This window comes from Alosa sapidissima, chromosome 5 (assembly GCF_018492685.1).
Source record: "Alosa sapidissima isolate fAloSap1 chromosome 5, fAloSap1.pri, whole genome shotgun sequence".
NCBI classification, from domain to species: domain Eukaryota; kingdom Metazoa; phylum Chordata; class Actinopteri; order Clupeiformes; family Clupeidae; genus Alosa; species Alosa sapidissima.
This window is the reverse complement of record NC_055961.1, coordinates 38,643,360-38,752,351: the sequence shown is the minus strand read 5'-3', so window position 1 is coordinate 38,752,351 and position 108,992 is coordinate 38,643,360. Positions and strand designations below refer to the sequence as shown.

Genomic DNA, 108,992 nt, shown 5'->3' with positions numbered 1-108,992 from the left:
GGTTGTTATGGGTTTCAGTAAAGTGTGCATTACTTTTGTCCTCCGTTATGGTATAGTCTGTAGGCCTTAGTCTAAGGGGTGTAAATGGCATCCCTGTTTCCTATACAGAATTCTAAGACTTGATCAACCTCTGTATTCTTTTAGCCTGATGGGGTAGGCAGCTTTTTATGCTGGAGGGTTTTAATTCTAATGGCCTGTATACCTGATGGATGTTTGCAGATCTTTGTGCAAATCTGTAGGGGTGAGTGTAACAGGTTAGACCTTATACTTACTGTATGAATCACATAATTGCACAATAGATCTAGGTTATCTAGTTACAGTTTAAATCTATTCAATTTAATACACACTGGTATTGAGGGTCTCTAGTAGCCCCTCCTCTCCCCCTTGGTCTTGACCCCCCTGTCTCCCCCCTTCCTCTTTCCTGTCTAATATCTTTATGGAGAGAGGTAGGTTGACTGATTGCAGCCTCATAAGCAATCTTATAAATATTTCTATTAAATATTGTCATCCATAAGATTGCTTCACTTTATATTGTTTGTATTCAGTTAATGTATATTATTTGTGAGTTATTTTTGTGAATTTACTTTTTAAATGCATAGGGAGGGAAAGTAATCTCATCGCCATCTAGTGGTTGCGTTCCTAGAGTTTAGCGGAGTAGATGGGATTTTTTTTTAGAAAAAATATATATCGGTGCACATTGGGATCTTAATTTAATGCCTTCCATATGTTAGGCACTGGGGTTACCTCTATTGCTTCAAGTGGCCATACCTTATTTTTAGGATCAGTTGAATTGTTTTGAGTTTTTGTCGTAACATAGTGATAATGAACTACAGTTGCATGTGACGTCACAGGTTTGGGGCGCTTAATATCTAACTGATCAATACGGCAATTTGCTTATTTATGCATATTTTTGTAATAACGGAACGTGATGTAAACCGTGTGGTGATAACCTTTATGTCTGGATAACTGGTGTTGTGCTTCTACTTACATGAAGAGCTGGCAGTAGGTGTTAAGTGTCAATGCTAACAAACAAACCATGCTACCGTGAGTAACGTCGAAGGGTAAAGTCACGTGATAAGGCAAAATAGGGTCTGACATTTTCACAGTTATAAGATTATTACTGTTTATTATACGGCTCTTCACAATGCAAGTAGAATGCTCCATTGACTTTCCGAAAGTTCTAGCGGTCATTATTTCTTGGGAAAGGACCTCTGAAAACAAGAATGACCGCTGTCAATGGCAACGGAGTTTGTGCTTGGAACTTCATTCAAAACTGAAAGCAGACGGTTGATCAGCTGTGTTCTAAAGAATGTTTGATTCAAGTTAAGCATGTGTTGCGAACTATTTCTCAGCAAAAGCCACGAAGAAACGGTAACAAATAAGTGTAAAGAGACATATCATGGAGTTTATTTTTTTCGTTTTGGCAAGTAGTCGTATAATTATGGGAAAGCCGGTCATTATGGGAAAATAAGTCCCTTCAGGGCGAAACAAGACCCCTCCGCTGGCGAGTCGGGGTCCGGTTCGCCCTGTCGGGACTTATTATCCCCATAATGACCGACGTTCTATACATTATCCCTTACATAGACACTGAAAAATATTTTTGGTGGATAACATCGCTGATTTGGCTTCACAATATTTTTTTAAAATAGGTCTATGGGACTTAACATTGGAGCTGCTCTTCGATAGGAACGCAACCACTTGGGGCGCTGGTTTTCACTTTCCCTCCCTATAGAGTCCCGAAGTCTGACGTAGCGTTTCCATGACGGCAAAATCACTGGATCTAAACCAAAGATTCTAGAACAGAGCTCTGTTCTAGAATCTTTGATCTAAACAAACTTTCGAAGTGGCTTAAATAGCATTGAATGTAGACATGTGGCATCATTTCTAGCTAATAAATTGTTTTAAATGTAGGCTATATCCATTTAAATGTGCTTTGCCTGCTAGGCAGCAGCTTACCCACATAACATGGATTCCCTGGCAGGTGTAATATAAAGAAACAAAATTCCAGTGGATATTTCACGTCTTCTCAAAGACTGGCGGCTGTTAAGAGTGACGTTTTTTGCTTAAAAAATAAAGCCAAAATAATAAAGCCAGCAATGAGGGGGCCAAGCAGTTAAGCAGGAGTTGGGATTGGATTGGACTGGACTTGACTGTGTTGTGTTAGATTGGATTGGATTGGACTTGATTGAATTCGACTGGACTGGATTCGAAGGTCACCAAATTTATTGTGTGTCCTCAAGATGTACTCCTAAGTCCACATACCAAGTTTGGTTTAAATCGGTGAAAGTGTTGATAATTATAGCACCCCTAGTGGTGAAAGCACACCAAATTAATTGTGCATCATCAGGATGTAGTCCCAAGTCCACATACCAAGTTTGGTTGCGATAGGTGAAAGTGTTGCTAATCATACAGCCAGTCATACAGTCATGCAATCATACAGTCAAATGTCACCAAATTTATTGTGGGTCCTTGTGTGTGTTTTGATGTGTTTACGACTCAACGTACTAAGTTTGGTGTCAATGCGAAAAAGTCTTCCTAATTATAGCGCCCCTAGTGGTCAAAGTACACCAAATGTATTGTGCGTTCTCAGGATCGGGTCCCGAGTCCATATACCAAGTTTGGTTTTGATACGTAAAGGCGTTACTGAGATACGAGCTAATTTCCTGTATCTCTAGCACCCCCCTAGTGAATTTCTTTTCTTTTAGGTGTTTTTGATTAAATCCAATATGGCGGCCGGATCAATTACGTTGACATCACAAATTTACATCTTTCGGACTTACGACCTCCCATAGTATTAACAATCACCATTAGTAAGTTTTAATTCCAAACACAACACCCGTTACAGGCCAAAAGGTAAATTTGCTAATTATAGTGCCATCTATAGGTCAAAAGTCATTATATTTATTGAGCATCCTCCTTATTTGGTGCTGACCCCATGTACCAAGTTTGTTTTTGATACGTGAAAGCTTTGCTGAGATTAGTGTTAATTTTATCACCTATTTTTAATTTAGTCTTAGTCTTAGTCTTGTGACGAAATGTCCTTTTTAGTCTTTGTCATATTTAGTCATTCAAATATCATTTTTGTTAGTCAAGTTTTAGTCGACTAAAAGTCTCGTCATTTTAGTCTAGTTTTAGTCAAAAGAAAACTAAAGGTATCTTAGTCTTAGTCAGTCATTTTAGTCTTTTTTTATAACAAATTATTTCTGATTACCATTTGAGTCAAATAGTGTTTCACACATCTCAATTTTCCAACAACATTGTGTGTCCACAGGGCTACTCGTCTGTTATAATTACTCATTCTGATTTTTTGTCAGTCAGTATGTTTACATGCACAGGTAAGTCGAGCTACAGTTATAGCTCGGCTGGGATTTGACCATAGACAGTAAAAGATTTGACTGGATCACTGTCATATTCGTAGACCAGTGTTTCTCAAAGTGTGGTCCGGGGATCACTAGTGGTCTGCAAGCTATCCCAAGTGGTCCGCGAGCAGACGTGGTAAAATATAATATAGATGAATTGTTTGCAATATAACTTGTATGTAAATCCAAACAGTTATAGAGATATGTCAATTTAAATCATACAGTATGAATTATCTGACAAAGTGCAAAGACAATAAGCAAGGTGGTTCAGTGAGTAGGCCTATTGTGTAGATTAATTATAGGCTACTGTTGAAGTAGGTCTAATCTTTTTTTTTTTTTTTTTTTTAGCTAGGGTTAGTTAAGTGGTCCTGAAACTGAAAAAGTTTGAGAAACACTGTTGTAGGCCAAACTATTAATGTTTTACTCCGCCTCGCTAGATGGCGATATGCGCCCAAACACAACACATTCCCCAAACAGACCCTCCATCTTAGCCATAGCTAACTTGCCATATTAGCTTACTTGCTAGCAAACTTTGCATCATCAGTCTAACTAGATGAATAGTTGACATTACATGCTGAACATTTTCGTATGGACATTCTGGGGGATGTTAATTTGTATGAGAGAAGCTTCAACTTCTGGGTATGTAGCATTGTGGCATAAAGCTTAGGTAGTTAGCTTGCTAACTCTGGCAGAAATCTCCAGTGTTCTTCTTCCATGTAGTTTCGTGTTGCAGCCACAGGGTTGCAGCAACAGCACGTAGACTAGCCTCCAGGAAAGCTGTTGCGTATAAACTCATTCGGAATATTTTGAAAACATAACATCTAGATATTCTGTCTTCTCATTTTGTAGACGAACATGAAGGGAGATTTTATCTTAGTTTTTATTTCATGCAAAACATTTTAGTCTCGTCTTTTTTCGTCAACAATAATGCATCTTAAGATAGTCTTAGTCAGTGTTTCAGGACATTACTGCTGTCTCGTCATCGTCTCGTCTTAGTCATGAAAAAAAAGGTCGTTGACGAACATATTTCCTCTCGTCTCGTCTGACGAAATTAACACTAGCTGAGATATCACTTCACTTCCTGTTTGGTGGCTTCGCCGGCAATTATGATTGGCTGTTACGGGCGAACGGTTTTAGATTTGAAGACAAAAAGGGATAACTTTTTTGAGGCTTGGACTAAAGATTATGTGTGTCAAGTTTGGTGTCAATCGGACAAACTTTATGACTTGTGAAAACCAACCACAAACTGTTCCCATAAAGTCACAATCGCCTCGTTTCCCTTCCCTTCATGTTCTTTCAATGAGTATAAACCATGGAGTGTATAAAATACGTATAAACACATCTTACATTAAAGGACATTATCCAGATTAATGGCAGCTAGCTGTGAGCGAAATGACACTAAAATGAGTGGGCTAGCTAAAATGAGTCGGCTAGGTAGGCTAGCTTGCTAGCTTAGAACTCACTACATGTAGTAAGAGTAAACTACCACCAAAATCATACATTTGAATTGTTTTTACATAATACTTACATTTCCCATGATTAAATATAAATCCTTGGTGGCCAGGTGCCGCACTTTGACGTTTTTGACCCATCCAGCCACAGCATATTGATAGGCAGGGGAGTAGTTGAAACACTTTTTAAAGCACACTTATTGTTAGGGGTCCGAGCAGCGTAGCTGCAGGAATGTTTCTGTACCTTTCATTTTTTGCCAAAATTCTGTAAAAGTCATACTGCAGCCTAAACCGTAACTCCAAAACTCTTGAAATTTTCATGTATGGTTACCAGTACACCCCTCTACCCATAACCCAAAATTTGGGGTACTGCACCCAAAGGTGGCGCTATTGGGGGGAAAAGTTAATTATGCTTATTTCTCCTTACCAGATTGACCTAGACTCAAAATTCTTTCATAATATTAATCTCTAAACTCAGATTTTTACTTTTGCCACAATTTCAGAGAAAAGCCAAACATCATAAAACGTTTCACAGGCTTCAAAAATTATCAAATCTTCACCAAAATTCTCATACTGTAGACAATGTTTAGACAAAGCCTCACAAAAGTCATCAAAATAATTTGGATATGTTGTTCCATTTCAGAGATGTAGGCCAATAAAGTTCGACCACTCAGCCCATTTCTCCTATATCACCTATATTCCTATATGAGTATTTTTATTTCTTGGATAACAACCATACAACCATCATTAGGTAGATACCATTAACAGTGCACATATTCAGATCTGTACTCTATAAAGCCCTTAATTCTATTGTCAAATGTATGCTAGGAATTTTCTTGATGTTGTGTGTTTGCCAACACACATTTTCACCATGTGAATGTGACAGCCTAATATGTAGGATTGTTAGTGGCTCAGTGGGATAATGCCACGTACTGGTGTTTGTTAGGTTGAGAGTTCGAATTCTCGCTAGAGCTTTAGGCTCTTGGTTATTGAAGATTCACACCATTGAACAGCACCTGAATGACATCAGGCAATCAACATACACAGTCATTAGTTGCCAAGAACCAGAATACCGAGACACTCTGACATTTAGGGAAACTTCTTTGTTTACTATTTTTCCTTCATCATTAAGTCTATCATATTTATATTTCATCCATTAGTGTTCTTCTCTACAAATGTCTAATTTCCCCAGAATTTCAAAAAGTTTTCAGGTGTACTCTTTCAGGAAAGCCCTTCATTTTATTGTCAAATGTATGCTTGGAGTTTTTCTTGTGTATTTACCAACACACATTTTCACCATGTGAATGTGACTGCCCAATGTGTATGATTGTCAGTGGCTCAGTGGGATAATGCCTTGTACTGGTGTTTCTTAGGTTGAGAGTTCAAATCCCACTTGAAGCATTAGTGTTAGAATACTGTTGGGTTGTGGATGTTAGCATACTACAGTAGAATGCTGTTGGGTTGTGGAGGTTAGTATACTATAACATTACAGCTACTTGTCAATATGGACTTGTAGTGCAAGGCAAGTATAACTGTATAATTATAGGCTGTTTATCTTATTGACTCCGACACAGCTGTAGCCTATAATTATTTGTCATTTCTTATACATATTTAGTTGGCTCTTCCACTTGACAGAACAACTCTATATTGGTTAAGGATGTCACGCATGAAACAATGCTGCAGAAACACGAAAATACGACTTTGAGTTTAGTAGCCTATAATTTTCAGTTCCTGTTTATCTATTGCACGATGGGTAATAATTTAAAGGAATCGTGTTGCAGTCTTGTAAATAGTGACCCTGCAAGATCCCTAGTCATTGCAAAATCATAGTCTGTGACTTAAAACTCTACTACTTGTCTTTAGATGTGAGAGGGTCTGAGACTGTAGTCTTTCAAAAATCTTTTCCAAATCTTTCCAAAGTCTGTCAGTGTAAGGAGGGCTTGAGGTGAAAGTGCTGCGGAGAAATTGCAGGATTGTTTGGCTCTGCCACCTAACCACGCCCAGTTTACCTGCTGTGAAACCCTGTAGCTCCGGAGCAGGGGCTCAGACCAGGATAAATTGTTTGCTCGCCCTCAGTTCACTCTTTTGTTCATCTCAACCCAGCACTCCAGTGTGTCCTGCTCTGTGTGCATCTTTGAGTTAACGTAAGTCATCACTTTAATGACCCTCACTATGACTTTTGTGATGTTTATCAGTTTGTAGAGTAGCTCTGCCATCATGTGTAAAGTTAAGGTCTTGTTTGTTGGTTTGGTGTGTTGGAGTCCCATGTGAGAGATGATTAGGTGATGTTGGTTGACTTGGGATGTCAAGTATTGTTTAGTTGTACCTTATATAGCCATATGATTTCAGTTTATTGTTCAAATGTCAATTGGTTTGTTTGTGAGTTGGGATCTGTACTGATTTACCCCATTTCACTGATTACTCCATTTTCTGTTTGTTTCCTCTTTGATGCACCACACATACAAGAAAAGAACAAAAGAACAGATTAATTGAAACTCAAATAAAGTTCACTTGTGTTGCACCGAAACCTGCCATCTCCGTGTCATCACTCCATACCATTGAGCCTTCTGACCGAGGCTCTGCCTGCTTGCCACACACTCACTCTACCTCGACCCACATCGCCCCCTACAGTTCCTTCAGTTGGGTTGTGGAGGTTAGCATACTAGAATAGAATACTGTTAGAGTACTGTTGGGTTGTGGAGGTTAGCACACTATAACGTTACAGCTACTTGTCAGGACTTGTCGTACAAGGCAAGCATAACTGCATAATTATAGGCTGTTCATCTTACTGACTTCAACACAGAACCCACCTCCACCCCCCTTCACCTACCACCACAAACACAATTCCATTCTGTTGGAAACACTGCTTTCCATTATCAGACCCTTTATCTTATCCATGACATGCATAGTCCTGTAGAATAGAGTATTGTTAGAATACTATTGGGTTGTGGAGATTAGCACACTAGAATACTACTGTTAGAATATTGTTGGGTTGTGGAGGTTAGCACACTAGAATAGGGTATTGTTAGAATACTATTGGGTTGTGGAGATTAGCACACTAGAATAGAGTACTGTTAGAATACTGTTAGGTTGTGGAGGTTAGCACACAATAACGTTACAGCACAGGGTAATCCTAATTTTATGGATCAAATTTATTCCAATCCAAATCAAAAGTTTTGAACAACACAAAGTGAAGGTTTTATCTAAATCAAAACCAAGAATAGATTATGTGATCTAATCCAATTTCAGGATCCTTGTTTCCCTTTGAACAACCCATTTTCAAGATTTGATCCAGTCCGATAGCCGAAATCCGGTAACTGAAATCCGATAACCGAAATCCGATAACCGAAATCCGATCACGTTTCTTTTGAACAATTGGGCCCAAACAATCAAAGCATATGTAAACTAAAAAGCTATGCTACCTCATGTTCATTTTGCTCGGACCCCGTTAATCACCGCTTGCGGTTATTTCTTCTCAAGTTTTATTATTATTATTTTACCCGTCCCTAATTTTTTGTCAGCCCTAGCGCCTAGGCTCTTTGAGACAGAGACACCGTTCCAACTTTAAAACGTCCGGTCACAGGTCACAAATTTGGTCCGAACGCCACAAAACTTGACGTACATTATCCTTGGACCAAGGCTCACAAAAGTTACCAGAAGGATTTTTGATTTTCGAAAGCGTTTGCCCGTCACAGCCAAATGAAATCGGCGGCGAAGCTCTGAAACAGGAAGTCGTCCATATCTCAGGAACACGGTCACATATCGATACCAAATTTTGTATTTGAACTCGGGACTCCAATGTGAGGGTGCATACGCAAAAAAAGAAAACATTCCAAAAGTTTCCATTATGTAAGTATGCAAATGCATATGTTTATGGGCATTTAGGTTTTACTGTGTTTTGTTATAAAGACATGCAAGGCATTCTGGGCCGTATTAATATGAATAGGTGTTTCTGTAAACCTAGGGACAATAAACAGCTATCTCTGTTACAAAAACGAGCTGGTAATCGCTCATTGAAGAGGGAACTCTGATTAAAAAGATTGTTTTCCTAAAAGCATCGAGTTGACGAAAGAATAAGCAAGCAATGTCACGTTAATGTTAAATAGCCTCCATCTGAACGCTAGGTGGCAACGTTGTATTACATTTCACTAGTGTACTTGAAATACGGTGTGAGCTTCACAAGTAAGGAAGGTGCAAATATTATGTAATTTATCATGGGAAATTATTGGAAATGTTATTTCTTGTTTATTCTAATTGCAAACCACACACATCCATTCGTAATCACACGTACACTTTCAATACCTTGAAAAGACTCTCATTTCGTTTATTTGATGTTGCCTAGCAACGCAGCCTTCAGAGCAAAGATTCTAGAACAGAGCTTCAGAGAGACACGTTTTGAGTTTGTGGCCAAGTACCTAAAATATCGGTTTCCATGTGTATGTGCTGGATAGTGTGCTTCCTTTATGAAAGTAAGTGTTTTATAGAGTTACAGACATAATGAGTCATGTTGTAGTGGTCCACATAAATGTGCCCCTTCTGTTATTAGAATGCTAAGCGGAGATTTAACATCATTCATTTCTTGTGTGGCTAGAAGCTAGCTAGCTATGTCATAGGGAGGAGATGTTGCTGTAACGTTAAGGGATTTATGTTGCTTAGCGTAATGCCATGGTCATTTGATATGAGATGCTTGTACTCGTAACTTCGTCACTCGTAACTTTAGGACTCCTATTTTTTTTTACTAAGAGTAATTCAGGAAGCATTTTAGCACTAAAAGTAGCGCCTGAGTCTGTGACAGCTTAAGCGAGGACTCCTAATAAGACCGATTCACAAACAATGTTTTGTGGTGGCAGTTCACGTCGCGATGTTTTGAAATGCGTCTAACAATCACGAGGGAACAATTTTGCATTGTAGGCATAACTAAGGGATGCAGTGACACCACCAACAACAACCAAAACTAGCCTACTCATTGTTTACATGTACATTAAATGTAACGTTTCATTGTGAATCAAATTAAAAAATTTCTCCTCTTTACAAACGTTGGCATAGGCATATGGTGACAGATTAATTTAACAATGTTGCTGCGTGAATCACGGTAAGCGCGAATAGGGAGGGAAAGTGAAAACCAGCGCCCCAAGTGGTTGCGTTCCTATCGAAGAGCAGCTCCAATGTTAAGTCCCATAGACCTATTTTTAAAAAAATATTGTGAAGCCAAATCAGCGATGTTATCCACCAAAAATATTTTTCAGTGTCTATACAGTAATAATATTCTAACTGTGAAAATGTCAGACCCTATTTTGCCTTATTTAAGAAAATCGAAATTGCTCCTTTTGTTTCATAAACGAACTACAAAAGAAGTCACGTGACTTTACCCTTCAACGTTACCAGAGATGGTTGATAAAGCGAGACAATTCATAAGAGGGTAAATTCTGGCACGTTGTGACGTGGGGTTCGAAGCAGTCACGCCCATTTAGGAGTCTAGCGGGAGGTCCAGTGTCTATGTATTCCTATGGGAGAAATGAACATTTTCACGGAATATGACCAATCCCTTAGCCCTACATTCAGCGATGTAAGTTTTGAACCCATTTTCTAGAAGCCACATGTCTCCCTAACATTCCGACATTGAAATTGTATTTTCCAACGAAACAAATAAAGACAAAAATAGCTTTGTTCGTGATCTGTCACTGTCTCCTCAAAGCTCTGGTGCACAGCCACCTGTTCTCAGAGGCTCTAGACTCAGAGATGGTTGATAAACTAACCTAACATATTTTTTGCTAGAACTAGTAGACTACCACAAAGTTGCTGAACATATGTTATTTCAGGTTTGTTTGCAACAATATATAAGTTTAACCAAAGTTCTTAGCTGCTAGCTAGCTAGCGAACATTCCCATTCACTTTCCGTTTACTATGCTAACGTTAGCTAGCTAGCTAGCTAGCTCGGTTAACGGGGCAAAATGAAATTATTCATTCCGTGTCCGAAAGAGTGTTTCATTGGCATCACACACAAACAATGACTGTAAAATAGTATACAAAATTATATGTATATGTTATTATTGCTTATTCAGAGAAAAGTTTATGTTTTGACACGCCTATTTAGGAGTCCGGAACTAGTGCCATTTCGTTCCATTGATGAATCGTCTTATGATTCATCTTAGTTAACTATAGAATCTTTGACGTTACTCACGGTAGCATGGTTTGTTTATTAGCCTGGTTAGCATTGACACTTAACACTTACAGCTAGCTCTTCATGTGAGTAGAAGCACAACACCAGTTATCCTGACATAAAGTTATCACCACGCGGTTTACATCACGTTCCGTTATTACAAAAACATGTTAAGCCAGTTAAGCAAATTGCCGTATTGATCAGTTAGAGATTAAGCGCCCAAACATGTGACGTCACATGCAGCTGTAGTTCCTTATCACCGTGTTACGACAAAAACTCAAAACAATTCAACTGATCCTAAAAATAAGGTATGACCACTTGAAGCAATAGAGGTGACCCCAGTGCCTAACATATGAAAGGCCTTAAATTAAGATCCCAATGTGCACCGAGATATATTTTTTCTAAAAAAAAAAATCCCATCCACTCCGCTAAACTCTAGGAACGCAACCACTAGATGGCGATATTACTTTCCCTCCCTATGAAGTGGCCACTTCTTAATGGGACTCACTGTATGGAAGTAGGCTAAGTAAAATATCGGAACTCCCCCTATTACCATCGGTCCCGTATTTCCACCGTCTTGCGTGTATGTGTAACTTAATATCCATTTCTATACAAACCAAGGCAGCGGACTCCTAAAGAAACGCAACCACCCACACCATAGGTGTATCTAAATTAGCTATGTACCAAAAATGACATTTTACCGTGACTCGAAGAGCTGTAAACAGTGTTGTAAGGCTGCGTGTACACAACCGCTTGGAGCTCCAGTGGAATTTTAATTTCATGTCGAGAATTCTCGGTCTAACCGTTCATGTGCCGTTGAAACGGTGTAAATAGGCGACCCATCAGGCCATTACTATAACTCCGAGCGTGGTAAACAAAATCGGATATTTCAGGCAGTAAATGCTCCCGTTAAGAACCAAACCAGATTTTGTTCAAATCTACACATCTATGGCTACTGAAAAATGTAAGGTTCATTTAGTAAATGTTATTTTGAAGTGTTAAAAAACATCGTTGTTTTAGAATTTCTGAACAAAAGTGGTGATAATTGGGGGTGTTACGATAGAGATGTTTAAAATAAGATAAAGTTAGGATATGCCCGCTTGACAACGGCAGAGATAACTGGCCTTTGGCCATAGCAACCATCCATTTAGAACGACTGGCCTTCATAGCAACCAAGGATCTTAGCTGTGATTCATGTAGAGTATGCATGCAATGTGATGCAAAGTATAGAAAGGTGATGAAATATACATAGACAGGTCAAGAAATATAGTGCAGTGTAGACAGTAGTACACCGTTGATTTACAGAAGGTGGTTTAGAGTAATATGAATTAAATATAAATATGTGCAGTGTATTAGCAGTTATCTCATACAATAAGTAGAATAATGTATGTAGATGTAGCAGTAACATTATAATAGTAGAAATAATAATATAGATATATGCAGTGTATTAACAGAATATAATAAAACAGAATAAATATGGATATTCAATATGACAAATATATAACAGATATGTACATAACATACAGCTATGTGCAGTGTGGAAACAGTGTCATTGTAGTGCAGAAACAACATTATAAGAGTAGTAAGAATAAGTCTATGTGCAAATCCCTGCCCCAGACCTTAAACCTATACTGAACTCTTACATCTCAGATAAGTGGCAATCTGAATGGGATTAATGTACCAACAACAAGCAAGAAATGTGAATTTTGGCACATTTTCATGATCCACTGGGTCGTTATGGGCCACACAAAATACGGTGTTGCTAAAATTAGTCCTATATAGAGACATGCGTTCATGAGTATCCAGCTACATTCAATGAGTTAAGTAAAATACATTCAGTCACACACACACAAAAAAAACATCACTAATGTTGTGGACATTCCTTTATTCTGAGATACATCAATAGGCTCTCAAAACAATCCCAAACAGACATAAGGTCTTTATAGAGCAAATCCATATAGATTATTTGTCAAATAAACCAGTAAAACAGAATTAGGGGATGGAATATATAACATTTACACTATAGCTCATATTTTTAAAATAAATCAGTGAAAAAGTATCCTGACAAACAAGCAGCATTTTAATGCCTTAGTCATAGCATGTCATTGTGAAGCGTGTAGCATATGACGTGGTTTTTGATATCATGCCCTGTGGATGATTCTGCGATGTTTATAGCTAGAACGGTAAGCTTTCCCATTTATATCATGTTTATATTGTTGGAAATGTCATTTCACTAGGTTTTTACGTGGGTTAGGCCACGGCACATCCAAATAAGTAGGCCTAGGCTTAACGACCCACCGGCCGTCAGTCTCCATGGATAACATGGGAAAACTCGACCCCCTACCTGGTGGGCCCAAATGCATTTTCATCTTCCTAAAACTGTTTTTCCATGTCTCATCTCCATGATTTTCCATGTCTCATCACCAAATGATTGTTTAAACACAGATATTTGTGCATTTAATTAAAATACATGGAGTTACAGCCTGGTCGGGACGATTGAAGCTTGTTTCAATCGTCCCGACACAGACATAGCCTATCACTAGGCCTAGCTTGTTTTGCTTTCCATGTAAACAAGCATACGATATGAAAGTCTGGGATTGTGGAGAACTAAATGGTCTACTGAATAAGCATGAAGTCGAACCTTTAAATGAAAAATACTCATTAGGCTAACAATCAAAAAATAACCTTTAGCCTAATGAAGTTTAGCCTACTTTTGCGCATCAAAACTGGTTTATCGCCTGTAACTCCGTGATTCAATGACAGGAAGATATTTGGCTGATAGAAGGATGTTAACATGCTCTATGTTTTGACCGAAGGATGTTTGTCTATCGTCCTATGACCTAGTGACATATGTCTGTGTCGGGACGATTGAAACACGTGTTTCAATCGTCCCGACCAGGCTGTAACTCCATGTATTTTAATTAAATACACAATATCTGTGTTTAAACAATCATTTATGGAGGTAAGACATAGAAAAACAGTTTTAGGAAGATGAAAATTGGGCCCACCAGGTAGGGGGTTGAGTTTTCCCATGTTATCCTATGGAGACTGACGGCCGGTGGGTCGTTAAGCTATAATAGTTTATATAAGCTATAATAGCTGGGTCGTTAGCTATAATAGCTTATAAACATGGCAGAATCATCCACAGGGCATGATATTTCAAAAACCGCTTCATTCACGCTTCATGATGATGGCAATGAGTTGTTAACAGACACGTATAGCTCTGCAACAATCTATCTAAAATAAAACCTTTTGGGCGTACCATTCATGATATGGAGTAAAATTTCGAAGTTGTTGGACGTTTATATGGCTGAAACGGTATGTTTCATTCGTCCCCTTATGATGTTTCAACTGTCCCGACCAGGAGGGACGAATAAAACATTACGCGTGTCCCACTTTTGTTGTAATAATTCCTGAACGGTTTTGTTCAAAGCTGAAAATGCATCTGTATTTGACAGAGGACAGATAGTGACCAAATATTAGCTTTTAGTGTGGTACGATCGCAAGCCAATTGGGCAAGCCTGGGGCAGATCATAAGGAACAAAATAAATCTGGGGGTAACAAATTAGCATCGGAGCCTAAAATTGAAATTTTCTCCACATATCTCTCTCTCACACACATTCAAATGTGCAGTGTGGGCGGCCATACTGGGCGAGATCGGTCGTAAATAAGGCGGCGTAGGCTACTATTTGATAGTGACCTAGATGTAAGTTATATGTGTGAACTTTTTCAGGAGCTATTTGGGAACTCACCCTGTACTTATGCTTTGCTGTGCGTGTGTGCAGGTATGTTTTGTCATTATTCTTCACTTTACATGCATTTTTATTTTGGCCTGTCTAATATATTTATGGAGAGAGGAGCTACAGTATATTGGCGAACTCACCCTGTAGGTTACTGTATGCTTTGCTGTGCGTGTGTGCAGAATAAAACTTCAGCAGTATCCCGTGCTCGTTTTGGGTCATCTTTATTAATAATCAACACAACGCACCCAGTTACATACGTTCTGATCTTTGTCTGGATATTTTATGTACCCCTATTTGTTATTGTTTGTTCATAGCTGTCAACCCTCCCGTTTTTTCCGGGTTTCTCACGTATTTTAACTTTTTTTCCCGCTGTCTTCCCGTTTTAATATTTTCCCGTAAATATCCCGTATTTTAACAATCTCATAACATTAGCTCTACCATCGGACTTGTCAGTCTCTGTAGGCTACTGTTGTCCTGTTGCTACACCCTTGCCCTTCCAACGAAACAGATGTTTTCAAAGCATCGTTTTGCTTGCTTGAAGGCGACAGTGAGACTATTTAAGATGATGCCGTGGTTGTCGTGAGAGCATGATTCAGTGGCACCTGCATAGTGTAGGCTACGGCCGAACGCTGTGTGTATCGGCCTACCACTCAGCTACGAGTAGAGAGAGAATTCCCCCTGTTTGTATATTCACTCCAACGTTGGGGGACAAATGTTGACATTTTCCCGTATTCTGCGTGAGAAACCCTGGAAATCTCCCTTATTTTCAAAGCTCAATGTTGACAGCTATGTGTTTGCTACGTATTTCATAATTTCATCAGGTGCCACTTCTGGGAAACCCGGATCGCACGAGGGGGGGGGGGGGGGGGGGGGTAATTTGTCTTATAGGCAGTGGTGGAATGTAACGAAGTACAAATACTTCGTTACTGTACTTAAGAAAATTTTCCACGTATTTGTACTTTACTTAAGTAAAATTTATAGTGCATACTTTTGACTTTTACTTTGTTACATTTTACAGCAATTATCTGTACTTTTACGCCGCTACATTTCTACAACACCATCGTTCCTTTTTACGATACATTTTATGATCAGTTTTTTTTTCTCTCTGACAAACACGTTTGTTTTACCAGGGGGCGGGGTTGCTACCAAAGATTCTGGAGCGCTACGTGCATTCTTAGAAACATAAGCTTCTAGTCTAGACCAGGGGCCTCATTACAGAAACTTCCTAACTCTGAAATCCTATCTTATCTCAGTTTAGGATGGCATTTAGGATTTTTGGTATTACAGAAGCATGTTTCCTAACTGTATTTAGGAAAAAGGCCTATCTTAACTTAAGATAGGAATTTGGCCATTACAGAACCATCCTAACTCAAGAATTTCCTAACTTAGGAATCCTAACTTAGGATGGCACATACCCTGTCCTAAATGCAAAATAACTGCCATTCTGCTTGGCGAACACGAATTGGATATACCCAGAGCCATATAAAGGTAGAGTTGCGACAATGGGTGTTCAAAATTCCGTTGGTCACGTGGTTTGTGTAAACCTCAACTAGTTCCCGGAAGTGATTGACAATGGATTAGAATGCATTAAATAGGCTACTGCAAAGATCCTTGATTACTAGCTTTAACCCTCTCTGGCTATTGTTCAATGATAGACAGAGCCACGATTTTGGGTAATTGACAGTCAATAAATGCATTGATATACAATATCGTAAATGTAATTATTGTGTAAACTATGTAGTTATCCTACCATTACAACAATATTAAATTAAATTCCAGACCTTATATCTTAGCCTGATAAGGTGACCTTTTTTCCGCCCTTTTGTCACTTAATATTAATTTCTGTACAAAATCAAGACGGGAGATTCTTTAGAAAACGCAATTGCACCCACTCCATAAGTGTATCTAAATTATCGCTATATAAAATAAACAATTACAATAAAAGCTGTAAACAGTATTTTTGAGACTGCGTGTAGCCTACAAAAAGCGCATGGAGCTCCTGTGACATTTTGATTTTGCACCTGAGAATGGTGTGCATCGTGTCAGAAAATAGCAATTTGATCAGTGATCATGCATCATCAGCGCAAGCTTGGTTTGAAACTTTCTGGGGATGGGGATTTTACACGATCCTTCATCACTGGCCTAGCCATCACTGGGCTACTGTGCCCTGCTGTGTTAATATGACCGTGCTGATGCTAACAGCTGCAGCTCCCTCAAATCTAGGTTCTCTCATGCATATTAGGCTAGCTTTTGCCAATGAAAATGAATGCAAAAAAAAACAAAAAAAAAAAACAGTCCTGCTCCTAACTGAAGAAACGTAACAACAAACTCAGTTTCACTGCTGCAAGTACAAAGTTGGCTGTAAATATGCTTCGCCATATTTAACGAACCATCTAGCTTTGTGATAACAAAATCTTTCCTTTTATGTGTTTAGTCCACTGAAAGTTATCCATATAACGATTAAATCCACAGTTATGGAGTAATTGTTTTGGGGAAGCAGTTGCACTTTATTCCACTTTTGCTGCCCTTTTTAAAATTAAACCACTTAAATCCATAGCCTAGATGAGCATTGTGCATAACGTTACAACTATGTTGACATGTCACTTATATCTTTAACACATCATTGGCTCAAGAGACAGTTCCTACTTGCCTCAAGCAGTCTGTTATTGTTCCAGTACCGAAAAACAAAAGTCCATCATGTCTGAATGACTACCGCCCAGTAGCCCTGACGTCTACAGTGATGAAGTGTTTTTAGAAGCTTGTGAAAAACATTATATGCTCATCCCTCCCTGCCTCCTTCGACCCCCTCCAATTTGCTTACAGAGCCAACAGGTCTACAGAGGATGCCATCTCAAACCTCATGCACACCACCTTAACTCACCTGGAGGAGGGGAATGGGAATTATGTGAGGATGCTGTTCATTGACTTTAGTTCAGCATTCAACACGATAGTACCTCTCACCTTGGTCACAAAGATGAAGGCCTTAGGACTAAACACCACCCTGTGTCACTGGATATTTGACTTCCTCACCAACCGTTCACAAGTGGTTAGAGTGGGGGGTCTGACATCTGACTCATTAACCATCAGCACTGGTGCTCCCCAAGGCTGTGTTTTGAGTCCACTGCTGTACAACATCTACACACATGACTGCAAAGCCAACAGTAGTCATACCTCCATCATCAAGTTTTCAGATGACACAGTGATCTTGGGCCTGATTAGTAACAACAATGAACAGCTCTACTTGGATCAGGTTGATGAGGTGGCACAGTGGTGTCAATCTAACAGCTTGACACTGAATATCAATAAAACCAAGGAAATGGTAGTGGATTACAGAAGGCAGCAGCAGAACTACAGTTACACCCCACTAATGATCAGCGGGCAACCTGTAGAGAGAGTCACAAGTTTTAAATACCTTGGTGTCCACATTACTCAAGACCTAACATGGACTGTTAACACTCAATATGTTCTGAAGAAGTCCAGACAACGACTCTACTTCCTTCGTCAGCTAAGGAAATTCAAAGTTTCTACATCCATCATGAAGGCCTTCTACACTTCAGCGGTTGAGAGTGTTCTAACTGGTAGCATCATCACCTGGTATGGGAACTCCACAGTTAGAGATTGTAGTACTCTGCAGAGAGTAGTGCGCTCAGCTGAACATACTATTAGAACTCAACTTCCTGCTCTACAAGATATCTATTCCAGAAGAGTACTCCTAAGAGCCCAAAAGATTCTGAAGGACTCTTCTCATCCTAACAATGGATTATTCCTACCGCTGAAATCAAGAAGACGCCTATGTAGTCACAAAGCCAGAACTGAGAGACTCAGGAGAAGTTTTTATCCCCAGGCCATCCGAACTCTGAACTCACACTATACTGACTTTGCACACATTCACTCTTCAGCACTCTCAAACATTTCCCAACTCTGAACTCACACTATACTGACTTTGCACTCATTCACTCCTCAGCACTCATGCCCCCCCCCCCCCCCCCCACACACACACACACCTACAAGACTTTTAGCACTTGTACATCCCTCACCCTATGCTATAGACCTTTTATTATTTTCTTATTTCATCACACGTCAAAACACACACACACACACACACACACACACACATATCTGACTTTCTCCAACTTTTGCACATCTCCATAGAACTTTTATTTATTATTTTTGATTTCTCCTCCATCTACCCATGTCCTTGATTGCCTAGCCTTTCTGCTCATGAGGAAGCTTCTCCAACACACATATTGCACACTGCCCTCTCCCCACATACACAGCACACTATCACATCTCCCCTGTCATCCCCCCAACACACACACCAAGACCCCTGGCAGTTGGGTTAGCCCCTTGAGCCGTGGATCTGCCCAAGGTTTCTTCCTTGGTAAGGGAGTTTTTCCTTGCCCCTGTTGCTCTTGGGTGCTCCTTGTTGGTGCCCCCCCCCCAATTCCAATCCTCCCTCACCTTTCTTATGCAGCCCTTGCCACTTAATCTACTAAACCCCTCTTCTACTGCACTTTTTACCCCCCCCCCCCCCCCCCCCCCACTTTGCACAAATAGGCTGACACCAGACATAATTTCACTGCATTTCTTACTTCCAGTAACTATATGCATGTGACAATAAACTTCCTTGTATGATGGTAGCAGCTAAAGCTAAATTCCCAAGACACATCATTTCATAAAAGTTGTAGGCTACAAACACAAAAACTTAATGACAGCTCGTTCGTGGTGTTGCCTAGTGCTGCCTAATTGAAATGGTATATAGGCAAGGTTTATCTGATATTAGGTTATTATGTGTGGCACATTTATTGGGCTTTAGCCTCTTTTAATTTATTTGATAAGGAACTGATAAAAACTGAGCAGCAGAAAAGCTGTCAAAGTCGATACATAAATAGTTTATTATTATAATAAGGTTATTAATACTATTACTTTACTACTATTACTATTGTTACTGTTATTATTATTATTATTCGGATGAGCATAATGTAAATCTGAGTCTGAAATGTTGGCTACAATCTGTAACTACACTGCTGCTATTATAAATTGTTAACTTTCGGGAACTATTTGAGGCTTCCATTAGCCGCCATTGTTGAAAAAAAATGGAACATTAGCGTCAATGGAGTTGTCGCAACTCTACCTTTATATGGCTCTGGTCTAGACCAGGCAAAGCGTGAGCTTGTAGCCATCTGCATTCGGTAGGCTATATTCACCAGACCCATGGCTACACTGTACATGCAACTGTGCTCTGTGCCTTTCTCTGTCTGTTATCTGCAGCGTTAGGGCCTCCTCTCCGATGAGATTGCTATCCGCGGATCAGCGAAGTTACAGGCTATGCCCATGCTTCTGTCACACGTCTGATCATTTGCGGCACAAATGAATGGTAGACTATTAATGAACCGGTGGCCGGAAAAAAACGTAACATTTTCCAGATTAGAAAATATTCCTTAATTGTGTGTGATCAAATAAAGATGCATAGCCTACAATTGGGGGGTAGTAATGTGAGCATTCATTCAATGTCTATGCGTCTGAACCTAATCATAAAGACACCTTTCTCAGCAACTTTTCTGTTCAATCAGCATAATTGGCATTACGATCCACCCGACGTTTCCCTTGTCTACCCCGTTAAACTTCAGGCTCTCGTGTTTTGCTGACTGATATTACTCAGCAGATCACCCTAGTAAGATAACCAGAATTATAGTCTCTAGAATTGTAGGTCAGAATGTAAACTGGGCCACAGATGGTAAGCACAATTGCATTAGCTTAAAACTATCTAGTCGAGTATAACCTAAAACTAGCTTAATTAAAATGCCACAGCCCATACTGATTTTTCGTTTTAGAATATAGTATATAAATCATTATGCAAATACTTTTACTTTTAATACTTAAAGTACATTTAAAAGCAGGTACTTTTTACTTTTACTTAAGTAGGGTTGTCATTGTGGTACTTTTACTTTTACTAAAGTAAATATTTCTCTGTGTATTTGTACTTTTACTTAAGTACTGAGTTTCAGTACTTCCTCCACCACTGGTCTTAGGAACGAAACCAGTAGGGGGCGATGAGAATACCTTTCCTCCATATGTGCAATAAAAAGAAGAAGAAAGCTTCCGTTGCTAGAGTGACAGATGGACGCCAGACACTGATCCAGCTTAACAAACAAATCGTCCGATGTCCACGCCATAAGAAATTGTCTCGAATAACGTTAAACACAGTCTGCAAGAAATGGAGGTGACCATGGATCCGTTGTTTCTCGCTTGGAGTTATTTTAGGAGACGAAAATTCCAGAAATGTTCAGACATTTGCATAAAGGTTCTGGGGGACAGTCCATATGACCAGGTAGGTGCATTTAACTGTCGTAATGTTAGCTCCTTTCACAGAAATCCCATGCATTGCGTAATAAACAAAATGGGTTTGTATTCACGCATAATACATGATGAAAACGTAACAGATGTCGTCCAATGTTATTCAGAGAGGCATTTACCAGGAGCGCTAACTCCGCGAGATGTTCTGTTATCTAGGCTTATACGGCTCTTACGGACAGCAAAGCTGCACGCCACTCAACCTGGGGTTAACCAGAACCCGTTTAATATTAAAATGTCGCTGGGTTAATAGCCGTTTTATGTGCCTACCTAGGACCTAGGAGGGTGTAGCCAGACAGAAAATTGCTATTATGTCATGCATTTGAAACTCTTACATTTAACTGTTGAAGATTATCTTAAGTTCCCGATGTAAAGTTAATCGAGAAGCCTGCAGCTTGCTGATCGGTCCTGTGGGGGGGTATACTACGAAGCACGTTAGACATATCTAGGCTATGTAGACATATCGAGGCTTCACAAAGCCTTGACTCCGGGGTATACGTTAAGTGATACTACGATAGCAGTTATGTGATATATTTGTCAAACTAGGCTTTCAGCTCAGATCTGTGCGCGTTCTCGGTGTTGGGATGACGTTGGCCAATCGTGAAACGTGGAGACACACAAGACCGCCTCTTTTTAAAAACAATTACTTCCGCATTCATGAGCGTTAGCTTAATCTATCTTAATTTTGTGTCTAACCAGGGAATGTCTAATAAGGGGAGAACTGCCACTCTCGGAAAACTTCCGGTTTCTGAACTGGTTGCAGTTCCTTCTGTGGTTCCACATGAGGGCGCTCGTCCACGAGTGCAGAATGCATGGAGGTCTATGGAGCTGTACCCCTCAAAATCCACTTTTCTTGGGATATAATTTTTTTCCAAGTAATTTGAGTATTGCATTCGAAAGGGGAGGCAAAGAAAATACACTTGGTTGAGTATTATATTTTTTAAAGTCACTTAATTGTTCTAAAAAGCCTTTCAAATGTGTCAATGACGTCATTCATTAGCACAATGCTAGCGTGTTATCTGCAACAACGACCCAACCTGTAAGAAATCAAAAGGACATAAGTACTCGTTCATTCAACTTTTGACCTATAACCTATGTTGAAGTTATACAAACTACAACCAAATCTGAGATTTGTCAACGACAATCAGGTGAAAGAGACCAATTTAGCTTTCTAGCTCCATTGACTCCCATTCATTTTGCACTCATGGCGATCGCCCCCAGTGGAACTCTGGTGGAACTGCATCCAAAATTCGGTACAATGGGACTTAATACGGAGTGGCAAGGCTCTCCGTAGACGGGCTCTGGTCTAACCTATAACATCAAATAAATCAATTGTCATCAGTTGTTGTATGGTATGCACGTCCATAGTGGGATATTTACACGCACAGCACTATTAAGGCGCATTCGAGATCCAAAATGTTATTAGAGGCGGAGCTCCACCTGTAAGACAGAATCCTACAAGTGAGATAACGTTTTTAAGACAATTGATTGGTCAGTGGGCGGTAGATTACACGATTTGAGCTATAATTTAGCACCTATAACCTCCTCCCGACCAGGGGGGTATTCCATCAACCTCGCTAATAAAGGCGGCGCTTAACAGAAATAGCCTGGCTTGAACTAGCGTAGACTTGGGGCTGAAGCCGTTCCATTAACTCAAGTTAGCGGCATCTTGGCCTCGTTTGTTTAAGCGAGGTTTAGTTCAGCTTCATCTCTGCTCACATGAACTTAGTCAGGGCCAATACACCATCAAATAGGACACTGTAAATGCTAGTTTAAACACTTAACTTTTCAGGTAGCCGATAGGCTAATCATTAGCCTTTCAGACATTTAGAATGTCATTATAATGCTGCTAAAATTAGCCTACATGCTGCAACACAGGTATGACATATATTATGTTTTAGTGACCTTGTTGTTTCTATGAACATGAATTGTTGTTTATGGGAAACAACAACTTAGTCGAGGCATAAAAAGCCCTGTATATTCTCATTAAGTACTTACACTTTTGAACTAGCTAGCTAGCTGATAGCACAAGCTGGATGCTACCACCGGCTAGAAACTGCAGTACCTGCTAAAATGGTTAGCAAACCGTCCATGCCCCTGTGAATATTTCACTGTTTCAAGGACAAAATCAAGAGTGTCCAAAGGGGTGAAAACCACTTTAAATCGGGTCACATTATTGACTGTTGTGTGGGCCAGCATGAGGGACAAGACCTACAAAGTTGTGTGGTGAGTTTTGCAGGGAGGTTTATGTTTGTCACTGATGTAATGGCAGTCCACTCGGCTTATTGTTTTTCGAGAATGTTGCACTCATGTTTGTCATTGTGCCTTATAAACTTCATGCCAATAAATCATCAGAAATATTGCTAGCTTGCGTCTACAAGCGCCCTCTTTACGTTCGTCCTAATGCCTGTTGTTTGTGGATTGGCCTATATTTGGCGTTGAAAATGGAAACGTCTTTAGACATGAAAAATCGATTTTACAATCGATTCAATGAACACTTATGTCTCAAAAATCAAACAGGATTTTTTCACAAAAGTGACAGCCCTATCTCCTTTGCATTGACAAGGACTTCTGCGCTCTGCTGGGTGAGCGCCAGGCGAAGCCATGCAATGTTCCTTAGATGGAAAAAGGCATTTTGAGACTACTGTTTATGTGTGCACTAAATGAAAGTGTATTGTCCAGGTTGGAGCAAGGGATGGTGCTGCCATCTACACAAAGGGTGAAAGTTCCATCTTAGCAAAAGCTGATTTGGAGCCAATCACTAACAGCTCAGTCTTACTACTATTCAGCTTCAGGTAGTTTTGTGTCATCCACAAGTTTATGTCATGGAGGCAGGCAGTAACAGCTGGCTGAGTGGCAGTGGATTTTGTAGATAAGTAGAGCTGGGTGACGTCAGCATAGCAGTGAAATTGAACACCATGTTGCCAGAGGATAGTGCCAGAGGATAGTGCCAAGTAGGAGGAGGTAGATAATAAACAACAGAGGGCCCAACACAGACTCCTGGGGAACCCATCTTTTCACAGCACTACTCTCAGAGGCCATCTACACTATATTGTATACTTTTGTTACGTGTATCCCTTCCACATTAGACCATCGGATCAGCGTATCCGAAGTGGAGCAATTTGGATCCGCTGGAGTCCCCGAACTCATTTTGCTCCGTAGCTGTATCGGACGAATGTGGACTGTGTGTGTAGTGTGTTGCTGAACCATCTGAAAAAAGATGATGTACAAGCCCATTTTCCCTTCCCTGATTCGTTGTGCTCGTTTCAGGTGATTATGGCCATGCTGCTTTGTTTCCGTGAGAAGTAGCCTACATTTATTCATTTGACAGCCATACAGTGAATGGCAACGGATTATTTGCAATTTAAAGATGCTAGGCTATTATATAGCCTAAATGTGTAGGCTATGTGACAAATAAATCCCTCTTGATCATTAGAAGCACTGTGTAGGCTATGTTCTATAATGTCCATCACACAAGGTCGGCTATTTTATTCGTTTGTCGTTAGTCGACAAATCTACCTGGCATTCTGTGTAAACTATGCCTATTCCACTGCAAGCGACCAATAGGCGCATATAAAGAAGTAACGGAAAACGTAGGCTATCTAAATGGCTAATGGCCTCCTTACACCAAACAACTTTGACAAGATTTGGGAAAGATTCTTGAAAGATTGTAGTCTTTTGAGTAAAGCTTGAATGCGGGGCATTAGTTAAAAGACTACAATCTTTCTAGCCTGACGTAGTCATACTCAATTCTAGTCAGAATATGAGTCTGATACTGCTCCATTGGGACGTAATTATGGGGCATGTTTCAACCGATACAGGTGGGGAATGCCTATGCACTCAATTGGATAGACCTAACCAACCAGAGCAACGAAATAGCTTACCGTGAGGTGTAGGAAGAAAACACAAACCATCCTTCTTCTCCACAAATGTCTTAACATTGTTTTCTGGTCTTTCGTAAAAGTTAGTGCCGTCAATAACTCCTACAACACTCATTAGCGAAATCTAAGAGATACGTAGTAGGGTAGGCTATTAGGAAAAAACAGAAAACAGCCTATATCCCCTCCGTTTTTAAAAATAATTCTGTTGAACACTGATATGCTACCAACATGTTAAATAGCTGGGAAAGGCTGTCGCGAATCCCTCGAACAGGTGGTCAATCAGAGATTTCAAACGAACGAGGGAACAGCATGTCAATGCAACAGTGCTGTTTTCCCTTGATGAAAGTGAAACCACGAGTTTTCCCACATCTCAACTTTGGCCAAAGTTTTCAGAAATAATAGTTTTTAGTGATAAAGCCTCATTAAATAATATGCATTGTCCATATGGGGTCTTAAAAGCCATGTCTCCTTCTAGCCACAGCGTTTTTGTTTCAAACATAGGCCTAATCTAAGCGTGCTCAGATGACGTGATAGACCAGGCGCTGTTGCTCACCTGTCCATCATCATAAAGCCCGATTTGATTGGTCCGCCCGATCTAGGGCGAGCATACTTGCTCCGCAATGGAGCAATGCCAGACCGAACTTCCCGACCTCAAATGTTGTGGGCGGGACTAAGTTCGGACTGGCACCCAGGCTACAATCTTTCCAGAATCTTTCCCAAATCATGTCAAAGTTGTTTGGTGTAAGGAGGCCATCAGTTGATTTTGTTGTTGTTCTTTATACAATGACGGAAAAAAACTCATGTAGCCTGCTGGAAACCGTGGCTGTTGACATGCAAAAAAGCCCCTACGACGGAGTTTGGGAGCAATAACTCCTTACAGTAGCCTAATGTTAATGCAGCGCGGTCACATAAAATTCACAATCAACCCAATTATACAGATTATAATACTATGCAATAGCCTAGCTGACTGACTGGGGTACATTGTATACTGCCAAGTCACAACATGCTCACCGAGAAGCTAACTTTAAACATAGTCTAATTATTAGTGTTCGTTTGTCATTCGTCGACAAATACCTGCCATTATAATGTGAATTACTATTTGTAGCATGCTGTCTTTTGCACTCATGCAGTAGCCTAAACTTGGCAAACATCCCATTTCCCCCAGTTTTCAGATTTTATCTAATGGTTATTTACTTTTTACTTTAATTTCCCCTTGGGGATGAATAAAGTATCTATCTATCTCTATCTTTATTCCCTTGCATCCATACTTATTGATTATGCGTTTGTCATGATTTTCAAGGATTTTTAAGGCTTCCCAAACTGATGGGCTACAGTGTTTGTGGACGCAGATCGGATTTGATCCGGAACTCTCTAATCTGATTCGGTGTAGTGTAGTAGAGGCCTCTGTACATACTGTACTGTATGTCCATTTGTACTGTACACAGTACTGTATATGTCACAGTCTCATGAATCTGGGACATGGGACATTAGCCACAGGCCCACTATCGAGCTAGGCCGACCAACTGCTATATTCAAGCAATTGATCATGTTCCTTCCTTCCCCATTATCATCTTCCTTCCACGTAAAATCGCGATCTCGATTCAAATGCGATCTAATTTTGAAATGACCACGTTTCTGCCACATTTTTATAAAGACATCAGCACGGATGTTAATTCCAAGCCTACTTTCTTCCTTTTATATACAGTATACATAATATATGGCATGTTCTTGCATTTCCTTCTGTAGGCTATCAGGTAAAATGAGTGTGATTGTTAGTGATGCACCCAAACAGGCATTGACCAATATATATATAAGCCCTATTACAGGTATTGGCCTGAAATGGCAGCATATATGACATTTACCAATAATTTTCTGTTACAATTCTGCACTAGCTATGTTGTTAGAATATGGATGGACTTGAACATTTTTTTAATGGTACTTGGTATTTAACAATAAAAACAAAGTAAGGAAACAAATAGCAAATATTGGTATCAGTTAAATATCAGTATTGGCCCAGAATTTCAAAATCATGAATCTCTAATATAAATTTGTGAGAGAATCGTGTCGTACATTTCTTTTATAAATGAGGGTCATTGTGATGTGTGCTGAGCCTTCTCCTTTACTCCCTCTTCACCTACAGTGGGTCCCCGTTAAGTTTGGACGGGTTCCTTCAGGAATCACGATCCCCATTTTCTCAGCAGAAATGGCACAAACTGCAGTTGACACAAACAACCACAAGGTGTCACTTTGGAGTTCTGCCACTACTATTTTTGATGCGACTTGACTTACTGCTTCCATGATGCAGTTTCCAAGTCAGTAGAACAATCAGAGAAAGCTGAGCCATTACCAAACATATATGATAATACAATAGCGTGAGTTTATATATCTTATACCCTATTTGTCACGGTTACTTATAGATTTGATAGTGTAACGATAAGAGCATAAGAGACTTTCAGCGGGGGCACGGAAACTTAATTTGATCACGGTAGTTTAAGCTTACACTTGACAAAACATTCTAATATGAAAATGTAGATGCAATTGTTGTAAGATGGTGCAGCTCCTTTAAGAAAGCACCGTGCAAAAAAGTAGACGTGCTGGAGCGAGTCATATTCAAAATGCAAAAAATAACACCGCAGATAAAACCAATTATCCTCATTCATTGCAACCGCAGCATGCCTGCTTGCCGACGTTTAAACAAAAAAGATATCAAAGCACCTTTTGCGTTTGAATGTAACACGAAAAAATGTTTAAACAGCTGGACAAATTATTTAGCTAATTGATTATAGCCTGTACACCAGCAATTGTTGAACATTTGGAAAAAGATCGCTCAGCTGTTGCCACAGTCACAGGCAATGTAGAAACAACATGAGAGCAGTACACTTCCCCGAATGTGGATGTTACACTGTCATAATCTACCACCAGCCTTTTGGCAAGTTGAAAAATAGATGACTTCTGTGAAATCTCTGCTTTAAAGCAAGATCTAAATGAGAGGAGTTGTGTTGGGAATGTCGGTACAATGTCCATGCTATAATGGTCTGACAAACGTACTGCCTTTTCAAGCAGTTCATCATCACCTGCGAGTTGAAGGATCATAGGACGTAAAGACTCAACCACATAACAAGTTTTCCGCATGCTTGCACATCTTTGGGAGAGCTGACTGATTATGATGTCCAGAGTTGCATTAAATACCTGCACTTTGAAGTATCTCTCTGCATCGGTTAAGCGTTCATCTTCCGATAGTTCGTCAAAGTGACGCTTCACTCTCCGCGCTCTAACATTTTCAAATGTACTCTGAACCCCCATTTATTTGCGAGTGTCTGCGCTGTAGCCTTGGCCTGGCCAAAGGCACGCAGGTAGTCAGAAAGGACCGGTATAGAATTTTCCAGCAATTGCATTGCGGGGGTAGCGACGGAGGTCACAGGCCCTGGTGCGACTGCACTTGCTGCACCTACTAGGCCTAGTTACGCCACTGCGTGGAGCGCTAATGTGTCTACTGTAAATCATTCATGTGTGAAAGTCATTAGGCTGGAAGCGCTAATGTGTCTAAGCTCATTAGTCTACTTTCAATAGGCCTACTGTACAGCCTGAGAGGGGGAACATAACCTATAGCCTAGGCTACTGTAGAGTAGGCCTACAGTAGGCTACTGTATAGGCTAAACAATCAGTTGTGAAAGTCTGCAACGAAAGTTTCCTAATGGAAGCGCTAACGTGTCTATTGAGCTCATTAGCCTACTTTCAATAGGCCTATTGTACAGCCTGAGAGGGGGAACATGGCCTACTGTAGTGTGAACAATCAGTTTACTTAGTTACATTTGTTTAGTTAAATCCAGTTTTCTACTCTATCTCCATGATATGCTTAGCCTATAGAAAGACGAAGTCGGGAAAGTGCTTCAGAGAAAACGTATTTATTGAAATAATGAAGTCTACATTCTACATTCTACAGTCTAAATTTAAAGCACGTTGAATCCCTGGGAAGATCTGCGTGTTGTGCGGAGGAATTCGTTGATCTTATTGATGCAGTCCTTCAGTTCACTCCTCCCCATAGCAGGGAACTTTCGTTGTAGTGTTGAGACCACAAAGTTTTTCACATTTTGCGGCAGTGCTCGCTTGCCCTTCGCTCCATCCCAGTTGGTGGTTTTGCTCCAGGCTTTATAGTGTTCCTCTGTGACGATGGACCTGAAGAGCAGGCATCCGTATCTGCCCACTTGGCCGTAGCTCTGTTGGTGAATCTTAGCGTGGTCTTCGGGACCAACATCACGCAAGGTCACGTCTGCGTGTTGACTAGGAACTTGGATGCTGTCGTTGAGTGTGACGGAGAGGGCCAATGGAGACATCTGCAAGGAGGACGTTTCTGGAGCTGGTGTCGAGGTGCACCTGGGGATTGGTCTCTCAGGCGTCGAATAACTTCTCTGCTCACGTAGCGTCGCCTGAAGTTCTCCGATTCCAGCTCTCACCTCCTGTAAAATGTCTCTGTGGCTCTCCAAGTGGCTGCCTCTCGGAGTTGTTGAAGCTCTCGTTTGAGGTTTTTGACCTCCGCTTTCAACCGATCATTCTCGGCGTCTCTCTCGGCTACTCGAGCTCTCTCGGCTACTCGAGCTTTCTCTGCAAAATGTGTGAAAGTCATTAGGCTGGAAGCGTGTCTACTGTCAGTGACTAGTGCGAGAAGCGGGTTCTGTGTTGTAGGCTATGCATTTTTCCGACACTTGGCTGAAAGCTCCCCTCCCCCACCCCCTTCTTTCACAAGCAGTGCAGCTTTCTGAAGCGGTGCCTTTTGAAGCTAATGTAACAAATACCACCAATATTGTTGTGTGGCAATAAAAGTATCCAGGGTTTGCGCAAGCAGCCTAAATATATAAATAAATTAAGGACATACAATCCTTAACGTGAAAAAGCTTAACGTAGCTTAATGTCCCAAACAACAAGTCGTTTTATGCGCTCATTATAAAGAAAGTTTAACGTGTCCCAAAACAGCTGTCAATTAATCACCAAACGTCAAGAGGGTTAACTGAATGACACCGAGTTTTAGACACTGTGTTTTTGAAGTTAAGAAATATTTTCGTAATAAAAATGGTCATTTAACCAATAAAGGCTGAAAAAATGTACAGTAAAACTAGGCTATACAGTACATGCAACCCAGCAGAAGACTATTATAGGCTATTGGCAAATCATTGAGCATCATTCACACATTGTATTCTGCACAGTCTCTACACGTGAGCGCTAATGTATAGGCATACTGTAAATCATTCAAAATGTGTGAAAGTCATTAGGCTGGAAGCGTGTCTACTGTCAGTGACTAATGCGAGAGTTCTGTGTTGTAGGCTATGCATTTTTCCGACACTTGGCTGCAAGCTCCCCTCCCCCACCCCCTTCTTTCACAAGCAGTGCAGCTTTCTGAAGCGGTGCCTTTTGAAGCTAATGTAACAAATACCACCAATATTGTTGTGTGGCAATAAAAGTATCCAGGGTTTGCGCAAGTAGCCTAAATAGGCCTATATAAATAAATTAAGGACATACAATCCTTAAAGCTTAACGTAGCCTACATGTAGATTAATGTCCCAAAACGTCAACAAGTCGTTTTATGCACTCATTATATATGGATTTCTATGAAACGTCACGAAATCATGCGTGCGCAACCAAGAGGCAGAAAGCACCATAGAACAGCATAGAGCAATGCAAAAGAGCAAAAGAATAAAATGATTTTTTGTGCTGACAACTGCACCAATTCGATATCACGATGGTTAGAGAATGTTAAATATGTTCAATATCCCTAACGGAATGCATGTCTTCGCCAAAAATGACAAAATACGATGTTATGTTAATAATGCAAATGAACGGCACACTTTGAAATATAGTCGGAAATGAGATGTTATCATCATTGAGACAACAGGGGTATACAATAAAATCCGATTGTAGCTTACAGCAGCCGGCTATTTAGGTTAAGTTTATAACGTTGTGGACGGCCACCAAGCGTCTTCTGCCCCACGGCTGCGGCACAGTCTTGAGTGACCGGATTCGTTTTCCTTTGTCATATGAATGCTGTCATTTTGTTAACATTACTGTTAAGGAGATGCTGTAGGCAAATGCTATATTTCAACCTCGTTAGTGTCAGAACTATTCACAAGGTTTCTGGGCAGCATTTTTATGTTCTGTTAGCAAGCGAACTTCTCATGACTACCGACAAAGTAGCCTACTGCCAGCTGACGAAGCTCTCATTTTAAAACATTACTGAGAGACAGGCACTATACAATCAAGAAATCTTGCCACTGAATCCAAAACTATGTTTAACATTATGTACAAAGCTTAGGCTACAGTGGATTAGCATGTTGCAGGGGCTGCTAAAAACAGAGAAACGCACTGAAAACTCGGCCAATCACAGCCCTTGCTGTCGAATGCGCCGTCCGGTTCGACCGTTGAACGCCACAGCGGACTATGCTGCCCCCAAGCGGCTGCAGTTGTCCTTACATGTCACCCAGCTGCGTGAATCACCATTATCGTGAATGAAGTGTCAATTTTTAACGGGGACCCTCTGTACGACTGCACACCTGTACATGGCTCTAACACCATTGTCAAGTTTGCAGACAACACTACAGTGATTGGTCTCATCAGCAACAACGATTAGACGGCCTACAGGGAGGAGGTCCAGCACCTAACACCGTGGTGCACTGATAACAACCTGGCTCCAAGAACACCAAGAGGACCAAAGAGCTCATTGTGGACTTCAGGAAGTCTTACGCTAGCACACACACCCCCATTCTCATCAACGGGACTGAGGTGGAGTGTGTCACCAGCTTCAAGTTTCTGGGTGTCCACATCTCTTTGACCCTCAACACCTTTACCCTGATTGAGAAGGCTCACTAGCGTCTCTTCTTCCTGAGGAGACTTAAGAAGATCCACCTGTGTCCTCAGATCCTGGTGAACTTCTACCACTGCACCATCGAGAGCATTCTCACCAACTATGTCACAGTCTGGTATGTCAACTGCTCCGAAAGCACTGCAGAGGGTGGTGAAAACTGCCCAATGCATCACCGGTTCCTCACTCCCCTCCATCAAGGCCATCCAGGGCAAGCGTTGCTTGCGTAAGGCGCGCAGTATCAAAGACTGTTCTCACCCCAACCACAGACTGTTCACCCCACTTATTTGTATGTCCTGCAGCTGACATGGAACGTTATTAACCGGTTCGGGAACTTTATTTTTTTGTTCTAACCGGTTCAGGAACGTCAATTTTAGGGTTGAACCAAAAACCGGAAACAGAATACTGTTTCTGTTCGGAACGAACCAATTGGATAAACATTCTGGTTCAAAGCCCTGTGTTGTACATATTACATTGCTCATAATACATAACCATATTTATTCTGCTCTTATAAGGTAACTGCTAATACACTGCACATATTTATATTTAATTTATATTACTGTAAGCCACCTTCTGCAAACCAACTATATTATACTATCTACACTGTACTATATTTCTTGTCCTGTCTATGCACCACCTGTCTATACTTTCTACTGTATATCACATTGCACTTTTCTGCTTTTTTGCACTTCGACTTCTCCGAACACCCAAAGCCCTTTACAGTGTCATGCCTCACATTCACCCATTCACACACACACACACACCGATGGCGGAGGCTACCATGCAAGGCGCCTACCTGCTCATCGGGAACACTGGGGGTTGTCTTGCTCAAGGACGCTTTGACAGGGTCAGGAGGAGTTGAAATCAAACCAGCAATCTTCCAGTTGCTGGATGATGACTCTACCTCCTTAGCTACTGCTGCCACTGCACTAATATAATCTTATACTAAGATAAAAATCTAGTTAGTATTGTGTTTAGTAAATATACTTACTTTGAGCTTTCTTGTAAGATTATTTGACTTAAAATCAGTCAAAATCTTAACATAAGCCCTTAAAAACAAGTACATTTATCTATCTTAAATTAAGATACATTTACTTAATCCATTGGCAGATCAATTTGCTTGTTTTTATGTCTTAATTTAAGAAGATTTCGACTTATTTTAGGACAAAGAATCTTACAAGAAAGCTCAAAGCTTTGCATTATCTATCTGTCTATCTTCCCCATCTATTTCATTCATTACCTCCCACATTCTCTCAGGACACTTTCACACCTGGCTCTTTGAATCGGAATGTACAGTGTTTCCCTGAAAAGATCGGTTCGATTAGATTAGATTGTGAAAGCAGCAATTCGCACTCCTTTTCAAAAACAAACGGGCCGAGAGCGCTTGGAGGAGGTGGTCTCGACTTGTTTCCAATCGATCTCTCGCGGTTTGTTTGCAGTGAGAAAGCAATCGGGCCAGTGTAGTGGAACAACTCCCTGTTGCGGCGATCTGCCGGGAGGTGTGCCTGCGTGCGGGTGCATGTGATGTGACAGCGGCCTTGCTGCTACAAACGCGTAACGGTGAGCGTGCAGCTCCACAGCGCGCTTCAGCAGGTGAGCGAAATCTGACAATGAAGACAATGAAGCGACGCGAGTTTGTTCACTTGTTTGCAACGCAGCTAAGAACAGAAGAAAAAGGAGAAATTGCTGAAGGATCGCGGAATTAAAGCTCATGGGAAAAAGGAAAAGATCAAAAGGGCTAACGGTAAGCTCAAATGTATTTATTGGACTCTGGACGCTGTTTAAATGTGATTGCTGGCTACGTAGTAGTCTGTCTATGGACAAGTGAAATGTGTTGTCTGTTGATTTGAGATGCATTGCCTGTTTATAGGTTGTAATAAGTTAATTATGAGCTGTTTAAACTATTTATTAAACTTTAATCTTCAACTAAGATTATTTCCTGCACAGTAATGGTTATGCTAATTTACAGTAAAACGTTTTGAATGCTTAAATTTTAACAAAATGAAATATGATTGGAATACATGTCATATTGTGTGTGTGTGTGTGTGTGTATATATAAAATCTGTATAGAAATCTAGGTTAAACATAAGGTAAAACAGGTTAAAATGGGTTTGAACTGGCTTTCTGCTTATTTAATGCCTAATTGGTAATATATCTATACTGTTTGCCACTGTTTGCCTGGGCTGATAAATTAACCATTTCATTGTTTATGTTTAAAATTGCCTTATTTAAATTTACTTTGTTTTGCTTTGTTGTATTTGGTGGAAAATGCTAAACATTATTTAAATTGTTTATTTTTTGTATGTTTAAAGGTTTTTCACCTTGCTTGTTTACTGGTCAAATAAATTGAACAACGAGTCTGGTCTGGTCAAGTCCTTCCCTTTTCAAGTGTGGGAAGCCATGATGTTTAAATACACTTGCCAGTGAAAAACTGCCTGTGACCAGTGACCAGCAAAGACTCCACCTGCGGCCACAACCAAGAGGGACGACACTCCACCTGGGGGCCTAGAGGATAAAGCTTGCTGTCCCGTCAACTGAAGTGAACAAAATGGCAAAGTCACTCAACGATTTGAAAGTAGAGAGGACCACAGCTAAGAGACTTTTCTCCCGTCTTGCCAATAGCATTACAAGGAACCACACAGAGATGTCTATAGAGGAGTTAAAAGAGAACTTCAAGAAGCTTACTCTAGAGAGTTCCAGAGTCATGGAGGCAAACGAAGAAATAGAGGCCGCTTACATGGCAGAGGCCAACGCAGCTACTGCAGAGGAACTGGACGAATTACTAAGAGCCGACATAGAAAAGACAGAGGAATATTGTAAGCAGAAGACTAAAGAAGTTAAACTCCTAATTCGAGAGGCACTCTGGGACGTATATGGAGAAAAAGAACTGTCGCTAGCTTTACATGTTGCAGAGAGTGAGTGCAAGAATGTCTCCTCCACCCAGCTAGACATAACTGGAGGCGTATGAGTTTATGCTGACCCACTTAGAGAAGTTGGTACTCAAGGCAAAGGAAGCACACCAGAACTGGAACCGCTGGGCTCCGCCTGCCGAGCAAGGAGACGCTGATGGCCGTCTAAGAGCACTTGAGGTGCACCTCCCCCAGCTCGTGTTGCGGAAGGCCGCCTTCATTAAAGCAAGGATAAAACTGGACACTCCCCCCAGACCGCCGTTTAGCTCCAGTGGCAGCGATAAAGCTAAAGGCTACAGCCCTACCAAAGTTTGCCGGTAACCAGCGAGGCTACTACAGATGGAGGCAAGAATGGGAGTCTCTGCAGAAACAAGGTGAACCAACCGGCTCCAAAGAGGTAAAGAAATTTCAACTGCTCGATAGCTTCGATGAGAAGGTGGCCAGAGACCTATGCCTGTCAACATACAACTCATCAGACGATATCTTCCGAATCCTGGAGAACCGGTTTGGGAACCAAGCCACCATCGGTCTCGAGATCATCGAGGAGCTACAAGCAACTCCACCAGTCAGGAGCGGCCAGCCAAGAAAAGTCATAGAGCTAACTGTGGAAAAAGGCCCTTTATGATTTAAGTGAACTGGATAATGCAGATGCCATAAAGAACCCGATAGTGACTAAATCCATCGAGGGCAAGCTCCCAGAAACTCTAAAGAAAGACTGGCTCACCTATGCTGCTGTTCAAGATGCCTTCTGCAATGTAGCATCCAGGGCATAAAACTCCACTGCAGCTGAAAGAGGGCTTCTGGAGGACAACTGTTTAAACGAATACCCAGTGATCCTAATGCTCCTTGATGTCACTGCCAACGATGGACAAAGAATCGGGACCCTCATTGACCTGGCATCAGACACAAACTACATAACACACAGAGCTGCGAGCAAGTTGAACCTGAGAAGTGAAGATGTGACACTGGTGATTTACGGCATTCGAGGGATGAAAGTGTCTGTCCCAACCAAGCGCTACCTCCTCAGGATACGGGTCAGCACTCCAAGAGGGACCCTCAAGTCACATCAACTGATCTGCTATGGACTTTTATAAAATTGCAGAAGTTCACAGACATGTTCCAGCCGTCAAGTTGCAGAAGATCTCAAGTGAAATACAACTCCTGATCAGCCACGAAGAAGGGCAGCTGGTGCCCCAGAAAGTTCGTTCCGTCAGTGACCTGGTGCTCTGGGACGGCCCACTCGGCAAAACCATTGGAGGCACGCACCCGGACCTCTTTGAAGAAGTCACCTTAATGGCCCATACGTCAAAGACACACTTTGCAAGATCCATGAGAACTGCAGCAGTTAAATACACTTAACTCCCCTGTAAAGATCCAGTCTCCTGCCAGTCCCCTGACCATCCCAGCACCCAGTCCAATACAGCCACTAGCAGCAGAGACTTTCTGAAGTGGTGGAAATGGGAAAGCATCGGAGCCGCTTGTGAGCCGAGATGTGGAGGATGTCGCTGCCGGAATTGCCAACCGGGGGGGAAAGAAATGACGCTGGCTGAAGAAAGAGAGATGGAGATGAGAGATCTGAGTGAGAAATGGCTTGACGTATGTGAACGGAGATCACCACAGCCCTGAACCACACTGGCACGCCAAGTATCCTTGGACCGAGGATCCAGCATCTCTACCCAACAACAGGAGAGCGGTTGAAGCCACATTCCACAGAACAGAGAAGCAGCTGGCGAAGGAAGCAGAGTGGAAAATGGCTTATGCTTCGCAAGTCCATGAAATGGTTCATCGAAAAGCTGCAGTGAAGCTGTCCAAGGAAGTTCTGCAGAGCTGGACCGGGCCAGTGTGGTACATAAGTCACCTGATTGCACCAAATCCACATTCAGTCTCCACCCCAGTGAGGCTAGTATGGAACAGAAGCCAGAAGTACAGAGGCCTGAGCTTGAACGACATACTGATCTAAGGTCCTGATGTTCTGAATCCGATCAGAGCTGTCCTGCTGAGGTTCCGAGCTGGTGTTTTTGCTGCCCTTGGTGACATCCGCAAGATGTACAACTCTGTCTGGCTGGAAGAAAGAGAGGTCCACCTGCACAGGTTCCTGTGGCGCGACACTGAAGATGCAGAGATAGAGGATTTCGCCATAACAAGAGTCGACATCGGGGACAAACCTGCTGGTTGCATAGCCCAAGTCGCCATGCGAGAGACCGCTAACTTGCCTCCATTCAGCCACTTCAAAGCAGGAGGATTCTTCATGAAGCCCTGGGTCTACTCCGATCAAAGTGGCAGGAAAGGGCCGAGAGGTGAGAAGATGGAGTCAAAGACCATGATCCTGCCAAACCAGCTTACTGAAGAGGATAACAAAGCCCTCGGCCATTGACGATGACAAGCTACACGTCATGGTGGCAGTGAACTTTTCCAAGTTCTTCCTTGTAGGCCTACACATTAAGCTACAAGTTTATTCATTACATTACATTTGGCTGACACATTTTTAACCAAAGCGACTAACAACATGGTAAACAGTTTAAGTTTTAAAGCAATACTCTCAACAATTTTAGGATAATTTAAAAACGGTAGAGTACAGTAAGAATGAGTGCTGTTATTAAACAGTTGAGTGTCAGTTCAAGACAGGTGATAAGTTCTAGGATCAGCAAGACTTGTTGTAAGTAGTGCTATGAGAGGAGATGTTCTCTAAAGAGCTGGGTCTTCAGGAGTTTTTTGAAAATGGAGAGGGATGTCCCTGCCCTTGTAGGAACTGGCAGTGTGTTCCACCAACGAGGAACAACAGATGAGAAAAATTTGGATTGGCCTGAGCATACCAGTGGTAGAGCTAGACGTCGTTCTTCTGAGGAGCGCAACGGTCTGAAGGTAGCGTATGTCTGTATGAGGGCATTCAAGTAGCTGGGAGCAGAACCGGAGACTACTTTGTAGGCAAGCGTTAGAGCCTTGAATTTGATGCGGGCCGCCATAGGTAGCCAGTGTAGCTGGATGAGCAGCGGGGTAACGTGCCCTTTTGGGTTGGTTGTAGACCAGGCGCGCCGCCACATTCTGGATCATCTGAAGGGGTTTCACTGTGCAGGCTGGGAGACTTGTCAGAAGGGCGTTGCAGTTGTCAAGTCATGACATGACTATGGCCTGGACCAGGAGTTGGGTAGCATCTTGAGTCAAGTAAGTCCTGATTTTCCGTATGTGAGTGCGAAACGGCACGACCGGGGGACTGAGGCAACATGATCTGAGAAGGTTAGTTGGTTGTCGAGAACAACTCCTAGATTTCTTGCAGTCCTGGTAGGTGAAACGGACCGGGAGTCAAATTTGATGTTGATGTCGTGGTGTATGGTAGGTTTAGATAGAGATAGATAGATACTTTAATGATCCCCAGGGGAAATTCAAGCAAGTTGGGAGGACCAGCAGTTCAGTTTTTGAGAGGTTCAGCTGTTCAGATGTGCCTTCATCCATGTGTCTGAGAGGCAATCCGAGATCCATGCTGAAACCAAGGGGTCATCAGGTGGAAAGGACAAATAGAGCTGCGTGTCGTGAAGCCATGAAAGAAGCCATGAGAGAAGCCATGTGAGAAGCCATGTGAACGGATAATCTGTCCCAAGGAGGTGGTGTAGATAGCAAAGAGAAGGGGGCCCAGCACTGAGCCCTGGGGGACCCCTGTGGTGAGATAGTGAGGTGCAGATGGCTGTCAAAGCCATGATACGTTAAACGAGCGTCCTGTGAGGTAGGATTCAAACCAGGAGAGAGCAGAACCGGAGATTCCCATGTTACAGAGTATAGAGAGAAGGATGCGTGATTAACTGTGTCAAAGGCAGCCGATAAGTCAAGCAGAATGACTACTGATGACCGAGCGGTCACCCTGGCTTCCTTTAAGGCTTCTGTTACAGACGACAGAGCCGGTTTGGTAGAGTGGCCGCTTTTGAACCCAGACTGATTTGGATCCAGAAGGTTGTTCTGTGAAAGGAAGTCAGAGACCTGTTTGGAGACTGCTCGTTTAATGCCTTTGGATAGGAAAGGCAGGAGTCAGGACAGGGCGGTAGTTCTCGACTTGAGCAGGGTTGAGAATCAGGGTTGAGAGAAGTTTTCTACCCGGGCCGTTTTGAACGCTGTCGGAAATGTGCCAGAGGTTAGAGAGGTATTGATCGCTGGTGCGATGGTCGGGCTGATGGACTGAAGTAGGCTCGTAGGTATAGGGTCCAACGAGCATGTGGTAGGACGGCTACATGTCAGGAGTCTAGATACTACACTCTCGGAGAGAGTCGCGAATGCTGAAAAAGATGTTCCAGTAGCCCCTAGAGGTTGTAGGAGTGCAGTATCTGAGTCTGATGCGTTTTGTGGGCATGTAGAGAATTGACTGCTGATTGCCGCCACTTTGTTTGTTACTAGCTATTTGAAGGTTGAGAAGTTTTCGAGTGTCTGTTGCGCTGTTGATTTTGTCATTGTAGAAAGCCGTCTTAGCAGCAGTGATGCTGGTTGAAAAGGAGGTTAGGAGTGTCTGGTAGTTTTTGAGGTCATCAGTTAGTTTGGATTTGTGCCATTTCCTCTCCTATTCAACTTTTAACAGAGTAGAGATCTAGCTAGCCTATGTTTTAAATGAATGTTTTAAATGAAAGGCTCGCATACATAGTATAAGTATAAGTAAGTATATATACTCTTTTGATCCCGTGAGGGAAATTTGGTCTCTGCATTTATCCCAATCCGTGAATTAGTGAAACACACTCAGCACCCAGTGAACACAGTGAGGTGAAGCACACACTAATCCCGGCGCAGTGAGCTGCCTGCAATAACAGCGGTGCTCGGGGAGCAGTGAGGGGTTAGGTGCCTTGCTCAAGGGCACTTCAGTCGTGCCTAGTGGTCGGGGTTCGAACAGGCAACCCTCCGGTTACAAGTCCGAACCGCTAACCAGTAGTACAACAGCTGCTCCCTTGGTTGTACATACGCCCATATGGAGCTCTTATAACAAGTGAAATGTGGGGTGAAGTGTTAGGCGACTTCGGGATAGTGCCTTCAGCTATGAAATGTGACCAATCAGGAAACAATTTAATTGCGCTTGGGTTTGTTTGTAGATTAATCTCATGTGGGTTTGTTAGATCATTATGTTCCGATTTGATCACTCACCAAAGATCACATTCAGTTGCTGTCTGTCTATCTGTCTGTTTATCTATCTTTTCTCCATCTTCATCTTGGTAGATCTCTCTATCTAGTACAGGTCAGGTTACACCCATAGCTGAGAGAAAACTGCAAAAAATAAGTGTTATTAAAATTAAAATAAATCTAGTTGGTATTGTTTTTAGTAGAAAGACACTAACAGTACCTAGCGTTCTTTCTAAGATCAGTTTGACTTAAATTAATAGGAGTTTGACTTTTTTTTAATTTTAAGGCATCTTATCAAGACATTTGCATACAACATCTAGTTGCTACTGTTTTCAGTATAAAATGACTTACCTAGCGCTTTCCCGTCACATCATTTGACTTAATTTAAGAAGAGTTTGACTTCTTTTAAGCTGTCGCATCATGAAAAAAAGCAAATTTGTCTGCCAGTGCATTGAGTAAATTTCTCTTAATAAGACTCCTTAAAAAGTTTTCTTAAATGAAGTCAAAATGATCTTTCGAGAGAGCTAGGTTAAGTGCTAGGTAATACTAAAAACAATACCAAATAGATTTTTTGACCTTAAAGGTTGTATCAGCAATTTCAGGCCCAAAAAAGGCCCAAACATAAATGATCACATTCATCTAATCTTTCGATCAGCTAGCTGTCTGCCCCATAAGCAGGCTGTCAAAAAACGCATCTCTGTAGGCAGCCTAGGCTCCTAGGGTTGGCAACCCACTCAAAGGCAAAATAAAGTGTTTCAACCAATAACCGACGAGATGCGAGTTTAGGAGAGTTTTAATTGCACAGGAGGGAGGGGGAGGGAGTAATGAGCTAGCTCTCTGTTTTGTTTGAACATCAACAGAAGTGATGTATCCCCGCTATCGCTGATACAACCTAATATAAGATTAATAGTACTTTTTTGCAGTGCAGGCAGCCAAATTTGTTTTGTTGCATGACAAATTTCCTCAATGCACTGCCAGCCAGATTTGTTAGTCTTAAAAATAAGTCAAACTCTCATTAAATTAAGTGAAATTATTTAATGAGAAAGCGCTAAGTCTCTTTAGAAATACTAAAAACAATACTAGCTAGATTTTTTGATCTTGATATAAGATGAATAACACTTGGTTAGATAAGCAGTTTTTGCAGTGAATACTATACACTGCAAAAACTGGTTAGATAAGCAGTTTTTGCAGTGAATACTATACACTGCAAAAACTGCTTATCTAATAAAATCTAACCAAGTCTTATTACTCTTATATCAAGATCAGACAATCTAGTTGGTATTGTTTTCAGTATAAATATACTTACCTAGCGCTTTCTCATAAAATCATTTGACTTAATTTAAGAAGAGTTAGATTTCTTTTAAGACATCTCATTCTGAAAACAAGCAAATTTGTCTACCAGTGCGTTAAGCAAATTTATCCTAAACACTAGCAAATTTGTCAGCCAGTGTGTTGAGTAAATTTGTCTTGATAAACATTAAAATGAGTCAAAGTGTTCTTAAATTAAGTCAAAATGATCTTTCTAGAGAGCGCAAGGTAAGTCTCTTCATACTAAAAACAAAACCAAATAGATTGTTTGATCTTAATATTAGATTAATAACACTTGGTTAGATTTTATTTTTTGCACTGTAATTCTGAATATTTTATTTTTTTGAAGAAACCCTCAGCACATTTGAATTATTTCACATTATCTCCCTTTTACCTTTCTCTGTATGCCGTAATTATTTTCTAGATTGGTTAAATGTATTCATTTATTTTCTTTCATTATATCCTTTCTATCTGTTTATCCTCTTTTTGTATTTACATCCTCCTCCAAGGAGTCTGATTCGGCTCTACCTATCTCCGAGGTAATGTAACTTATTTTCCTTCTTGTTTTCAGGAGTTGATCCTATACCTTGCCTCTTACTCCATTTCTATCTAACTCTATCCCCCCCTTCACTTCTGAGGTGTATATGACAACAGACAAGTAAACATGTTTACCTTAAAATGTTGGTGTGACTGAAGTTTTTATTGTGCAGGCAGCATGGAGCTTAAAGACACGGGCCCTGACTGAGATGGTATATATAGATGAAGTGGATGTAGATCATGAAGGCATTGCTGAAATGATGCTGGATGAGAGTTCCATTGCTCAAGTTGCTAGTAAGTGAAATGTTTGTCCCAATGTAATGTTATCCAAGAAGATTCACCTTAAAAGGAAGTTCCTGATGTGCAATTGAAAAAGCAGCTTTAAAGCATATTAATTTAATACTAAAGGCCCGTACACACCAAATCCAATACGAAATAACGGTGTGAAAGTGTGAAAAATGTGTGCGAAATTTTCACACTCAAAGTGTACACACTGAGTGCGATGCGATTATTTTAATATTTCTCATTCCATTTCGCGCTCATGTCACGCCGGTTCACACAGCGACTTTTAGTAAGCAGGGAGAACCCATAAAATGATCAAGATTTGAAGCAGATTATAGCCTTTGATCATTCATGGAACCGTGCATTGGCTTGAGAAGTGCTGGAGAAATTAAAGCTTACGGCCATCCTTCCCATCCCTTGTCTATTGCTATTGTGATAATTGTGCAGTCGAACCACTGATGGAACACATAGGAGTTGGTTGGGCTCATCAGTGCACCCATCCACCCCAATACACAACACACACACACGCAACCACCTTTTGCTCCCGCATATTGGACTCGAGGTATGCCATTTGGGCAGACTGGTGTAGCCTAACAACTTGTAGGGTAGGCAAGGCGTCATTTAAAATGTTACATGCCAAAATGTTATACGCCAACATGCTATAAAACGGCCATAGCCTATATCATGTACAACTCACAAAACCATTTCACACACATGCATAGGCTACTTGAAAAGTTATCTGCTAAGGAGCGGGAGGGCATACAGAGACAGCCTGTAGAAATGAGCATGAGATAAAATCGCACTGCTGCAACAAGTGGTTAAAATTGATCAGCTTGTATGGCGATGATCAACACACAGCAAAAACTAGGCTAATAATGATAGCCTGCCAGTTCCACATTGGGCTACTTCAGTTATGAAGAATAAAGCACCAGGAAACGTGAGGCAAAATTACGATGGTGGTAACCCTGGACATACAGTAATGCTGTTGTCAGCAGCATAGCCTATCATGAGCTGCATTCAACTATTGGTCCAGATGCCTAATCAATAGCCTATTCTTAAAACTTCCATTTCCATGAATGGATGTCGGGTTTTTTTCATGCAAATCTGTGCAGTGTGATCTATTCACTGCTGTAGTTGCTGTAGCTCTTTGTATGCAAAATTATCGTAGCGAAAGTTTTTTTCATCACAACGAATTTCGTCCTTGGTGTGGACTAATAAGAATGCATGTGTTTAATAGGCTGCATAATTTTGGACTCGGTGTGTATGGGCCTTAAGACTTTGTGTGAAATGTTAATTATTCTATGTGCTTTGTAAGGGCCAGGAACATCTCTGAGGCTGCCAGGGACAAGCCAAGGAGTAGGCCCTAGTCCAGCTGTCAGGTTTTGTATGGATTTTCCATTCTTAGAAGATCAAACATCAAGCAGGTATTTTGGCTTTTCCATAACTGGAATGTATCCTTTAACTTTAGGCCCATGACCCAGTCTGGTCGCCCTATTACTGGCTTTGTGAGACCCAGCACACAGTCAGGAAGGCCAGGCACTATGGAGCAAGCCATCAAGACCCCACGAACTGCCCACACAGCTCGGCCAGTCACAAGTTCCTCTGGGAGATTTGTTAGACTTGGAACGGTACTTGCATTGAATGACTTTTTAATCATTAACAACACAGATATAAGGGTCATTCTATAAATCAGGGTAAATTTCGGATCTCCAAAATTAACCTTTAGTTATTTTCCAAAAAATAATCTTTATTGAGCCACTATTTTCGTTTTGCGGTTTATTAAAACATGCATTCATGGTTTGAATTCTAAAGTGTTGATTTATTTTTGTAACTGTGTAAGGGGAGAAAGGTGAACGAAGGAAGAAATGGTCTTCAAGGCAGAGTCTCTAGGTTTCAGACACTTCAAGGACCTCCTATACGCCAGAAAAAAAAAAAAAACATGAAAAATAAAAACTTGAAAAACTTGTCCCCAAAATAGTAATTCCACAACTAACAGTCCAACAGCAAAGGTAAAGCAATCTCTTCAAAAAACTCCAGCAAGACAAAAGAAGGAAAAGGCCGATCTAACCTGGTTTAATTTAATTTAATTTAATTTAATTTATAGAGCGCCAAAACATTACACACGTCTCATGGTTCAGAGAGAGCCCATGAGTAGCAGTGGCGGGGAAAAAACTCCCTAGAATTGGTGATGCATATAGGAAGAAACCTCGAGCAGATCCACGACTCAAGGGCCTGACCCATCTGCCTAGCGTCAGTTACAGGGCAGTAAGGTCTGTATACATGATAAGTAAGAGGTTAGGTGTAGAGAATAGAACATGGTGTTTAAAGCCACCTGAGGTATATGCTACAAAGAGGTAGGATGGTTACATATCCAGTATGATAATGCATGAATCCTATGTAGTGTCAGAAAGTTCAAATAGTCCCGTGTAGGGAATGAATTGTCCATAGGGATTAGGAGTTGTCGTAGGGCAAGTAGTGGGTCATTAGGCTGCACGGGCCAGGAGTCCGGGTAAGGGGAGGGCAACAGGCGATGGTAGGGCAGTCATAGGGATGGGACTTCAGGTTCGATGAGGGCCAAACACAAGGATGGCTGATGACTGGTAATGGTTTACCTCACAAGTGAGGCAAGGGGGAAGAAAGAGAGATATAGAGTGGGTTAGTATTGTTATGGTACTATATAGTGTTATACTAAAGAGAGAAAAGGCAAGAGAGGGAGAGTTGAGAGAGAAGGGGAGAAGAGGGAGTTGAACGGCAAGACAGAGAGAAGAGTCTTCAGTGCTCGGGCCCTAATAATCTTTCCAAAAACAATAGGGCCATGCACCCTTCGGTGCTCGGGCCATCATTTTGAGTTGACAGAGTTGAGCTGTTTTGCTACACTTTAAATGTACCCTGAATTATAGAATGACTCATAAGCATATGAATATCTTCATAAATGTAAACATTTGAAGAGTTTGATTTCAAAATGCTATATCCACCATTTTAATGAATTTTCATAAATAAATGTTCCCATTTTGTTTTCCAAGTAATTTCAGTAGAACTGTAATTGGGTATTGTTATTTGATATAGATTTACTCAATCAAAACAACACAACTGCAATTTGATTGATATTACCTGAAATAAACAATAGCATGACTTTAGGGCCCTATTTTGATCCAGCGTAAAGCGTTTTCTTATCACGACACAAAGCTTATTCCTATTGTACACTCTCTCTCTTTTATTGAACAATGCGCTCAGGGGTGTGTGGCAATTAAGGTGTGGTATAGCGCATTATTTAAAAATCACTATCTAAAAAGCATTACGCCACTGACCAAGAAAAACCTGGTCTATAGCGAAAGGTGCATATGAAGCACAGCTGAAGACGCGAGATGTAAGCAGGTTTTTTTCACGAGATGTAAGCAGGTTTTTTTATTCAGTCATTTGAATATTATTGGGGTAAGTGTTGCTTTTTTCAGGATATGTTTTCGATGGTAACCCATTGTCAGTCAATAGTGAAAGTAATTAACTGTGTATAACTGTTTTGTCTAACTGTTGACTATGACACCACGGTGAAGTTAGTTTCACTTTGCCAATGAGTTCAAATAATAGACGAATGCAGATGCGTATAGGCTCTGCTAGGTTTTAGTAAAGCATGGTTTAGTGGAATACCTGTTCCATATGATTCCTTCAAATGCGCCGCTGACTATCAAAATACTGCTGCGCTGTTTGAAGATGCGCTGTTTGAAGTTGAGCTGCTTGCTGTTAAAGAGAATGACCGATGTCATTTTCATTGGTTTAAAGGATGTTATGCCCAAAACACACCCATGAGTGATTAAGAAACATAAGACCAGCCTTTTTGCGCCAGGCCCGGATGTTTGATAACAAAACAAAACAGAACAAGAACAAAACACCCCCAATGTGGTCTGGACAAACCCCGAAATTTGTTTAAGCTGTTCGCCAGTGACCATGTGTTTTAGATCACCTAGATATAGCCCTTAATGTTTGTAAAAACGGAGATATAGCATTTTGAAATCAAACTCTTCATTTTTAATTTTAATTTTTAACTTTTTATTTTGTGTTAGGCATCCATGCTAACCAATCTAGATGGGCCATTTATTAACCTGTCTAGGCTCAACCTTACGAAATATGCTCAAAAACCCAATATGTCCAAGGTAGGTCAAATGTTGAAGGCCTTATTTTTATTTATTCAAATTCAGTCTTCAAATCTGATAAACAACTGATTGAATTGCCAAATCTCTTAACTTTTCTGTTGTCATGTTAGACCCTGTTTGAATATATTTTCCACCATGAGAATGATGTAAAAAATGTAAGTCCATTTTAACATTTTGTATGACATATACTTTCACAAATACTACATTGACCAATTCTGAAATGTCTATCATCACGAGTGAATATAACATTTTACATTAAAGGCCCTGGATTTTGCGGCCCTTGCCACTGAGCATGCTCAGTTTAAGGATTGGTGGTGGAAGGTCCAACTTGGTAAATGCTACTACAGGTGAGATATTCTAATGTTGCAGGTCTTGATAAAAGAATATGAGGCTATCTTTAAATGAAACAAATATGTTCGCGGCCATATATTTCCAGGCTGGGTTTACATCGTGAAGCTGAAAAACAGTTCCGATCTGCCCTCAATCACCAGGAGATGGTTGACACATACTTATACTTAGCAAAGGTAACAGTCCAACCTGGCAACCACACAGGGGCCTTAGTTACTTAATTTTCCTTACCTATACTTAGTAAAGGCAACATGCCATCTTTTATTCTAGTTGTGTTCTTATGTTTTATTACCTATACATTATTTTTATTTACACAGGTGTACCAGCGCCTAGACCAGCCCATAACAGCCCTAAACCTCTTTAAACAAGGTCTTGACCACTTCCCTGGAGAGGCTACGCTGCTAACGGGAATTGCACGCATTCATGAAGTATGTTATTGAAGAATGTTACTGTACTTTTTAACTATAGATTATTTTTGTCATGCTGTTTTATGCAGTCAATCACACTTTTAACATGCTCATGTGTTCAACGTTTTCAGGAGATGAATAACATTACATCTGCCACTGAGTACTATAAAGATGTCTTAAAACAGGACAACACACATGTGGAGGCCATTGCCTGCATAGGCAGCAACCACTTTTACACAGACCAGTCTGAGATCGCCCTGCGCTTTTACAGGTATCCCCTTGAGTTGAAGTTCCCCATGACTTAAATAAATGGCCTGCATGGCCTTTAGTTTTCTTAATGATCTCGTTGCTTTATGACTGTATAAATTCTTGCAGTTTCTGATTATTTCCAGGTTTAGATGAGCAAATCACCAGGGTTCCTACACAGTATGGAAAAATATGCATATGATTTCAGTGTTCTCCCGGTCTGGATTAGCCTGTATCTAGTGTCTCTTTTTGAGACATTTTGTGTTTACGTTTCGTTTTTGATTTTCCTTGTTGTGGCCCTGAGCTTCAAATAACTCCTCACGTCTTAGCTGTGACAGGCACAAGTAAGATAGTTTAGGTAAATTCCCAGCATGTTTAGGACCTCCCTGAACGCTATTACAGTGCCTATAAAAATTATTTGCCCCCCCTTGGATATTTCCACTTAATAAAAGTGTATAAAATAAGTCCCTTCAGGACGAAGCTAAACCCTTCCGCTAGTGCGTGGAGGTCCTGTTCTCCCTGTCGGGACTTATTTTCCGATAATGACCGGCGTTCTATATATTATCCCTTAAGTGTTTACTGTTTTGTCTGTGATATCTTTAAAGATTATGTTGTGACAAAACATGTAATGACATGAATTTCCCCTTGTGGGATAATAAAGTTCACCTTGACCTTCACCAATGTGTGAGACAAGAGCACACTTGATATTGACTGAAGGAAGAAAGGCAAGGCATGTGACAACTGTGATTTGATTTTTCGTTGAATCTAGGCTGTAATCTAGACTAAGAATTAATATTTTTTCCGAAATTTTTTTTTATTCCGGGAAAAGAAGCCAATTTTCCCTGGAATCATGGGAAATAAACGTAATTTTTTTTAAAGGCATAACCTCAGCTAAGCCCTGGTAATTTCAAACGACATTAAATGCAAGGAGAAATATGCATCTACTGTAGGTACTCCCAGGGTGACCATTAAGCTTTGTGTTTCTTTCTCACTCTCCTTTTCTTATAGACGGCTGTTGCAGATGGGTGTATACAACTGCCAGCTGTATAACAACCTGGGCCTCTGTTGTTTCTATGCACAACAGTACGACATGACGTTGTCGTCTTTTGAACGAGCTCTTGCACTAGTGTCCAGTGATGAAGAGCAAGCTGACGTCTGGTACAACCTGGGCCATGTGGCAGTGGTAGGTCATATTTTCGTCTTCTGGACTATCCTTAGCAGTAAATCTTCAAGCAATGTATGTACTTGTCAGTATACATATTCTCTCAGAGCAAACAAACAAACTTGATGCCTTTTTATTGTTCTCAGGGAATAGGTGATTTGACACTAGCATATCAGTGTTTCAAGCTGGCTTTAGCTTTCAACAATGACCATGCCGAGGCTTACAATAATCTGGCAGTGCTAGAGCTACGAAAAGGTCGCATTGAGCAGGTGAGTACTTTTCGATTTATTTTTCACCAAAAGGGAGACAGAGATTTCATGTTGGAGATGGTACTGGACTCAAAGTACAGAGGAGAGAGAATGAGATGGTGTTGTCCTATGGGTAAAATCTCATCAGTATTGTGTGGAAAAAGCGGTGACCGTAGATATGAAGTGCTTCATGCTTAACTGTGAGAACCAATGTAGCATAGCTATGTAGCAAATCAATGGGATTCCACGGAGCCCCTACAGGCATATGGGCAAAACAAGTTTTTGATGCACTGTGGCCGCGAGACAGAATAGTGAGTTAACTAGTTGGAACCGAGTAGTCACAGAGGTTCCAGTGAAACTGAGACAGACAGGTCAGCGTTAGTGGGGAGTGCAGTCCCTGCCACGGACCTAGCCACCCAGCCCACCTGGTCGTCCTGGTGTGTCGGTCCTCGAGATTCAGTTCCTCCATCCTGTTCCAGCCATTGCATCTTCCAGCAGCACAATCGCTTTATGTATATTTCACTTTACTTGGACAAAGGGGTTTCAATGTTCCATAACAGGCAAACAAAGAATGGTTACTTCTAAAAAAGGGTGGCTAAGCCCCGAGACTTAGTAGCTCAACTCTTTGGTAGCTCAAGCCAGTCTGCTGAGGTTTGTCCTGCGGAGTTTTAAAGCTAATTGCCTGATTAACCCAGCACCTGGTGAGAGGCAACCAGAGCCATCCTAGAACCTTCCTAGGACACTGATCTGAGGTAGTACCGCCCATCCAACACTATACCGCTCATCTGATCGCAGACTGGTCCCTTACCAACCCCCCCTCCCCCACCAGCTCCAAACCATCAGTGGCATCAGTGTTCCCATGCAGCTTTCCCGCTCTGTGCTCCACTCTAAATGTGAAATCCTGCAGGTGTAGAAACCAATGGGATATTCTGGAATGATTGTCTTTATTGTTGGCCATCCACTTAAATGGGGCATGGTCAGTGACTAAAGTGAGCTCTCTACCCAGTAAGTAATATTGTAGTTTCTCCATAGCTCATTTAACTGCATTCCTTCTCTGTGGTTGCATAAGTCTTTTCATGGGGGAGTAGCTTATGACTAATGAAGGTTACAGGGTATTCTATACCATCCTGTACTTGGGACAAGACTGCCCCTAGGTCTACCTCTGAGGCATTTGTCTGAAACAAAAAAATCTTGCTGAAGTCTGGGGTCTGTAGCAAATATTCACTGCACATGCAGTGGCGGTATTTGGGGGTGGACAGGGGGGACACATCTCCCTCAACTTCCAAAACGGTGGTGTTTGTCCCCCCTAAAAGATGAACAAATGCCAGCAACAAAGCCAAACAAATTAGCTTGCTAGGGAAAATTAAAATACTGGTCTTGACTGGATGTTACAACAAAGATGTTGTGAATGATTGGTGCCAATGTTTTGTGACATAAAATCAGGTCACCTGCAAAAAACGGTTGGGAACCCCTGCTAATAAGTTACATTTTTTGATGAAGTTAAAACAGTTAAAGAACTGCTATAGGCCGTAAAGTGAACCAAGAGCAGTGTTTCCCATACATTGACTACTCTATGGCGGGGCGTCACACAATAAAAATCGGCCACCACATATAAATATTTTATGTTTAATTTAATGTAATTTAATTTAAATTAAATATAAGACCAAATCCTTGCATTGCCATTGAGCTGCGCTTTTTACGCACGCAGCACTTCCTTACCCCGCCCCGCTCTCTCTCGTAGCCCGCTGCCCCTCCTCTGCATGTGCATTTAACAAAATATTCACGATTGTTGAAGGATTGTTGTTGCCACATAGAAGCATTGCATAGAAGACGTCTGGCTAAATTGCTATTAAATCCGCTTAGCATCGTGACCATGCTGCGCAAATTTGTTCAAAACTGCTGCATTGAAGTTAACTCTGCTAAGATCTTATCACAACATAAGCTACATTGAAGAGACTAAACTAAGTTAAGTTATGCAATCAAGCAGTATCTCAAAGCTAACGTTAGAATAGGCTACTGTTTGGATGTCGAATTTAGCATGCTTAGCCTACTTACAGCTGCTTGTCAGTTCGTTGAAGGGCTCATTTTATTGACTCTGAATGTTTGCAAAATCCTGATGTAAATGGAAGTGGAAAAGTGTTTTCCAAAATTCAAAAGTGCTTGTCCCAAGGAGAAGGACGAACCTTTATTTTAACTATTTAGAAAACGTTATGAATTGCATCCACACATCAGCAGCCTTTAGACTGTGTTACAGTTGCAATTTGCAAAGGTTCCCTCACGAACGTCTGTGACAGGCACTCAATTAGACCTATACACTACCAATCCAATTCTGTGGGAAACACTGAAATATGTCTAGAAAGTCATTCTCGTTCCAACATATGGGGACTACATTCATACTAGAACTCTTGATGACAAGTAAAAGTTCTCTTGTAATCCCACCGTTTTTTCTCACCGTGAATGGTTTCTACACAACATTTGTATAAAAGAGGCCCCTGACCCCTGAATGATAAAACAAGCATTTTAGCAGATTTTATTTGAATCGTTCTTTGCATTTGTCTACATCTGTTGATGACTTTTCCCCCCTAACAGTCCAAAGCTTTCCTTCAAACGGCAGCATCACTGGCACCACATATCTATGAGCCACACTACAACTTGGCAACTTTAGCAGAAAAGGTAATTATTCTCACAACATGTTTCACAACAGTAGATCTGCACAGTATGGGTGCATTTTTTTCAGTTTCAGAACAATCATCATACTCGCAACCCACTTGGCTTTTTATACTGTATAATTAATTGTTTTTTTTTATTTTTATTTTTAAACCTCTGTGGCTTTTATATATTTTGACTGTTTTTGTTTGTTTTATTTTGAAAATGTATGATTTTACAACTGTTTTATAAACGGTTTCATAAAGATTGTTATTATCCTTATTATTATTTTTAAGTGATTATAGTGGCCTCTGAATATATATTATTTGAGTATTCCAATTCAGTTATGCTGGAGAGACCGTAAATCAGTATGCAGTGGCAGTAAGCCCTACTGTATACTATACCTTATCCTACTTAATTACCCTGTCTGCATTTTCACTGTTTTTTTGTGTTTGTTTGTTTTTCAAGATTGGCGATCTCCAGAGCAGCTATGCAGCAGCCCAAAAAGCTGAAGACGCCTTCCCTGAGCATGTGGATACCCAGCAGATCCTAAAGAGCCTCAGGCAGCATTTTGCAGAATTGTGACTGTATAAAAAAAATTGTAATTATGCTGCTTTACAGCATATAATCATACATACAGTATATTATAGTAATATAGCCATGGCTATCTCTCTGAATCATACAAACATGGATGTAACAAAGTTAGATTTGTTTTTAATTTTGCTATATTTTCCTACCTAAGTCACCTAAAGTCATTCTGAGTCACCTAAATATCTAGAGAGATTTACACCTTCTTATAGCATATTTAGCTTGCTGACATGAATCATAATGGCATAATTGAACATTTTGATCAGATGTCTGTTGCATATGGTAAAGTGTCGTTCGATCGTTTCAAAATAATGTCAAGAGTTTGGCATACCAGTGGTTGATGCTAAGAATGACCTACTCCAAACAGGGCTATCTTCATGAAATCTATCTATGACCTTTCCTTATTACTGACTAAAAAGGTTAGGGTTAGGTGTGCAAGATCACAGTGAATAGGAGTGAGATGTGTATAATCATTAAATAAACATTGCTAGTCTGTAACAATGTCTATACTTTCATTCTACCATGAACACAAATGAGACTGCACATTTGTTGTTGGGCAAACCAGCATGTACAGAAAAGCCAAACAATTGGCAACACCAGCCACCTCTGGGCCACTATCACTTCACACAACATAAAAGAGGATTAAAATTAGTCAAACATTCTTTCTTTGTTAATGAACACTTGAAACATATTAGTGTGATCAAATGTTGGTTTATTTTGACATTCAGTTGAGACAACACGACTAATATGCCACATCCTGACCGCATTTGGAGAATGATGTCTTGGCTGGATAAAACATTTCATGCAATGGGCCAATGGGGTTGGTGGTAGTGAGAGACTGCAGGATGGCAATCTTTTAGCTATCCACTGCACCAGACTCTCCACCCTGGGTGGCAGGTCCTTCAGTGCCTTGGCCCCCAAACTCTGGAACTCCCTTCCCCAACCTCTGTCCTTCTCTTCCTTCCTTTAAAGCACATCTCAAGACATTTTTGTTTAATGATCACTTTTCCTCCACACCTAACACGTCCATACTCATAGCTTATCTTTGAAGTATTGTTTTTGTTTGTTTTGTTGTTGTTGTATTTTCCTTTCCACTATGTAAAGCGACGTTGGGTCTGACAAAAAGCGCTATATAAAATAAACATATTATTTTTAACAGTGCCGCCGCTCCCACCAGATGTATCACACACTGTGTAGGGTACCAAAAGACACAGGGATCACCAACATTTAGCCATTTAGTAGCTTTACTGCAAATTGCGTTTCACTTTTCCTCAAGAACGTTTACAATGTCAAAATGCACCAACAACATGCAAGGATGGTTATTATTGGGTCCTCTCAATCTCCACCACGTAGCAGAACTAACTTTACTTACTTACTCTACTTCCAATTGGGAACACATATTATGCACGCAGAAGAGAGACAAAGAGACTGGCAGATTCCAGCTTGCTGGTCATTCAACTTTATTATCATTTAGCAGAGTACAGGTACAGAGCCAATGAAATACAGTTGACATCCAACCAGAAGTGCAAAAGATGCATAATACCAAAGTGCAGGTTTCTGTGCAGTTATGTAGACGATAGAGATTAATTATGTATCGGATTAATTATTAATTATTTAGACAATAGACGATCTGTAGACTATAGACGATATGTAGATGATATGTAGACTAATGTAAGGCCTATGTTTTTTTTTTCCATGCATAATCAGGTGTTCTGCATTTTCTACTGGTTGAGAAAGGAATTACTGCAGTAGATTGACTTGGATGGTCATGATGAGTGAATATTGTAGAATAATTCCACACTAGTAGTAATAGCCTACAGGTTTGCATGGCCCCAGAAAATGATGCTGTTTACCACCCATGATTTTAAGGAATCAGAAAGCAAAGACAATTTCAGTCAAAATACAGAACTTTTGGTGCAAATTTCACAAACCTCTTATAAAACCAATACAAAAAGTAGCCTAGTGCTAATAATTATAGGCCTATTTTTGTTTCAAGTTCAGGCCCAGGTAGCCTTCATTACACAGTATTCAAGTAAATCTAAAAAGTAAATATAAAACAAGTGTGACTTAGTGAAGAGACCATTATGTGGGCTTTGACTACTTTTGACAATTGAAAATAAAATCTCTCCGCTAATATAGGCGAGTGCCTGGGATAGTAGGCCGAGTGTTGAGGGATAGTATAGGCAAGTGGCATAGGTGAGTGCCGTGAGAGTGAGACAGTAGGCAAGTGGTGCGCGCCGACAACACTCCAGTAGCCTTTTTGCTCATACTTCTTCTCAGGGGCAGTCTTTTGGTCTTTCATCCACCACATCAGAATATCAAAATGTGGTGCATCATAATTTTCCTTCCAAGAAGCACTGAGGTGTCTATATATATTCAGACTATAACAAGATAGAGATAGCAACCTGTAGGCTAGTTTATTTTTGTAAACCTATCTTCAGCATGTGGCAGCTGGAAGGGTTTTGGTGGGCAAATGGACAATTTTCAAAAATGCGAAGTCATGATTTCCAGATGAGAGGAGGATCTCGGCAATCCCCTCCGATTGGTTAGGCTGTAGGCTACAGACCTGAATATTGAATGTGCTGCATGCTGCAAGCAGTAGGATTCGGCGTTTCTACAAATGGCAACTTCAACTAAGGTGAAATAATTGCCTATCGAATTATAGCAAAATTCCTATATGGGTCATGTCCAATTAAAATGATGCATGGACGCTGTTTTGTCTTTCAGCCTGTCCTTCATGGATACTTCAGAAGCTCATGCTCTTGGAGGGTTCGCATTGGTAAGTAGCCTGGGCACCCACGTAATTTGGAAACCACTGTGTCGGATCAGTTTCGGGTTTAAAGTTGCAACTAAAATAAATATTCTTCACGTAGGCGGCTACGTTGTTTTCAGTGGTGGTCAATCGGGTGTGTGGCTGGACCTTTAATTCGCTTACGAGTAGGCATAGGCTAGTTTAGCCCCTACCGTACATGCCAGCAAAGATCTCAACTGAAAGAACAAACCAACTAATGGACTTTGTTTACGGATCTTTAGGGAAGAGCCGGGACAGTTGTAACACTTTTTAATTAAACGTAATTTACAAAGCGATCGTACCACACTGACAGCTAATATTTGGTAGCAACCTACATCTGTGTCCTCTGTCAAATACAAATGCATTTTTAGCTTTGAACAAAACCGTTCAGGAATTATTAATACAGCAAAAGTGGGACGTGCGTAATGTTTCATTCGTCCTTCCTGGTCGGGACAGTTGAAACAATACTAATAGTTGAAACACCATAAGGGGACGAATGAAACATAGGCCTACAGTTTAAGCCATATAAACTTCCCACAACTTCAACATTTTACTAGACGACATATCATGAATGGTACTCCCAAAAGGTGTTATTTTAGATAGATTGTTGCAGGGCTATACATCTCGTGCATGTCACTATGTTTTGCTTTTCAATGCAAACAAGCATGCGATATGAAAGTCTGGGATGGTAGAGAATACTAGGTCTAGTCTACTATACTGAATAAACATTAAGTCGAACCTGTAAAGTGCAAGTTAGCCACCATAAACAATTAATGTGTAAAGTGCTCAATATGTAACTAGAAATGTAATGCCAGAGGAATTACAATAGTGGATGGAAAGCTGCTGGCTTAATGTTGGTGGGGAGATTCCTGATATAAAAAAAAAAAAAACCATTGAATCACTTAATCTTTGAGTTCATACAAACCCTCGTACCAAAAAAACGTTCTTGCGTTCTTGAGATACAACACTTAAAGTGTTTTTGACCTTGACATTTGACCTTTGACCTCCAACATCAATTCTCCTCATCTTTGAGTCCAAACAAACACTCATACCAAATTTCAGGCATGTATGTCAAGGCATTCTTGAGATATCGCGCTCAGAGTATTCATGGACTTGACCTTTGACCTCCAACATCAACTCACTTCATCTTTGAGTCCATACAAACACTTGTACCAAATTTGAAGCATATGCGTCAAGCGATTCTGGAGATATAATGCGTAAAGCATGAGCTATGGCTGTGACTTTTTTTTTTATTTTGACACACGGGAAACACTTAAACAGGATGTGTAGTTCTAGGGAGCACCAGATTGTATGCATTAGAAGCTGAGACTTCACAGGTGACACCTGTGCCAGTGTTCTGATTAGCCCGGGAACTACTCTGGGAGCTTAACAAGCGCAGCTGCCTTTAGGCCATTATGACATCGCAGCCATACAAGTCTATGGGGGAAAAATGAGCTTTTTGACATTTTTAATCCCCTATTTCTCAAAAAGTATAAACTTTTAAGAAAAAACCTCTTGTCCAATTTGTCCATTTAATAGCAAGAAATATGCCTGCCCTGCCCTAATAAAGAAATATTTGGTTAACGGCGAGTGAATCCCGTTTGCAGCCGTAGAAGAAACGCAGGACAAATTAAACATTCTGTTTTACTCCGAGTGCAACGATGATAGACAGACATCATTTGGACAAAATATAGAGCATATTAACCTCCGTTGCTCAGCCAAATGCCTTCCTGTTACGTCCTGTTATCACGGAGTTACAGGCGATAAAATATTTTTGATGGTCACAAGTTTACTTCATTAGCGTTTATTTCTTTGATTATTAAAGAGTGTTTTTCATTTAAAGGCTTGACTTAGTGCTTATTCAGAAGAGTATTTAGTGCTCTCCCCAATCCCAGACGTTCACATTGCATGTTTGTTTGTAATGGATGCAACCGCGAGATACGCTTGTCGCCGATACCCAGGGTGCTCCGTCTCTCGGGCACCCACTGAAAACATCGAGCACCCACGTGTGCCAGCTTACAGTCCCGGCTAAATTTACATTAATTTAAAATCAAACATTGCAGTTTATGTTAAATTCAGCATCTCTCATAATGTGATTGGATATGTTGCTGTCAATTCCCTACTTCATATACTAACCACCAATGAGAGCGTCTCTCGTATGAAAATTCCTGACACTTCCCACCTGAAGAATTAACGCAAGGCTTTGTCCGGTCTTCAGCCCCGAATGTTTAAAATGTATATAGCCCTGAATATCATTTTAAAAGTAGTCTGACAAAGCTTATTGTTTTGTGACACAGCTAAACACTGGTACCTCATAGAACGTCTATAACATAGCCTAGGTGGTCGCAACTCACAAAAGTAAAGCAGATAGAAAGAACTCACGCAAATCTAGCCTACAACACGCAGACAGCTTTATGCGCAGGGGAGAGAGAGCGCGCGCGCCCACTGTGCTTTATGATTGTTGCCTTCTGATGGTATCTTGCTAATTCACTGAACTGCATTAGGTGACACAAATGGTATTGCCTTTATCTTATAACTCCTTGTCTGAGCGACTACCAGGCTTATGGTTTTTAAAAGTCAGATGTTCCCTGACAAAGACAAAGAAAATTAAGAATGTTTATTGACTTGAAAAATACACTAATTTTTGCAAACTCCCTTCATTCAACCCTTGAAGACATCGCGGTCTGGTGCGCTATGTAGATCGTTTCTCGTACCATTTGATTTCTCAGAATTTAGGTCTATTAGGCCTACAATAACGTCATCACCAAATACATCTTTTATTTTTAGTTGATCAACCACAAAGAGTAGCATAGGCCTACTGTGCACAGTGCACTGACGACTGTAGCAGCCCAAGGTAACCAGTTGTTGTAGATGAGAGGCAACCCCTTGTTTCAGATAGCCTGGACAACATGTTACCTGGGTGTTGCCTATGTTATTAATTAATGGTAGCCTACAATAGTTAATTGATTCGCGTAACATATTAATTGGCTCAAAGAGTAGAGAATCAGGATGGAGAGAGTCACGCGTGTGTTGCTTTTGCGGGATCGAATCCAGTTTAATGCTAGTTTTCAAAACATACTTTTTTACATGTCTTTTGTCCAAGTGGCTGTAATGTAGCCGAGCGCTCATGGCGTATGAAAAGCGACTTCAAACCGCCTAAAACAACTTGTTTGTGAATGTCTGACAACTGCTGCAGCTCATGCACACACAAGGAAACCAGTAGGTGGAGAAACCAGAAGGCACACAACACCGGAACGATTTTAAGGCTATTTCGCATAGGCTACTCAATGGTGCTATTTCACACACATTATAGCGACCCCCACTCACCGGGGTTAGGTGGAAGGTGTTAATAGACGATTGGCGTAGCCTACAATGAACTAGGGCTGTCAAAATTGCTCAAAAATGACGTTCGAATATCCCCTCTAAAATAAACACATGTATTCGAATATATTGGAATATCTAGGCTATATTATTTGCGCATTATGTCAGTGACGCCCATCATGTCATCTGTTTTTAACTTTTTGTATTGTTATTGCTTGACAGGGGGGATCCCAAGCAGCTTTCAACCATAAGGCATTTCCTAATTCACCCGACACTGATATTCAAAATGTTGAAACTATTTCGGCATAGCCTATAAGCAGTTTAATTAAATGTAATGTTAGTTGTAAACAAACGGGCTACTTGGTGAGGCTTGGCCTCACAGATGCGCTCGTGCCTTAAATGGCAATACAAATTTTCACGATAGGCCTATTAACTGACCAACCGATTCACGTTGGCTGGGGGGCAGGGGGGGCCATCAGACATTTGTTCCCAAGGGTCTATGAATTGTTAATCCGGCCTTGCCCCCAACGAACGCAACTTTCCACCTCTGAGACAGCTGAAAAGAAGTCTAGAGGACTTCTAACTCACTAAGACCTACTTACTGTAGGCTGCGCAAACCACAGGCCTTTTTTTGGGCAAGCCTGCATTCGCGGCAGGCCTTCTGTTGAAGAATTTTATATAAATCCTGCGCTAACAGTAATCCTCCTACCCCCTACATGCTCACGCTTTATGTCTCCTTCTTGCAAACTAGGCCTATAGCCCAACCATTTACATCTTCAAAAAATAACAACTTGCTAGATATGCCTTCATATCTTTGGGCTTCATTCAGCATTTTGTTCTTCCACTGGAAATAACTCTTCTACATTTGCTGCCTGCTGGGGATGGGGGGGGGGGGGGGTCAGTGTGCTGTAAGTATGTTGGGGATGTGTGTTGGAGAAGCTTCCTGATGAAATAATGTGCTGTGTATGTAGGGGAGAGGGGGGGGGTGTACTGCAAGTATGGTGAAGGGACTTACTATTGCAGAGCGCAGTGGGGGGGGGGGCAGTGTGCTGTAAGTATGTAGAGGATGTGTGTTGGAGAAGATCCTGAAGACAATGTGCTGTGGATGTAGGGGGGCGGGGTGGTGGGGGGCAGTGTGCAGCAAGTATGTAGAGGAGGCTTACTGTAGCAAGCAGTGTACTGTATGTATGTGAGGTGATGACAGTGATGATGTAAGTGTGTGTGTTTTTTTTTTTGTGTGTGTGTTGGGGATGGGGGTGGGGTGGGGGCAGAAAGGCTAGGCAATCAAGGACATGGGTAGATAGATGGAGGAGAAATAAAAAAGAATAAATAAAAAGTTCTATGGAGATGTGCAAGTTGGAGAAAGTCAGATATGTGTGTGTGTGTGTGTGTGTGTGTTTTGACGTGTGATGAAATAAGAAAATAAATAAAAGGTCTGTAGCATAGGGAGAGGGATGTAAAAGTGCTAAAAGTCATGTAGGTGTGTGTGTGTGTGTGTGGGGGGGGGGGGGGTCATGAGTGCTGAGGAGTGAATGTGTGCAAAGTCAGTATAGTGTGAGTTCAGAGTTCGGATGGCCTGGGGATAAAAACTTCTCCTGAGTCTCTCAGTTCTGGCTTTGTGACTACATAGGCGTATTCTTGATTTCAGCGTTAGGAATAATCCATTGTTAGGATGAGAAGAGTCCTTCAGAATCTTTTGGGCTCTTAGGAGTACTCTTCTGGAATATATATCTTGTAGAGCAGGGAGTTGAGTTCTTATAGTACGTTCAGCTGAGCGCACTACTCTCTGCAGAGTACTACAATCTCTTAACTGTGGAGTTCCCATACCAGGTGATGATGCTACCAGTTAGAACACTCTCAACCGCTGAAGTGTAGAAGGCCTTCATGATGGATGTAGAAACTTTGAATTTCCTTAGCTGATGAAGGAAGTAGAGTCGTTGTCTGGACTTCTTCAGAACATATTGAGTGTTAACAGTCCATGTTAAGTCTTCAGTAATGTGGACACCAAGGTATTTAAAACTTGTGACTCTCTCTACAGGTTGCCCGCTGATCATTAGTGGGGTGTAACTGTAGTTCTGCTGCTGCCTTCTGTAATCCACTACCATTTCCTTGGTTTTAGTGATATTTAGTGTCAAGCTGTTAGATTGACACCACTGTGCCACCTCATCAACCTGATCCAAGTAGAGCTGTTCATTGTTGTTACTAATCAGGCCCAAGATCACTGTGTCATCTGCAAACTTGATGATGGAGGTATGACTACTGTTGGCTTTGCAGTCATGTGTGTAGATGTTGTACAGCAGTGGACTCAAAACACAGCCTTGGGGAGCACCAGTGCTGATGGTTAATGAGTCAGATGTCAGACCCCCCACTCTAACCACTTGTGAACGGTTGGTGAGGAAGTAAAATATCCAGTGACACAGGGTGGTGTTCAGTCCTAAGGCCTTCATCTTTGTGACCAAGGTGAGAGGTACTATCGTGTTGAATGCTGAACTAAAGTCAATGAACAGCATCCTCACATAATTCCCATTCCCCTTCTCCAGGTGAGTTAAGGTGGTGTGCATGAGGTTTGAGATGGCATCCTCTGTAGACCTGTTGGCTCTGTAAGCAAATTGGAGGGGGTCGAAGGAGGCAGGGAGGGATGAGCATATAATGTTTTTCACAAGCTTCTCAAAACACTTCATCACTGTAGACGTCAGGGCTACTGGACGGTAGTCATTCAGACATGATGGACTTTTGTTTTTCGGTACTGGAACAATAACAGACTGCTTGAGGCAAGGCATCTCTTGAGCCAATGATGTGTTAAAGATATAAGTGAACACAGGAGCTAACTGAGCAGCGCAGGATTTCAAAACCCTGTTAGAAATTCCATCCGGTCCAGCAGCTTTTCTACAATTAACCCTCCTAAAGGCATTGCTCACATCGACCTCAGAGACACAGAAAGGTGCATCCTCATTTGCTTCACATGCTGCAGCTAGTCCAATATAGTCTGTGTTTTTCATGTCAAAGCGAGCATAAAAAGCATTAAGTTCATCAGGGAGGGCTTTTCTCACATTCATCATAGGAGGCGACTTTCTTTCAAAGCCAGTGATGGTTCGGAGTCCTTTCCACACTCGTGCTGGATCACCCTCCAAGAAATCAGCTTCAACTTTGTCTCTATAGCGCCGCTTAGCATCTTTAATAGCTCTGCGTAAACTATAAGATGCTGCTTTGTAATCCGTCATATCCCCTGAAATAAGCCCAGCATTATAAGTCATGGTGCGTGTCTTTAATGCTGTTCTCACTTCTCTATCCACCCATGGCTTCTGGTTAGGGAAGCTTCGGATCTTTACAGTTGGGATGATGGAATCAGTTAGCATATTGATGTAACTCAATGATGTCAGCAGAGTTCGTCTTGAACATCTCCCAGTCAACGTTGCTAAGGGCGTCCTGTAGCCTGGCTTCCGATTGGTCAGTCCAGCGCTTGACCTCCTGTCTGACTTCTCTGCTTGTACATAGGCAGTAGGAAGACAGTGGCATGATCTGATTTTCCGAAAGCTGGTAGAGACTTAGCTTTGTAACTGTTCTTGAACTGTGTGTAGCAGTGATCCAGTGTGTTGTCACCACGTGTAGGGAAGTGAATGTGTTGAATAAATTCAGGCATGGACCGGTTCAGATGTACTTGATAGAAATCACCGGCCACAATAAGCGCAGCTTCAGGGTGCGTGTGTTGTTTTCTATTTAACACTTCTTGCAATTCTGAAACCGCAGCATCTGTGTTGGCTTGTGGAGGAATGTAGACAGCGTTGAATATTACCGAAGTAAACTCACGGGGCAGGTAGAAGGGTCGACAGACGATCGCTAGATGTTCTAGATGAGGCGAGCAGGACTTTGAGAGAACGGTGACATTTCTAGGATCACACCACTTGCTGTTCGTCATGATGCAAACACCGCCACCTTTCGATTTTCCAGATTCCTCAGTCCTGTCAGAGCGAGCAGCAGAGAAAAACTCCACCGGAGTGATGGCACAGTCCGGTACAAGTTCAGTTAGCCATGTCTCAGTAAAGCATAGAATGTTACAGTCCCTGATGTCTCTTTGAAACTGTATCCTCGCTCTTAGTTCATCCATCTTGTTCACAAGAGACTGGACATTGGCTAGAAGAATGCTAGGCAGTGGAGGCCTCTAGCTCTATTCCTCAATCTGTTACGGGCCCCGGCTTGTTTTCCTCTGTGTTTTTTCCTTCTGCGCCGAGATGCGTCTCCATGGTTCCCTGATGCATCTCGGAGAATCTCAGTCGGCCAGGTAGAATCGTCGATTAAAACATCCCGAAAAAAAGGCAATTAATTTCCGATGTTTCTGAGTGTAACGCCATCATACGTAATCAGTGCAGTGGAAAAGTGCAAAAAATTTGTTTAAATTAGGGGTTAATACAAGGTAAAAGAGTAAATATAAGCACAAATTAGGCGGAGCAACCAAAAAGGCGCCCGAACGCGGCGGCGCCATGGCAACAGGAAGTACTTACATAGTACTGTAAGTTTGGACCATGATAGTTTCCAAACTTCAGTAGTCTGGACTAAGGTGGTTAATGACGTTTAGTAGCACGTGAATGGGCACCTGCACATACTTCTGTGGCGCATTGCGTTAAGGCCGGATGACAACCGCCGTTGCACAGCAGTTACCAGTCCCCTGTCCAAGAGTTCGAATCTGGGTTAAGATTTTGACAACAATATTGACATCGTTGTTTACCTAAGTTTATCTTTTGTGCAGATCATATTATCAAAATCAGAATCAGCCTTCTTGGCTTGGTTTGCGTAAACGAACAAGGACCCCCCCCCCCCCCCCCATGAAAATCAAAGGCTACATATTCTCAGCTGACTCGTCAAAAAGTGCGCACCACCTTATTATTATCTGCAGGTGTGTGACTTTTACTTACGTGCACATGGCTGCAAATTGACTTTTAATTTATGTATTTTCTGCCTTGGGCATTTTAAAATATGGATGTATGGTGGTTAGAAGTGTAAATATCAATTAGAAACCTAAATATATTTATAATTATTAATTTGCAAACAAATAACTGGCGTCAGTGACGTCTTTGACATGAAGATCCCTGGAACTATGCTTCTACTAGCATTCTACCACAGGTCGAGAGGTGTAGTTGTAACTACACAACTTGACGATAGTGGTTGCGAACGTTCGTTGCTACTATGGTTTTGGGAAACACTAACGTAGTGTAACGATGCATTGGACTATGTAAGTTCCAAATATGAATGTAATTCTGCGGCATAAAGCAGATGTATTTGTTTATTGTACAGAAAAATAAAAATGACATGTCAAGCAGTCAATTGACTACATTGCAGTCAAGAAGTAGGGCAAATTAATTTACGAAACCAGAACGTGGGTCATAGTTGTCTAAGCTTCTATAGCGTAGCCTGTTCAAAAACGTCGCAGAAGCCTACCCAAGGCTACAGATTAATTCTGTTATTCAGTTATTTCTCTACTGGCTCAATTATCACACCACTGTTTTGATTTGCATAGTTGCATTAACCCAACACTGACAATAATGTAGACAGCAAATTTCGATTTCCATTACCACCGTGTAGTCAAGCCTTAAGCCATACCCAAGTAGCCTAAATCGAGGTAAATCGAGCTTTTTCAGAAGGGGCGGCAGGCAGAGCGATGTACAGTGGCAGAGCGACGCACAGTGGCTGAAAGAGACACACACAGTGACTAAAGCTTCACGCAGCTTCACGCCTCGTAATGTGCGACTGAAGTGGCCATTTGAAAGCGATGCCCACTGTACAGTCCATCATACACAGAATGGTCATTATATCAACGATCAGCCAGTAAACATTATACAGGATATACACAATATAACATCAGTACCCAGTAATCAAGCCCAACCCACCATTGTCCATAGCCACCCACAACATTTTCCTCCCCCCTTTACCAGTGGTCGACCACAAAGCTAATGTCCGAACCGTGCAGGGGGCATCCCGAAGTTACCTCTGTTGGAATGCCTAAGTTCGAGCACAGTATCCCCACTCTCTGCACCCCCCACTGAGGTAAGCAATGGCCTCGCCCCACCCTGTTGCACTGAACTTGGGCCAGGTTTGCTTAACCCTACTTAGTTCTGAGAAGGGACTGGGTGCCTCATATCATACTGAAGATTCACAGGCCAGAACCCTACCTCCTCCTGCGAAGCCGCCTATCTTGGCTTTCCCACTTCACTGCTCAATGGCCAACCCCCAGGACAGGAGCGCAGATTGTTTTGGTGGATTGTACATGTGGGGCAAACAATGTTTACCTAATGCATTAACTCAAGACCTCAAATGTTTTCTAAACAACAAAAACATAAAGGATGCAGCAGGTAGCAAATGTAGAAGAGTAATTTCCAATGAAAGAACAAAACGCTGAATGAAGCCCAAAGCTGTACTGATGTTAAAGCACACACACGGTAAAATAAAAGTGAACAAAAGGTAAATTTAGCAAAGGTGACAAAATTAATATAGGCTATGAAAGAAGGCCTACTAGGCTACTTTTAGCTGACCAATGCCGAATCTGAAATTGCGAATATTAACAATAATAAGTAATTATTATAAATAAATAAATAAATAAGTAATTTCATTACAATATAAAGAAGAAACGAGTAACTTGTAACACATTACTTTTTTTGAGTAACGACCCCAACACTGCCCCTGGTTTTCTGACCACGGTCGGAAACGAGGCAATCAGGAAAGGTTAACACTAGCGACAGGATGGAGAAACAAACAACCCCATGAATCTCTTTATTAATAGCCTATAAAATGACATGTTTTCTCCTGCATCTCCATTATTGCTCAGGCATAGTTTTGCGGGAGCGGGCGGGAGTGGTCAGAAATTTAGCGGGAGCAGGCGGGAGCTGGATGAAGAAAACAGTCCCGCGCAGGGCGGGACTACCATTTTCGTTCCATTGGCGAATCCTGATATGCTTCATCTTGTTAAACTAAAGTATCTTTGTTAGTGATGTGACTGTAACCTACGTTAACCTTATTGTGTCTGCAACAATACTTTTATTGAATGTGAAAATGTGTCCTGTTCACTTGACATGTGTTTACTGTTTCTTCAGCTTTGGCTCTGAAAGGAATTGATTATGACCAGAATAATGTAAACCTTGTAAAAGATGGTGGGCAACAGGTAGGGCACCAGTTAGTATCTATCTGAGTTTCAGTAGTGTAATACCACAAAATGTTACCATGCCAATGCCCAAACTGATAGTAATCATTGTTTTTTCAGGTAACAGATCAATACAAAAAAATAAACCCCATGCAGCAAGTACCTACTTTGACCATTGATGACATGACATTGTCTCAGTCGGTAAGCTGCTCTCATGAACTAACACTGTTCTGTTGTGACCTATTCTTTTGACTCTTCCTTCTTATGACATGATTATAACATTATTATCAGGGACGACTCTCCCTCTACCTTATAAACATCACTGTAACCACATAATGTAAGCTCAAAATGTATTTTGTATCACGAGAAGGTTAATACTAGCCTGGCTATCACCAGAACGATTCTCGTCTGGGGTGCTTTGTTCAGGGGAGTAACCAGCAGTGAAATTAAATTTAAACTGGTACATTAAACTTGTGCTGAATCTTTTAGGAAGTACAGGAAATACATCTTTCTTGTAAACAAGTTTTAAATACAGTTGTTAACTTAATTCCAAAGAATTAAGATAGACATCTGTGTAATTTTAAAGGGGGGAAATAAGCATTGAATGCATCAACACTTTTTTCAGTAAGTATAATTCCAATAAGGCTATCCACATGACATTAGGACTCAGGCAATCACACGTCACTGAAGATGCCGTTACAACACAGTTAATGCTCCACAGGAAACAAAAAGGCCGGATTGAGAGACTTTAGTGCAAGTAGGCCATTGAGAAAACAATAGGCAAAGAACTCCACCACCATGACTTCTATGCATGCTCACCCCGCAAGACTCCATTACTGTCAGCATATAGTCTGGTCATATGAGAGCAACATTTATATTGATACTATTTACAGTACACCATGTTAAAATAGTTTTTCCTCTCAATCTATTCTTATCTTCTTCTTAGTCCCTTCAGAGAAACAGGTGAGATCTCAATAAGACTTAGGGCCCTATTATGACAGTCTAAAGCGCACTGGCGAATAGTTTAAACCAATTTCGGGGTTTGTCCAGTCCATATTGGGTGTGGTTTAGGTATGAAACGTTATGAAACGTCCGGTGCACTGGACAAGAAGGTAGGCCTTATGTTTCTTAATCAGTCATGGGTGTGTTTTGGGCGTAACATCATTTAAACCAATGAAAAGGACATCTGTGCGGAGCGCAACTTCAAACTGTGCATCGGTATTTTGACAGTTAGTGGTACATTTGAAGGAATCTGCTTGCACTTGAGACTGTATGGAACAGTTATTCCACTAAACCATGCTTTACTAAAACCTAGCATAGTATAGCCTTCACGCATTTGCACTCGTCTATTATTTGAACTCATTGGCAAAGTAAAACTAACTTCACCGTGGTGTCAGTCAACGACAAAACAGTTCATTCTTCACAGTTATTTACTTTCACTATTGACTGACAATGGGTTAGGCTGGAAAAAGCAACACTTACCCTAATAATGTTCGAATGACTGAATAAAACAACGTTTATTCTATAGAGGAGTTGCTTATATCTTGTGACAGTGCGTCTTCAGCTGTGCTCTTGCCTAACATTTTAAACGTCATTACCAATTTGCATATCAAAAGCTGGTGAATAACTACTCATTGTGAGATGTAGTTCGTAATATCGTTATTCTAATTATGTTTCCCATTGTAGCCTAATCATGTAATTTGTAATGTTTTGCATGGATGTGTGCTGGTGCGCGTTCATGGATGATAGAAGGATGGTGCGTTGTCCACCCGCCCATATGACTGTTGATAATGCGCTCTTAAAATAACATAAACAACTCGCCATGGACTTCTGACCAGGTTTCTCTTGGTCAGTGGCACAATGCGTTTTAGGTTGTGTACAATAGCGATTTTAGACAACACGCTAGATCCCCTCCATAGGTTGTTAATTGCCACACCCCCTGGCGCATTGTTTAATATAAGAGACTTGTAAAATATGAATTTAACTTAACGCCGGGCAAATAACTAGCTTTCTGCCATGCGCCAGTTTGCAAAATAGCACCCCTAATCTATTTCTTGTGAGCGATAAACACAAGACAAGGGAAGTCATCAAACAAAGCATTAAACAAAGACTGAACGCCATAATCTTAAAATCATGAAAAAAATGAGTTATGATTTATGATGGGTTTTGTCAGGTCTTATGAAAGAATGTCCTACAAGCCATCATTAATAGTATGCACATCAATGATTGGAAATTATATTTTCCCCCTAGTTGGCCATCATCCAGTATATTGAGGAAACGCGCCCTGGACCTCACCTTCTTCCACCTGACCTCAAAAAGCGTGCCCAGGTGCGCATGATCTGTGACATCATTGCTTCTGGAATCCAGCCATTGCAGGTCAGCCTCAATTACGGGTCTAAGCAGCGAAGCTGCTGAAACCTTACTACTTTTGTAGTAAGGTTTTTTGTACTCCTTATTAGGGTCCATGCAAAATGGATTTTTTGTTCTTGCAATAGCCATTATCACATGGAGGGTTTGGACACTTGACCAATTGTTAACATGTCATAATAATGTAATCTGATCAGGTGTGATATATACAATAACCATTTAATCGGAATAACGGTGCAACAATGGCACATTCATGCAAGCACATCGGTGCAGGGTTTTAAAATGTGGGACACCTGTCAGGTTGGACAGGGCCACAGGGAAGTCTCAAGTAAGTGGCATGTGTGTATATTTAAACCTGCGGTGGTACAAGAATGTCAGCATAAAGGAGTCAATATGCACAGCCAACATTGAACTGCTGTCTGTCTATTCTTTCCCCAGATGTGCTGTGTTTGTTAATGGTAAATTATAAAGGGATGAATGGATTAGGCTACCTTTTTCATGAACATGAGCTTAAATAGGTGTATCAAATGACACCAATGGACTAATTATTTAGACTTGAAATTCAACAGTAAGGCTGGGCGATATGGCTGAAAACTGTATCACGATATAAGTATTTTATATCACTTGATATCGATAATTATTGATTTAAAAAAAAAAAAAAATCTATTTCAGATAAGGACCAAAAGGAAAAAAAAAGTTCAATTTAAACACTTTTATTTTAAACTTAACCCTCCTCTGATTTTAATCACCTCAGTTATCAATCAAAGCAAACAGGGCAAAGAAATAGCAACACAATCATGAAATACACTCAAATAAATAAATGTGCACATAAATCTGAATTAAAAGCAGCATTGGTTGAAGCCTGGAAATATTGTAAACAAAGTAGCTTAATTTGCTAGTTTATCATAGTCTACTGGTTAGTTCAAATGGATACTTTTTCTCCTTGGGACAGGCCCGTTTGACTCTTGGAAAATACTTTTCCATTTGCATCGGGATTGAGATGATAGAATTTAGCAGTCAATTTGAATGCAACAGTTTTGAACAAATTCGTGCAGCGTGCTAATGATGCTAACCGGATTTAATAGCAATTTAGCCAGTCGTCTTGCACGATTGTGAATGTTTGGATTACATGTGCATGCTGAGGAGGGATGCACCTGTTGAGAGAGAGAGGGAGAGAGAGTGTGTGTGCACGGGGCAAGGACTCCTTGAGAGTCTGTGTTGAGGTAGGCCTACTTCTATCGCCTACTCTGGTAGAGTTGCACATACTAGCTAGCTACAATGCAAGATATATTTAGCCTATTTATTTATGGACAACGTAAGGCGAGAGGGGTGTGTTGCTTTTAATTATCGAATGTTCTATCGAGCGTATTTTTTATTGTATCGATTACATGTCTATTGCGATACATATCGTTTTATCGCCCAGCCCTATTCAACAGGCAAGACTGAGAGAAACAAAACCGGCAATTTTCCTGTATGCATCTTATCATGTAAATATCAGACATGACACCTAATGACCAATTTTTGCCTATTTATACAAAAATTATAACTTAGCCTACCACCCATATTAGTAGATTGTTATCTAATGACCTATTAAGGCCTAACACCAAATGTAAGCACGCATACAGTATTAATATTGGTTGTCCATCTTGCGGTTTCAAAAACCATGTCTGAAATGCTTGCATCATGTTTAACAGACAGAGTATGGCACTAACAGTCTCCGACATGGACGGTGTTGGTTTAGTCAGAAATGTGTCATGCAACCACAAGTGTATGGTTTTGCTCACATGTGGCACAATTCTGATGTGCAGCACGAATGTGTAAATTAGAAAAAAAGCACATGGAATGTGATAATTTCAGGTCCATTTCAGGCCTCATTTATATGTGGAAATAAATCAGATGTGCCAATGCGACTGTCACCTAAACAGGCAGATTGAATATTCCCTGTCATTTCAAGCTGCACATCGTTGAAAATGCGCACAATTTTTTACCTTTTCACATTTACATTACACATAATGTTTTTTTCACGTGCACAACTGGCAGAACAGTGAAATTAAAAATGAAAACAGGAGGAAGAAGGTGACAACTTTATTTTTCGCCTTAAATTAAAACTTGTAGCCTATTTTATGGACTTCTCAAAATACTTTGGAACTAATGTAAACAACTAGCCACTGAAATAGCCTATTAATGCAGTGCCGTCTGTATGTTTGCTGTCATTTTGGTGACCGCAGTCTGGTGTGCATGCAGGTTGTCTCATCTAGAGTGGGAATAGCACTATTCAGATCCGTAGCCATACTCTTCTAAATAACTTTAAAAGAGACTTGAAAAGCGCATCAGTGAGTGCTTGGTCGTGTTATCTTGCTGCGTCTTTGGTTGAAGGCTTAGGTCTGATTTAAAGATTTGCTTCGTCAGATCAAATGAAAAAGGGTTTTGGATTTCTGTCATGCTATTATAACCCACAAAAAAGTCGAGGATTCATGCTTGGTAGAATGAGCTCTGCCGAGTCAAATCCTTCAAAGACGAGGCAAGGCTTCTTAGCATTCGGAAAACACACAATGTGCAGGAAGCTGCAGGTGTGCGTTATTAAAAATCATGCCTCCTGCCCACTTCTTTTTGAAAAACAATGAATGCACCAGTCATTCTCCCATGTGTATAAATTAAATTAAATTAAATTATACAGTACCTAAATTATTGGCACCTCTGCTAAAGTTGACTAAAAAGAGGAATATAAAATCATCTTTTGGAAATGGATCTTAATGCCTTAAAGTGGGGGCATCAAAACGGAAACTGAAAGTAACTCCCCACTGCCCCATGGGTCTGCTTTTAGCTGCCTGTCCATAACTTGGCCTATGTTGTCCCAAATTGTCTCATTCTTTTTCCTATGGGCTTGAACAGGACTATGGGTCAATTTAAACTGAACTTACACTTTAAGTAAAACAATGAGAAAATATCCAACCTTTAAGGACACCAATTTTCTTTGTGAATGAATAATGTAAATGTGTAAATTAAAGAATGAATTTGTAAATAAATAAATGTTCTTCCTTAAAATACAGGGGTCATACGTATTAGCACCCCTATGTTAAATTCCCATAGAGGCAGGCAGATTTTTATTTTGAAAGGCCAGTTATTTCATGGATCCAGGATACTATGCATCCTGATAAAGTTCCCTTGGCCTTTGGAATTAAAATAGCCCTACATCGTCACATACCCTTCACCATAACTAGAGATTGCCATGGTTTTATTTTTATGCTCATTGAGCTCAATGCAAATCAAACAAGTTAATAGGCTAACTGAAATAAAACCATGCCAATCTCTAGGTATGGTGAAGGGTATGTGATGATGTGAGGCTATTTTATAAACCACAGAGCAGCAACTATTAAGCAAAATTGTAAAGAGAAAAGTGTAATATTTAGATCGCAATAGCTCTCTTTAGAAAATGTTTAAATACCCTTTACTAAATGCCTTATTTACACAATTACGGTGGGAGAGTTCAAAGTTGTCAAAATGATTTGAGCGCATATCTCATTTAGGTAACTTTACATAGTGACAATAACGCAATGTTTACATTTAAATACATAGTTAACTGCCTTGTTTAGTACAGATTTTAAGTCTTCCATAAATGTGTGCACAGGATTGTGGGTGTTCCAAGCATGCAAAGGATACACACATGCATCCTTGAAAATCTCAGAAATTATCAGAACGAAGGACTCAGTACTAAGAACTCAATACCAATTTTAAAGCACCCTTGACATTGGAACCAGTGTTAATTTTGACAGTAAATTCTGATTTAGTCTTAGTCTTTTGAATAACACACCATTTAGTTTTAGTCATATTTTAGTCATCTGAAATCTTTTAGTCTTAGTCTAGTTTTAGTCGACCAATATTAGCAGATTTTAGTCGACTAAATCTACAGTGGACTTAGTTGACTAAATGTTTCTCCAGAATTTGCAGTCATTGGAAGTATCCATCAGTCTGTTATGGCATTAAGGTTTGAATATGCAATACAGACACAGATTTAACGGTTGTAATACAAAAGATGTTTATTTTATTCTTAATGTCAAAAACACTGACTGTACATACTGTGATTAATTAATCCAAATGAATCACATGTATCCATTTTTGCTATGAACATCTTAAAAACAAGTTTGGCAGATGAGTGAATCAATGAAGAGCCAAACCAACATTATAGATAAAGTTCAACATCTCTCTCTTTTATTATAATTTTTCTTTGGATCATGCATCAGCGTAGTGCCTGGTGTCAGATTTTTAGCATGATAAATGCAAATGACTGAAGTTACCACTCACTGTCTATGACATGTGCAGCGTAGGCTACCCTAACACCAAAGTAATGTGATGATTTTTCTTTTTTTGGCCATTCAAACATGTTGTAGAATTTAATTCACATAATTACTAGGTTGTTGCCTTTTCTATCCAGTAGGTGACAGTCCAGGATAAGAACAGGGGCCATTCTAGACCTAGAGCTTTGCTCCCAATACATTTAAAAAAAACATTTTTTAAAATGTGCGCGCAATATGAAATAAATGGCTAGCCTACAAGTACAAGCTTCAAAATCATTATTGTCACGGTCATACTGTACTATATTATAGGCTACTCTTGCTATTCTGTGTAGATTATTATAGGCTACATTTGCAAATGCAGCAAACTTATTTAAACCATTGATCAAATCACAGCACTGGCTATTACCAGCATAAATGTTAATGTTACCGTTAATGTGGGCAATTATCATACCTCCCTCGTCCTCCTCATCTCTCCTCACTGTTCCTCTCCCTCTGCCTCTGTTCAGGAATAATTTTCTGATGTCCATCTCTGAATAGTTTATCAGAAGGCTATGTTTAGTTTTACAGTAGGACAGCTTCACAAACAGTATAGGCTACTTTTACAGGACTCTCTCTACAGTATACGTATAAATCATTATTAATTGTCCGCATGTGTGCATGCAGCCTATGCATGGTGTGAGTGTGTGTGTGAGGGAGAGAGCACAAGTTGGTAAACTGTTGCTAAATTTAGGCTACAATGACGCTAAGCATTGAAAAACAGATGCTAATTATGTAGGCAACATTCTCTAACAGCAATCAACTTGTCATTTTTTCTGTCAAATAAGTTGTGAATTTGTTGTAACATTAAAACAGGGGACGACTTACTCTGTGCTCCAAGTGTGACGAGCTCCAGCGGTTTCCACTGTGACATACAACGTGTGTGTACAACGAAACACTCGGAAGAATCATGTGAACGATTTTCATTAGTTGTTGCGTTCAATCTTACCCAGCTACAGAGGTGCTATTTCCTGTTTGGCTATTATGGCCCCGTTCTTTTTTTCCTTGTTTTTTCTGTATTGGCTGGTAAGTGACAGGCTCGAGGCAGGCTGACAGGCTTGGAAATGTAGTTCGTAGGACTAGCTGCTACCTCCAGATTGTTTTGCATTTAGGTGCTACTTATGTGGGACGTCAGACGTGAGAACTGCTAGGTAGGCAACAGAAATTCCTTACTGCAGATTCAGAAATAGTAGATTGATGCTCCTGTCAACAGTACTGGTCTGGGTGTTCTTTTTAAAACATAGGCTAAATGTTTCATTCAAAGCAGTGCTTTCTGGTCTGCCTGCTTGAATCACGAGAGCCAGACTGCACTGGGTCAAATGTCACTATGAAATGAGCAAAGACAGCTGAAATCGGTCACAACTGTGTAACTAAGTCTGTGCATATAATGTAAACAACCTAACTGTTGTGAAAACATCCTTGAAACTGTGCGAAGTTCTGCAAACTCGTCTTTGTTCTCCTCCTATGCAACTGCTGCTTTGTTTGTTTAGCTGTTATGCCTGCATTTGCCGCGGCTTTTTAAATGGCTCTGCTGCTTCTGCATAGATCAACCTACCCTCAAAGATTCGCTCTGATTGGATTTCTTCCCAACTTGTCCGACAAAAAGAGTAGTTTTGATTGGATCTCTATTTCTGTCCATTTCTGTCTCATTTTTATTCGTTGACTAAAGTGTCAGTTATATTTTGACATAGTCTTCGTCATCATATCTGACTTTAAAAGTTTTTATTTAGTCTTCATCTGTGAAAAGGGTTCGTTGACGAATATTTTTCGTCATAGTCTTAGTCAACGAAATGAACACTGATTGGAACAGTGCTTGGCAAGATTCGATGGCGTAACATTGAAAACTTGAAAAAGCAGCTTTGAAGGATCCGTCCTTGACTTTGAGAAACAGCCTTTGTCACATGATCCGAGGATTACATGTACTGCTCATTAGTAATCCTTGAGTGAACTCGACTGAAAGAAAACCAAATTAAAAAGACCTAAAAACATACCTGTATACGAGAGCCTTTAGTTACTGTAACTCTTATCTTGCAGACTACATTTTTGGATTATTCTACATTGGACTGCTGCCATTAGAGCTGCAGCCAGCCAGAAGCAGATGGGCTCCCCCTATTAAGTCAGGTTCTGCTCAAGGTTTCTTCCTGGAATATGGGAGTTTTTCCTTGCCACAGTTGTCATATGGCGTGTTTGTAGGGGGTAAAGGGTTAAGGCTGCCAGTCTTCCGGTCGTGGTGTTCTTTAAACGTTTGAATATAAAGTCATGTAATCACAACATGTCACATACTAAGATCATTCTAAGGCAACCTGCTTAGAATCCACATCAACGGGGCCTAAGCATTTGTTAGCCTAACCATTTGTTAGCAAAGCCTATATATACAGTATATACTGCTAAGTATTTCTGATATGTTGCTTATTGGATCATGAACGTCCACAGCAACGAAGATGAATAACTGATTATTCTCTATTATTGTGGTACATGTTCTTGATAATGACTGAATGACTGACTCTGCTCTATTATTGTGTTACATGCTCCAAATGTAAAGCACTTTGAGCTGCATTCTGTGTATGAAAGGTGCTATACAAATAAAGCTTATTATTGTTATTATTACATTAACTATAATAATTTTAAAGGATAAATCGTTTTTGTTCATAATTGATATTTATGTTTTAGAACCTTTATGTGATCAAAAAGATTGGTGCTGAGAAAGATTCATGGGCCCACCATTTCATTCAGCGTGGGTTTGAAGGTGAGTTAAAACCTCTCAATGATACCACACTAACATTGGGCCCTATTTTGGTGATCAGAAACGGATGGTCAGAGGCGTAAAGTTTATAGACATTACCGCTGGATGCAAAAGGGTTGTTCTTATATTTCTTAATCAGTCATGGGTGTGTTTTGGGCGTAACATCCTTTAAACCAGGGGTCCCCAAATGGCGGACCGTGGTCCGAGTCCGGACCCTGACATGATCCTATCCGGACCCAGACCATAATAATTTAGATTTTCACGGAAGATTTCAAAGCTGCGCTAAATGTTTCGTAGGTTAGGATAACAGCTTCAGGAACCATCATCTCCCTTGCTGCTACACAGCACAGGTGGCAATTCAATACGATATTTTATCTTAAATACTTAAATATAATACTATGGGAATAGTTAGGGAAAGTTAGGCTTTTTTTTTCGCCAATCTGCAAAAAAAATTCTTACCAATAGCTTTTTTTACTATGTGTTTCCTATAGGTGTCTAGTAACACCTCCCAATTTATCCACGGCCAAATCCTCGGGGAAACACCTGGAGAGCCCATCAAGTTTGGGGTGCCCAGAGGGACTGGGCGAAAATAATGAAAACATTTTGTTGACCAATATTAGCTTTTGAGATGTCTAACTAGGGGTTTTTAGGGGTGCTGAATCTATCCCAGCCATTAGTTTTGAGTAAAAATTACTCCAAGTCCATAAAAAATCCATAACAAGTGGTTTTATTGAACAATTACAAAACAAAACTTTCTTAATCAGTTTAAAATTTAACAAACCTCATCCCTCAACTCCCCTGCACTTCCTCACTCCTGTTATCTTCTGGCTGGTTGATGTTCTGGCAAGAGTTACCATGACCGTTCCAACAAGCAGAAATACACTTGACTCCTTGCTTTTTACAGCAGCACCTGAGAGTGTCACAGACGCCTACACAGTTGCAGCTGACAAACTTCAGAAGGTAGTCTGGTGCAATGGGATCTGGTGTGACTGGTGCATAATCATCCACACTCAAGGATATCTAGTGATGGATTTTGTAGCAGTAGCCAATCTCTGGTCTGGAGATATGCCCGCAGAGAGTGCTATGCTGCACCTCTGCACCTTTTTATGGACTTGGAGTAATTTTTACTCAAAACTAATGGCTGGGATAGATTCAGCACCCCTAAAAACCCCTAGTTAGACATCTCAAAAGCTAATATTGGTCAACAAAATGTTTTCATTATTTTCGCCCAGTCCCTCTGGGCACCCCAAACTTGATGGGCTCTCCAGGTGTTTCCCCGAGGATTTGGCTGTGGATAAATTGGAAGGTGTTACTAGACACCTACAGGAACACATAGTAAAAAAAGCTATTGGTAAGAATTTTTTTTGCAGATTGGCGGAAAACAAATCTAACTTTCCCTAACTAGAAGTGCTTGTATAAATCATATTTTAATGTACTAATGGATACTTAATAGATATACACAAGAGCTAGTGCTGTGATACAGTTACATTCAGAAAAAATTTTTTAGAACAAAATTGAAACTGCTGTGACCATATAATTTTGTTTAAAGTGTAATTCCGGTGGAAATTGACCCAAGGGTGTTTTTCTGCATTATTTTTTGTTGATCAAGCATTATAGAGCTTGGCCTGGTATATGCTATAGCCCCAAATTGTAAACAGTGGATTAGCTAAGGGCAGTAGGCGAAACGCTTCCCAAATAGCATTTTTTTTAACCAGTAATATTGTTCAAAACGGCACCAAACCTCGTCAGTAGCTTGCTTAGGGTCTCTACACATAAAACGGCTACTAACAACCTAGTTAGCGAACCCGGAGTTTATTGCAGAAGACAGTAGAACACTTACCAACTGTCCATCTACCAGCACCGCAGTCACGCTATCCGGAGAATTTCTTTGGTCACCTCTATTAACGATTTACAGCTCCCATTGACTTCCATTCAAGACATGTACACAATGGGGGAGCCGTAAATCGGTAATAGAGGTGACCAAAGAATTTCTCTGGATAGCGTGACAGCAATTTGCCATTTTCAGCTCCCGTGACGGGCAGTCTGTGCTTTTACCTCAGTGCAGCCTGTTTGTACATACCTCGCCATGATTTTACACGCACGTTGCGAAACAAATACGCCTGAAGTGGCAAAAGCGTTAGTACATCTGGCCCTGAGTATCATGAGTAAGAAAACTATGCATGCTTTACTTTCACAAATGCATCTTCGAAATGAAGCAATGATAATGCACAAATGTGTATCCCTTTCCTACCACCACAGCCCTGGAGCCTATCCTCAAACAGACTGCAGGAATGTATAGTGTCGGGGATGAGGTAAGTGAGAAGCTCCATGTTAAACAGGATGGATTAAGTAGTTTCACGATAAGGATACGCGCTTGACAATTTTCCGCATAGATGTCTGTGTACCTCAATATGTAATTATGTTGGATAACTGTATTTTGTGTAGAGTAGACTTAGGCCTAGTCCACACATACCAAACCGATCTTTTTTTCCTCCGTCTTCCCTGGAACCGTATCAAAAATATTTGCGTCCAAACGGATCCATCTCAACACGTTACTTCATATCCCAGGCCTATAGGTGGCACTGTTTCTTTACAGAAATTGACCAAATCTTGCGCTGTAGGCTATACAAACAGACAGAATAGGCTACGACGAAATGGATAGTGCAAGGAAACCAGAATTGTTTGTGTGGACTTATAGTGAACTGTCAAGTGTAGTCCACTGTAAAACGAATAAACTTAATTTTTACGGTTTGTGAAGGGTGCAGTCCCGTCCTTTATTTGGCTAACGCAGGTAAAAATAATCTCCTTTACTTTCTTTGGTTGTAGGATAGTCCGCGATTAGTTTTGGTTATCACCGCAAGTGCAAAGGCTAGGCATACCCAAGTTCTAGGCCATTCCGTCGCCACATTTATAATATTGCTATAATACCTTTGTTAGTAACAGTCGATACTTTTGCTTGCATCATATCGCGCATTCGCATTTAGTGCGCATCTATAGGCTTAACATGAGTTCTAAGCGTCTTTGTATGCTCATATCTGACTTCACTATGAATGCATTTATTTATGTTGTAAGACATGTAAAATAAATTAATGACACCGGCACTACGCACAAATTAATGCAAACTTACACCGCACTTCTCTAATAACTTAAGTTCTCTGGCGTCACTGACAGTAGCTAGAATGCATAAAAAAAAACACCGGGAAAAACAGTGTTCAGTCCACCAAGTCAATAAGCTATCGGCGCTGCGCAGCATCAGTTGTGATATTTATCCTACGGAGTGTAATCGTAGGTAGTGTCATGTATGAAAACTAGTATTGTTAGGCAGTACTATAGTGTCAAGTCCAGGGCAGCTGAGGTGTGGCGATGACATCATCGATACGCAAGTAGGATGTGCGGTTTCGCTGTCCAAACGAATTCAAAAAGCCTACTCTGCGAAAGATCTGCTGCAACCGCCGAGCTGTTGCGGCAGATCTTTCGCAGAGTAGGCTAGCCTTGGTCCAGCTGTCCCAAGAAATCCCCTCGACCAAGTGCAGCACCGCTGACGGATGGATGGAAGGATAGAGGCCCAGCTAGCCATAGCAAGCTCCCAATGCAGGGTTTCCCGCAGTCAAGGCCTTGGCAAAACAAGCCTGCCGCCTTAACTACGTCGTCAAAGGGCTTCAGATTTTTCCACTCTGGGACCAGGTTTCAAAAAAGTGCGGTTTCGGGCAGTGCGTTTACAGGATTCGTTTGGACGCTCAGCCAAGACGAAGCAAAACCTCTGCGTTTAACCCAAAAAGCGTCTCCGTGTGGACGGGCCCTTAGGGGAGCACCTTGACAATTGGAAAAAGAAGTGCAGAACATACCACTTGTTGGCACAAAACACATCCTTTTCATGAAATGATTTCATCATTTTCATGCCCAAATTCATGTTTCATTTTACCACTTCACGTTTCATTACATCACTTCAACACATTAGATTTTACGGTGGGCAGAAAACTGGACCACACTAGGACATTCTGTAATATGTTACAATTGTGATGTCGAAGAAAGCAAATAATCATCATGATTTTAATGGGAATGTAAGTTCAGAAATATAGCTGACCTGGTTGAACTTATTTAGCAGAAGAAATAGAAACAGAAATGCGGCAAACCAAGTAACAACCTACCAACAAAATTTCCATATACAATTTGAACATCATATCTGATTAACTTTTCTGTCAAACAGTTTTTGTTCAGTCCAACACACTTTCCATAGACGTGCTATAAAAAACACATTATATACGATGATGCTATTTGTAAATAATGACATTTCTTTCAGTCCAATCCAATTTTTATCCTTCAATTGATGTAGATTAAACAAAACAAAAACATAAATAATGATATTTCAACGGCTTCAATTTTGAGGCTTTGTTAAACAAAGCACTTACCCTGATTGTGAAACTATCCGTAATGAATCAGCTCTACTTGGTGTATTTTGTCCCAATAACTGAAATGTACAACACAACTGATTCCCTCCCAGATATCCATGGCAGACATTTGTCTTGTGCCTCAGGTCTACAATGCTGAGAGGTAAACAAAGCAATGTTTATTTTGTCAAACTCAAACCAGTCTCATCTGTCATAATAAAAATTTCATAATCACTCAATTATTTGTTATGAATCCTATTATTAACAGGTTTAAGGTGGACATCTGCCAGTTTCCAACTATCAAAAGGCTAAATCAGACACTATTAAAAATCGAGGCCTTCAAAGTCAGCCATCCTTCATGTCAACCAGATACACCTGCTGCCATGCAGGCATGAAATGTAACACCTTTGATTTATATCACTGATAGAAGAGATGCTATTGTGTGTCTCTAATTACCATATAAGGTTCAGTTAATTAAAATGCTTTCATACAAATACTCAAGTCTCTGTCTGATATTTCAAGAGTTTTGTTTTACCTTAAAATAAAGTTTCCAAAATCATTTTGATGCCACATAAACTCTGAATAAGGCAAACAGCACTTCTGCCGTACTCACATTGGTTGTCATATAGAAAGTAATAGAAGTTGCTGTCGGGGGTAGGAACAGTGCCTCCCCTCCCACCACTAGAAGGCTTTAAAACAAAATTACTGTGTCATTATTGTCATTTAAATAATACAAAAGTGTTTTACTTTTACCTTTGTGGTTACTCCGGGGGCAGCCGTGGCCTACTGTTTAGCGCTTCGGACTGGTAACCGGAAGGTTGCCAGTTCAAACCCCGACCAGTAGGCACGGCTGAAGTGCCCTTGAGCAATGCACCTAACCCCTCAGTATACTTATACTTACTTATACTCATTAATTTTGTGATTTATATTGTATTTAATATGCCACTTAAGAAGCTTTATTCTTTAGGGAGAAAATTTACTTTCTAATCGTGATTAATCTACATTAATCTACATTAACTTGAATTTCCCCTGGGGATCAATAAAGTATCTATCTATCTATCTATCTATCTATCTATCTATCTATCTAATTCATTTCAAAATATGAGATTCATTAGTTAATTGTTTTAAATCGTTTGACAGCCCTAGTAAAAAAGTTAAGATTAAACTAAATGCCGCGGTGGTTGGGACAGACTTCTGGGGGCGAGAAGAGGAATGAGGCAGGGGATGGAGGATATTGACAGAGAAATAGATAGATAGATCCAAACTTGAAATGAAGTGTACGTTAGGCCTTGTAGGCTGCAGTCTGGAGATCACTGGAAGCAGTCTGAAATCATGGGTGATCTTGCAGATCAGCAACTCGGTGGACTGTTGACAGCGACAGTTTGTTGCTCCATGAGAATGCAGAGTTCTTCAATGTTACGGTAACATTAATGTCCAGACAGTTGGCACGGCAGCTCGCAGGTCAGCAACAGCTCGGCGGTTGCGGCAGATCTTTCACAGAGTAGGCTAGCCTTGGTCCAGCTGTCCCAAGAAATCCCCTCGACCAAGTGCAGCACCGCTCACGGATGGATGGAAGGATAGAGGCCCAGCTAGCCATAGCAAGCTCCCAATGCAGGGTTTCCCGCAGTCAAGGCCTTGGCAAAACAAGCCTGCCGCCTTAACTACGTCGTCAAAAAAAAAAAACATGTTACTCTGTCCTGTTTTCTCCCTTTCATTCCAAACCGTGACCAACGCCAATCTCCCTTCTCCGCAGAACGCATTCAAAAATAAGAAGAAACGTGTCGAAAAATAATCATATTTTATCATTTTAACATATGTGATATGCTTCCGAATCAGAGCTAGTGAGCGGAGCTGAGCGGTGCAAATATCTCGCTCCTCGCTCTCAAGAATCAGTCAAATCGCGAACAGCCACAGCTCCGTTTAATTGTCAGGTGTGATGAAATGCGTTCATATTCCACTTTTTATGTCATAAACGTTGCAGGCCTGTGGAAAGGTTTTGTGGTAGGATTGTCCAATGATCAAGTTGTTGCTTCAATTTGTGTTTTAATTTATGCGACGCACCGATGCTGGGTTCATCCGTTTGGCACAAGTTTAAAATGTTTAGCCGACTGCGTAATTTGTCATTTTCGTTCTATAAGTTACAATTTTCATGTCATGAATGTATGTATATGTAACATGCCTATGATAAGGCTTTGCAGTTGTCCAATATGGTCAATCTACTGTCTCAATTGTGTTTCATATTACGCGCAGAAGCTACATTCATGCATTGTTTGCTCCAGTTGATAATGTTTCTGCATAATTTGTCAGCTGTGATCAAATGCGTTCAATAAATTCCTGTTTTATGTCATAAATATAACATGCCTATGATTAATGCTTGTATGGTGTATCTAATTTAGGCCTCTCTTAAGTTCAATCAAATTTGCTTTGCCCACCCGTTTTTTCTGTGCCCACCCATTTGAACATTTCTGGCTACGCTACTGTTAGAAAGGAAACTGATAAGTCAGTGTACTATTCCTACAAAACAACTAGATACTAACAATGTAGAGCAAGAATAACCATGTGGTGGTGACACTGTTCCAGTGAGTAAAGATTCATTTTGGAATCTAAGAGACACATTTCGCGGAAACATGAGCAAAGAAAAACGTGAGCAATTTGAATATGCTTCATATCAAGTAGAAGGCTAAAGTAAAACTTGGATGCTAAGCCTGTATTCTTTTGGCAATTAATCCTGACTGATCCCTTTAGTTTTAGGCTTATGTGTATTAACGTTGCCAAGCTTGTTTGTTGTTGCACTATCAGTGTTGCAGTCTTTTAAAATAAATGTTCTGAGTGACATATATTGCCGGTGCTCTTAGTTTGGGACCAGGGAGCGAAATTGACCGGAGGAGCGGCCGAGTAAACAGCCACCTGCTCTCAGCACAGTGTTGACTTGTGCGTCTTTTTAAGATGGTGAGCGTAAACGAAGGAAAGCCCTCTAATCGGACGCGCAAGACTGACAATAGACGGGCCTAGGCTATATGGCCAATATCTAAAACGGTCTTGGTTTTATTAGCAAGACAGTTGGGCATGCCTCAGACTCGTGGTGTGAGCGGTATCGGAGTGGAACAGAGCGGCCACTCCGACCTCTAAATTAAAAAGCGCTCAGTGCTCAAATTCAATCCATATTACACAAAACTATAGTATAATCTATTCTTCATTCACTCGCGGTGTATAGATCAGGACAGACTTGCGGAACAGGCTGCAGGGCAACAGACTGACAGCCTGCATGAAGATAAGCATTAATGGTCCAATAGTAAAACAGTGCAATTACCAAAGGGCCCTTGAAATTATCTTTTTAAAGCCAAGGAGGATTGCTTGTAACATGCTAGTTGTCAGCTCTGCCATAAGTAGTGACTGATCATGACATTTGCACATTTTGTTGTTTTGCATTTTCTTTTGCACTTGTTCTATAGTTTGTAATAGTCTTTGTTAAAATTGCCCAAATTACACAAATATTTTGAAATATTTGTATACTGTTGTATAGTTTGCTTGGTGTTATTACTTTGTTAACTGTTAGCTGGTTATTTATTTAATATGTAGTGTTTAATAAATAATTGTTAAATGTACAGAGTCTGTAGTGTATCGCACAAACAAGACGCCAGCAACCACCCCCCACCCCCCCAGTCGGACCGACACCATAACCCCCCACCCCAGTCGGACGGCAACTGATACCAGACCCCCCCAGTCCCCACCCCCACCTACGACCTACCACCTTGACTAACACATTTCCTGCGGGAAACCCTGTTAATAATCAAGAAAAATAAACCGCTAATGAAGTAAACTTCATATTTATGAAAGGTTATGAAAGGTTTGGTAGCAACGAATGTTGAGTCATGTCTCATTAAACAGTCATGAATGCATTATGTGCAGTTTATGACAGCTGCTATGAATGTGTTATGAACGCACCCGTCAAGTAAAGTGTTACCATATTCTCTATATTTTGTCCAAATGATGTCTGTCTATCATCGTTGCACTCGGAGAAAACCGGTATGTTTCATTTGTCCTGCGTTTCTTCTACGGCTGCATACGGGATTCACTCGCAGTTAACCAACTATTTCTTTATTAGGGCAGGGCAGGCATATTTCTGGCTATTAAATTATTTCTAAAACAGTCTGCCAAGTGTGCACGTGCACAGGGGCCCTGAGCCAATGGGGGCCCTCGGATTTAAAAAAAAAAAAAATGCCATGAATTTAGGCTAGATTATGCCCGGTGCTTCTGTCTGTTAATTTGCGGCACAACTGAATGGTGTTATGGAACCGCGGACCGAAAGAAAAATAAACTAAATGTTTTCCTGATTAATAAATACTTCTTAATTCATAAAATATAGAGGCATAACATTAGGTGGAAGTGGTAGGCTATGAGTGCTCATTCAATTTGTATGCGTGTTTGCGAAAGTGAAACTGACAAACTGAACCACTCGTGGGTAGGTGAATGAAGTGGATTCCTGCAATGTTCATGAAAACAGCATAGTGATTGGATAGCCTAATAAATCGCGACTTGTTGTAGGCCTAACAGTATCTTATATCATAGCAAATAGCCTATGGCGATGCCGATGGCAGATAAGCCTACATTTATTTCACTCGTCTCGCTGGAGTGAGCACATAATGTGGGCTGTTGCGCAAAGAAATCAATTAGGGAGATGATCTGCATCTCCATATACCAAACGCTATAGTTTTACTAACATCTCCACTGTTAACGTGAAATATGTCTCCATGCAAGGTAGTGTCAATCAGTAGTGAAGTGAAAACCTTATCATGCAGGTAGCCAATGTTCACGTCACCTGAGTCAGACAGAAAACGGGCCCTGCTTGCTCTGTTAAAGTTTGTATGCCCCTTCCAAACTGCGCTAAAAGGGTGTATTTAACAGCCAGAATTTCAAAATTTTCACGTGCACGTGCCTGCGCAAACGCGCGTCGCGGTCAGGGGGAGGGGGGGCCTTTTTTGATATTGTGCACAGGGGGCCATATCTGTTTAATCCGTCCTTGGCAAGGATACGTATTAACATTTGGGGTTGATCACAGTATACCAGTGTTTCTCAAAGTGTGGTCCGGGGGCCACTGGTGGTCCACAAGCTATTCCAAGTGGTCCGCGAGCAGACATGATAAAATATAATATAGATGAGTTGTTTGCAATATTGAACCAACTTGTATGTAATTCCAAACAGTTCTGCAACATGCCTATGTAAGCTACGCCAGTTTAAATCATGAATCCTCTGATACAATAAGCAATGTGCAAAGACAATAAGCAAGGTGGTTCAGTGAGCTACTGTAGGCCTATTGTGTAATACTGTTAAAGTAGGTCTACTCTTTTTTAACTAGGTGGTCCGTGAGTTTGTTTAGGGGTTAAATGGGGTTAACTTTTGGTCGAAATTGAGTTTTTGACATAATCTGATCCATTACAGTGGGCAGTGCTTCGACTTGGCTAGCTTCACTCGCGTTCCGCGCGTGGAATCACGCGGTATCACGCGACTTTAATTTGTATTTTTCCAGTGAGACGCTGCAACAACCCAAACAACCGGTAGATGGCTCAAGTGAGCAGTCTCGTAAAAAGAAATGGAGCCTGGAAAACCCTACACAGACTTCACTACAGACTTTAGCAGACTGGTTTAGAAATAATTAAATTGCCAGAAATATGCCTGCCCTGCCCTAATAAAGAAATATTTGGTTAACTGCGAGTGAATCCCGTTTGCAGCCGTAGGATGAAAACGCAGGACAAATTAAACATTCTGTTTTTCTCCGAGTGCAACGATGATAGACAGACATCATTTGGACAAAATATAGAGCATATTAACCTCCGTTGCTCAGCCAAATGCCTTCCTGTTACATCCTGTTATCACGGAGTTACAGGCGATAAACTATTTTTGATGGTCACAAGTTTACGATGATTAGCGGTTTATTTTTTTTATTATTATTAAAGAGTGTTTTTCATTTAAAGGTTTGACTTTGTGCTTATTCAGTAGAGCATTTAGTGCTCTCCCCAATCCCAGACGTTCACATTGCATGTTTGTTTGTAATGGGTGCAACCGTAAGATAGGCTATGCTTGAGTGCTTCAGTTGCAAGTTGCATGACCCTATCTTGCCTGCTAGAAATTGTTCAATGACCCTCCGACAGAATTGTTAAAAAAGACATGACCCTCCCCTGCCAATTGTCGCTGTCTTCCACCCGCGCCACAGCCACACACTGTGATAACGTTCTTAAATCAATCTTTCCCGTGAGCTTGCATGCTACCAGTCCTCCCTTTTCAAATGTGTTGCGCCTGTTTGCACAATTTCACAAATAATCATATGTGATTAATATGACAAATAATCCCTGTGCACGGGGACCGAAACAATGCATGCCAACTTTTTCCGTATTTATCACGTATTTTAACTTTCCCCCGCTGTCTTGCCGTTTTAATGTTTTCCCGTAGAATATCCCATATTTTAATACTCTCATAACAGCCCTGCCATCGGGCCTGTCTCTGTGTTGCCCCGTTGCCCTTCCAACGAAACAGATGTCTTCAAATCATCGTTTTCCTTGCTTGAAGGCGAACTTAGAGTGATGTTAACCTATAAGTTTAACGACGTGATTGTCGTGAGAACACGATTCATTGGCGCTTGCATGTTCGGCCTTATGTCTACAGTACATGCGCACCTGAGGCTACTCAGCTGCAAGAGAAATAATTTCCCCTCTTTGTATGTTCACTGCAAGTTGGCCTACCATAACTTACCAACTCTGCACTGTAGACCCTAACTGGCTATTTATATTTTTCTGTGAAATAAGCAAATGTATTTGTTCAACTTTATGAAGCAGAATTACGCATAGGCTACTTGGAACATAATACGTTTAACAAAGGACAGATGTATGTTGCTAGTGACAAAATATTAACTTTCAGTGTTTTACGATGTCTTTGTCATGGGGAAGTGTTTTTCCCCAGGCATTTATTCTAGGTTACTGTCAGTGACTGACGCGAGAGAAGCGGGGTCTGTGTTGTGTTGCGTTGCGTTAATTTATTTTCATTGGGCGTGCCGTGCCGTCCACAGCTCTTCAGTTCTGACAGCCAAAATTACTCCTTTTGAAACAATGAGTGCAGGAAGCGCTTTTGTATGGTTATATTGCTTGACGGGGGGGATCCCAAGCAGCTTTCAGCCATCTACTTTGAGAACATTTCAATTCACCCGACACTAATATATAATATATATATATAATATATAATAGTATTCAAAATGTTGAAAACTATTTCGGCATAGCCTATAAAGCAGTTTAATTAAATGGAATGTTAGTTGTAAACAAACGAGCTACTTGGTGAGGCTTGGCCTCATAGATGCGCTCGTGCCTTAGATGGCAGCAAAAATCTTCACCATAGGCCTATTAACTAACCACCCGATTCACGTTGGCTGGGGGGAAGGGGGGCCATCAGACATTTGTGTCCAGTTAATCCGCCCCTGCCCCCAACAAATCACACCTTCCCACCTCTGACAGCTTAAAAGAAGTCAAGAGGACTCCTTACTCACAGACCTATTCACAAACCTGCGGCATTTTGCCGTGTTTTGAAATCCTATGCAGCTACAGGAGCTTCCAATCGTGAGGAAGCAATTTTGCATTGTAGGCATAACTAACATGCAATAACGCCGCCAACAACAACCAAAACTAGGCTAATCATTGTCAACATGTAAATTAAATGTAACATTATTGTGAATCAAATTAAAATGTTCTCTTTTGAAAACGTAGGCATAGTAACAGAATAATTTAATAATGTTACAAAGATCAATCCGTATGTTTCATTAGGCTACTAGGCTGTTTTGCCTTGATTCATTTAGGCTAGGCCTTTTTATTCAGGGCCGTATTCACAAAGAATTTTAAGGCTAAAAGTAGCTCCTAACTGGTGAATTTAGGAGCAACTCCTAAAAATAATGGGCGTTTCACTCCTAACTTTAGGACTTCTAATTTTTTCACAAAAAGTAATTCACAAAGCATTTTGGACCTAAAAGTAGCACCTAAGTCTGGGACCGCTTAAGTCGAGAGAACTCCTAACTCACTAAGACCTATTCATAAACAGCTTTTTTGTGGCATTTTACGTTGCGATGTTTTGAAATGCGTAGCCTATGCGCAACAGGAGCTTCCAATCGCGAGGGAACAATTTTGCATTCATAAAAGGGATGCAATAATGCCACCAACAACAACCAAAACTACTCATTGTTAACATGTAAATGAAATGTAACGTTTCATTGTGAATCAAATTAAAATGTTCTCCTCTTTGCAAACGTAGCCTAGGCATATGGTGACAGATTCATTTAATAATGTTGCAAAGGTAGGCTACTGCATCAATCCATAGGCCTATGTTTCATTAGGCTACTAGGCTATTTGTTTTGCCTTACTCTTTATTCATTTAGGCTAGGCCTTTTTATTCAGTTATTAATCATCTAACGTCCTTCGCACTACTTGTGTAGCGCACGCATTCTCCGACCTGTCACCTGTCACTCATCATCGGAAGAGAGGTGTTTGGAATTCCCGCGTTACAATCGTCAGCCAATCAAGGTGGTCACTTCAGTCAAGCTCGTGCATGAGTAATGACGTCATCCATAGCCACGAAGACTCACTCCTAGTTTAGGAGTTGTCTGAAAGGCTTTGTGAATAACTTTTAAGAGAAAACTCCAAGCTAAAATCTTTAAGTGCGATTTAGGAGTAGCCTACTCCTAGTAGTAAGATAAAAAGCCTTTGTGAATAGCCTACGGCCCCAGTTATTATCATCTTCCATCCTTGTGTAGCGCACGCATTCTGACACCTGTCACCTGTCACTCATCATCATAAGGGAGGTGTTTGGAATCATGCCCGCGTTACAATCATCAGCCAATCAAGGTGGTCACGCTTGCCCATTTACCCAAATTAATGGTCGAATATATTACTGATGATCATTGTTATTTAAGAACATGCAGTGTGCGTAGGGTACCAAAAACACCTTGCTCGTAAAAAAGCATCATAACGCACATTCTGGCAGGTCTGTTATTTACTGTAGGCTGCGCAAACCACAGGCCTTTATTTTGGGCATTCATTCATTCATTCATTCAACCTTTATTTATTCTCGGAGGGTCATTGAGGGAAGCCCTCATTTTCAATGAAGCCGAGATTACAGAAGCGAAGCGAAGCGCTCCACAAACAAGACAACATTCGAGGCCTTCTGTTGAAGAATTTTATATAAAGCCTGCGCTAACAGTAATCCTCCTGCCCCTGATAGGCCTACCACAGCTGTGGATAGTGTGGAATGTTCAAGTAATAACACAATCCAATGTGTGTCTCAATTGTCCCCCGCTGACCACCTCACACATTTGTCTAGATTTTGCAACGAACTTGCATGACACAATGCCATAAAATATGCCAGTGTTAGGATACAGAATAATGTTTGTAATGACCAGGTAGGCCTACGTTTAACATTAACAAGTATAATGAGCTATTCATTGTCGAAGGTGCATGGTGAAGTGAAATTCTTACTTTGGAAAACAAACATTTGCCGATATCCTCGCCCATTATCAGAATATTGCAACAGATTCTGTGTTCTGGACTGCAGGTAACTTGTTAAGCCAGTGGTTCTCAAACTTTTATTTCATTCCCCACTTTGATCAAGGGGCATGACTGATGATAGTGGAGATAACGTGTTATCCCGAGGCTTTTGCAAGTCAGCATCTTCGACGGTAGTGTATTAAAAATACGTTTTCGATGTCCCAAACGGAGAGCCATACTTCATTGTTTTTAACGATCTCTATGCTACTCACAAAAATGTAGGCATGGGGACATGATGAAGTAGGCTATCCAACTGTCGTGTGTTAAATTATTGTGAACATTATGCGTGACTCGGACATCTAACTAAATGCAACAGGCTCATATCGTCCTCGCATTCGCAAAATGAGGACCAGTGTTTTGTTAAATTGCAAATAGCTATTCGTTTTAATGATTTTTTTTATGATAGTATGAAGTGCTTTTTGTATAGGCTACTATCTTAATCTTGGAATATGGGGAGGGAAGTGGCGCGTCTGCAGTCAGCCAAATATGAATGTAATTCTGCGGCATAAAGCAGATGTATTTGTTTATTGTACAGAAAAATAAAAATGACATGTCAAGCAGTCAATTGACTACATTGCAGTCAAGAAGTAGGGCAAATTAAGACACTGTTTTGATTTGCGTAGTTGCGTTACCCCCAACACTGACAATAACATAGACAGCAAATTAAGATATTTTTTCGTTTTGTGGAGCGGCACCGGTAGGCTATCAAAAGCAGATTTCGATTTTTGCTACCACCGTGTAGTCAAGCCTTAAGCCATACCCAAATAGCCTTAATCGAGGTAATGTTTAATTACGATTTATTTTGTTATTGAATTCGTAGGCTGGGATTCCTCTCGGTAACAATTACGTTTAAAGGTAGCCTAGCCTCCTGCTTTTTCAGAAGGGGTGGCAGGCAGGCTACTGACAGAGCGATGTACATGGCAGAGCGACGCACAGTGGCTGAAAGTGGTACCAAAGCTTCACGCAGCTTCACACCTCGTAAGGCGCGACTGAAGTGGCCATTTGAAAGCGATGCCCACTGTAGGTGTTTATTAATGCCTGTGTCATGTTATTTTTGTATTAAAAATATTAGTTATTTAGTTAGTTATTAATAAAATTAAAAGGTTCCATCTCACAAAACATAAACCGAGTTGGGATTAAGGTTCTATCAAAGATTGTTAAGGCAGAGCAAGATACTTCGTCGTAGTTCATGTCTATGGGCGCGAAATGGGGATCGAATCCTGTCTGCATAAAGAGGCGTGTCGATGACGTATTGATGAGCGTACGTTGCAACCGGCCAACAGCAGCGGCATAAATAACCGGCGCACACCTGATATAAGGTCGATTTTCTCCAGACTGGAATGTTCAAAAATGCTAAAAATGTACCTGAAATGTTCAGAAGAGTTTGAGGATCATAAAAACGTGCACAAAATTCACATTCCTAACTCTATAGAACCAAGACCTTAGCATATGTGGTGAAATTCTGAGCTATGCCCATAGACTTCAATGGAGCAGTCGCTGCCTCTGCTCTGCATAAAGGGGGATTTTGACCCCCCCCTCGTGCGATCCGGGTTCCCAGAAGTGGCTCCTGATGAAATATCTTGCTCCGCCTTAACAATCTTTGGTTCTATCTCCAGTAGATTCAATATCCAATCAAAACCCTGAATGAACACAGACGGACCAATCAAATCCCACCTCTTAGCTCTGTAGCCTGGACACAGAGCTTATGGCTGGACATTAGCCTGCCCTGGACATCTGAAGCCGGCGATGGTGACCAAAAGACTTAAATGTACAGACACCACTAGAAGAGATCGGTAAGTTGAAGCACATAGAGCTGGTATATAATACTTAATTTACAAATCATTAGCTAGCTAATGTAAACCACCTTGTTTGCCAAGGTAGCTAGCTAGCTTAGCATTAGCGAACATTAGAATATAATTAATGTATTTCGGGGGAAGTAAGGGGAGAGGAAGTTCTGTGTACACAGATTGTGTATAGGCCTACTTTTAAAATGCACTACGTCAATGGAAAATTTCTCCTGGTCCGTAAAAACCTTCATATTCGGTTTGAAAGTGTTGTGAATCAGACTCATTTCTGTAAATGTACATACTGTGTAGTTCTTATGGTCATTTGTGATTTTTGTACCCATGTGTACCCTGTGTATGTCTTTGGTCTGTATGCAGTGTATCCATTGTTTATCCTTGAATGATTAGAATTCAATAAAAGCCTGTCACATCGTCATGTTATCCAGTTCTGCACTAAATTCGGGTGGGGGAGTAATGTCATCTCCAGTCAAAGTAGTAGAACCAGAGAATGTCTAATAAGGGTAGAACCGTGTTCCCAAGCTAGCATCGAAATCGCTGTGTTTACACCGGCAGACGCTGCACAAACCACTTCCGGCGGAAATTAAGTGTAGGGTTATGGCGCCACCCGAGATTTTGCGCGTGAACTTGTGTATATAGCCGAGCCGTTTCGCACCAATAGAACCTTAACAGGACCTACTTCGTGCATAACTGCATTAGCCTACTTGAAATAAGTTACTTCTCTAGTAAATAGTATTCACAAGAAATAAAACAATAAAACATTGAGACCATTCAACAAAGCACACTGGGTAATAATAAATTCAACACATGAACTGGTTGCTATGGACTCGTCTCTAGGCTTCCTTATACATTGTAAAGCGGCCGAAGCTGACATTATCCAAAACTCCCATTTCTCTGACGAGCGTCAATTTGGGAGCTTGCATGCTGCACTCCTTCCTTCTCAAATGACTTAAAAAGGCTGTTTTCACAATTTCACAAATAATCACAGGGACCGAAACATACCTAACATGCCAACTTTGTATTTTAACTTTTCCCCCGCTGTCTTGCCGTTTTAATATTTTCCCGTAGAATATCCCATAATACTCTCATAACATTAGTCCTGCCATCTGGCCTGTCTCTGTGTTGTCCTGTTGTTACCCCCTTGCCCTTCCAGCGAAACAGATGTCTTCAAATCATTGTTTTGCTTGCTTGAATGCGAACTTAGAGTGATGTTAACCTATTTAAGTTAACGGCGTGGTTGTCGTGAGGTTTTGTTGTTTCGCATGAGAGAATGACAGCGATTAACAAATTGCACTTGTTGCTGGTTACCAATAAATACTATATATTTTTTTGCAAACAACAAAAACAGAAAGGATGGAGACAGCAAAGCTAGAGATGGGCAGGAACAAGGTCAATTGGTAGAAATGCTTGTCAAAACGTTAGGAGCTGGATGTGTGGATGAATGAAGCACAAGTAGGCTATGCTTTACTATGTTAAGCACACTGTTTAAAGTTAGGCTACACGGTAAACTAAATGTAAACCAAAGGTAAATTTATGTATAAAGTTGATCAAATGATGAATATAGGCTGTTAGGCGTGAATAAAGTAGGCTACTTTGTTGCTCCAACCCCAACGTTAATGGGGACAAATGTGACATTTTCCCGTATTTTGGGTGAGAAACCCGGAAAATCTCCCTTATTTTCAGTATTCAATGTTGACAGCTATGGAACGAAAGAGAATGTTATATGACGACAGAAATCAACAATCAAACAAGCCACTTTGATTTTTTGCTGTTTTCATGAATTCTCAACAAAGAATAAAAAGACATGACCCTCCCCTATTTTCCTCCGGTGGCCCCTTCAATAAATAACAAACAGTCCCTAATCCACAAAAATGTATACTTTTCCCAAACTAAGGTTATAGTTGATAAAAATGGTAGATATTTAATCATAGTGGGCTCCATCAACCACATGCCTGTTATTTTGGTGAATGTACAGTATATGCCCCTAATTTTGATCATTTGGAATTTGCTAATAACCTTTAAATGCAGATTCCAAACCTGAACACCCATTTATTAATATGTGGTGGAGACTTGAACTGTGTTGTCAACCCTGTGCTGGATCGAACCAGTGTTCCATCGGCTATGTCCAAGGCCTTTTGTGAATTCATGTTGCAGCATAAATATAGTGACCCTTGGAGAATTAACAATCCTATAGCAAGGGAATACTCTTTCTTTTCCCAAGTCCACCATACGTTTTCTCGCATAGACTACTTCTTTGTTGATGGCTCTTTACTTCCAAAGGTTACAAACACAAAGTATTTTACCTATTGTTATTTCAGATCATGCTCCCTTGCTTCTTGATATTAACTTGAATTCCCACCGTGCGGACCGACCCCCATGGAGACTGAACTCCTTACTTTTATCTGACCCCTCTTTCTGTGAGAGAATTTCTTCATCCATTGACACTTTCCTTTTGCCTGACGTAGTCATACTCAATTCTAGTCAGAATATGAGTCTGATACTGCTCCATTGGGACGTAATTATGGGGCGTGTTTCAACCGATACAGGGGGGGAATGCCTCTGCACTCAATTGGATAGACCTAACCAATCAGAGCAACAAAATAGCTTACCGTGAGGTGTAGGAAGAAAACACACAAACCATCCTTCTTCTCCTATATCCCCTCCGTTTTTAAAAATAATTCTGTTGAACAGTGATATGCTACAAACATGTTAAACAGCTGGGAAAGGCTGTCGCAAATCCCTCGAACAGGTGGTCAATCAGAGATTTCAAACGAACGAGGGAACATGTCGCAATGCAACAGCGCTGTTTTCCCTTGATGAAAGTGAAAAAGTGTGGTCTGCACACTGCAACTGCTCCAAAATATAAACTTTATTAATTTAAAAGCAACGTTTCGATCCCCTTGGATCTTCGTCAGGCATGTGGGTAACGGGAAGAGTGTGGCCTATATCACATGACCATTCATTCAGCACCCGCCTAGGCAGGTATCTAATATATAGAAATAAATATGCACATGCATACATACACACATATACACACATACATACATACATGTACACATACATACACAAATACATACATACATACATACAAAATACAGAACAATACATAGTCATCATACATAGTCATAGGAAAATCACAGAAAAGGCTTGAGATCAAAATACATATTAAGCCCCTTTGGTGACATAGTGTTTAAGGTGTATATATAAAAAGCCTCTCTTCTTAGGAGTAAGTTGTCAACATCACCACCCCGTCTAGGAATAGTGACCTGTTCGATTCCAATATACTTAAGGGTTGCGAGATCAAAGTCAAAGTCAAAGTCAGCTTTATTGTCAATTTCTTCACATGTTCCAGACATACAAAGAGATCGAAATTACGTTTCTCACTATCCCACGGTGAAGACAAGACATATTTTACCAATTTAGGTCCACAGACAAACATAACATTCAAGTAAACAAAAAAGTAAGTAAATAAGAGGGCACATATAATAATGAAAAAATAAGAGCAGCAAAATGTGGTTGAAATTGTGCATAGACAGTCAATAAAAATACTAGTGCAAATTCAGGCCAATAAAAGGCTTGGGTAGTTCTGTTTGACCTAAGTAAGAAGAAAGTGGCATAGTGGTGCAGTTATGTAAGAGCAGCAGAAGTGTTGTGTTTTCAGGACAACAACACCAGTTGTAAAGTGTGCAAGTGGAGTAGTGCAGGCGGCCATTTTGGGTCCAATGTCCAGGATGTTATGTAGCTGAGGGTGGAGGGGGGAGAGGAGGGAGAGAGTTCAGCATCCTTACGGCTTGGTGTATGAAGCTGTTGGTGAGTCTGGTAGTGCGGGAGCGCAGGCTTCTGTACCTCTTCCCAGAGGGCAGTAGATCAAACAGATTGTGAGCGGGGTGACTTGCATCACTCACAATTTTGGTCGCCTTGCGGGTGAGGTGGGTGGTGTAAATGTCCTTCAGGGAGGGGAGTGAAGCACCAATAATCCTTCCAGCTGTGTTCACTATGCGCTGCAGGGCTTTCCTGTTGTATTCAGTGCAGCTTCCGCCCCACACAGCGATACAGCTGGAGAGGATGCTCTCGATGGTGCCTCGGTAGAATGTGGTCATGATGGCTGGTGGAGCACTTGCTCGCCTGAGTTTCCGCAGGAAGTACAGGCGGCGCTGAGCTCTCTTCGCCAGTGATGCAGTGTTGGTGGTCCAGGAGAGGTCTTCACTGATGTGCACCCCCAGGAATTTGGTGCTGCTCGCTCTCTCCACCACAGCACCGTCGATGGTCAGTGGCAGGTGTTGGGTGTGACCTCTCCGGAAGTCAACAACAATCTCTTTGGTCTTGCTGACGTTCAGCAGGAGGTTGTTGTCCCTGCACCACGTGGTCAGATGGTCGACCTCCAACCTGTATTGAGTCTCGTCGCCCTTGGTGATGAGACCCACCAGAGTTGTGTCGTCAGCAAATTTCACTATGTGATTGTTGCTGTAGGTTGCAGTGCAGTCATGCGTCAGCAGGGTGAAGAGCAGCGGACTGAGCACGCAGCCTTGGGGGGCCCCTGTGCTCAGTGTGATGCTGCTTGAGGTATTGTTGCCAACACGTACTACTTGGGGCCTCTGACAGAGGAAGTCCAGTAGCCAGTTGCAGAGGTAGGTACTGAGTCCCAGTTTGTCAAGTTTGCAGATGAGTTGAGAGCAGATTGCATCCTCTGTAGACCGCTTGGCTCGGTATGCGTTTTACTGTATTAAAATGGACTGCCACTGGATTATTTTCATCTTTGAGCCTTATACTGCTTCTATGTTCAGCAATACGTGTTTTGAGGCATCGTGTTGTCTTTCCAATATAAGCTAGACCACAAGGACATTTGATCATATATATTACATTTTTGGTATTGCACGTTATGACTCCCTTTATTTTGTGTGCCTTTCCTGTATGTGGATGGTTAAAGGTTTTACATTTATATGTAAAGTTACATTGCGCGCAATTCGCGCACCTGTAATTGCCATCAGGAATAGGAGGGAAGAATTGCGGTGCGTTATCTGGTGGTCGGTCTGCTCTGACAACAAGGTTGCGTATATTACAGTGGGCATCGCTTTCAAATGGCCATTTCAGTCGCGCATTACGAGGCGTGAAGCTGCGTGAAGCTTTAGTACCACTTTCAGCGGTGCGTGCCACTGTACATCGCTCTGCCTGCCGCCCCTTCTGAAAAAGCTCAATTTACCTCGATTTAGGTTACTTGGGTATGGCTTAAGGCTTGACTACACGGTGGTAACGGAAATTTGCTGTCTACATTATTGTCAGTGTTGGGTTAACGCAACTACGCAAATCAAAACAGTGGTGTGATAATTGAGCCAGTAGAGAAATAACTGTTCAGAATTAATCTGTAGCCTTGGGTAGGCTTCTGCGACGTTTTTAACCAGGTGGGAAGTGTCAGGAATTTTCATACGAGAGACGCTGTCATTGGTGGTTATATGAAGTAGGGAATTGACAGCAACATATCCAATCACATTATGAGAGATGCTGAATTTAACATAAACTGCGATGTTTGATTTTAAATGAATGTAAATTTAGCCGGGACTGTAAGCTGGCACACGTGGGTGCTCGATGTTTTCAGTGGGTGCCCGAGAGACGGAGCACCCACGGTATCGGCGCCTATGACAAGCGTATCTCGCGGTTGCATCCATTACACACAAACATGCAATGTGAACGCCTGGGACTGGGGAGAGCACTAAATGGTCTTCTGAATAAGCATGAAGTCAAGCCTTTAAATGAAAAACACTCTTTAATAATCAAAGAAATAAACGCTAATGAAGTAAACTTGTGACCATCAAAAATAGTTTATCGCCTGTAACTCTGTGATAACAGGACGTAACAGGAAGGCATTTGGCTGAGCAATGGAGGTTAATATGCTCTATATTTTGTCCAAATGATGTCTGTCTATCATCGTTGCACTCAGAGAAAACCAGAATGTTTAATTTGTCCTGCGTTTCTTCTACGGCTGCAAACGGGATTCACTTGCCGTTAACCTAATATTTCTTTATTAGGGCAGGGCAGGTATATTTCTGGCTATTAAATTATTTCTAAACCAGTCTGTAGTGAAGTCTGTGTAGGGTTTTCCAGCTCCATTTCTTTTTACGAGACACCCTGCTCACTTGAGACCTCTGCCGGTTGTTGCAGCGTCACTGGAAAAATACAAATTAAAGTCGCGTGATGCCGCGTGATCCCGCGCACAGACCGCAAGGGAAGCTGGCCAAGTCGAAGCACTGCCCACTGTAGGTGAGCTTTTAAAGACAAAACGTGGGGGTTGCCTGAAGGAAACGTCTTTTAGTGTAGGGTCTGAGCTAAGGATATGCCAGTGTCTTCTCACTATCGCTTCAAACTCTCTACTTAGTGGCGAGTACTGTGTAATGCAGGAGAGTCTCCTATCATCTTTTTTATTTCTCTTTCTATTTAGGCAATGCACTTGGTCTGTGCTACTAAACCTCTCTACTGCATTGCTTATCCATGCTTCTGTATACTCTCGATCCCTAAAGCGCTGGGACATAGAGGCACGCTGCACATTATAGTCTTGATCGGAACTGCAAATGCGTCGTATTCTATTAAATTGGCTGATGGGTAGACTCCGCTTTAGACTAGAGGGGTGGTAGCTTTTCCCATGTAAAATAGTATTCCTGTCTGTAGGCTTTTTATAGAGATCCGTTTTTAACACATCGGCGTCTTTGGATATCATAATATCCAAAAAGCTGATTTCCGCATTGTTAAAATCCCCAGTGAATCTCAGATGTTCATTCTTGCTATTTAAAAAGTCTTGAAAATCGGAGAGTTTGTTTTCTGTACCCAGCCAAATCAAAAATATGTCATCAATATACTTGCGCCAAAGGAAAATCTTGTAAAAGAAGGGGTTGACAACAGGATTCAAAACAACATTGTGTTCGAAATGGCCCACAAACAGATTTGCATAGTTAGGTGCCATAGTACTTCCCATAGCAGTCCCTTTGATTTGCAAGAAAAAATCATCCTTAAACATGAAGAAATTCTTGGTTAGCACAATCTCAGTCAACATTTTTATGCAATCAACACTGGGGGTCCTGTTTGAATGATGTTCTCTTAAAAAGAAATCAATAGCATTAATGCCCCCATCGTGCGGGATGTTGGTGTATAAAGACTCAACATCAAAAGTGGCCAATAATGTGTTCGCTGGCAGTCTTACTTCTTTAAGAAGTTTGATCATGTCCATAGAGTCTTTGATGAAAGTGAAACCACAAGTTTTCCCACATCTCAACTTTGGCCAAAGTTTTCAGAAATAATCGTTTTCAGTGATACAACCTCATAAAATAATATGAATTTTCCATATTGGGTCTTAAAAGCCATGTATCCTTCTAGCCACAGCGTTTTTTTTTCAAACATAAGCCTAATCAAAGCGTGCTCAGATGACGTGATAGACCAGGTGCTGTTGCTCACCTGTCCATCATCGTAAAGCCTGATTTGATTGGTCCGCCCGATATAGGGCGAGCATACTTCCACCACAATGGAACAATGCCAGACCGAACTTCCCGACCTCAAATGTTATGGGCGGGACTAAGTTCGGAATGGCACCCAGGCTAACTTTCCTTAGGAACTCCAGACACATCTTACTCTTTACTGTGGGATACCCTCAAAGCTTACCTTAGAGGATACATTTTATCATATGCGTCACACCAAAATAAAATTAGGAAAGCTAAACAGACAGACCTTTCCAATGCCATTCTTGACATTGATCGTCAGTGTGAACTGAACCCATCTCCTGAGCTTTATAAACAACGCCTTGACCTTCAGGCAGAGTTCGACCTCTTGTCAACAGGGGTAGTAGAGAGGTTATTGCTTAAAGGAGAAGTTTGGTGTGATATTGACCTAAAGTGTGTTGAAACATGAAACCGAGTGTGAACTTTTGTCTCATAGCTCATCTCTGCTTGTCCCCTGCACTCCGAAATCTGGTGCTAGTTAGCCGATGCTACCAACAGGTTTTCAAAGGGTGCCTCGGGCATCGGCCTAGCCATAAATCACTGTTTTACACCATTTACGAGGCTCAAAGTAGCTCCACACTTCATTGGTAGACTTCCGAGGGCCCTGACATTTAAAACGAGACATTGAGAACTTTGAAAAAGCACTGGTAGTTTATTTACAAGACGATTTATACAGACAGTACTTTCAGGAAGTTTACTGTTCGCCGTCATCTTGAATTTAGTCATGATAAGTTGAGCGGCGAGTGCAAATGAACAGGTATGATAAGGGATCAGATTAAAAAAATAATTCCGTGAAAATGCATGGATTCCAGTTGCTGCAACTGGAATCCATGCATTTCCACAGAATTATTTTTCCACACTCGGTATCATGTTTTAACACACTTTAGGTCAATATCACACCAAACTTCTCCTTTAACCCTCTAGGCGCCACTGTCGAGTTTACTCGACAAGATGCGGTACTGAATAAAACGGCCGATTTAGTCAAATAGGGTGTCATATTTCGTTCGACATCCACTCCACTAGGTGGCAAACATGTCATACGTCATCCCCGAGTCCGAAAAAGGTCATGGTTTAAACAAAAGTTTTGAGCTACAGCGCATTGAATCAGTGCGTGCAATACCGGAGCTAGTGTGCGTGTGAGCCACTTAGTCAGAGCGATATTGTCAACGTTAGCGAGTATTTGCATTAGATTATCGTCTAATGGCATCAAAAAAGTTTACCTGAAATGAAGTGTTGGGTCTTCTATTCGCGGACCCTGATTCTGAAGGGGAATATCTGCCTTCAGGAAATGACGGTGATTCGTTTAGTGAGGCTTCAGATGCGTCCCTGCCTTCAATGATGCAGCTGGACAAAGTGAGAGTTTACTCCATAGTTTAGCTTACACCAAGCACAAACGTTGAATCGTTTGCCCAATGTCACTGGTGGGAATAATGTTTCACGGGTTCGGAGTGTTCATCGGGAAGTTAGCAGGGTGTGGCGAACAAGGCTGGAGGTAGCCTAATAGCGCTAGCTTCTGTCTTTTGCCTCTCCACAATCGCGGCGACAGTAACGTGGTGGAGCCTTTGTCTAATGCGACTGGGTATGTTAGACGAGGTCGAAGTGCTCATAGGAGAGTTAGGGGGGAACGTAGTGGCAGTGTGGGGAGTCGCAATGAGAATGACAGTAGGCCTAGTCCGAGCTGCGCAAATTCTCTCCACTCGACGCGCGCGAGGCAGATCTGGCCATGCTGCTCGCATGGTGGAGGTGGTGACACGCTCTCTCCCTCTCCCCCACACACACACACACACACACACACACACACACACATTAGGTCATGCATAGTCTATCACAAGATGATGGGAATGCCGGCCCTGTATGGATAGGGATAGGGAGTCATTATCTCTACAACAAAAGGCCTGCTACATAAAAAAAAAAAAATGTCAGCCATTTATTAGTAATGATTTACACTGTTGATTTGCTATCTATTTCCCTGATCATTTAGGACATACACTATGTGTTCCTTTTTGTGTGTTCATGTCCTTGTGATGTGTGTGTCTTTGTCAGCTAAGAAAAAAAAACATTAACAAAAACAACAAAAAGAAAAAAAATACTAACATTGTCTCTTGTCTTGTCTCGTCATCTCACTCCTGATCTGTGCCTTGCCGTGGCAAATGAGCTTTTGAACTAAACAGGTCTTGTCTACTTGTGTTTGTGTGTCATCTGAATAATCTATATGTGCCCCATACATGGAATCAGAGTGCCTACTGTATGTAGTAAATGGAAAATCTCTACAGCAAAAGGCCAGTCTACTGCTACATGCATTTGGTTTGTTTCGGCCATTTATTAGTAATGATTTACACAGTTTGTTCACTACTTACTATTTACCTGAGCATTCAGTATTGTGCAATATAGCATACAGAAGGTGAGGGACATTTTGGGGGGAAAGAAGTGGTGCATTTTATCATTCAAACATGCGACTTTTCATGAAAATTCTATAATCCAAGATGGCCGCCACCATATGACGTCATAATATGCAAATTAGATATAAACATTTAATCTCTACATAAACTTTGGGTCATCCTTAATACAGAAAGTCTCTATCTCTTATCACTTTTAAGATATAGCCTTTTGAAATGAAGATGTCAAAATTGATCGTTTCGGAAAAAAACCTCTGGCGCCTAAAGGGTTAAGTCTCGTGGTTCTTACTATGAATATGGTGATAAAGCCAGTCGCCTTCTAGAGCACATCAGCTAAAGCGTCATGCAGCAGGACGCACTATTCCACAGATAGAAAATATGTCCGGTACATTAACGCTCAACCCTGTTGAGATAAACACTGCTTTTAAGTCTTACTATTCTTCTCTTTACTCCTCTGAGTTCCCACCCAACTCCGATAACATGATCCATTTTCTTAATAACTTGGATATCCCCAATATAGATTCCACTCTAGCTGATCAACTTGATGGCCCTATAAATTTGAATGAGGTTGTGTGTTCTATCATGTCTTTGCAATCAGGCAAAGCCCCTGGTCCAGATGGTTTCCCTCCTGAATTCTATAAGAAATTTCACATTCAATTAGCCCCGTTACTTCTTTCTGTGTTTGAGGAATCACTCCCCTCCACTCTAAGACAGGCTTCAATTTCTCTCCTGTTAAAGGAAGGGAAAGACCCTGAGCTGTCTCCTCAATACTGATGTTAAGGTCTTAGCTAACATTTGAAAATGTTCTTCCTTGTATAATATCTGAAGAGCAGACTGGTTTCATAAAAGGCAGACATTCATTTTTCAATATTAGAACCCTGTACAATATTATCTATTCCAAAGACACGTGTGAACTCCCTGAAGTAGTCATCTCTCTGGATGCTGAAAAGGCGTTTGACAGAGTTGAGTGGGAATACCTTTTCACTGTTCTGAAGAGGTTTGGCTTTGGGGACACACTAATATCCTGGATATGCCTCCTGTACACCTCGCCCCCCGCCTCTGACGACACCAATAATACCAAGTCTGAATATTTCAACTTATTTTGTGGTACTCCTCAGGGTTGTCCACTTTCTCCCTTGCTTTTTGCCATTGCTATAGAACCCCTCTCCATAGCTGTCAGGAAGTCAACCTCATTCCTGGGGATAACCCGTAGGGGCGGTGAACACAGGTTTGTGTTGTATGTGGATGATTTACTTTTGTACATTACTGATCCTCTTTCTCAATTACCCAACATTCGGTCATTATTACAAAACTTTGGCTCCTTTTCTGGGTACAAGCTCAATCTACAAAAGAGTGAATGTCTCCCCATAAACTCAAAGGCTCTCCTGCTTTCGCAATCTGATCTACCATTTCAACTGAATACCTGTAGCATCAAGTATTTGGGAGTAAATGTTACTCGTACACTGTCTGCTTTATTAGATGCCAATTTTACCCCCCTACTCAGCTATATAAGGTCTGCTTTTCAGAGATGGTGTAATCTGCCCCTGTCAATGCTCAGCAAAATTAATGCAGTCAAGATGAACATTCTTCCAAAATGTCTATATATTTTACAATGTATCCCTCTATTTTTACCAAAATCATATTTTAAATCTATTGATCAAGCGGTCATTTCCTTCATATGGAGTGGAAAGACTCCTAGGATTAGGAAGTCCCTCTTGCAACAGTGCTCATTTAGTGGAGGACTGTCTTTGCCAAATTTTATGTATTATTGGGCAGCAAATATCCATAAACTTCTGTTTTGGGTACGTAACCCCCAACCCCTGTGGTGCCAACTTGAGTTGACGTCATGCGTGTCACTTCCGACATCTCCCTCTTGTTACACAGATAACCAAATTGTCTGTAACTCCTTGAAAATTTGGTATCAATTCAGGCGCCATTTTAAGTCATATTCCCACTCGACTCTCATGCCAATAACCCGCAACCACCTTCTTTTCTAGATACTGCATTTCATTTGTGGGAGAGAAATGTTATACAGACGTTCAATGACTTATACTTAGGCAGAGTTTTTGGTAGCTTCACAGACCTATCTGCTTTACATGACTTGCCTAAGGGTACGTTCAGACTAAGCGTCTTTTTCTCAGCTGCGGCGTCCGTTTTACATTATAACCCTATGGAGTAGACCGTGTTTTCAAAAAAGTCATCGGCTTCTTTTAAAACGCGACTGCAACCGTCTTTTTCTGCAGCTCAGAAGTTGAGAAATGTTCAACTTCTAGCGGAAAAACGCCATACGTCATGCTGTCTTTTTTATGGATGACCAATCACAAGCAGATTACCGAGACCTGTGGTTTCCCATCACCGGTCGAGAGACTCGTTTTAGTGTCTGAGCATAGGGAATTGTTTGACATGACTTCACATCTTTACCATAACATACCAAAAGCAATAGCCAACTCCATTTTTTTCTTCCGCAATATTTTTTATCCACACATAACGTTAGTTACTTTGCCTATCGCAAAAAAAACGCTTCCGGCTGCTTTTTGAAACAAGAACGCTGGCAGATTTTTTTTCCAAACTGAAAAAGCGGTCTGCATAACTTCTTTGGTCAGAAAAAGACACGAGAAAAGAAGTCTGAACGTACCCTAAGGCACACTTATTTAGATACTTTCAAATTAGGCACTGTGTCTTAAAAACGTTTACGGACTTCCCCGCTTTATCCTCTAAGCAGCCATGGGAAGACCTCTTTAAACTCCAACCCAATCAGAGGTCACTTGTTTCCCACATTTATCGGGCTCTTCTGTTGTTTAACACAGAGCAGTGCTCTAAAAGTGCTGCTGCCTAGGAGCAGGAACTGGGTGTGGAATTTGAGGTAGATTTCTGGGAGATAGCCATTAATAGAATACATAATTCTTCATCATGTGCCCGTTTGGGCCTGACTCAGTTTAAAATTGTTCAAAGATTGCATCTGTCAAGTTCAAGGCTATCAAAAATGTACCCTGACACTGAGGACATTTGTGTTAGGTGTAGAGCATTACTGGAATTACATATTTAAAATCCTATCAGAAATGTTAGGAATCACTTTGGAACCATGCCCGCTTGTAGCCATATTTGGTGTTTCACCCACCCCACAAGTCCTCAGCAAGACCCAGGCAAACGTTTTGGCATTTGCCACCCTACTGGCTAGGCATAGAATTCTACTTAATTGGAAATCACCACAGCCCCCTCTTGTATCTGTCTGGTTGACAGACATCATGTTTTTAAAATTAGAGAAAGTCAAATTTACTCTACGTGGGGACACAAGTAGATTTTTGAGCACTGGCGTCCTTTCATACAATATTTTACAGACTTACAAACACTCCCATGACCTGACTTTCTATCCTCCTTCTACATGCCTTATAGGACATATCTATATCTCAATAATAGGGTAGTTGTGAACTCTTCCAAACCTTCACTTTAGGGCCTCTGACCCCCATTTTATGGCATTAGCACAAGCACATCATACTGTGATTGTTATGCAACCAACCACCAATGATCTTTCCACCATGGTCCCTTTTTTGTTTTTATTTATTATTTTTATTTTATTTTATTTATTTTGGTTTTGTTTTTTGTGTGTTTTTAGGTTCATCTTTACTGTGCTTATGATCTGTGTGTCTGTGATGTATTTGTATGCCTGTAGTGTCAAGGGAGGGGGACTGGGTGGGTGTGTGGGCGGGTGGGAGTCTGCTCCTTGATTTTCTAATGAATATTTGTAAATGTAAAAATTTTGCATTCATGCTTTGAAAATGAATAAATAAACCGTGACCAAAAAAAGAAATTATTGCATTTCAGCAGTGGTGGAGGAAGTACTGAAACTCAGTAGTTAAGTAAAAGTACAAATACACAGAGAAATATTTACTTTAGTAAAAGTAAAAGTACCACAATGACAACCCTACTTAAGTAAAAGTAAAAAGTACCTGCTTTTAAATGTACTTTAAGTATTACAAGTAAAAGTATTTGCATAATGATTTACTATATTCTAAAACGACAAATCAGTATGGGCTGTGGCATTTTAATTAAGCTAGTTTTAGGTTATACTCGACTAGATAGTTTTAAGCTAATGCAATTGTGCTTACCATCTGTGGCCCAGTTTACATTCTGACCTACAATTCTAGAGACTGTAATTCTGGTTATCTAACTAGGGTGATCTGCTGAGTAATATCAGTCAGCAAAACACGAGAGCCTGAAGTTTAACGGGGTAGACAAGGGAAACGTCGGGTGGATCGTAATGCCAATTATGCTGATTGAACAGAAAAGTTGCTGAGAAAGGTGTCTTTATGATTAGGTTCAGACGCATAGACATTGAATGAACGCTCACATTACTACCCCCCAATTGTAGGCTATGCATCTTTATTTGATCACACACAATTAAGGAATATTTCCTAATCTGGAAAATGTTACGTTTTTTTCCGGCCACCGGTTCATTAATAGTCTACCATTCATTTGTGCCGCAAATGATCAGACGTGTGACAGAAGCATGGGCATAGCCTGTAACTTCGCTGATCCGCGGATAGCAATCTCATCGGAGAGGAGGCCCTAACGCTGCAGATAACAGACAGAGAAAGGCACAGAACACAGTTGCATGTACAGTGTAGCCATGGGTCTGGTGAATATAGCCTACCGAATGCAGATGGCTACAAGCTCACGCTTTGCCTGGTCTAGACTAGAAGCTTATGTTTCTAAGAATGCACGTAGCGCTCCAGAATCTTTGGTAGCAACCCCGCCCCCTGGTAAAACAAACGTGTTTGTCAGAGAGAAAAAAAAAACTGATCATAAAATGTATCGTAAAAAGGAACGATGGTGTTGTAGAAATGTAGCGGCGTAAAAGTACAGATAATTGCTGTAAAATGTAACGAAGTAAAAGTCAAAAGTATGCACTATACATTTTACTTAAGTAAAGTACAAATACGTGGAAAATTTACTTAAGTACAGTAACGAAGTATTTGTACTTCGTTACATTCCACCACTGCATTTCAGCAGTTACTAGGTGAAATGTAATCTGTCTTTATCTTGATGCCAGCCAGGCAATCAGATTTGGGTAGCTAACCCCATGTGTAATAAAATGACTTTTCATACTTCTAAATATTTTGAGTTACTCAGAATGCTTCAATAGTTTAGGCTACCTCTTCTTGTGTGTGTGCATACACGCACACATCTGTAATTTTGTGATTTTATTTTTTAAATTAATAAAGGTATTACATTTGTATGATTTTACTGTTGTTTCAGATGGAGGATGACAAGACCTACACAGACCTTTTTGCAAGCCTGAATAGGAAGAGGTAGCTGACTGCTGATGAGCTTGCGTTCACAATGCTGAAGACCATGAAGAGATAGAGGAAGAATGTATAGATTTAGGTGGTGTGCATAGGGTGGTGCAGACTGCCACTAAATCACTGTGTGAAATAGACTTGTTATGTTGTTTTTTACTCTTTATTGTCTCAGGCATATACCAACCGGAAGGGGTTGTGCAGGCCGTCGTATGCAAACAGTGCAGGGGCATGGGATGAAGAGACCCTAGAAGAGTTTCACAGGTTTCTGGGATTGATCATGTATCACTTCCCTCCCTAATATCCTAGCCTTGCGAGACCATCCTGATCTTGCGAGCTTCAGGTTTCCACTCGCAGATCAGTCTGGCATCTTTTCGATAGAGAAGATTTGGAGCAGTTCACCAAACGAACGGCCAATCAGCATTGGTTTTGAGGCGGGTTTAGGTGTGACGCAACGTACAACATGACGGCATGAGCAGCATCCATCTGGGAACCAAGTCTCTGCAGGGATCATGGGCGAAATTGTTTATGTTGCGTTGTGGCGATCAAACCTGACCCCCTATAATAAAATAATGTAATGAAAACATGGCGGCTACATACAGGAGATGGTCAGTGTCCATAAATACCAGCCCAGGTAGCGGTGTCGCCGCCTCTCTCGCTTCCCTCTGCCGGTGTCTCGTCTGCTGTGTGTTTGGTTCGCTGGTGTTTCCCCGCTGAACGTGACGACAGGTAGAGTGTTTGCCTTGTGAGAGCGGCCTGGTTTGGTCCTTGTCTCGGACGCTCCGTGAGTATTGCCTAGCCTCAAAGAACTGTCTTTCCATTGTTCGGCAGGTTGATAGGCCTACACCACCGAGTGGTTCAGAGTTTTGTGCGTGTTTGCACTAGTCCAAAGTGAGCTCCGTGATTGCTTTGCAATATCGAACTGTTTTACCATTGTTCAGCTAGCGATCACGGCAGCAAAGTTGTTGTTCCTGGCTGGTCTTTTGTCTTGCTCCATTCGTTCCGTGATCTCCTTGCGCTGTTTTATTATTGTTTGCAGGAGTCACGCAACGTGGGTGGTAGTAATTTTGTGCGAGTTGTTTGGTCTTTTGGCGTGCACTCCATTCGCTCCGTGATCTCTGTGATCTGAACATTTATTCGAGGGCACATCTATTCCCAGAACTATAATGGGTGTTAAATATTCCACAACCACTAGATGACAGCATGACAGCACATAAAGTACGCCTACGTGTCGCTGCGACCTGAAGGATGGCGTGGTTGAATATCCACTTCTCCTGCACTTCGGGTCTAATAGCGGGTGAATTGTATGACCACCAGATGACGCCATTTTACTGCACCTCGGGCCTGTGCTGCAGTAACTTTGTTTAAGTAATAAGCCTCGAGGAGCCGACGGTTACACTTGTTTTAGGGGCGTTGTTAGCCACGCTGCGCAAGCCGGGTAGGCTACTGAAGAAGCCCATAGGCTACAGTCGCGTGTGTTTGTGGTGATTTATTTCATGTATTAACAAAATAATAATGTAACATTAAAGAAATAGCCTACATAGATAAAAAAAAAAAAAAAAAAATTACACCAAAAAAGTAAAGAAACTTTATCATTGATATATAAGCTTACTGAAAATCAAATATAGGCCTAGCCTACAATTGTGTTCCACAGACAATATGTCCTACAGATAATAACAACAGTAAGAACATAGGCTAACCTAAGTCATGACGACACGGGGGCTTAAGTCTCATGTTGGCCTATGACTACGTAGCCTAGGCTACCAAGCACGTCTGGGTCTGCGACAGTGAAATAGCTCCAATATGAATTGTGTCGCCAATGAATATATGCTAACATGAATCTCATCAGTCACCTATAGATAAGGGTTAGGCTATAACATATGTAGGCTATAATGTAAAAATAGGGTCATATCATATAATGTTGACTTATTAAGATGGGGGAGAGAGCTGAACATATTACACTGAACTAACTGTTCATTGTTGAAAATCAATCAAAAGTTTGTAGTTGATCCGGATGTCACTGGTTGCAAGGACTGTTAACGGGTGAATCCACAATTGGGACCTTGTTACAAGTTGGTCTTTCAGCTGCTATTGCAATCAGTGGCCGTCAGAAAACATGTTAGACAACTGAGGAATGAGATGGCACACATAAAATGTACAGTCAAACAGAACGCACAAACATCAATGGGAATCCACCAAACACTGCAGGGAACCATGTTATTGTCAATCAGCACTCTGCCACGCTAAATCAGACCCTGCTTATGTTTGTGCAGAGCAGAACAGATATTTGTAGATATGATGCAGGACCTGTTAAGAGAGATTGGCAGCTCAGTCTCCCCTCATACCTAGTCCCTACGGTGAACGATGTAATAGCATAGTGCTGCTGCTTCTGATGTGCAAGACAAGACAGGGTATATTCATAATGTGACAGCATGTATTTTACATTATGTTACAACCTCTGTACAACTACTATTGTTAGAAGAACAAAACAATACATCTTCAAATGTTAATTGCTTATTACATGTGTTATAAAAACAAAATCCTTGTCTGCTTTCTGTGTTTTTGCATGCACCTGTCAACAGGGGTGTAAAGACATATTTGTTCACCATGCACTTAGGCTGTTCTGAGTCATTGTTTGTATGTTATAGTATTTGTTGATTTCCATTTATTGCCCATTGATATTGCATTCACATTATTGTTTATTATTGCTATTCTCCTTATTAATGTAGTGTCACCAACATTTCTTGACCTGTCTCACCACCTGCCTATAGGCTACTTACACCACCTTACTTACAACAGAGCAAAAGAGCAAAAACAAAGCTCAGCACACCTGTTCTGTGCATCAGCAAAGATGGAGGGTTAATTTATGAACCATCACTTCTAGCTGAAACATCACTTCTAGTAGGCTACATGTGACGTGTAGGCTAGAAGAGAAGTCTTTATTGTCCATTACTGGGGAAATTCATCGGCAACACTTTATTTTAATGTGTCGCTGTTACAGTGTACCTACCTAATTAGGTACAGTGGTACAACCTGTGTAACAACATGTACTATCAGGTACTGTACTATCATTGTACTATCAAGACACAACATACATGCCATATGTACATGTAAGTAATTAACTGGTACACTTAATAGATTTATTCCACTGTATCAAAGAGTAACAAGGTTGTAGCAGCACAACTGTTACATGTACACTGAAGAGAATGAGGCCTTGACTGGAGCTAAGAATGGTTTGCATATCAAATCTGTCATGCCCAGATTTACCCCATCGAGCAGGTTTCAGGTCAGCTCTTGACGGCACGCACTTATAGCACTTTTCTTAGTAGGCTACTGTTGGATTGACTTTGTTTACTTCTGTTAGATAATCAAAACAGACTAGCGACAGCCTGCCATGAACGTGAGATGACGTTTCATGGCCAAATCAAATAACCAATCGGGCGAGAGCCCTTCTAGCCAATCAGAGGCAAAAAAGGCGGTATAGGCCTACTTTCCCCTACCAACCTGGGAAAAAATATCACTCACAGGGGCGGTCCCTGATATTCCCAGGTGCCATGAACGGACCATTAAACTTGTGTAATATCACAGGTGTTCAATAGGCTACTCACAAAGCTGCACACTGCTGCAGGAGCTCTCCTATGAAGGATGAAAAGGAT

General features: G+C 41.0%; 2 protein-coding genes across 4 annotated transcripts; both read left to right on the top strand.

Annotated features, from left to right (window-relative positions):
• The first annotated feature begins 20,802 nt into the window (after positions 1 to 20,802).
• Positions 20,803 to 52,213, top strand: ttc8 (tetratricopeptide repeat domain 8). Of its 3 annotated transcripts, none has more exons than XM_042091329.1 (15): positions 20,803 to 21,044; positions 41,613 to 41,642; positions 41,814 to 41,934; positions 43,238 to 43,301; positions 43,391 to 43,550; positions 45,981 to 46,070; positions 46,181 to 46,225; positions 46,332 to 46,417; positions 46,507 to 46,594; positions 46,736 to 46,846; positions 46,957 to 47,096; positions 48,080 to 48,254; positions 48,380 to 48,502; positions 51,071 to 51,154; positions 51,596 to 52,213. In XM_042091329.1, exons 1-15 carry the CDS (start codon positions 20,931 to 20,933, stop codon positions 51,710 to 51,712), a joined length of 1,548 nt encoding a protein of 515 aa, XP_041947263.1. In that variant the 5' UTR covers positions 20,803 to 20,930; the 3' UTR covers positions 51,713 to 52,213. The 3 variants fall into 3 exon arrangements, with proteins under 3 accessions (XP_041947263.1, XP_041947264.1, XP_041947265.1); XM_042091331.1 differs by lacking the exon at positions 20,803 to 21,044 and adding an exon at positions 37,086 to 37,133; XM_042091330.1 differs by lacking the exon at positions 41,613 to 41,642 and having other exon boundaries at positions 20,804 to 21,044.
• A 1,806-nt stretch (positions 52,214 to 54,019) lies between these two features.
• On the top strand, positions 54,020 to 79,281 carry gstz1 (glutathione S-transferase zeta 1). The gene is made up of 9 exons (XM_042091421.1): positions 54,020 to 54,353; positions 54,443 to 54,494; positions 64,910 to 64,977; positions 65,077 to 65,157; positions 67,207 to 67,332; positions 74,325 to 74,400; positions 76,657 to 76,709; positions 78,899 to 78,948; positions 79,054 to 79,281. The coding sequence occupies exons 1-9, from the start codon at positions 54,336 to 54,338 to the stop codon at positions 79,178 to 79,180; spliced, it is 651 nt and encodes a 216-aa protein (XP_041947355.1). The 5' UTR covers positions 54,020 to 54,335; the 3' UTR covers positions 79,181 to 79,281.
• The last annotated feature ends 29,711 nt before the right edge of the window (positions 79,282 to 108,992 follow it).

Excerpts from the sequence above, each read along its gene's own strand:
- ttc8 (XM_042091329.1), top strand. The coding sequence starts at position 20,931 with ATGGAGGTGACCATGGATCCGTTGTTTCTCGCTTGGAGTTATTTTAGG. Across the intron at positions 21,045-41,612 it reads GGGACAGTCCATATGACCAG|GAGTCTGATTCGGCTCTACC; the intron begins GTAGGTGCATTT and ends TCCTCCTCCAAG. Across the intron at positions 43,302-43,390 it reads GGCCCTAGTCCAGCTGTCAG|GCCCATGACCCAGTCTGGTC; the intron begins GTTTTGTATGGA and ends CTTTAACTTTAG.
- gstz1 (XM_042091421.1), top strand. Across the intron at positions 76,710-78,898 it reads TGTATAGTGTCGGGGATGAG|ATATCCATGGCAGACATTTG; the intron begins GTAAGTGAGAAG and ends ATTCCCTCCCAG. Across the intron at positions 78,949-79,053 it reads CAGGTCTACAATGCTGAGAG|GTTTAAGGTGGACATCTGCC; the intron begins GTAAACAAAGCA and ends TATTATTAACAG.